General features: G+C 42.3%; 4 protein-coding genes and 3 long non-coding RNA genes across 10 annotated transcripts; 2 read left to right on the top strand and 5 right to left on the bottom strand.

Annotated features, from left to right (window-relative positions):
• Positions 1-26925: 26925 nt before the first annotated feature.
• Positions 26926-31327, bottom strand: LOC309529198. Its single transcript, XR_014218126.1, has 3 exons — positions 31191-31327; positions 27845-28017; positions 26926-27057 (listed from the first exon to the last, which is right to left on the bottom strand). It is a non-coding gene; the product is annotated as an uncharacterized lncRNA (long non-coding RNA).
• Positions 31328-35314: 3987 nt separating this feature from the next.
• On the bottom strand, positions 35315-47017 carry DNAJB9 (DnaJ heat shock protein family (Hsp40) member B9). 2 transcript variants are annotated; one of them, XM_082215681.1, is made up of 3 exons: positions 46912-47017; positions 37718-37944; positions 35315-36437 (listed from the first exon to the last, which is right to left on the bottom strand). In XM_082215681.1, exons 2-3 carry the CDS (start codon positions 37932-37934, stop codon positions 36001-36003), a joined length of 654 nt encoding a protein of 217 aa, XP_082071807.1. In that variant the 5' UTR covers positions 37935-37944; positions 46912-47017; the 3' UTR covers positions 35315-36000. The 2 variants fall into 2 exon arrangements, with proteins under 2 accessions (XP_082071807.1, XP_082071806.1); XM_082215680.1 differs by lacking the exon at positions 46912-47017 and adding an exon at positions 44741-44881.
• On the top strand, positions 45056-49808 carry THAP5 (THAP domain containing 5). Of its 2 annotated transcripts, none has more exons than XM_082215609.1 (3): positions 45056-45230; positions 47303-47492; positions 48904-49808. In XM_082215609.1, the coding sequence occupies exons 1-3, from the start codon at positions 45148-45150 to the stop codon at positions 49786-49788; spliced, it is 1158 nt and encodes a 385-aa protein (XP_082071735.1). In that variant the 5' UTR covers positions 45056-45147; the 3' UTR covers positions 49789-49808. The 2 variants fall into 2 exon arrangements, with proteins under 2 accessions (XP_082071735.1, XP_082071734.1); XM_082215608.1 differs by having other exon boundaries at positions 47300-47492.
• On the bottom strand, positions 47315-78931 carry LOC309528300. Its single transcript, XR_014217629.1, has 2 exons — positions 78820-78931; positions 47315-47481 (listed from the first exon to the last, which is right to left on the bottom strand). It is a non-coding gene; the product is annotated as an uncharacterized lncRNA (long non-coding RNA).
• A 1017-nt stretch (positions 78932-79948) lies between these two features.
• On the bottom strand, positions 79949-80206 carry LOC309528357. The gene is made up of 2 exons (XR_014217704.1): positions 80149-80206; positions 79949-80099 (listed from the first exon to the last, which is right to left on the bottom strand). It is a non-coding gene; the product is annotated as an uncharacterized lncRNA (long non-coding RNA).
• A 1050-nt stretch (positions 80207-81256) lies between these two features.
• LOC309528282 (uncharacterized protein) lies at positions 81257-97066 on the bottom strand. The gene is made up of 3 exons (XM_082215709.1): positions 96905-97066; positions 85232-85264; positions 81257-81760 (listed from the first exon to the last, which is right to left on the bottom strand). The coding sequence occupies exons 1-3, from the start codon at positions 97031-97033 to the stop codon at positions 81596-81598; spliced, it is 327 nt and encodes a 108-aa protein (XP_082071835.1). The 5' UTR covers positions 97034-97066; the 3' UTR covers positions 81257-81595.
• Positions 97067-97114: 48 nt separating this feature from the next.
• BTBD3 (BTB domain containing 3) lies at positions 97115-123297 on the top strand. 2 transcript variants are annotated; one of them, XM_082215570.1, is made up of 5 exons: positions 97115-97242; positions 109463-109730; positions 110279-110369; positions 111124-111242; positions 116414-123297. In XM_082215570.1, exons 2-5 carry the CDS (start codon positions 109588-109590, stop codon positions 117444-117446), a joined length of 1386 nt encoding a protein of 461 aa, XP_082071696.1. In that variant the 5' UTR covers positions 97115-97242; positions 109463-109587; the 3' UTR covers positions 117447-123297. The 2 variants fall into 2 exon arrangements, with proteins under 2 accessions (XP_082071696.1, XP_082071695.1); XM_082215569.1 differs by lacking the exon at positions 97115-97242 and having other exon boundaries at positions 107216-109730.
• Positions 123298-143521: the final 20224 nt, after the last annotated feature.

Raw genomic sequence — 143521 nt, 5'->3', positions numbered from 1 at the left:
AAAAGCCTTCTATTTCCACCGACAAACCTTTCAGGGGAGAATTTGCAAAACTTTGGCAGCATTTTTGAGTGAATTGGAGAATTTCAGATTTTTTCTGAAATTGTGACCCCGGGGCTTAGAATTTTTCTTTTTTTAACAGGTTGTCGAGGGCTGATTTCTTGGCCTATAATAAAAAGCCTTCTGTTTCCACCCCCAAACCTTTCAGATGAGAATTTGAAACAGTTTAGCACTATTTTTGAGTGAATTGGAGAATTTCAGATTTTTGGTGAAGTTGTGACCCCAGGGCTTAGAAATTTTTTTTTTCACAGGTTAAGTTGTCGAGGGCTGATTTCATGTCCTATGATAAAAAGCCTTCTGTTTCCACCACCATACCTTTCAGGGGAGAATTTGAAAAACTATGGCACCATCTTTGAGTGAATTGGAGAATTTCAGATTTTTGCTGAAGTTGTGACCCCGGGGCTGAGAAATTTTTTCCCCCACAGGTTATGTCTTCGAAGTCTGACTTCATGTCCTATGATAAAAAGCCTTCTGTTTCCACCGCCAAACCTTTCAGGGGAGAATTTGAACAGTTTAACACCATTTTTGAGTGAATTGGAGAATTTCAGATTTTTGCTGAAATTGTGACCCTGGGGCTTAGATTTTTTTTCCCCACAGGTTATGTCTTCGAAGTCTGATTTTATTTCCTATGATAAAAAGCCTTCTGTTTCCACCGCCAAACCTTTCCGGGAAGAATTTGCAACACGTTGGCAGCATTTTTGAGTGAATTGGAGAATTTCAGATTTTTGGTGAAGTTGTGACCTCGGGGCTTAGAAAAATTTTTTTTCACAGGTTAAGTTGTCGAAGGCTGATTTCTTGGACTATGATAAAAAGCCTTCTATTTCCACCGCCAAACCTTTCAGGGGAGAATTTGCAAAACTTTGGCACCATCTTTGAGTGAATTGGAGAATTTCAGATTTTTGCTGACGTTGTGACTCCGGGGCTTAGAATTTTTTTTCCCACAGGTTAAGTTGTCGAGGGCTGATTTCTTCGCCTATGATAAAAAGCCTTCTATTTCCACCGACAAACCTTTCAGGGGAGAATTTGCAAAACTTTGGCAGCATTTTTGAGTGAATTGGAGAATTTCAGATTTTTTCTGAAATTGTGACCCCGGGGCTTAGAATTTTTCTTTTTTTAACAGGTTGTCGAGGGCTGATTTCTTGGCCTATAATAAAAAGCCTTCTGTTTCCACCCCCAAACCTTTCAGATGAGAATTTGAAACAGTTTAGCACTATTTTTGAGTGAATTGGAGAATTTCAGATTTTTGGTGAAGTTGTGACCCCAGGGCTTAGAAATTTTTTTTTTCACAGGTTAAGTTGTCGAGGGCTGATTTCATGTCCTATGATAAAAAGCCTTCTGTTTCCACCACCATACCTTTCAGAGGAGAATTTGAAAAACATTGTTACCATCTTTGAGTGAATTGGAGAATTTCACATTTTTGCTGAAGTTGTGACCCCGGGGCTTAGAAATATTTTTTTTTTCACAGGTTACGTTGTCAAGGGCTGATTTCTTGGCGTATGATAAAAAGCCTTCTGTTTGCACCGCCAAACCTTTCAGGGGAGAATTTGCAACAGTTTAGCACCATTTTTGAGTGAATTGGAGAATTTAAGAAATTTTGCTGAAGTTGTGACCCCGGGGCTTAGAAATTTTTTTCCCCACAGGTTATGTCTTCGAGGTCTGATTTCATTTCCTATGATAAAAAGCCTTCTGTTTCCACCGCCAGCCATTTCCGTGAAGAATTTGCAACACGTTGGCAGCATTTTTGATGGAATTGGAGAATTTCAGATTTTTGGTGAACTTGTGACCCCGGGGCTTAGAAAAAAATTTTTTCACAGGTTAAGTTGTCGAAGTCTGATTTCTTGGACTATGATAAAAAGCCTTCTGTTTCCACCGCCAAACCTTTCAGGGGAGAATTTGCAAAACTTTGGCACCATTTTTGAGTGAATTGGAGAATTTAAGAAATTTTGCTGAAGTTGTGACCCCGGGGCTTAGAAATTTTTTTCCCCACAGGTTATGTCTTCGAGGTCTGATTTCATTTCCTATGATAAAAAGCCTTCTGTTTCCACCGCCAGCCATTTCCGTGAAGAATTTGCAACACGTTGGCAGCATTTTTGATGGAATTGGAGAATTTCAGATTTTTGGTGAACTTGTGACCCCGGGGCTTAGAAAAAAAATTTTTCACAGGTTAAGTTGTCGAAGTCTGATTTCTTGGACTATGATAAAAAGCCTTCTGTTTCCACCGCCAAACCTTTCAGGGGAGAATTTGCAAAACTTTGGCACCATCTTTGAGTGAATTGGAGAATTTCAGATTTTTCCTGAAGTTGTGACCCCGGGGCTTAGAAATTTTTTTTTTCACACGTTACGTCTACGAAGGCTGATTTCCTGTCCTATGATAAAAAGCCTTCTGTTTCCACCGCCAAACCTTTCAGGGGAGAATTGGAAAAACTATGGTACCATCTTTGAGTGAATTGGAGAATTTCAGATTTTTCCTGAAGTTGTGACCACGGGGCTTAGACATATTTTTTTTTCCACAGGTTAAGTTGTAGAGGGCTGATTTCTTGGCCTATGATAAAAAGCCTTCTGTTTGCACCGCCAAACCTTTCAGGGGAGAATTTGCAACAGTTTAGCACCATTTTTGAGTGAATTGGAGAATTTCAGATTTTTGCTGAAATTGTGACCCCGGGGCTTAGAAATTTTTGTCCCCACAGGTTATGTCTTGGAAGTCTGATTTCATTTCCTATAATAAAAAGCCTTCTGTTTCCACCGCCAAACCTTTCCGGGAAGAATTTGCAACACGTTGGCAGCATTTTGGAGTGAATTGGAGAATTTCAGATTTTTGGTGAAGTTGTGACCCCGGGGCTTAGAAAATTTTTCTTTCACAGGTTAAGTTGTCGAAGGCTGATTTCTTGGACTATGATAAAAAGTCTTCTAGTTCCACCGCCAAACCTTTCAGGGGAGAATTTGCAAAACTTTGGCGCCATTTTTGAGTGAATTGGAGAATTTCAGATTTTTGGTGAAGTTGTGATCCCAGGGCTTAGAAATTTTTTTTTTCACAGGTTAAGTTGTCGAAGGCTGATTTCTTGGAATATGATAAAAAGCCTTCTGTTTCCACCGCCAAACCTTTCAGGGGAGAATTTGAAAAACTTTGGTACAATCTTTGAGTAAATTGGAGAATTTCAGATTTTTGCTGAAGTTGTGACCCCGGGGCTTAGAAATTTTTTTTCCCCACAGGTTATGTCTTCGAAGTCTGATTTCATGTCTAATGATAAAAAGCCTTCTGTTTCCACCGCCAAACCTTTCAGGGGAGAATTTGCAACAGTTTAGCACCATTTGTGAGTGAATTGGAGAATTTCAGATTTTTGCTGAAGTTGTGACCCCAAGGCTTAAAAAAAAAAATTTCCACACGTTACGTCTACGAAGGCTGATTTCATGTCCTATGATAAAAAGCCTTCTGTTTCCACCGCCAAACCTTTCAGGGGAGAATTTGAAAAACTTTGGTACCATCTTTGAGTGAATTGGAGAATTTCAGATTTTTGCTGACGTTGTGACCCCGGAGCTTAGAAAATTTTTTTTTCACAGGTTAAGTTGTCGAAGGCTGATTTCTTGGACTATGATAAAAAGCCTTCTGTTTCCACCGCCAAACCTTTCAGGGGAGAATTTACAACAGTTTAGCACCATTTTTGAGTGAATTGGAGAATTTCAGATTTTTGCTGACGTTGTGACTCCGGGGCTTAGAATTTTTTTTTTCACAGGTTAAGTTGTCGAGGGCTGATTTCTTCGCCTATGATAAAAGGCCTTCTGTTTCCACCGTCAAACATTTCACGGGAGAATTTGCAACAGTTTGGAACCATTTTTGAGTGAATTGGAGAATTTCAGATTTTTGCTGAAATTTTGACCCCGGGGGTTAGAAATTTTTTCCCCCACAGGTTACGTTGTCGAGGGCTGATATCATGTCCTATGATAAAAAGCCTTCTGTTTCCACCGCCAAACCTTTCCGACGAAGAATTTGCAACACGTTGGCAGCATTTTTGAGTGAATTGGAGAATTTCAGATTTTTGGTGAAGTTGTGACCCCGGGGTTTAGAAAATTTTTTTTTCACAGGTTAAGTTGTCGAGGGTTGATTTCTTGGCCTATGATAAAAAGCCTTCTGTTTCCACCGCCAAACCTTTCAGGGGAGAATTTGCAAAACTTTGGCAGCATTTTTGAGTGAATTGGAGAATTTCAGATTTTTTCTGAAAATGTGACCCCGGGGCTTAGAATTTTTTTTTTCCACAGGTTGTCGAGGGCTGATTTCTTGGCCTATAATAAAAAGCCTTCTGTTTCCACCCCCAAACCTTTCAGTCGAGAATTTGCAACAGTTTAGCAATATTTTTGAGTGAATTGGAGAATTTCACATTTTTGCTGAAGTTGTGACCCCGGGGCTTAGAATTTTTTTTTCCACATGTTACGTCTACGAAGGCTGATTTCATGTCCTATGATAAAAAGCCTTCTGTTTCCACCGCCAAACCTTTCAGGGGAGAATTTGAAAAACTTTGGTACCATCTTTGAGTGAATTGGAGAATTTCACATTTTTGCTGAAGGCTGATTTCATGTCCTATGATAAAAAGCCTTCTGTTTCCACCGCCAAACCTTTCCGGGAAGAATTTGCAACACGTTGGCAGTATTTTTGAGTGAATTGGAGAATTTCAGATTTTTGGTGAAGTTGTGACCCCGGAGCTTAGAAAATTTTTTTTTCACAGGTTAAGTTGTCGAAGGCTGATTTCTTGGACTATGATAAAAAGCCTTCTATTTCCACCGCCAAACCTTTCAGGGGAGAATTTGCAAAACTTTGGCACCATCTTTTAGTGAATTGGAGAATTTCAGATTTTTGCTGAAATTGTGACCCCGGGGCTTAGAAAAAAAAATTTTCACACGTTTCGTCTACGAAGGCTGATTTCATGTCCTATGATAAAAAGCCTTCTGTTTCCACCGCCAAACCTTTCAGGGGAGTATTTGCAACAGTTTAGCACCATTTTTGAGTAAATTGGAGAATTTCAGATTGTTGCTGAAGTTGTGACCCCGGGGCTTAGAATTTTTTTTCCCACAGGTTAAGTTGTCGAGGGCTGATTTCTTCGCCTATGATAAAAAGCCTTCTATTTCCACCGTCAAACCTTTCAGGGGAGAATTTGCAAAACTTTGGCAGCATTTTTGAGTGAATTGGAGAATTTCAGATTTTTTCTGAAATTGTGACCCCGGGGCTTAGAATTTTTCTTTTTTTAACAAGTTGTCGAGGGCTGATTTCTTGGCCTATAATAAAAAGCCTTCTGTTTCCACCCCCAAACCTTTCAGATGAGAATTTGAAACAGTTTAGCACTATTTTTGAGTGAATTGGAGAATTTCAGATTTTTGGTGAAGTTGTGACCCCGGGGCTTAGAAATTTTTTTTTTCACAGGTTAAGTTGTCGAGGGCTGATTTCATGTCCTATGATAAAAAGCCTTCTGTTTCCACCGCCATACCTTTCAGGGGAGAATTTGAAAAACTTTGTTACCATCTTTGAGTGAATTGGAGAATTTCACATTTTTGCTGAAGTTGTGACCCCGGGGCTTAGAAATATTTTTTTTTTCACAGGTTACGTTGTCAAGGGCTGATTTCTTGGCCTATGATAAAAAGCCTTCTGTTTGCACCGCCAAACCTTTCAGGGGAGAATTTGCAACAGTTTAGCACCATTTTTGAGTGAATTGGAGAATTTCAGATTTTTGCTGAAGTTGTGACCCCGGGGCTTAGAAATTTTTTTCCCCACAGGTTATGTCTTCGAGGTCTGATTTCATTTCCTATGATAAAAAGCCTTCTGTTTCCACCGCCAGCCATTTCCGGGAAGAATTTGCAACACGTTGGCAGCATTTTTGATGGAATTGGAGAATTTCAGATTTTTGGTGAACTTGTGACCCCGGGGCTTAGAAAAATTTTTTTTCACAGCTTAAGTTGTCGAAGGATGATTTCTTGGACTATGATAAAAAGCCTTCTATTTCCACCGCCAAACCTTTCAGGGGAGAATTTGCAAAACTTTGGCACCATCTTTGAGTGAATTGGAGAATTTCAGATTTTTCCTGAAGTTGTGACCCCGGGGCTTAGAAATTTTTTTTTTCACACGTTACGTCTACGAAGGCTGATTTCCTGTCCTATGATAAAAAGCCTTCTGTTTCCACCGCCAAACCTTTCAGGGGAGAATTGGAAAAACTATGGTACCATCTTTGAGTGAATTGGAGAATTTCAGATTTTTCCTGAAGTTGTGACCACGGGGCTTAGACATATTTTTTTTCCACAGGTTAAGTTGTAGAGGGCTGATTTCTTGGCCTATGATAAAAAGCCTTCTGTTTGCACCGCCAAACCTTTCAGGGGAGAATTTGCAACAGTTTAGCACCATTTTTGAGTGAATTGGAGAATTTCAGATTTTTGCTGAAATTGTGACCCCGGGGCTTAGAAATTTTTGTCCCCACAGGTTATGTCTTGGAAGTCTGATTTCATTTCCTATAATAAAAAGCCTTCTGTTTCCACCGCCAAACCTTTCCGGGAAGAATTTGCAATACGTTGGCAGCATTTTGGAGTGAATTGGAGAATTTCAGATTTTTGGTGAAGTTGTGACCCCGGGGCTTAGAATTTTTTTTTTCACAGGTTAAGTTGTCGTGGGTTGATTTCTTGGCCTATGATAAAAAGCCTTCTGTTTCCACCGCCAAACCTTTCAGGGGAGAATTTGCAACAGTTTAGCACCATCTTTGAGTGAATTGGAGAATTTCAGATTTTTGGTGAAGTTGTGACCCCCGGGCTTAGAAAAAATTTTTTTCACAGGTTAAGTTGTCGAAGGCTGATTTCTTGGACTATGATAAAAAGCCTTCTATTTCCACCGCCAAACCTTTCAGGGGAGAATTTGCAAAACTTTGGTACCATCTTTGAGTGAATTGGAGAATTTCAGATTTTTGCTGAAATTGTGACCCCGGGGCTTAGAAATTTTTTTCCCCACAGGTTATGTCTTCGAAGGCTGATTTCATTTCCTATGATAAAAAGCCTTCTGTTTCCACCGCCAAACATTTCCGGGAAGAATTTGCAACACGTTGGCAGCATTTTTGAGTGAATTGGAGAATTTCAGATTTTTCCTGAACTTGTGACCCCGGGGCTTAGAAAAATTTTTTTTCACACGTTACGTCTACGAAGGCTGATTTCATGTCCTATGATAAAAAGCCTTCTGTTTCCACCGCCAAATCGTTCAGCGGAGAATTTGAAAAACTTTGGTACCATCTTTGAGTGAATTGGAGAATTTCACATTTTTGCTGAAATTGTGACCACGGGGCTTAGAAATATTTTTTTTTCACAGGTTAAGTTGTCGAGGGCTGATTTCTTGGCCTATGATAAAAAGCCTTCTGTTTGCACCGCCAAACCTTTCAGGGGAGAATTTGCAACAGTTTAGCACCATTTTTGAGTGAATTGGAGAATTTCAGATTTTTCCTCAAGTTGTGACCCTGGGGCTTAGAAAAAAAATTTTTTTCACACGTTACGTCTACGAAGGCTGATTTCATGTCCTATAATAAAAAGCCTTCTGTTTCCACCGCCAAACCTTTCAGGGGAGAATTTGAAAAGCTTTGGTACCATCTTTGAGTGAATTGGAGAATTTCAGATTTTTGCTGAAGTTGTGACCCCGGGGCTTAGAAATTTTTTTCCCCACAGGTTATGTCTTCGAAGTCTGATTTCATGTCCTATGATAAAAAGCCTTCTGTTTCCACCGCCAAACCTTTCAGGGGAGAATTTGCAAAACTTTGGCACCATCTTTGAGTGAATTGGAGAATTTCAGATTTTTCCTGAAGTTGTGACCCCGGGGCTTAGAATTTTTTTTTTTCACACGTTACGTCTACGAAGGCTGATTTCATGTCCTATGATAAAAAGCCTTCTATTTCCACTGCCAAACCTTTCAGGGGAGAATTTGAAAAACTTTGGCACCATCTTTGAGTGAATTGGAGAATTTCAGATTTTTGCTGAAATTGTGACCCCGGGGCTTAGAAATGTTTTTTTTCACAGGTGATGTCTTCGAAGTCTGATTTCATGTCCTATGATAAAAAGCCTTCTGTTTCCACTGCCAAACCTTTCCGGGAAGAATTTGCAACACGTTGGCAGCATTTTTGAGTGAATTGGAGAATTTCAGATTTTTGGTGCAGTTGTGACCCCGGGGCTCAGAAATTTTTTTTTTCACAGGTTAAGTTGTCGAAGGTTGATTTCTTGGACTATGATAAAAAGCCTACTATTTCCACCACCAAACCTTTCAGGGGAGAATTTGCGAAACTTTGGCACCATTTTTGAGTGAATTGGAGAATTTCAGATTTTTGGTGAAGTTGTGACCCCGGGGCTTAGAAAAAATTTTTTTCACAGGTTAAGTTGTCGAAGGCTGATTTCTTGGACTATGATAAAAAGCCTTCTATTTCCACCGCCAAACCTTTCAGGGGAGAATTTGCAAAACTTTGGTACCATCTTTGAGTGAATTGGAGAATTTCAGATTTTTGCTGAAATTGTGACCCCGGGGCTTAGAAATTTTTTTCCCCACAGGTTATGTCTTCGAAGGCTGATTTCATTTCCTATGATAAAAAGCCTTCTGTTTCCACCGCCAAACATTTCCGGGAAGAATTTGCAACACGTTGGCAGCATTTTTGAGTGAATTGGAGAATTTCAGATTTTTCCTGAACTTGTGACCCCGGGGCTTAGAAAAATTTTTTTTCACACGTTACGTCTACGAAGGCTGATTTCATGTCCTATGATAAAAAGCCTTCTGTTTCCACCGCCAAATCTTTCAGCGGAGAATTTGAAAAACTTTGGTACCATCTTTGAGTGAATTGGAGAATTTCACATTTTTGCTGAAATTGTGACCACGGGGCTTAGAAATATTTTTTTTTCACAGGTTAAGTTGTCGAGGGCTGATTTCTTGGCCTATGATAAAAAGCCTTCTGTTTGCACCGCCAAACCTTTCAGGGGAGAATTTGCAACAGTTTAGCACCATTTTTGAGTGAATTGGAGAATTTCAGATTTTTCCTCAAGTTGTGACCCTGGGGCTTAGAAAAAAAAATTTTTTTCACACGTTACGTCTACGAAGGCTGATTTCATGTCCTATAATAAAAAGCCTTCTGTTTCCACCGCCAAACCTTTCAGGGGAGAATTTGAAAAGCTTTGGTACCATCTTTGAGTGAATTGGAGAATTTCAGATTTTTCCTGAAGTTGTGACCCCGGGGCTTAGAAATTTTTTTTCCCACAGGTTATGTCTTCGAAGTCTGATTTCATGTCCTATGATAAAAAGCCTTCTGTTTCCACCACCAAACCTTTCAGGGGAGAATTTGCAAAACTTTGGCACCATCTTTGAGTGAATTGGAGAATTTCAGATTTTTCCTGAAGTTGTGACCCCGGGGCTTAGAATTTTTTTTTTTCACACGTTACGTCTACGAAGGCTGATTTCATGTCCTATGATAAAAAGCCTTCTATTTCCACTGCCAAACCTTTCAGGGGAGAATTTGAAAAACTTTGGCACCATCTTTGAGTGAATTGGAGAATTTCAGATTTTTGCTGAAATTGTGACCCCGGGGCTTAGAAATATTTTTTTTCACAGGTGATGTCTTCGAAGTCTGATTTCATGTCCTATGATAAAAAGCCTTCTGTTTCCACTGCCAAACCTTTCCGGGAAGAATTTGCAACACGTTGGCAGCATTTTTGAGTGAATTGGAGAATTTCAGATTTTTGGTGCAGTTGTGACCCCGGGGCTCAGAAATTTTTTTTTTCACAGGTTAAGTTGTCGAAGGTTGATTTCTTGGACTATGATAAAAAGCCTACTATTTCCACCACCAAACCTTTCAGGGGAGAATTTGCGAAACTTTGGCACCATTTTTGAGTGAATTGGAGAATTTCAGATTTTTGCTGAAATTGTGACCCCGGGGCTTAGAAATTTTTTTCCCCACAGGTTATGTATTCGAAGTCTGATTTCTTGTCCTATGATAAAAAGCCTTCTGTTTCCACCGACAAACCTTCCTTTTTTTTTTTATAATGATTTTTATTGCATTTTTTTTTCCAAATTACAGATAAAACAGAAAAAAGAAATAACATAAAGAGTAGAAAGAAAGAAAAAAACAGAAAATCACAACCATTTCAACAACTTATTTCAGATTTCCATCGGACTTCCCCACATCTCCCACATAATGCATTCTTAACAATAAAGTTATCAGCAAATTATAACTTTATTTCGTGTGTTTCTTTATATTTTCAATTGCAGTTTAAGTTTAAATCTCTTATTTTCCATTTACTCTAAAAATATAACATATTGTCATTTTTACCCATTTAAACTTTGATTCTTTCATAAATATTATCCAATTTCATAAATAATTAAACTTTCGTTGCTGGGGCTAACATTCCAAGTCATACGGCATCTTAAGATTCATATAACTTATAGTACTTTTGCAGATAGTCTTTGAATTTTTTCCAGTCCTCCTCCATTGCCTCTTCTCCCGAATCTCGGATCCTTGCAGTCATCTCGGCTAGTTCCATGTAGTTCATCAATTGCGTCTGCCAGTCCTCCAGTGTGGGCAAATCTTGGGTCTTCCAATGCTTAGCGATAAGGATTCTTGCTGCTGTTGTTGCATACATAAAAAAGATTCTATCCTTTTTTAACACCTTCTGGCCGACGATGCCCAGAAGGAAGGCCTCCGGTTTCTTGGGGAAGGTGTACTTAAACACCTTTTTTAACTCGTTATAGATCATTTCCCAGAAGGCCTTCAATCTTGGACAAGTCCACCAAAGGTGAAAGAATGTCCCCTCAGCTTCCTTACATTTCCAACATTTATTATCGGACAAATGGTATATCTTAGCCAGCTTGACCGGGGTCATGTACCACCTGTATACCATTTTCATAATGTTTTCTTTCAGAGCATTACATGCAGTAAACTTCATACAGGTGGTCCATAACCTCTCCCAATCTTCAGACATGATATTATAACCAATGTCCTGAGCCCATTTTATCATCGCTGATTTAACTGTCTCATCCTGAGTGTTCCATTTAAGCAGCAAGTTATACATTCTCGATAATAACTTGGTCTTTGGTTCTAACAACTCTGTCTCGAGTTTCGATTTTTCCACCTGGAATCCTGTTTTTTTGTCTAGCTTAAAGACCTCATTAATTTGGGCATAGTGTAACCAATTTTGCACCTTATCCTTTAATTTTTCAAAGCTCTGCAACCTCCAATTACCTCCAATGTTTTCTATTATTTCCCAATATTTCGGCCAGTATGCCTCCATATTGGGTTTTTTCCGAGCCTTGGCCTCTATTGGTGATATCCACCTCGGAGTTTTGCTTTCCAATAAGTCTTTGTATTTTTTCCAGACCATATATATTGCTTTTCTGACAATATGGTTTTTAAACATTCCGTGTGTTTTTCCCTTGTCATACCACAAATACGCATGCCAACCTAGCGAATTATTAAAGCCTTCCAGATCTAGGACATCAGTGTTTTCTAACAGAATCCAATCTTTCATCCAGCAGAAGGCCGCAGCTTCATAATATAACCTTAAGTCTGGCAGGGCAAACCCCCCTCTCTCCTTTGCATCAGTTAGTATTTTAAACTTTATTCGGGGCTTTTTGCCCTGCCAGACAAACTTGGAGATGTCCTTCTGCCACTTTCCAAAACATTCCACTCTGTCCACAATCTGCAAGGCTTGAAACAAAAACAACATTTTTGGCAAAACGTTCATTTTTATAGCTGCAATTCGGCCTAACAAGGATAGTTTCAATCTTGACCAGATTTCTAGGTCTTTTTTAACTTCTGACCAACATTTCTCATAGTTATCTTTAAATAAATTCAAGTTCTTAGAAGACAGATTGACCCCCAGGTACTTCACTTTTTTGACAATGTTTAGTTCTGTTTCCTTCTGGAACCCCTCTGTTTCAGTAGCTGTCAAGTTTTTCCCTAACACCTTAGTTTTTTGTTTGTTCAACTTAAAACCCGCCACCCGACCAAATTTCTGAATCAATTCCAAAACTCTTTTTGTACTAGGTTCTGGCTCCTGTAATGTTAAAACCAAGTCATCTGCAAATGCTTTCAGTTTATATTGTTTCGCTCCGACCCGTATTCCTTGTACCTGCCGATCCTCCCTTATCATATTCAGCAAAACCTCCAGGACCGAAATAAACAACAGAGGGGATAGGGGGCACCCCTGGCGTGTTCCTTTTTCAATATGAAGTTCTTCTGTCACCACATTGTTCACTATCAACTTAGCTTTTTGTTCTGAATAGATTGCCTCTATTCCATTCTCAAACCCCCTTCCCACTCCCATCCCTTCCAAATTTTTCTTCATAAATTTCCAAGAGATGTTGTCAAAGGCCTTCTCCGCATCAATAAAAATTAACACTGCTTTAGTGTTAATGTTTGTTTGTAAGAGTTCCAAAATATCGATAATATTCCTAGTGTTATCAAACAAATGTCTACCTGGGAGAAAGCCAGGTTGGTCCTTATGGATTACTTCATTTAATACTTTTTTAAATCTATTTGCCAAAATGTCTGCAAATATTTTGTAATCCACGTTTAGGAGTGAGATGGGACGGTAGTTCTTAAGTTGAGTCTTTTCAGTTTCCACTTTAGGTATCAGTGTGATGAATGCTTCTTTCCACGTATCTGGTGCCCTCCCTCCCCCCATAATCTGGTTGCAAACCTCCATTAATGGTTGTATCAAACAGTCTTTTAACATCCTGTAGTACTTGGAGGTAAGTCCATCAGGGCCTGGAGATTTGCCTAGTTGCATGTTCTGAATGGCATCCTCGATTTCCTGTTGTGTTATTTTACAGTCCAAGATTGATCTCTTCTCTTGAGATAGTTCTGGTAGGCCGTTGTCTTTCAGAAATTGTTCTATCTCAGTTGCTTCCTCGGGCCCTTGTGTATACAGTCTTTTGAAGTATTTCTGGAAGCACTTTCTAATTTCTCCCGGTTTCTGAATATTTTTCCCTTCAACTTCTAGATTGGTAACATAGTTTAATTTTTGTCTCTTTTTCAACTGCCAAGCTAGCAGTTTCCCACATTTGTTTGCAGATTCAAAAGATCTTTGTTTCATTTGTTTAATTTTCCATTCCACTTCTTGGTTAATCAATTTCGAATATTGTGATTGGTGGAATTTGATTTCTCTTAAAGTCTCTTTTGATTTTGTATTCAATCTTAATTTTTTCTCTCCTTCTCTTATCTTCTCCAATATCTTATCCTTTTTCCCATTCCAGAATTTTTTCTTAATCGTATTCTGTTGTATCAGAAACCCTCTCATAACAGCTTTGCTTGCGTCCCAGATTATTCTTTTTTCCACCGAGGTATTCAAGTTAATTTCAAAATAATCCTTTAAAGCTTTTTGGGCCTTCTTTACAATCTCTTGATCTCTTAACAGGTTGTCATTCATTTTCCATCTGAAGGAATCGGCAGTAGTAAATCTCATTTCCATTTTCAGAGCGTTATGGTCGGAGCAAGTCTTTGGGCAGATTTCTATTTTTGTAGTCTTAGGTGCCAGCCCTCTAGTTGTCCAAATTTGGTCGATTCTTGTCCATGACAGGTGGGCCTCAGAAAAGAAAGTTCCTTCTTTACCTAGGGGGTTTCTCGTCCTCCATAAATCAATTAAATCCATATTGTCATTTAGTTCAAAGAAAGTTTTTGGTAGTCTTCCATCTTTGGTCAAATTCTGGTTCTGTGACTTATCCATAAAGGTAGAGACAACCCCATTCATGTCTCCCATCATACTGATGTTAGAATAGTCCAGATAGTCCAGTAGTGTCTCATGCAGCTTCTTATAAAATTCTGATTTCCCCTCATTTGGTGCATAAATTCCTAATATCAAAACTTTCTCTCCTTGGGTCTGTATTTCAATAGCCAGGATTCTTCCTTGTTCGTCTTTGAACAAAAATTTTGGTGATAAATTCTCTTTAGCGTAGATCACCATGCCTCTCTTCTTAACTCTATCTGATGAAATAAATTCTTGGCCTAGTCTTTTATTTATTAACACCTTCCTATGTAGCCTGGTCACGTGGGTTTCTTGCAAACAAATTATGTCCAAATTTTCTTTCTTTAAAATATGGAAGATCCTTTTGCGTTTTTCCGGGGAATTTGCGCCATTAATGTTCCAACTGTACAGCTGCAGAGACATCCTGTATCAATCTGTTGTTGCTCTTTATGGGGCGTCTTCTTTTTTGTCCAAATCCGAGGGTGGTAGCTCTTTTCCAGACTCTGGTGGTGGCCAAATAGCTGCCGCTCCTTTCTGCAAGTCTTCTCCGTGGTCGTGTAGAAACTTCTGGCTGTCCTCTTTCGTTTTGATTTTAGTCTTCTTTCCTTTGTATTTGAATGAAAGGCCTTGTGGAAACTCCCACCTGTATGGTATTCCGTTACCTCTCAAAAGTCCGGCTAGGTCAGTGTAGTTAGATCTGAGATCCAATAGTTGTTTAGGAATATCCTTGTAAATTTGTGCTCTTCTGTCCTGGATCTCGAGTGCTTTGTTAAAATGTAGGTCAAGTAGCTTGTCTCTCTCCTGCTTGGTCCTTAAGATAATCAAACAGTCTCTAGGCCTGTCCTTCCAGGTAACTCTTCCCAATCTGAATGCAGTTGTTATTTTAAAATCTGTATCTTCTTTTATACCCCAGAATTTAGAAAATTCTGCTGTCAAGAAGCCAGTCAAGTCCTCTTTCTCAATCTCTGGGATAGAGCGTAATCTTAAATTATTTTCCCTATTTCTCAATTCCACCAAAGACAGGTAGGCCTGCTGGTCAGTGATATGTTTATGGAGCGGCCTTACCTCTCCTTTCAATTCGTCCACTTTCTGAATTGCTTCACCTGCTTTTTCGTTCGCAGCCTCGGCCAATTTCCGATTTTCAGATGTAGCGTCCTTTAGATTTCCAATATCTTGTGCATGCTTAGCCACTTGTTCAGAAAGTTTGGTGATTGAAGATGTGGCTAAGTCAATTTTTGCAGTTTGATCATCCACTTTTTTATTCAAAATTGCAAATTGTTGTAACATTTCCTCTAAGAGAGTGCTAGAACCCCCAGCTGCCATATCCTCAGTTGTTGACTGTTCAGCTTCCTTAGATGGGGGTGTTGGTGATGGTACAGCCTGTAGGACAGCAGGGACTGAAGATCTACGAGCCTGGGAAATCAGGGTTGTTTGTACCAATTGGCCTTTCCCTGCTTTCGACGCAGCTCTTGTTTTTACTCGGTCACTCATTCCACACCTGTCTTTGGATTCAAGGTCAAACTGTCAAAAATTCCATGGGAAAGACAGGCCTCAGAGTAAATAACCAAACCACAGAGAGTCAAAACAAAGTTAGTTCTCAGGAAGTTGTAAATCCCAAACTCCACTAGAGGGAGTATTGCTACAGTTCAGGAAAGAAGAAACAAAGTTTCAGTCGCCATTAAAGTTCCTGCAGTTAAATAAATTAACAATAGTCTTTAGAGAAGACCTTTTCCCTCTGGCAGAGCCCTCTCAATGTTGCCACAGTAGTTTCTCTGGAGGTGCAAGATACAGTTATTTAATTGTATCCACCAGTGATGCCTCTAAGTGTCCATTTCAGCTTTGTATGTGTATCCGCAAAACAGCTTTTTGCTCCGCTGCAAGCCCGAGACTGGGGTTTTTAAAGTTTAAAAATCCAGCAGAGGAGAGAGTCCCCAAGTAGAATAAACACAATAGCAAGGAAAATAAAGGTAACTTGCCTTTCCATTCAGTTTCTGACTTCACCAGACGTATGATAGTTCCCGTTTTAAAACTCTTTTGTACTGCTTCCAGCTTGTCAGTTCCTTTGCCTTTGATCACTAAGCACCACCGGGAGACGGACTTCCTTTTTCTTGTCTCCCGTTTTCAGCCAAATTCATAAATTTGTAATCCAATTTTAGATAACTCTTACTCACGAGTAGTTGATTTGTAATCCAATATTAAGGAAGAAAGGTCGGCGCTCATCCGTAACAGCCGCGCGGCTTCACTCCCGCAGAAAGAGCGATGAATCCACAGCACCGCTTCCCCTCCGCGCTTCCGGAGCCCCTTACGGGGTTCCTTCTTCGTTTTGGGGGTCGCTCTGGGTGCCCGCCGGATCCCACGGCCACGAGCTCGCTCTGCTCGTGGTTTATCTTAGTGGGTCGTCGCTTTGCCGCAGCGAACGACCCTTTTCTGCGGAGCCCCTCTTCGCAGCGCAAAGAGGACCGCCATTACTCGTTTCGCGCCGCCTCCGGAAGTCCTCCACCAACAAACCTTCCCGGGAAGAATTTGCAAAACGTTGGCAGCATTTTTGAGTGAATTGGAGAATTTCAGATTTATCCTGAAGTTGTGACCGCGGGGCTTAGAAATTTTTTTTTTCACATGTTACGTCTTCAAAGGCTGATTTCATTTCCTATGATAAAAAGCCTTCTGTTACCACCGTCAAACATTTCACGGGAGAATTTGCAACAATTTGGCATCATTTTTGAGTGAATTGCAGAATTTCGGATTTTTTCTGAAGTTGTGACCCTGGGGCTTAGAAAAAAAATTTTTTTCACACGTTACGTCTACGAAGGGTGATTTCATGTCCTATGATAAAAAGCCTTCTGTTTCCACCGCCAAACCTTTCCGGGAAGAATTTGCAACACGTTGGCAGCATTTCTGAGTGAATTGGAGAATTTCAGATTTTTGGTGAAGTTGTGACCCCGGGGCTTAGAAAATTTTTTTTTCACAGGTTAAGTTGTCGAAGGCTGATTTCTTGGACTATGATAAAAAGCCTTCTATTTCCACCGCCAAACCTTTCAGGGGAGAATTTGCAAAACTTTGGTACCATCTTTGAGTGAATTGGAGAATTTCACATTTTTGCTGAAGTTGTGACCCCGGGGCTTAGAATTTTTTCCCCCCACATGTTACGTCTACGAAGGCTGATTTCATGTCCTATGATAAAAAGCCTTCTGTTTCCACCGCCATACCTTTCAGGGGAGAATTTGACAAACTTTGGTACCATCTTTGAGTGAATTGGAGAATTTCACATTTTTGCTGAAGTTGTGACCCCGGGGCTTAGAAATATTTTTTTTTTCACAGGTTAAGTTGTCGAGGGCTGATTTCTTGGCCTATGATAAAAAGCCTTCTGTTTGCACCGCCAAACCTTTCAGGGGAGAATTTGCAACAGTTTAGCACCATTTTTGAGTGAATTGGAGAATTTCAGATTTTTGCTGAAATTGTGACCCCGGGGCTTAGAATTTTTTTTTCCCACAGGTTAAGTTGTCGAGGGCTGATTTCATGTCCTATGATAAAAAGCCGTCTGTTTCCACCGCCAAACATTTCCGGGAAGAATTTGCAACACGTTGGCAGCATTTTTGAGTGAATTGGAGAATTTCAGATTTTTCCTGAACTTGTGACCCCGTGGCTTAGAAAATTTTTTTTTCACACGTTACGTCTACGAAGGCTGATTTCATGTCCTATGAGAAAAAGCCTTCTGTTTGCACCGCCAAACCTTTCAGGGGAGAATTTGCAACAGTTTAGCACCATTTTTGAGTGAATTGGAGAATTTCAGATTTTTCCTGAAGTTGTGACCCTGGGGCTTAGAAAAAAAAAAAATTTCACACGTTACGTCTACGAAGGCTGATTTCATGTCCTATGATAAAAAGCCTTCTGTTTCCACCGCCAAACCTTTCAGGGGAGAATTTGGAAAGCTTTGGTACCATCTTTGAGTGAATTGGAGAATTTCAGATTTTTGCTGAAGTTGTGACCCCGGTTCTTAGAAATTTTTTTCCCCACAGGTTATGTCTTCGAAGTCTGATTTCATGTCCTATGATAAAAAGCCTTCTGTTTCCACCGCCAAACCTTTCCGGGAGGAATTTGCAACACGTTGGCAGCATTTTTGAGTGAATTGGAGAATTTCAGATTTTTGGTGAAGTTGTGACCCCGGGGCTTAGAAAAAAATTTTTTCACAGGTTAAGTTGTCGAAGGCTGATTTCTGGGACTATTATAAAAAGCCTTCTATTTCCACCGCCAAACCTTTCAGGGGAGAATTTGCAAAACTTTGGCACCATCTTTGAGTGAATTGGAGAATTTCAGATTTTTCCTGAAGTTGTGACCCTGGGGCTTAGAAAAAAAAAAAATTTCACACGTTACGTCTACGAAGGCTGATTTCATGTCCTATGATAAAAAGCCTTCTGTTTCCACCGCCAAACCTTTCCGGGAGGAATTTGCAACAGTTTAGCACCATTTTTGAGTGAATTGGAGAATTTCAGATTTTTGCTGAAATTGTGTCCCCGGGGCTTAGAAATTTTTTTTCCCCACAGGTTATGTCTTCGAAGTCTGATTTCATTTCCTATGATAAAAAGCCTTCTATTTCCACCGCCAAACCTTTCAGGGGAGAATTTGAAAAACTTTGGCACCATCTTTGAGTGAATTGGAGAATTTCAGATTTTTGCTGAAATTGTGACCCCGGGGCTTAGAAATATTTTTTTTCACAAGTTACGTCTACGAAGGCTGATTTCATGTCCTATGATAAAAAGCCTTCTGTTTCCACCGCCAAACCTTTCAGGGGAGAATTTGAAAAACTTTGGTACCATCTTTGAGTGAATTGGAGAATTTCACATTTTTGCTGAAGTTGTGACCCCGGGGCTTAGAAATATTTTTTTTTCACAGGTTAAGTTGTCGAGGGCTGATTTCTTGGCCTATGATAAAAAGCCTTCTGTTTGCACCGCCAAACCTTTCAGGGGAGAATTTGCAACAGTTTAGCACCATTTTTGAGTGAAATAGAGAATTTCAGATTTTTGCTGAAATTGTGTCCACGGGGCTTAGAATTTTTTTTTCACAGGTGATGTCTTCGAAGTCTGATTTCATGTCCTATGATAAAAAGCCTTCTGTTTCCACTGCCAAACCTTTCCGGGAAGCATTTGCAACACGTTGGCAGCATTTTTGAGTGAATTGGAGAATTTCAGATTTTTGGTGCAGTTGTGACCCCGGGGCTCAGAAATTTTTTTTTTCACAGGTTAAGTTGTCGAATGTTGATTTCTTGGACTATGATAAAAAGCCTACTATTTCCACCACCAAACCTTTCAGGGGAGAATTTGCGAAACTTTGGCACCATTTTTGAGTGAATTGGAGAATTTCAGATTTTTGCTGAAATTGTGACCCCGGGGCTTAGAAATTTTTTTCCCCACAGGTTATGTCTTCGAAGTCTGATTTCTTGTCCTATGATAAAAAGCCTTCTGTTTCCACCGACAAACCTTCCCGGGAAGAATTTGCAAAACGTTGGCAGCATTTTTGAGTGAATTGGAGAATTTCAGATTTATCCTGAAGTTGTGACCGCGGGGCTTAGAAATTTTTTTTTTCACATGTTACGTCTTCAAAGGCTGATTTCATTTCCTATGATAAAAAGCCTTCTGTTACCACTGTCAAACATTTCACGGGAGAATTTGCAACAATTTGGCATCATTTTTGAGTGAATTGGAGAATTTCGGATTTTTTCTGAAATTGTGACCCCGGGGCTTAGAAATTTTTTCCCCCACAGGTTAAGTTGTTGAGGGCTGATTTCTTGGCCTATGATAATAAGCCTTCTGTTTCCACTGCCAAACCTTTGAGGGGAACATTGGGAACAGTTTGGCAGCATTTTTGAGTGAATTGCAGAACGCCAGATTTTTGCTGAAATTGTGATCGCTCGGCTTAGTGATTTTTTCAAAAAAATGTTTTTCCGCAAGTTCTGACGTCGAGGGCTGATTCTGTTTCCGATGATAAAAACCAACCTGTTTCCACCGAAAAACCTTTCAGGGCAACATTCGCAACTGTTTGGCACCATTTTTTAGTGTATTGTATAACGTCAGATTTTTGCTGAAATTGTGACCGTGCAACTTAGGGATTTTTTTTAAAAAAGTTTTTCCGCAAGTTCAGACGTCGAGGGCTAATTCTGTTTCCCATGATAAAAACCCTTCTGTTTCCACCAAAACACCTTTCAGGGGAACATTTGCAACAGTTTGGCACCATTTTTGCATGAATTGCAGAACGTCAGATTTTTGCTGAAATTGTGACCCCGCGGCTTAGGGATATTTTTTTTTAAAGTTTTTCCGCAAGTTCAGATGTCGAGGGCTAATGACATGTGATGCTAATTATTTCTCCCAGTAGTTAAATGATAACTAATCAGAGGCAGCTACAGTTGCAAATGGCAACAAAATATCTTTGAATGGAAGAGGAGCAGGTTTGCTGCTGGTAAAAATACTGTTTGTAATGAAGTCAGAGCAGTAGTTTACTTGCTCTAATTAACAGATGATAAAATTTTGAGAATTTAAATTCTAAATTAAAATTGATTACTTAATGGAGAAGGGTATTGTAACAAAAACATCTGGGCCTAATTTGAATAGTAGAGTGCCTGGTATCTGGTGGGCAGACCAAAGCACTCCAGATGCCTTGTCAATCCCAGCAGGTATAACATAAGAAGACCTGGCCTGCCCAGGCCTCAAAAGGTTTACAAAGTTCAGTTATTGCAAAAGATTTTCAGTGTTAATTTTATGCATTTTCAAAAATCACCATGGTATTTAACAATAATATCTTATGTCCTTAAGAGGAGAAATTGTTAATTGCAGAATTTTAAATACCCGTCATCATCCTCGGCTTCACTCAGTTTTGTTTATAACACTCTTCCATTTTCTTCTAGTTGTGAGGGTGGAGCAGGCCACAAGTGGCGTAGGTATAAATATATTTGGACACAACAAGTATACCTGGTGTTATGTTCCTGTTCATATGTTGTGAACTTAAAAGTTGACAGACAACCTTTATTACTGTGTAATGTACTTTACAATGTTCCTGACATATATTTCAGCTTTCTGGACTTATTTTTCATCTGGCCTTCAGATATGAAAGGCAGAGTGATTTAACACCTGTATAGACTGTATAGATTTGTCATCCATGTGATGAAATCCTTAAAAAAGCTCAACTCTGGCCCTCTTCGAAAAAAGTTTGGACACCACTGAATTACACCTTAAATACCAAGGGTTGTATCCAACCAAGTTGGTCTGTTAGCGCAAGAACTTTGGCCTGCTCAACAGGACTTCCTATATGCCTTTCTCCTGACATGCCCCCATTGTCCCCCTGTCTGCTCCAGAAGGTTAGGGGAAATCCAGAACAGATATGGGTGACAAGAGGAGATGAGAGGAAGAGAAAGAGGAGACGAGAGGTGGAGAAAGTACTTGCCCTAACTACACAACTTTCTTTGTTGCAACCCCAAAACAGTATTAGAGCATCTTTATCCAAAGCCTGCCCCCACATGGTTATTCTGCAATCAATCCAAGAATGTTAGGAAACAATTGAATATTTACAAGATTTGCTTCTAGTAACATAGTGGGAAAATACCCCTCCTTCTGCCAAATGTCAAACATTCTATATTTTAAAAAGAAGTCAAGAAGCTGTCTCACATCACAGTTTTCTTGTTCTCTGCCTGACTTATTAGTCAGAACAAATTATCTGTTCCTCTGGACCAGTATGTTAAATTAGAACTAAAAGTCTTTTTATCTGGTTCTGACTCTGAGCGTACCCAGACTATTCTTGGCACGAGGGCAGCCACAAATGCATGTTAGCACAGAGATTGCAGAGGCAAGGCCAAATGGCCGACATACTGTGAAATTTTGGAACAAGAAGGAGACAAATCGAAATTGCAGAGTTTTGAAAAATTAAAAAACAAAGTGAGAGATTGGCTTCATTACTATCAGATAATGGAGGTATATAATTTGGATAAGAAAATTGGCTTCCAGGTGGAAAAGTCAAAATTAGAAACAGAACTGTTAGAACCCAAAACTAAGAATTTGTCAAGAATGTATAACTTGCTATTGAAATGGAATACTCAGGATGAAACGGTGAAATCTGTTATGATTAAATGGGCACAGGATGTTGGACATAATATTATGTTTGCTGACTGGGAACAGTTATGGACCACAGGTATGAAGTTTACGGCATGTAATGCCTTAAGAGAGAATATTATGAAAATGATATACAGGTGGTACATGACCCCAGTCAAGCTTGCAAAAATCTATCATTTGCCCGATAATAAATGTTGGAAATGTGAGGAAACTGAAGGTACATTCTTTCACCTTTGGTGGACGTGCCCCAGGATTAAGGCTTTCTGGGAAATGATATATAATGAATTGAAAAAGGTATTTAAATATACCTTTCTGAAGAAACCAGAGGCCTTTCTCCTGGGCATAGTCGGCCAATTGGTGCCAAAGAAAGATAGAACTTTTTTTTATGTATGCTACAACAGCAGCAAGAATACTCATTGCAAATCATACACAAGATTTACCCACGCTGGAAGAATGGCAGATGAAGGTGATTGATTACATGGTATTGGCGGAAATGACTGGCACAATCCGAGACCAGGGAGAAGAGTCGGTGAAAGAAGACTGGAAGAAATTTAAAGACTATTTACAGAAATATTGTAAAATTAATGAATGTTAGAAGGATGTTGGATAGAAAATAAGTGGTTTCCTGCTGTAATGCTTTAAGAGATATGAAAAAAAAGGTTTACAAATGGGTAAAAGCTTGATGGTAAGGATTTGCTGAACTAACAAACTGAACTGGAATACAAAAAAGGGAGGTACGAGGAGGTCTGGGGAAATAAGCGTAAAGAAGATATGTTATGAAAATTAATGTGTTTTTAACTGTTTTTATTTTGTATGGTTTTTTTATTTTTCACTTTTCCTGTTATATTTTAAAATCTTTAATAAAATATCTTTTTTTAAAAAAATAGAGATTGCAGAGGCAAAGGCTAGATCCTATTTCTGCGACTAAAGGAAAGGAATTCAGAAAGTGGTAGCCCATTGCCCTGGCAGCATAGTATTTCCTCATTTGTGAGCGAAACAAGCTACTCTCCTCTTTCGCCATGTCATGGATCAGGGTGAAATTGCAGGTGCGGGCAACTGATAAGTTACATTTTACTTGCCTTCTTCACATGGCGGGGCTGCTTTGTGCAGCAATCTCCCTGAAGCTGGCAACCATTTTCCTGGCTTATCTTATCACACAGTCCCTCCCCCCCTTTCTGAGGCTTTTGGGGAAGGCTGGGTTTTCTGGACCTTAAAAAGAGAGCCTCATTGCAAGACCAGGCCTGTATAGATTTCATCCTGCCTCAAGGCAAGGCGTTTGCTGGGAGCACCGTTGGTCTCTGGTTGACAGGGGCAGCAAACAATTTCACTCACACCTAATTGGCCCTGGGCGGTGAGGTTTTCTCCTTCCCCTCAGCAAGAGTTGTAAAAAATGCTTATCAACATGGACGTCTGTCACAGAGACTTTGGCATCACCCCTTGGAGGCGCACTCCATCAGTGGCGTAGTGTGGGTTGTCAGCACCCGGGGCAAGGCAAGTAATTTGCGCCCCCTAACCCGTGGATTTGCGCCCCCTAACCTGTGGATTTGTGCCCCCTAACCCTAACCCCCAGATGTTGTGCCCGGTGCGGCCGGCCCCCCCTGCACCCCCCATGCTACGCCACTGCACTCCATTGTCTCTCGAGACAGACAGATGTCAACAATGACAACATGTGAGAACATTTTTTACACATGGGAAATGAGGCAAACTGTTTCAATGTTCAGGAAATGGGCCTGGAAGTGCGCAAGTAACGTAACACACACAGAATGGCTTGGAGATTTAAGATGATCCACACAGCAGGTTGCATAAAGGATAGCTGTCAAGTTGGGGGGGGCAGGGAATCTGTCAATTTTAGCAGATGGTGTCCAAGCAAAATTTTCAAAAAACCGAAAAATTGTTTAGGCAAACCTAGGCATATGGCAGCCCATATCAGAAGTGTTTTTCCGGCAAATTCCCTAAAAAAAATTGGTTTAAAACTTCCCAAAAAATTGAGATTTTGCAAAAAAAGAAGATGAGCAACTTTGCACCCTCCCCAAGAAAGAAAGAAAGAAAGAGAGAAAGAAAGAAAGAAGCTCAATAACTTGGAGGGGTGTTATGTACTGAGTTGAATAGAATCCAAATGCAGCAGTCTGATTGGTCCTAGAACAATAGGATCCAAAATGCAGCAGTCTGATTGGTCCTAGAACAATAGGATTCAGAATGCAGCAGTCTGATTGGTCCTAGAACAATGCAGCAGTATGATTGGTCCGCAGGAGCCACCCAATCCAGCTCCAGGTGGAAGTGAATCCGCAACCTGATTGGCCTACAGGAGAATCCCAGAATTAGCCCATCACGTGCAACCCATTGTGTAAATAATGTATATAAAGCAGATATTTTGGGGAAATTTTCATTCCTTACTACTATAAGCTGAATAAAGAACATAAAATCCAAGCTCGACTCCGGGTATATTTCAGGGGGGGGGGGGAGCTCAACAACTTTTGTGCCCCTACACTGTACGAAATGCCTCTATTTTCACAGTGCAGAAGCCAAGAGTAAGCTTTACCCAAGCCTGTCACATAATGCAGCTCACCTCCCCTTTGCAAGCTAATGACATTTCTTATAATAGCAATTAAAAAAAACTAGAGCAGGATGTATGAACCAACATTTGGAGATAAACCTTTTGCGCCTGGCAAAGTACCACCACTGAACAGAGTAGCACCGATTGAACTTGTAACTCATTGATCATGTACATGTCTCCAGAGAAGTAGTGATCAAAGAGCAGCCTTCAAATGGTTCAAAATTAATGGAAAACCAAATCTAGAGGATGCAATCCCTGACCAATCAATAGATACAAGATCTAAGTGAATCTGAAAAGCATCTGTCATGTTTTCTGAAATGCATCTGTTGTAAATAGTATTCATCTTCCGGATTTCCAGGTTTGGGGCAGTCACACCTTTTATATGTTGTTCCAGTGGTGCAGTTAGCATTTGAAAGATATATTAAGGCAGCAAAGCTAGATAATTTGCAACATATTTTAATGCAATGTTGCATGTAGTGTCTGCAGTGCAATGTTGTGAAGCCGCGTAAGATTGGTTATTACAGTCAAACCTTGGAAGTCGAATAGCTTATTTCCCGAACGTTTTGGCTCCCAAACGCCGCAAACCTGGAAGCGACTGTTCTGGTTTGTGAACTATTTTTGGAAGCCGAATGTCCGTCAGGGATTCTGTGGCTTCATGCAGCCAATCAGCAGCTGCGCTTTGGTTTTTGAAAGTTTTGGAAGTCGAACGGACTGCCGGAACGGATTCCATTCAACTTCCAAGGTACAACTGTATTGTGCTTTCTATTGGCCACCAGTCAAAGATCGTGTGTGTGTGTGTGTGTGTGTGTGTGTGTGTGTGTGTAGGTTTTAAATTATTTCATCCCTATCGGATAGAAATAAAATATGTTTATTTAGACTTCACCTTGATTGGGTCAATTGTATTCAAACAAACTGATATTGCAAAGCTAGAGTGTTGCTAAATCAGGGTAAGGGACCTGAGGCTCAGGGTCTAAATGTGAAACCTCTCCCCCCAGGAATGGGCAAATATATATATATGGTTATAATGTACAGATGGAACAGTGGTAACATCTATGGACAAAAGGGTTAAAATAAATCCTGTGTTTAAAAGAGAATTCTTACAAAACAATGTATCATTAGTATGTAAGTTCTTGGTATCAAAAGTTACTTATCGAGTGTATAAAAATGTTTCAAATGTTTGTCGGAAGTGTCAAGTGTAAAGAAGCTATATTTTATCATGTTTGGTGGACTTGTAAAAAAAGCTTTCAAATATTGGATACATACGCCATAATACGCCATAATAATCACAATTATAACAAATAAAGGCTTGACATATCTCGCTTTGCATGTCATGAGTCTATCTCATATATTAGTTTCTCCTTTTAAGTTGAATTATTGATATAAATGAACTTTTCCGTGGTATTCTAATTTTTTGAGTTTTACCTGTATACAACCAGAAAGAGAGTATGGAAAATTATTTCATTACATGATCACTGTGGCAAGATTGTTATATGCACCAAGAAGGAAGGACTTATTATTACCGACTATAGAAGAATAGTTATTGAGATTAATGGATTTGTCTGAGACGGCAAAGTGGACGTGTTTAATTAGAGAAAAATCATTGTTGACATTTATTAATGACTGGAAACCCCTTATAGACTTGTTGCGCAAAGAAGGAAATGAGCTTATAATATCTCGATTTGAACATTGAGGAAAGGTTGCTTTATGGAAAGTAGAAGAGTTGGGTGCTGTTATAGAACAAGGGTTTTGCAGAAGTCTATAAAACTGATAGGCCTTTGGTTTGGAGCCAATTTGATTCCCTCCCCCTCTTTCTTTTTCCTTTTTCCTTTCTCCTCCTGTGATGAGGCTGCTTTTTAATATTTTATTGTTTCAATAGTTTAATGTGGTATTTTAATCTTGTTTTTAAGTTGCATTCATTCAACTTGTTATTATTATTGCTTGTTAGCCCCCCTGAGCCCAGCCTTGGCTGGGGAGGGAGGGGTATAAATAAAAATTATTATTATTGTTATTATTATTATTATTATTAGATGGAGAATCAGAAGCCTTTTTCTCTCTCTCTATTTTAGTTTTTACTTTTGAAAAATCCTTGGTATTTGGTATTAACTTTTGTATATTGCTGTTTTCTTTGTTTTTAAACACACCCCCTCAAGGTAGGTCATACGCCTCAACAACCACTATTTGCCCCTCCCCCCAAGTGCTTTTGCCTGGCAGCACTGTGTCATTTAACTCTTAACAATGCCTCTTGATTGTGTGGATGGAGGAGAGAGGGATGTTGCGAGTTGTGCAGAAATTCATCAGCCTTGGAAAGATGCATCTATAGTCAGCACAGCTACATATTTTAGAATACATTGGCATGATATCCGGTGCTGTGAAGTCACATCAGATTGTTTTGAAATTCCGGTATAGTCTGGAGACCATAGGCTTATTCTCTGTAAAAGTTTGAAAATCCTTTCATAGTTATATCTTATAAAAATACATGACTTCATTTACCTTCATTTATTCCTTCACATTGATTGATTAGTCAGTGGCTATACTTCTTAGGATTGCTTTTTGATGCCTTGTGGAACCTAGACCTAAGTCTAGCATTTCCCTTCATGTTTGCTGTCCAAGAATCTTCTCCTTATGGTTCTGGAAGGTTCAAGTGCATATATAGGTATTTGAGTTACTACAGAATGGGAATGGGCAGACATTAGACTTACAACGTCTACTTTGTTCTTACTAGAACTCCAGGAGCCCAGAGCTTACTGGAGCCAGCGGTTGCACTTAGAATTAAAATAATTCTGAGTCCAGGAGTTTGTTATGAGTACCAGAATTGTTGGAACACAATGTCCTTCTATGCAAAAGGCCACACCCAGATACCACCAAACCTTTTTTTATTTCAGCAATATAATTTAACGTGGAGGGGGTGGTATGTATTCAGTAGTCTGTGTTTGCTTGTGCTTGTGTCTGGACTAATATGGATTCTGAGCCCCTGTGTTCTGATTTGATACATGATATCCAATCACAAAACATTTCAGGATTTGAGCCTCTGCCACTGGCCCTTGAACTCTGAGTCGTGATTCGCAGCTTGGAAATTTAGACAACCAATCACGCTGGGAGTGGGAGTGGCCCAGGCTTTCAGAAATGTATATAAGCAGTTGCTTTGCCCCTGTTGTCCAGTTCTGTTAGTTCCACAAAGGTTCTTACTGTTATCACTGTGTCTTGCCTTGTGGGAACCCACCTACACTTCCGGGGGTATTGGATTGCTGCTATTGTTAAGCAGTTTGAAGTCAAATATCCTCGTCAACCTACTACAAATTACTCTATCCCCTGCTGTGATACACATACTAAGCACTCAAGCCACATAGATAACAAGTACTCATAGTTCAAATTTACAAACAAGCAAGAAACAAGAGCAAGAAGATGTCACAATTACCTCACTTTCTGTGACTCCATCGCACATGTTCAGTTGGTTTAACCACTCTTCTGTGGGAGGGCAGATGAATGACATTGACTTACTCCTCCATAAAGAAAAGAGGAATTTCTGAAATTCATATGACACAACCTAGTGATTGTGTGGACTCTTGTATTACTGTTACAACCATCTTCCTGGAAATAGAAACAATTTAGTGCACAGTAGTTAGAAATAAAAAATATGCAATCTATGCACAAGGTTTCCTATTTCAGTCTGCCCTCCACACCTAAGACCAATTGCCTCATCTGTGTCCATAAGGGGTGCAAGGAAGGCAATTAGAGCAATTCTGAAGGCGTTCAGTAAATCTGATATTTTCACATATGCGAGTTGCACTGATGCTCCCATCAGCATTGACAGTGATGAAACAGAAATGGGCACAGCAGTGCTGCTGCTAATGCCAGAGTTCGTTACACAAATCACTTTATCAGCTGCCCATAAGGTCTAAAAATGCCCTTCACATTAAACACAGAGGCGTGCATTGAATTGGGTGGCCTGTTCCCCTCCTTTCCATCAAAACAGTGTGCTGCTGACATCCCAATAATTCACTGAAGACTTTCGCATTCCCACTGCGGCTCTGAATGACAGCCTAATGCTGTTATTAAAGAAATTGCTTATCCTAAAGTTTCCCACACTTCATGCATACTGACAACTTGCAACTCAACCAAGAAGATATTAGCATTTCCTATAACCTTGGATCTCCGCAGTGCAAAGCTCAATATTGAAAGCGGATTGGACACTTGCAGATTTAATATTTTCACACCATTGCTCGTCCATACAGAACTGGAATGACCTGTGTTTTACGCAAAGTACTGAACTTATTGTGTAGACACGTGCAACAATCAAGACACACAGGAGGCAACTGTCATAAAAGGTAAAAAAAAAAAAGGGTAAAGGACCCCTGGACGGTTAAGTCCAGTCAAAGGTGACTACGGGGTTGCGGCACTCATCTCGCTTTCCGGCCCAGGAAGCTGGCATTTCTCCACAGACAGCTTTCCGGGTCATGTGGCCAACATGATTAAACCGCTTCTGGCACAATGGGACACTGTGATGGAAACCAGAGCGCACGGAAACACCGTTTACCTTTCTGTCACAGCAGCACCTATTTATCTACTTGCACTGATATGCTTTCAAACTGCTAGGTTGGCAGGAGCTGGGACAGAGCAATGGGAGCTCAGCCCATCATGAGGATTTGGACCTTCAACCTTCTGATCGGCAAGGCCAACAGGCTCAGTGGTTTAGACCACAGTGCCACCGTTGTCCCTTTCAACTGTCACAAACCAGAATGGATGGATTTGGGGTAGGACTATATGGTGCTAGCATCAGCACTATTCCCCCTGCCTCTTAATTTATTTATATTTTTGCATAAACACTTTTGGGCATCATCACAAGTGGTTGCAGACCTTTGACAGGAGCAGTTAAAAGAAGCAGAGAGAGGAGGAATATTTGTCATGCTGGTGGCGCTATGGGTTAAACCACAGAGCCTAGGGCTTGCCGATCAGAAGGTCGGCAGTTCGAATCCCTGCGATGGGGTGAGCTCCCGTTGCTCAGTCCCTGCTCCTGCTAACCTAGCAGTTTGAAAGCATGCAGTGCAAGTAGATAAATAGGTACCGCTCCAGTGGGAAGGTAAATGGCTTTTCCATGTGCTGCTCTGGTTTGCCAAAAGCAACTTAGTCATGCTAGCCACCTGACCCAGAAGCTGTACGCCGGCTCCCTTGACCAGTAAAGCGAGATGAGCGCCGCAACCCCAGAGTCGTCCGCGACTGGACCTAATGGTCAGGGGTCCCTTTACCTTTAACCACCAGATTAACAGTCCCCAAACCCTGCATCTAAATCCATTGTTTGTAAATGGAATCACTTTTTTTGGGGGGGGGAATATCTTTTCTTAGCCCTAGTTTCAGGATGCCCCATTCTTAACCTTCACAATATACATATATGCATATAGGTGAGAGGGAACTGACTGGTCACATTGAATCCATCATCATCTGTGGTTATGAAGTTCTCTCTGACCAGTGGCTTTGCAACCAAGTTGCCATGGGCATTTAAAGAAGCAAAATTATTAAAGAAAACAAAGTGCACCTAATCGTATTTTTTTACTTTTATGAGGTTAGAAATTGTGACCCTGGGAATATGTCAGCTGTGGTGGCTGGTGCCCTCTGGGGCGTGCGCAAGTTGGAGAATAGTTTCTACCAAAGGCATCATTGGGATGCGGGTGGCGCTGTGGTTTAAACCACAGAGCCTAGGACTTGCCAATCAGAAGGTCAGTGGTTCGAATCCCCGCGATGGCATGAGCTCCCGTTCCTCGGTCCCTGCTCCTGCCAACCTAGCCGTTCAAAAGCACGTAAGTGCAAGTAGATAAATAGGTACCGCTCCAGTGGGAAGGTAAACGGCATTTCTGTGCACTGCTCTGGTTCACCAGAAGCGGCTTTGTCATGCTGGCCACATGACCTGGAAGCTGTACACCGGCTCCCTTGGTCAATAAAGCGAGATGAGCGCAGCAACCCCAGAGTCGGCCACGACTGGACCTAATGACCAGGGGTCCCTTTACCTTTAAAGGCATCATGGACTTTGAAGAAGCACAATCTCAGGGTGAATGGGGAAAATGAGCTAAGGGGAAAGCACATTTGGCAAATCATAACTGTGATCAATTCCCACTCAGATACCTATGGCCACCCTGTGGAAGGATGCGTGGATCCAGAATTGGCCTCCATAGTCATTTATGGACACACTGCTATGACTGCATTCATGGAAGACAATCTTACTCGGCTATGAGTGATCGCTGAAGGAGGAGGTAGATCAGTAGGCAAGGAGACCAACCGTCACAGCCAATGACAGACAGACTCACCCCTTGACTGGTTGTAAGAAAGAAGGCAGTCAAGTGGGGACCAGCTAAGGAAACACAGGTTGGTGAGCAGTGCCCTCGTGGACTAGATTCCTCTGAATGTGAGGGACATGGGGTGAGAGCTGGCTCTTGATTTGTCTGCCACAAAGTTAAGGTGTCTTTAAACCTAGATTGTCCCTATGTTCTGCCAGTTCCTGCTGTTCTTCAGTCTCTCAAACGGCAAACAGCTTCAGTCTGCAAGTTTTTGCTCTGTTGTATCTCAAGAGGTGTTAGCAGTCCTCTGCCTGCCTCCACTATGTCTACTTCCTCTTGCGACCATCTACCCTGGGGTAATCGCTGTCCAAGCTGTGTAATAGCTGGAGCTGCTCCCCATTGCAGCGAGAGAGACACTTGTAGGCCACTTGACATACCATATGCGTGAGCACTCCACCCCCGATGTTGTGATCGCCTGCTCCTGTATAGGCTCACTTCATTGAGGAAAATACTGTGTCACACACTCCGATTTCCGCTGGTATCATTGTGTTGATAGAGAGAGACTTTTGTCCACATGTTGCTGCTGCTATCTGGCTTCAGCAAGAGAGGTGATGAATCTGCCTGCCTTGAAACATCATGCTGATGGTACCTGTCTGAAGGAAGAGACACAGGTAACAAAGGCAGGTTTAAGATTTATCAGAAATCCAGACTTCTTCAGTGACAATTTAAAAGGCCATGTTCTCCCATCATTCCAGGGGAATGGTGATATACAGGAGGACATAGCTCCCGAATCTTAATAATTGGCTCAGAGAGGGAATTTCTGCAGGGGCATTTTTCATTATGCATGCATGACAAACTCTTCTCTCAAAATCCTCTTCTATACAATTGAAAGGTCTACCTTCAGTTTTCATCATCTCATTCCACTCTAAACCCATCTCCTTTACGTATTAGGCATTTACTTTAAAAGCTATTCATTTCTGTACTCTATTAAAAAGCCCTTTAAGCCTTCATTCACTCTATCAATCCATGCCAAGCAATATAGTTTAAATCTTTAAGTGGTTTACATAAAAACAAATGTTTCATAACTGAACATCAGGTTATGCAGCAAGGCATGTATAAAGTTGTGCCAATCAGAAATGCGCCTTTCCTTATATGTTGAGCACCTGCAAAAAGCCTCTTGGATCAAGCAGAACTGGAATTCTCTAGTATGAGTATTTTTTTTGTCTTTTGTTAGGAATACTTGAAGCTCTTAGCTACTAAAAACCAATTCCCTCTGTATATAGTGAAGTGTTTTGAGGAGGAACATCACTACGATTATTTCCAAGCCACAAGCACGGTGGCACAAAACTCCATTCTTAGATGAAAATTATTACATGCAATTAAATAGCTCGCTTTGTCTTTGCCTAGACCTCAGAAGCTCAGCATTTTAATTTAAAATCACACGGAGAATGCCCTCAATTCTATAATTAGTTATGGAATCTTAGGGTGGTTTTTTTCTCTCTCCCCATGGACTACCAATTAAGCAATTGTAACAGAACAATAATTGAAAGTCTAAGGGGCAAGAAGCTAGAAAATTAATATTCATATTCTGTTGTTGCTTGGATGTTGTTGTTTTCCAAATAGAAAAGGAGCAAAAGAGGGAGTGAAGAGGCCTTTAAAAAAAACATACAAAACTAGTGCAAAGATGCACATAGCTTCATGGATGTGATCCACTTTATTCTACAACCTCATTTGCTGCTGCAGAGAACAGGGAAAGAAAAGGGAAGGGTGGGCATTCATTATTCTTAATGCTATGGCATTCTATGAGAAAACAAAAGAAAACCCCTTTACTGATTTATACAATCACAGAATGAAAAGCTGACCACAGGGGAGCTGTCCAGACCCTATGTTTAATGCAACTATTCTTCCTCGATTCTAAGAATCTCTGAAGGGTTGGGCTGGGAAATCCAAACATTTTCTCAACTCTCAAGATTGTAATTTTAAGTACGTTACTCTTGGCCTTTTATGTCTTTGCCTGTAAACCTGCGTGATATTTGCAGCAGGAACAGATTACCGAGTGGCATGATCCATGTAAGGGACTTGCAGAGGCTTGCTGTGTTTCAGTGACATGTATTTAAGACAAAAGGGACGCAGGTGGTGCTGTGGGTTAAACCACAGAGCCTAGGACTTGCTGATCAGAAGGTTGGCGGGTCGAATCCCCGGGACGGGGTGAGCTCCCGTTGCTCGGTCCCTGCTCCTGCCAACCTAGCAGTTCAAAAGCCCGTCAAAGTGCAAGTAGATAAATAGGTTCCACTCTGGTGGGAAGGTAAACGGCATTTCCGTGCACTGCTCTGGTTCACCAGAAGCGGCTTAGTCATGCTGGCCACATGACCTGGAAGCTGTATGCCGGCTCCCTTGGCCAATAAAGCGAGATGAGTGCCGCAACCCCAGAGTCGGCCATGACTGGACCTAATGGTCAGGGGTCCCTTTACCTTATTTAAGACAAGGTGGCTACAACTTGTTCTAGACACCCAGAATTGGGCAGCTGTTTAAGCTACTTAAGGTGGGCACTTAAGCGCTTTTCCTCTGTTGAATACACATTTCATAAATGCCCACCCAAGACCACTAGGGAGGTAGTCTTGCAGGAACTGGTCCTTTAACAAGTGGTTGCCTGCATAAGGAATATCCACTCTGGCAAGAGGCTCACAGTAGAACTCTGTATTGTTAAAAACATGTTCACCTGTTAAGTAGTTGCAAGGCACTGTGACCCATTCCGCTATTGCAAGTAGTGGCCAGTGTGGTGAGGCAGAGCTACCTTCTTGCCACGGGTCACTGCAGCTTACCTGTGCAGATGCACAAGCAGGTCTGCTGGAAAGCCTCTACTGGGGCATTCACACAATCCCGAACTCACCACTGCCTTGTCCAGGGAAATAGGAGTGACCCTGGTGGACAGCTTTGCCTCACCTCATTCGCTTCTGGTTGTTGCTGCAGGTCCTTGTTGCAAATGGGCTCACGTCCATGTTTTGAGTTTAAAAAAATGAGTGCAGAACATAAACAAATGAAAGCAACATTAAATGCAATTGCTGACAAAATGTGTTAACTATAAATACCGCATGCTTTGTCTTCAACTCTTGAGTGCAAGAATCAAGTTGATACCAAACATAAGGGTGTGTACTTTTACAGAACTTCTGGAATACTGATTTATACCCATTGCCATTGTTGCAGTGAACCTATTTTCCTAGCTAAGTTCTCCAATGCAGGTATTTTTTCAGATCCAAGACCTACTATTAACCCAAACATGGGAACCCTTTCTGAATCTTTTGCCATATATTTGCAGGGCGGCGGTGGTGCTCCTCCTGTTGTGACCCACCTTGGATGAGATCATGACCCACCAGCTGAAGACCATTGCTTACTGGATGAGCTGAAACTTAAAAAAATGTAGCAGCTTTTCACTTTTTACACAGGATGGTCTTCAATAAAGACATCCACAACTCCAGTACCTACATAGCTCACAGGTCAATATTTAAAGGTTGCTTGCACTTCCATCACACTTCTGTACATCTATTGGTATCTCTGCACATAATTCAGAAACTGAAAGCATGTCATTGGCTGTTGAAAAATATTGCATTTTGCACTGAAGTGAGGAGATACAGAAGTTCTCCCCATTGAATTGTATATGCAATGGTACCTATCCCAACTCAATGTAGTAACACAATTATTTAGCCGGCTCACCATGTGGGCGTGGTATGGAGGAGTGCCAATGGTGGGTATACCAAAACTTCCTGCTGCCATTACAAAACACAGTAGACAGACTACTGAACAGGAGGTGGAGATCTGAATATAAAATTCTAGTTCTGCCAATGTATTTCTGAGCCCAATTCAAAGTGCTGGTTTCAATCTATAATGCATCATGAACCCACTTTCCTCAAGTCAACAGATCACCGCACATCAACACCTGAGGTCCTTCTGTGTGCTCCCTTCCAAGAAATGTTCTGAGGGTGGCAACGAGAGAGTGGCCCATTTCTGTTGGTGGGCCCATTTATGGAATGCTCTCAAACTGGTCTGGTGCAACTTGTCAAGTTTCTGACACCAAGGGCAAAGATGGCTTTATTCTCCCAGCAATGTTTATGTGATTTCCTTTCGATGAGCACTTAACATTTTACATTTGTGCTGTTTTGGTATACAGTGGTACCTCGGGTTAAGTACTTAATTCGTTCCAGAGGTCCGTTCTTAACCTGAAACACCACTTTAGCTAATGGGGCCTCCTGCTGCTGCTGGAGCACGATTTCTGTTCTCATCCTGAAGCAAAGTACTTAACCCGAGGTAATATTTCTGGGTTAGTGGCATCTGTAGCCTGAAGCGTATGTAACCTGAGGTACCACTGTATTTCTTATGGCTACTCTATTTTATTACTGTAAATTGCTTTGGAGAGCCCTTGGATGTGTGAAGTAACTATGAAACTAACTCGACTGTTGGCTGAAGGAAAAAGGGGAAAATAATTTACATACATAGAAACACAGATTAAAGGCATCTATAAGGAAGGGGTAGCTATACATCAGCCTTTAAGTCATGACAACAAGAGAAAGATCCCCCCCCGCCTTTCATATTAACATACACACTAGGTTAAAAAAAGAGACAAGTCAAGTGTTCTGTTTTATGTGGTACAGGTAAAACAGTAGTTTGTTACACTAGTACTGAGGCAATTCAATGAAACTCACAACTGGCTAACAGTGACAAAGCCAACTTCAGATGCTGGCCATGATCGTCACTGCTAATGCTTCCCAACTTTCTGTGCTCACGGCCTAATAAGAGCTGCAAGGTCAATTTTGCTCAACACTTGTCACACGTCACCTAAAAAAGTAAAATTTAATGTTTCATGGTATTTTAAAGTGACTAATAACTCAGGTTTGGAGTAGGCAAACTAATTAAAAACGTAAGATCACACAATCACTCAACAGGATAACACTTTATAGAAATAGAAACCTGACAATAATAATGTTTATTGTACCACTAACTCGGCACTAGTGAGGTAATCTGTTAACCTGCTTCTATGTTATTAAAAATAGACCCTAACACTGTCATATGGAGATTTCCCCCCACATGCACATTCTATGTAACAAATTAAATAAGGTCAACATCATCTCATCTTGCTTTGTTGCAGTTCTGGGTAATAGTTATCAGTTTAGCTACAGCTTATTTCAGCAGTTAAAGTACTCTGATTAAACAATAAATCTCACACAGTTCACAGAAGAACCTCTGTATTTCAGCAGCAAAGGATAGAAAGAAAGAAAAGTTAAGGGCGGGGCAGAGAGGAAACACCCCAGTATTATTGTCCAGAACAGTCTGTGAATGTAGTAACCATGTTTCCTCGACGTTGTGTGACAGTTCTGCAGTGCTTACTAGATCCATGGAATTTATTTTCAGTCTGCATTGTGTGTCGGTGTGTGTTCTCAAACCCATTAAATGAAAACATTTTTTCCATATCTTCAAACATGTCATCAAACAGTCCCCCTCCGAAGGAAAATTCTGGGAAAGAACGTCTTTGCCTGCTGTGAGCATGCTGATGGCTCCGAAAATGACTTTCGAAATGTTTCTTCGACTGTGTGTTGTGGTTTTGGCCAAAGAAGTCAAAGTCTTTAAACAAGTCATCAAAATTGAAGTTAAAAGGCTGCTGGAAAGTATTTCCACTGCTTCTTCGTCCTTCAGCATGGCCAAATTGGTCGTATTCCCTGCGTTTGTTTTCATCCGACAACGTTTCATATGCTGTTAAAGAGCAATGCAAGAGAAAGTTTAGCACATGCTCAGAGAGAGAACAGTTTTAGCTCAGTAGAAGTGAATATGCTCTGCATGCATGACATATATTCATTCAGCTCCTGGCCATTTCAAGTTCAAGGTTCTCGTGTAAAAGAACTGAGGAAGTTTTTGAGCTCAGTACACTAACAAGCAGTGGCACTCCTAGGTCCCAGACTTATGCAGAGATGGAACCCAAGACTGCTTGCAAACATGGTATGTGTTCTACCACCGAACCTTTCCAGATCCGTTCCTCATTCTTTTGAATTTAGAATTCTGACAAAATGTCAACACCTCAGCCAAGGACATGACTTGGGCGAACTGTTTTACACATACTTACATGAGAGTAAGCATCCCTGAACTCAGTGGGACTTACTTCTGAGGGGGCATGCACAGAATGGCCTGTAAAGATACGGGGCTCGTAGAAGAGCCTCCGTAAGTGCTCTGCAACAACTTATTGTTTTTTTTAATCCACTTGCAAATTCTGCTTTATCAAGGATCACATAAAACTTTTTTAAAAAATATGTTTTTGAGCCTCTCTGGATCTTTTATGCTAAAGTCTCCCTGGATTGATTTGTCTCACACCGGCCGAAGATAGAAATTAAGTGAAACCAAAAACCGCCTATTAGTTCAATTTGAGTTTCAACTGTAACTATTTTTAGTTACAATTTAGGAGGTGTAGTTGCTGGAAACTACACTCTCCTAGAAGTCAGAGTATCAATATTTACAGAGTATCAATATTGTGTAGGAGTGCCTGTGTGCAACAGTTTCCAAAGATAGCTAAAAGGGTTATTATGGCCAGATGACTCTTTAATCCATGGAATATAAAATTAAGATTCTTCTAGTACTAAGTACTAGTTCCTTTTGTGCTCCAAGGAATACACAGGACTCCTACACAAGCAGATAAGTTTCATTACTTTTTGAAAAATGCAAGTTTTCTCTTTTTTTACCCAAAGCAGGATTAAATGTTTGCATCCTACTAAATCAGTGCACATGCAGAGTGACTTCTGTGAGTGCAACAGCATTTCTCTATCTCTTCTCCCCAGGAAGCTGCTACAAGGATTCCCTCAGTCTTCCAGAGCAAATTTGGAGGCAGTGGATGGGAGGGATAGAAAGTTCTATTGTTCCCCGTGTGCAATGATTTAGTTGGCTTCAACGAAATATATCTAGCTTTACTCATCTCCATGCCAAGTGGAGATCAAGAAATACCAGGTCAATGAGTGTTTAGTAAAACAGAATAGGATTCTACTTGCCTTCTGCAATTTCCCTGAATTTTGCTTCCGCTCCAGGACTCTTATTCTTGTCTGGGTGGTATTTCATTGCTAGTTTGTGAAATGCCTTCTTGATTTGGCGATCGGATGCAGTCTTGGGAACACCTAGGATGTCGTAATAACTCTCAGCAGCCAGGATTAATTCTGTTATCATTAAAATGCAGAGTGCAAATATAAAGACAGCCTGTGTGGTAGCCATTGCAATATTCCTGTGGGGAAAAACAACATGATCAGCCTTCGGCAACAAAGCATCTCACTAGTGAATTATTTACCTTTTTTTAAGGAAAGTAATTTTGAAGCTATATTTTTACTTTTGCACCAACTTCTCAGGCATTATCAGTTCACAGCTGCAGCTAATATATTTCCTTTCACCATGGATATTAGTAGTTTTCCTTCAGAATAATTTATACTTACTCCTAGCTACTAAAAGATGGATCATTATTTTTAAGGCATTTTCCGAGCAAGGTGTGATGTAAACCTAAGTTATATTCAAAATAGACCCAGAGAAAACAAATTACTTGGAGTCCATTGCTTTCAATGAATCTACTTCAAATACTGAATATCACACAAAAGGTTTAAACTGTGCAGTCTATATTTTTTTTTAACAGTTTTTAATATACAGTGGTACTTCAGGTTACAGACGCTTCAGGTTATATGTTTCTGGGTTGCGCACCACGCCAAACCCGGAAGTAACAGAACGGGTTACTTCTGGGTTTCGACGCTTTGCGCATGGCACAGAATCACCTCATCGCGACACGTGTGTGCGCAGACGCAGCGCTGCGGGTTGCGAATGTGCCTCCTGCACGGATCATGTTCACAACCCAGGGTTCCACTGTACACACATTATTTAAATATTATGCCAAATGCTTAGGGTAGGATTAAATGAATGCGTCCCACCAGCGGAAACCCTGTGCAACAACTTCCACAATGGAGGGCCCCCCTCCTTTGCCCCCCAAATTGACTTGGGGTGTGTCACCAGAAACCCTGGAATATCCTGTGGTGGGAGGAGAAGGAATCATTTCATCAGGCAAGCCAAAACACTTGCACCAGTGGAATAATCAGAAGAGCGTGCCTCTGAATGTTTCCCTTAGATTGCTGCTATTGGAATCAAAGAGAGGTAAGTACCGTATTTTTTTGCTCTATAAGACTCACTTTTTCCCTCCTAAAAAGTAAGGGGAAATTTGTGTGCGTCTTATGGAGCAAATGCAGGCTGCGCAGCTATCACAGAAGCCAGAACAGCAAGGGGGATTGCTGCTTTCACTGCACAGCGATCCCTCTTGCTGTTCTGGCTTCTGAGATTCAGAATATTTTTTTTCTTGTTTTCCTCCTCCAAAAACTAGGTGCGTCTTGTGGTCTGGTGCGTCTTATAGAGCGAAAAATACGGTACTTCACTTTGGTTGGATCAGAGCCACATTTCTATATGTATTTATGGTTTCCACCAAACAAGGGTTTAGGATCTATTCTCAAATTTCTGCCGTTAAAGATCTACAATCATCAACAAGCACCACAGCAGGACAATGCTGAAATAGTCCATGTTGGGAGGCTTATCTTTTCAGGCCTGCTTAAAATGTCTCCCTACAAATATTAAATTTTCAGAAACATCAGGAGCAGTATCAAGGAAACATTAGGTGACCTTATAAGGTTTACACACTCTGTGTGTGCATATGTGCAGAAATACACAATATGCATGCACACGTTTCTAAAGATGCCTACTCACATTTGTAATGACTAAAACCACCCAAGAAAGGGCAAATGTGCATGTCTGTGTATCTGTACACTAAGGTAACCTGGTGTTACCTTGTTATTTTTTTCAGTAATGTCAGAAGCCATGGATAAAGTTTGGGCCATTTTGCAGAGGTTGGCTTTATAATCAGGCTTCTCCTTTGTTGCAAAAACACTGCCTGACCTGTGCAAAATAAAAGCAATCAAAATAAATTGTAGCATTCCTTCCACCTGCTGTGTTTGCAGGCGACTCTCAACATACGTTGGGTTTACGCTGGGGGGGGGGGTGTCCCAAAGTCTTTTTTTCCTGGAGGCCCTTAACGTGCACAAGTTAAATGTGTGTAAGCTGCAAGTCACCTGTACTTCGGCCCTTCCCTTTTCAGAACAGGATTGCTAAAGACTAAATACATCCCTTAAAAAGAACTGCAGGAGTGGGGGCAGTTCAACAGGTCTCCCCCCCCCCCGCGCACATCTAGCAGTGTATTTTTGGCATGAGAATGGAGAGGTGGCAGTGAATGGAAATAAGTGCAAGCTTTTTTATTTTAGGGCAAGGGGAGCAACAGTGACAGCAAGTGGAAGTAATATATTATTCTTAATGTGACTGCCTTTGTTTCCTCAGCCATCAAAACCTAATGCTTACTGCAAGCCCTTTGGGGACAAAGAAACATGCTGATGAAATGGCTATGAGCTACTCTGAGCCCATGGGATATTGCAGGCTATAATAATAAATAAATAAAATTGATAATGCAGAAATGCACTTCGTAACTACCAATTCCCAATTGAAAATTCTGTTCCCTGCAGTTGTCAACACACATACTGACATTTATCACTTCCTAACATGGGCAATTACAATTTCAATGTGTACACTAATACCGTTTTTGATACATATGCAAATTATTATACGTGTCTATACATGCCTGTTTTGCATCTTATTCCTGGTAATGAGACCACAGCAGGCAAGACTTGGACACAAACAAGTTGTTCTTTATCTACACTCTTACATATGTTACATTCTCCCAAACCCTCCTTCCTTCATTTTCATCTTGCCCCTCCTTCCTTCTACCAAGGCTTTCTAGGGTTATTTAGGGACAAGCTCTAAACATATACGCAGAGAGAAATGAAATAATATAGCTGTAAGGATAAAACAGCCTGTTTGTACCTTGGGTTAAGTACTTATTTCGTTCCCGAGGTCTGTACTTAACCTGAAAGTGTTCTTAATCTGAAGCACCACTTTAGCTAATGGGGCCTCCCGCCGCGCCACCACTGCACGATTTCTGTTCTCATTCTGAAGCAAAGTTCTTAACCCGAGGTACTATTTGTGGGTTAGCGGAGTCTGTAACCTGAAGCGTATGTAACCCGAGGTACCACTGTACTTTGCTTTCAAAACTAAATTGTGCTGTTCAACATAAAAATGAAAGTAACAATTGTTCTTTCTATTTTGATTATGTATTCTGTGTTTTTATATCATGGTTTTATTCTGTGAACCACCCTGGGACCTGTGGGTATATGGTGGTATACAAATTTTATAATTAATAAAATAAAAATAGTAACTACACAACATCCCAGTTTGCATGCGATTTTGGTTTTAAACACAATGTAAGGTAGTCTCTGTGGGAGTTTGTTTGGTTGGTTGATTGATTGATTGATTGGGTATCAGAGTTTTAGGGGGTTAACCAGGCTGGGATAACAGGCTTGTTGGTTTCTGAATGTCTGATGTAGATTTTTTCAATTTCATTGTTCTGTATGGGACAATGACAATAAAGATTATCGTAACGATTATCGTATCGTAAGTAGTGATGAGAATGAAACACTGATGGGAATAAGAAGTGAAGGGTTTGGGCATAATATTGTAAGAATAATTCAGATTATGGTGTGGCCAGGTTCAGGTAAAGGCTCAACAACCTTCAGGGTAAGCTAGAAAGAACTGCTAACTATCTTGTCTGAGAACTGGAAGTCAGGGGGAAAATGTATTGGCACAATTAAGACAATAGACACCACAATTTTAATTATCAACAAGCAGTGAAAAATTCCTTTTGTGTGAGGTGGGATGGGGAGGAGGAGCTTCTGCTTTCACTTTTTACTAAGATGTATTGGCCTGGTTTGTAACAACATGGGAAACCAAACTACAGTGGTGCCCCGCAAGACGAATGCCTCGCAAGACGGAAAACTCGCTAGACGAAAGAGTTTTCCGTTTTGGAGGTGCTTCGCAAAACGAATCTCCTATGGGCTTGATTCGCAAGACAATGTCTTGTGAGTTCCTGCTGGTTTTTTCCCGCCTCCCGATCAGCAGATAAGCTGCTAAAAGCCGCCAATAGCGCTAAGCCTCTTATCAGCTGATCCGATCAGCAGATAAGCGGCTTCCGCTAATCAGCTGATCCGATCAGCAGATAAGCCGCTAAAAGCCTCTAAAAGCCGCTAATAGCGCTAATCCGCTAATCCTTCAATGGGCTTGCTTCGCAAGACGAAAAAAACCGCTAGACGAAGAGAATCACAGAACGGATTCTTTTCGTCTTGCGAGGCACCACTGTATGGCTTACCAGGACTGCATGGATGCACCTTGGCTACAGCTGATAGTTAGCAAGTAAAGGTGTTAACTAACTACAGTGCAGGATTAAAAATAACAACTAGGGAGGAACAAACCAAACCTCTCCTGGAGACCACATGTTCATGGTACGGCATATTTTGGCTTACTGTGTCATACAAACCAGTCTAACTCTAGTTAAGGAGATCAAATCAAGGTTTAACTGTGGTTTGTTCAAATGAGAGCAAGTGTGGGGAACATTTGGCCTTCCAGATGTTGCTGAACTACAACTCCTATAGTCCCTAGCCAACAGCCATTCTTGCAAGGACTGATGGGAGTTGTAGTTCAGCAAAAGATTCCCCACACCTGTACAGTGGTACCTCAGGTTACATACGTTTCAGGTTACAGACTCCGCTAACCCAGAAATAGTACTTCAGGTTAAGAACTTTGCTTCAGGATGAGAACAGAAATCTGGCTCTGGCGGCGCGGCAGCAGGAGACCCCATTAGCTAAAGTGGTCTCCAGGTTAAGTACGGACCTCCGGAACGAATTAAGTACTTAACCTGAGGTACCACTGTACTAGGACTTGGGCATAAGCTACAAGGCTAGAACTTTGCACTCATCCTCTCCAAGCTATACTACATGCAAGGACTGGGAAATGTGGTTTAGTCCACTGGTCTTCAATGAGTGTGTCAAGTGGGTTTGCGGCCTGATCCAAGGTGCGTCACAATAGGAGCACTACCACCATGCAAGTATGGGCCTCCAAATGTATGTTTGGCTTAAAAGTGTGTCCTGGGACTGAAAAGGGTGAAGATAACCAGTTTAATTTAACTCTAGTTCAGGACAAGCCTCTCCTTTGTAACTTAAATTGGCCAGTTTACATAATTATTTTAGGTGATGCATTCATATGCTGAATGCCTTGTACTCACAGCTGAGCTAATGCAACCTGTATTCAGATATAATTACAGGGAGAGAAATAGCAGTCTGGAACACCACCCATTGTAAGCACTTAAACTCACATCTATCTTATTAGCATGCAGTGTAGCTGGAACACAGCTCACCTCATTCCAAAAGGATCTAGCTCTAGCTTTTCTCCTGGTTTCTTATTTCTAGCTGGTGTGTTTTTTAATGACAGTTTTCCTCTCTCAGCATAAGCAAGCTCATCCCCCACTTAGTTCATATCACCACCTCGCCCACTGCAGCTTAATTTGGATTTGGTTTGTACAACATAAGGGTTGCCATACGCCTGGAATTTCCCGGACATAGCTGGAATACAGCAGTTGTAAACAGTGTCCAGGCGGAAATCGCTGAAATGCCTGGAGAAATCCGGACAATCCATGCCAGAAGTCAAGATTTCGGTAAATTTTCTTAAATAGCTCAAAAACGTCATTTTTCAGCAACTACGGGCAAAACTAAAAAAAACCACAAAAATGTGTCCAAATTTTCACTTATTGAAATATGGCAACCCTACACAATGTCACAATAGATGAAAATGCCTTATGAGTGAAACACTTTTCTTCCCCCCCCCCCCCCCATGTTAACTGCAGCCGACATTAGAATTAAAGAAGAGGAGGAAATTCCATAGAGGTCCACACAGCTAGGAGACCCCCTAGGAGACCAGGGTTCAAATCCCTCACTTAGCCATGTAGCTTACTGGGTGGCCTTGGGCCGCCAGTCACCACTTCTCAGCCAAACCTACTTCACAGGGCTGTTGTGAGAATAAAATGGGAACAGGTGGTTTACAAATGCAAACCATACAAAAATGAAAATTCAAGCTCAAAGCTCAACTCAGCTATGACCCTGGACTTCTCTCTCTCTCTGCCCCTCATCTATCTCACAGGACTGTTGTGAGGAAAGGGAGGGAGTTGAGAGGGAGAGAGAGAAAGGAAAAACTTTGATCCTGTTAGCCATCCTAAAAAGAATTTGAGATGACGGGCGAGGTTAAGACATACTTGGGGAGAGAAATAGAAAACACTACACAGGCCTCATTCCTGATGCATAAAAAAACCTCCCAAACCTTTAACAACCGATCTCACAGCTACGGCGACTTGGTGGGTGGAGGGAAGGAACCCCCATCCCACCAACTCATAACCATTTAGGCTCCCACCTCTGAGGGAGCAGAAGGGAGATGAAATGGGGCAAAGTGATGTTAAGGGGGGGGGGGGAAGGAGGTTAAAATGCGACAGGGGTGAAAAGGGGAGGAAGGAGAGTTAAAGTGGGGTTTAAAAGGGACGTTAAAAGGGAAGAAGGTGTGTTAAAGTGTGGTTTAAAAGTGGGGCAAGGGGAGATTAAATGGGGGAGGGGGTTAAAATGGGGCAGGGGTTAAAAGGGGAGAAACTTGTGTTAAAATGGGGTTTAAAGGGAAGCAAAAGGGGGCAAAGGGGGGTTAGGAGGTTAAAATGGGGCAGGGGGTTGAAAGGGGAGGAAGGAGTGCTAAAGTGGGGTTTAAAGGGAAGCAAAAATGGGGCAAAGGGAGATTAAAAGGGGGGCAAAGAAGGTTAAAAGGGAGTCGAAAGGAGGTTAGAAGGGAGTCGAAAGGAAGTTAGAAGGGGGAAGGGAAGGAGGTTAGAAGGGGGGCAAAGAGTTAAAAGGGGAGGAAGGAGTGTTAAAGCGGGGTTTAAAAGGGAAGCAAAAGTGGGGCGAAGAGGGAGGTTAAAAGGGGGGCAAGGGAGATTATAAGGGAGCCACGAGCGAGTTCTCACCCCACCCTTCACGGAAGCAACATGTAACGCTTCCCCACTGCGTCGCCGCCGCCCCACTCACCGGCTCCCACATACACACTCCCAGGCGCTCTTCCCTCGACGCTGCGCTGCCCCTTCTCCGGACCGCTCCTTCCCGCCTCTCGCCCTCCCCTTTTTATAGCCTCGGCCCAGAGGAGCGTCGCCAGGACGGAGGGGCGGGGCCGCTCCTACCACCACGAAGCGCTCCCTGATTGGCCACCCGCGGGCGGGTGACGCGGCGCGCCCGCTTTCGGCGCACGTGGAAGGAGGCTGTTGTGGCTCCGCTTCGGGGTGACTCAGCGATTGGCCGGCGCCCGGCTTCCGGGGCCGAGGGACCGGAAGCAGCTTCCGGAAGCGGAAGCAAGAGGAGGGTTGGGAGGTTGCTGCTCGTTGTTGTTTTTTTGTTGCGAAGCTGGCACCCGGGAGGCTCGGGGTGGGGGTTGCGGAGCAATGCCTCGGTACTGCGCTGCTACCTGTTGCCGGAACCGAGCGGGGCAGAGCGCCCGGGACCAGCGGAAGCTCAGCTTCTACCCGTGAGTACCAAGGGGAGGCTGAAGGAACGGGCTGCCCGATCTCCGACCCGCCAGCTGAGCCGGGAAGCGGGTGGTGTCATGAAGCGGAGGGGAAGGAGAGTGGGGTTGTGGCAAAATACGAGGCGATTTTTCCTTTTTAGCTGGTGCTGAAACTACACCAAAGAAAATCCCCTGTGTTGCAGAACAGAACGCTCTGAACAACATCAAGCAACATCAAGCTAATAATATACCAACAGTATTTTTAAAACACTATACTGTTTCAGAATTCATAAACAGAAGACATATAATATGCGCATGGAGTCACAAACTAATAATAATCAAATAAATGTTCCGTGAACAGGAATGGTAAGTCACTGTCAAAGATCACTGAAATGGAGGCAGAATGCCTTTCCAAGTCAATATCCTACAAACGTGAGATGATGGGTGCTCCGAGCACAGCAGCAGACAGTACAGTTCTTCCAGGATAATGAACAAATTAATAGTCCCCAAAGGTACATCAAATGGCCATGGATCAGCTGTCACTAAAAACTGACTTCAGAGCAATCCATATCTGTTACAACCCATTGCAGCCCAACAGGAAGCCCCCCTCTGGAATTTGTCCAGAGACATGTAGATGTTAATGTGTTTTAATCTGCCTTTAATAGTCTTTTATGGATAATTGTAATGGATTGTGTGGGGTGTTGTTGGTTTTTTTTGTAAACTGGTCTGAGGTTTATTGCAATCTTAACGATATGCAGCGCTTTTTTCTGGGAGGACACGGGTACACATACCCCTGAACATTTAGGGGATCTTTGTCCTTTTACTGTATTTATTTTTCCTGATTTGGACTATAAAATGATGGTTTTTCTTGAGTCAAAGTGAGAGTACCCATTGGTTTAGGGAAAAAAGCACTGACGATATGTAAATATGAACTGGGAAGTAAAGGAATGGAGAAAGTGGGAGTCCACTGAAACGTTTGTGTTGAAAGGGTAGCAGTCATTTGGCAGATTCATGTAAGCGCGCATATCTGGTAGACCGGTAACATGCAAGTGTGAATCTGTCTTTGCTTGGCTACTCGGCACTTAAATACATGACCTTTCACACCCCTGTTACTGTGCAATGCTGCATTGTATCAATTTACTTAAATTACAATTGTTTCTAAGTGCTATAATAAATTGGCCAAAATAAATAAATACTCGGCACTTTACACACATCCATTCAAAAAGGGTAAGTTTTCAAAAAGTAATGTATTTCATCCTCTTCTCTGCAGCTTGCCTGATAGTCAATTTTAAGAGTGGCTGGGTCCAGTAGGAATGGTGTCTCTAAGGGAGCTACATACAGTTTGGTTAACAAGGTACAAACTAGCAGAGAAACATTATAGTATAGTCTGGACCTAATTGAGGAAACAGAGGCAGGACCTGCTAGCCAAGATCTAGGTCTGGAGGACTATACCTGTTGCTGTGTGAAAAGGCCACGTAAGCCCATTTCAAAATATAATCAATGCTTTTTACAAGCAGCATACTGTGTGATACTATTGTGAATGCACACAGTGTCCATATGAATGCCTAGCAGTTGTTTGACATCCTGCTCTTCAGAGCAAAGTTTCCAGAGAAGTTCCCTACACAGACAAGCTATATCTGTTGTGAAGTTTATCAAAATAGCAGCAGCACAAATAAATAAAATTTGAGTCTATGATATTGACCTTAAAAGCGTGGGAAGTTAAAGATTTTCAGCTGTCTCCAATCATCACCTGCCTCTTGTCTGAAGGGACCCATGGAGGGAGCTCCAAAGCAGATCTTAATGAAGCAGCAGTTTCATTGGGAAAAGCAGTCCCTGAGATACCCAAATCCTAAGCCATTTAGGATTTATGTGTTGGTGCTAGCATTTTGAATTGTGATGTAATGCCACTGGCTGATGTATTATTAAAATCACATAATTTATCCAGAGCTCTCGTTCTTGTGAAGTATCTCCAGTAACAATATGTTTTGTAAGAAACTTAAATGGATACTTTTGCACATAAAGTCTAAGAGGTTGCAGGTAAGAATTTTACTTGAAGCGTAACATACTGTTCTTGTAAAAATCTTTTAAAGCAGATTTCCTCTTCATGATAAAGAAAGATTAGAGAAATGGTTACGGAATATGAAACGCGACACTTGGACTCCCAGCAAGCACCAGGTTCTCTGCAGTGACCATTTTACGCCAGATTCTCTTGATGTACGATGGGGCATTCGATATTTGAAAACGACAGCAGTGCCGACTATTTTTTCATCATCTGTTAATCAGGTAAAACAGAGAATTTCAAATTAGAAACAAACTGTGTAATACAGAGTAAGGATGTGCACAACCCGCACCCTCTTGATCCACCCCCTGGCTCTGTTCTGAGACTGCTGGATGATGCCAACTCAGAGGCCACCTGTTCCTGAATTGATTAGGGGGCAGAACTACCGTTTAATATTTGTTTAAAACCCCAAGTAAACATACGCCTGCAAAGAACTAGGTGGGAGGAAGGAGATACCGTGTCTTCTTCCCTCCAAAACAAGAGTGGACGGTGCTTTGCGGAACATCATGGGACTTTTTTTTTTTTTGCTAAACGTAATAATAAAAACTAATTATACTGCTATATACCAAAATGGGCTTCTGTGAAAGGTTTGTACTGTTATACCCAAAATTCTGGGTTTAAAAGGTAAAGGTACCCCTGACCATTAGGTCCGGTTGCAGACGACTCTGGGATTGCACGCTCATCTCACTCTATAGGCTGAGGGAGCCGGTGTTTGTCCGCAGACAGCTTCCAGGTCATTTAGCCAGCTGCTTCTGGTGAACCAGAGCAGCGCACAGAAATGCCGTTTACCTTCCCGCCGGAGCGGTACCTATTTATCTACTTGCACTATGATGTGCTTTTGAACTGCTAGGTGGGCAGGAGCTGGGACCAAACAACAGGAGCTCACCCCGTCGCGGGGATTTGAACCGCCAACCTTCTTATTGGCAAGCCCTAGGCTCTGTGGTTTAGACCACAGCGCCACCCGCGTCCCTCTATTCTGGGTTTACAGTGGGGGGGGGAGTATTTGATCCCCTGCTAAATTTGCCTGTTTGCCCTCTGACGAAGAAATGACCAGTCCATAATTTTAATGGTAGGGTTATTGTAGCTTTGAGAGACAGAATAACAACAGGAAAACCCCCAGAAACCCAGAAGACAAAAGTCAGAGATTGATGTGCATTATAATGAGTGAAATAAGTATTTGATCCCCTATCAACCAGCCAGATGTCAGGCTACCTGGTATCTTCACTGTATGTAACGAGCTGAGATTAGAAGCACCTGCTGTAAGGGTCTTACTTGTAATCCCAGCTCGTTACAATACCTGTACAAAAGACACCTGTTGACAGAAGCAATCAATCCAGCAGATTCTAAAGTAGCCACCATGACCAAGCCCAAAGAGTTATCCAAGGATGTCAGGGACAAGATTGTAGACCTGCACAATGCTTGTGTGCAAGCGTCAAATTTATTTTGAATGGTGGGACTATGGAATAATATTTCAGGTTGTAGTCCTGTGCTCACTTTCTGTGGACTAAGCCCTCAGTTGCACTTGCATCTGAGAAAACATGCATAGGCTTACGCTGTAATACAATATAGGAGAGGGAACCACCATGCAATGTGTTGTAACAACTTTTATAAAATCAATTATTTTCTCTTCTTTAGGAAAAAGGATTTTCCCAGAAAAGAAAACAAGAGAAAATAGATGTCAAACAAAGGGATATGAGTGTAGCAACTGCATCTCTTAAACTTGCTTCACCAAAGAAAAATATCGTTGAAGAAAGCCTATATAGAAAAGCACTTTGTACAACTTTAAGCAAGTCTCCAGAAAAGAAAGGACTGCTTAAGAACACAGTAAAAGTTGAGGATGATGTTTCCTGTCTAATTAAGTCTGTTACACAGAATACGGAGCAAACCAGCCCAGTCTTAATGCCACCTGATGTGCAGAATTCAACAGCCACAGTCACAGTTCCACAGACACATCTTGAACATTTGGGTTCGTCTCCAGAATTAAACAATATCACTGTACCAATTAATGACCTTCCATCTGATCAACTGGACTTTCCCATTGCAAGCTGTTCGGTGGAATTGCAAGAAACTGATGAAAACACGGTGTTGCTCCACACTGTTTCACAAGCTTTAGAACAGTTGAATGGTAATAAAGATTCTGTTATCACCATTATAGTTCCTTCTGAGGGTTCAAGAACTCCCTTGCTGTTAGAGGGTTCATTTCTACCAGCAGAACAGGAATTAATAAACATAGGAACCGAAACATCTGCATGTATTGCCAGTTACAGTGGAATTGATGTTCTGCAGACTGAGCATTCATATTGTAGGCAAGACTCTGACAGGGAACAACTCTGGCAGAAAATTACAAAGCTGCACTCCAAAATAGCACTTTTAGAAATCCAGGAGAGAAAAACCTTAAACAGGCTCAAATCCTTAGAAGCGCTTATCGCCAAACTGAAGCAGGAAAATCTGCTCTCTGAAGAAAAACTCAAGATTGTAGAAAACTGTTTCACAACATTTGAAGTTACTATGATACAATAAAGGTTTTGCACTGATTGTTACTGCTTTGTACTTTGAAGATGATTGAGTCCTTCATTCATTTTTAAGGGTTCTATTTAATGGCATTTATAAAATGCTCAAGTCTCTTAAAGGTGCAACAGCCAGGTTATTCATAAAGGAGAAGCCTTGTATTTTATTTAATGATTGCACTGAAGTAAGTTATTTGATATGGCTTAATCGAAGAGTTAGGCTTAGCAGTGAAGCTTGAGATTTGCAGGCTTATTTGAATGTATGTTCAGTGAGTTTCTTTATGCTTAGGCCCAAGTAAGTGTATAGGGGTAGCCTTAACTTTCTAAAAAGCAAAAATGTCCCTTGAGCCCCTTTAATTTCAAAGTTGCAGCTTCTTTGGTCTACTCGGTAATAAATGTATTCCATGGGAGGTGCACATAGAATTGCAGCCTACATTAAGATTCACTTACTTTGTTCAGGAGAGAGGGACAGATTGAGTTGCTCTATGGAAATAAAAGGGATTTTATTGAAATAAGATGGGTTAGGCTCAAGGCCATAGTGTTTTTCTCCAGTGGTTTAACTGAATTGTTGATTAAACCACTGTAATACTGTAATTTCTAATATCTTCCTAACACGGTGTTCCAATTCCTCTTTCTTTTCAGTTGGATAAACTGACCATGCAAGGTGGTAATTAATTAGTTTCCTACCAGATCCTGGAAAGGGAGATACTCTGTAGAGATACTTTGCCACTGAATTACAGTTTACTCTACAGTTTGTTTCTTATTCAACACCGAGTTGCATAAGCAGCCTGAAGACTGAGGGAGTGGCTTTTATGAGCCCCTCCCCATCCCCCAATAAGCTGTAGGCTACCCCATCTCTTTGATAGGGATATGTTCCCTCTCAAGATGCATCAGTATTCTCCATGATCATAAGTTTTTTGTTGCACAATTGGCTCTAACACACAATGCTCCCAGACCTTTGTGAGATGAGCTGCAGTTGGAGAAGTGGGAATAAGGGATAAAAAGTGAAGAAAGAGCAAGCTGGAAAGGAAAGGTGATAAGCAAGGCAAGAAGTGCAAGGAAAGGGGAACCCAAATTCAAAGGGAGGGCTAATGGAGTTTCCAGCCACAATAGGGAGCTGGTTCCATTACTTTCAGAAGAGTCAGATGGATTATGTGGCCTGATCAGGATCCACATGCAGCTCTGTACTGATGGAGAATATCCAGTTAAGATGCTTGTTATATGCCCCTGTCCCCATCAGTATAGCTACAGGCGATTCTATACAACTGGATTTTGACTGAACACCTAAATATTGATACGATATGAATTCTAATTCCACAAATCGGCATTTTTCACAAGTTACCGCCAGGTGGGCGAAGCCTGTGCCAAAATTTGTGTAAATGAATAAGGAACAGTAAGTGGTGTGAGCTTTGGATTACACAAAACCAGGCACGCTTCCAGTTTTTGTTTTATTGCGTTCATGAATTGCTTCACATAAAATATTCCTATGCAATTTCACAGCAAAAACAAATAATTTAAAGATGCAGTGGGAAGTTTTGTTTTCTGTGCAATGCACATTATTAACGTGATACCCTGAGACCGACACTTAGGAGTAAGGAAAATGAGCCAGTTGCTGGCTTAAAATTATAGTTTGGACAGTTGAAATGTTTGGCACATCTAATGATCATTTATTGTTAGGTAAAAGAGAACAGTGGATGTGAAGGTTAGTGCCATTCTAGATGGTATGAAACGTAAGTACTGATTATCCAGCTCTTACTAGGACTACATAATGGTTTGACAGATAAATAAGGTAATCATCTCAAGTCTTAATCGAGCAAGCTTGTGTTTGCCTTAGCCTGATGAACCTTTGATCCACAGGTGAGGCCTTGAGAATATAATTATCTCTACACCAGAATAATTGCCTTTGAAAGTAATACCTTCTCTAATCAGCTATATTATTTTAAGAACAAAGAAGCTTATTTCTAATGTGGCTGTTCTGAAATAATCCAACAAGGAAGCTGCTTCTTTTTTAGTGCATATGAAAGTTATATTTTATTTAACCCCTGATTCTGACATTGAAACACATCTAAATAAATTATATTTTGTTACTAGCTGTTTTTCCTTTGTTGTTGCGTAGAAAGCTTTTTTTGCCTATTATCGTTCTAATGAGATACTCCTTTCCTCTCCTAAACCTGATCCCATTTTTTACTGATGCCAAAAGAAAAAAATCCAGGGTTAAAAATGATTTATACAAGTCCCACATAATAGTTAATTGAGTATGTATTATTTGTAGAACATATAGCACCATTTCCAATGAGGGAGTCTTCTATAACTATAGCTTTCTAGATTTTTTAATATGGTTGATATATTGCTTGTTTTCTTTGACTATTTATTTGACATCAGCCCATATTATGACTAGGACAATATATTGCTATATATTCAGAAGGTTTTTCCCTTCATTTGATTTCTGTTTCTGAAATAGTTGGATCCTTTTACATGATATACACGCAAATTCCCTTCCCCATGTCTGTTTCAAATGTGAAAGAAATACTTATTGAATTAAGAGAAACTCCACAATCACTAAAATAGATGCCTGCAAATTATAATCATACTAAAATGCTACTTTAAATTTGTGCAGGTCCATATTCCTTCATACAAACCTGCTTGGGTTTTAAGATCTCTGGGGGAAACCCTTCTCTCGCTTCCACCAGCTTCTTGGTGTCTGCTCCCAGACTCTGGAAGTTGCTCCCTGGAGAAGCTGGACTGGCTTCCTTCTTGTTTTCCTTCCACTGGCAGGTGAAAACCTCCTTGTTCCACCAGGATTTTGTGAACTGGTTAGTTTTAGTGAAAGGGCTAGTGCCGTGCTGGTTAATTTTGGGTGCGTTTGCCTGCACTTGCAACTGGTCAGGCGTATGAAAGTGAGTCAGAAAGCACTTGGCCAGAGCATAGTCTGTATGTTGCTGGAAAGACTATATCTACAACTGTTCATAACTGAAACTACATTATATTGTCAGTAAAGCAACTGACTCTTCCTAGAACTGTTCGGTGTTTCCCTGTTCTTTTGGCACACTGCTGGCATGAGGATGGATGCTCTGCACTTGCCCCAACACTTTTTCCTGTTGATTACATTGCTGTTGTGCCACCAGAGCCTACCTTGGGATGACTTGACATATTTTGCTCCATAGAGTGGGGAAAGACACCAGTTTCCCTGTGCGATAACATACAAAAAGTAAAAGAAGATGGAAGTAGGAGGGCTTGGTGCCATTCTGTGGACACTAGGCTTGCCAATCAGTATCCATGAAACTACTCATGGATAAGATTCTAGAGGATGGTAGAATACCTGACACATGGCAAGAAGCACATATAGTACTGATACCTAAGCAAGGAGCAAGCCGAGAAGTTGTTAATAATTACCAACCAATCTCAAAGCTTAACAATTATTATAAATTATATGCAGAAATTCTGACCAATAGACTAAAAACAGTATTGAAAGATATTATTCAAGACCAGGCCGGTTTTCTGCCAGGTAGAAAAATGAACAACAATATGAGACTGGTCATAGATGTAAATGAATACCTGGACATGAAACCAAATAAAAAAGCTGCCTTCATGTTCATAGATGCAGAGAAGGCATTTGATAACGTATCGTGGAAATATTTGGCAAAAATTATTGACTTGATGGAAATGGGAAAATAATTTACAAGAGGAATAAAGGCAATTTATGAAGGGCAAAAAGCCAAACTGATAATTAATAACAAATTGACAGAACCCTTTAATATAGAGAAAGGAACTAGACAGGGATGTCCACTTTCTCCCTTATTTAATTCTGAAAATACTCAATCAGGACATAAGGAATGATCAGGGAATAAAAGGGATAATACTAGGCAATAAATCCTTCAAATTAAGGGCATTTGCAGATGATCTAATACTAATGGTTAGGGTTAGATACATATAGATATGGATATATATATATATATACACACACATACACACAGAATGTAATGGGAAAATATGTAACTGAATGTAATATGGTAAAATAAAAATAAAAAATTGCAAAGAAGAGAAAGAGCCTGGGCAATCTCGAACGTAGCAGGTTCCCACACACTGAACAATGTGGCATGCTTCAGTGGGTTTGGTCACCATATTGGCTGCAAGGAAGAACTTGAACCGGGTGGTATATGAGTCCTAGTTCTCTGGCACTATGGGGTCAAATTCCTCAATGTGGCCCTGGGTGGCCATAAGGTCTGCTCTGTGTGACCTGCCTTGTAGGGTGGGTGGGGGGTCACGAAAGCAACTGCTGGAGCAGCAGTGGCATTCCCTCCCCCACCAACCTGATGCCTTTCTCTTCCCATCAGGCCCCGGGAGAGAGGCCCAAATGCAGGCATGTAAAGGGGAAGAGCCTTGGACGCCATTGGCCCACTGCAGCTGCTGTAATGTGTCTGGGTGCGCTTTTTGTAAGGCCTCACCCACCCACCCACCCACAAATTGTTGGCGCTTCTCGGTGGGAGACGGCTTTCTCCCAGCACCAGTCCAGAATGCATAGCACAGACTTCCGGGTTAGCGCGATCGGCAAATGGCGGATTCCCTCCGAGCTCCGAAGATTGGAGGAATCTCCCCACGGGGAGATTGGAAGACCTATGGATTACAAATTTGATCAAGGTGAAAGTTGCAGCTTTCTGCCTGTGGAAGAAATGGCCAATAGTATAGTAAACGCATTTAGAATGCGTGTTAACGCAATAAAAGCAAAGAAATTCCCGGGCGACTGTCTGATCACATTCGAAAACAAAGTAATGAGGGACAGGATCCTCCAAAGGAATAGAGAAAAAAGACTAAATATAGATGGAAACTATATAATTATTTTTAAAGATGTTCCAATAAGACTGCTTAAAAAGAGAGATGCTTATAAATCTTTGGTGCAAACATGGAGGAAAAATAGAGTTGAGTTTAGGTGGGAATTCCCGGAAGGGATATCATTTACATATAGAGGAAAAAAACACAAGCTGATAAATTCTGAAGAAACCGGGAAATTCCTTAGGAAATATAAGGAACTTAAAGCGGAAGCCCTAGAGATAGGAAGAGAGGAGAGAGCCTCACCAGGAGAGCTAAGAATGTTGGAGGAGGGGGAGGGGGGGAGAGGGGGTCGGAGGAAGAAGAGGAAGAAGAAGAGGAAACAGAGGATTTAGAAAATATACAATAGATAAGAAAATTTCAAAAAAAAAAAAATAACAAAAGGATAATACACGGGCTATGGGGTTAAAAATCTGGAATTGGAATGTTAACGGGATGAATGACAAAAGAAAGAGAAATAAAATTGAACAATGCTTGAAAAGGAGAAACCTGGATGTTATCTGTCTCCAGGAGACGCATGTGGCCAGAAAGCATAGAAAAGTGGTAATTAATAAACGGTTGGGAAATGAGTACGAAGTCCTGGACAAAGGTAAAAAAAGAGGTGTGGTACTGTATATCAGTAATAAGATAGAAGCTAAAACAATGTTTAAGGATGAGGAGGGGAGGATGATAGCGGTTAACATCAATTGGCAGGGGGAAAAAATACTGTTAGTGGGGATATATGCGCCGAATGGCAGCAAAACTGAATTCTTTAAGAAACTAGAAGAAAAACTAATGGAATATGCCGATCAAAAAATAATATTAATGGGAGATATGAACGCAGTGGTCTCACTTGAGATGGACAGACTTAGAGATAGAGCAAATAAAGAAGGGAAGTTGCCAAAATCTTTCTTTTCTATGGTGGAAAACTGCGGTTTAGTAGATATCTGGCGCTTGAGACACCCGCTAGAAAAGCAATTTACCTTTCATTCAGAACCCAACCAATCCTTTTCTCGACTGGATCAGATCTGGATTTCCAAAGAACTATGTCCAAGAATCAAATATATTGAGATAAAGCCAAAAGTAATCTCAGATCATAACCCACTAGAGATGGAAGTGGATAGTTATGAGAAAAGATCTTTCAGATGGCGATTAAAAGATTACTTGCTGGATGATCAAAAGGTGGTGGAAATGGCAAAGGAAAAACTGACGGAATACTTTAAGGATAATTGTGGTAAAGGAACGAGAGAAAATATAGTTTGGGATGCCAGCAAGGCGGTCATAAGAGGACTTTTTATTCAACAAAATGCAATTAAAAATAGAAACAGAGAAAAAAACAAAGAGGAAATTTTAAGACAAATAATGATAAACGAACGAAAATTAGTACAGAAACCCAATTGTTCAGAAACAAAGGAAAGAATAAAAATTCTTCAAACTCAGTTTGCCACAATAATAAATAGGGAGGTGGAATGGAACATAAAAAGACTTAAACAAAGAAACTTTGAACATGCTAATAAACCAGGCAAATGGCTTGCCTGGCAAATTAAAAAAAAGAAAGAACAAGGGATAGTTAATAAAATAATAGTAGAGGGTGAAGAAAGAACTGACCCTAAAGGAATAAGGAGAGAGTTTATAAGTTTTTATAGTAACTTATATAATGATCAAGAAAAAGTAGGACAAAGAAAGATAGAGAGGTTTTTGAAAGACAAAGGAGGACAAAAAATTTCATTGGAAGGAAAACAAAGACTGAATAGACCTATTGAAAATAAGGAAATAGAGGAGATAATTAAGAATTTAAAGAGGGGAAAAGCCCCAGGTCCCGACGGGCTTACGGTCGGTTACTATAAGGAAATGAAATCAGTCTTGGTGGAACCCCTGGAAAAAACAATGAATACAACTTTAAAGAAAGGGGAAATCCCGGAAACCTGGAAAGAGGCGTTTATCACATTCCTACCTAAACAAGATTCGGACCTAACTCAAGTCAGAAACTATAGACCAATTTCATTGTTGAATGTAGACTACAAAATATACGCAGGTATCCTGGCAAGAAGGTTAAAAGATGTACTGGTAGATGTTATTCATAAGGACCAGGCAGGATTTCTGCCAGGTCGGCAGATGAGAGATAATATAAGACACATTGTGGACATGTTAGAATTTCTATCTATTAGGTTTAACAAAGATGTTGCAATGATGTTCATCGACGCCGAAAAGGCGTTCGATAATGTGATATGGAACTTTATGTTAACAAACCTGGAGCACATGGGAGTAGGCAGTGATTTTTATAACGGGGTGAAAGCAATATATACGGATCAGAAGGCCAAGCTGATTGTAAATGGCACAGTAACGGAAGAGATTAAGATAAGGAAGGGTACAAGGCAAGGATGCCCACTCTCTCCGTTACTATTCATAACAGTGCTAGAAACCCTCCTAAACTCTATAAGGAAAAATGGAAATATAAAAGGTGTGACTTTAGGCCAAAACATATACAAAACCAAGGCTTTTGCCGATGACTTAGTGGTGATGACGGAAGACCCATTAACATCAATAGGAGAGATAATGAAAGAAATAGAATTATTTGGAAAGGTGGCTGGATTTAAATTAAACAGGACAAAAACAAAAATGATATATAAGAATGTGGACCCAAAGACAATAGAATTAATCCAACAGCAATGGCAGATAGGGACGGTAAAGAAAGTAAAATATCTTGGCATCTGGATAACTTCTAAAAATATGGACCTTTATAAAAATAATTATGAACCAGTATGGAGGGAAATAAGGAAAGACTTAGAGAAATGGGGACGATTAAAACTATCATTATGGGGAAGAATAAACATGATAAAGATGAACGTTTTACCAAGACTGATGTTTTTGTTTCAGTCTATACCTATAATAAAAGGGAGTAAGACTCTAAAAGAATGGCAGAGGGTAGTTTCGAGGTTCATATGGCAGGGCAAAAAACCCAGAATCAAATTTAAATTACTCACAGATATAAAAGAAAGGGGGGGATTTGCGCTGCCAGACCTTATGTTATATTATGAGGCGACATGTTTAAGTTGGCTAAAAGACTGGGTCAAATTAGAAAACACGGAGCTACTTGATTTGGAGGGCTTTGACAACCACTTCGGCTGGCATGCCTACCTGTGGAAAAACAAAACGAAAGCACACAGGGGATTTAGCAACCACATTTTCAGAGGACCGATAATAGAAGTGTGGGAAAAATACAAAAATATATTGGAACCAAAAACACCTCACTGGTTGGCACCACTCGAAATAATAAACAGGAAAACCATCAACATGGAAAGTAATTGGGCAACATACAACCAACTAGTAACTAAAGTGGATGGGAAATGGAGAATTAAACCCTACGAGATGATTAGAGAATATGTGTACGATTGGTTTAGTCACCAACAGATTAACCAGATGCTTAGTAGAGACATTAAAGAAAGAGGGTATGTAGACAAAGACTCAAAATTCCAGACGGAAATAATAAACAACAAGGAGAAAAACATATCTAAAGTGTATAGGATGCTACTAGACTGGAATCTGGGAGACGAGGAGGTGAAATCAGTGATGATTCGTTGGGAAAAAGACGTAGGCCACAGTATACAATATGAGGATTGGGAAAGATTATGGAGAGATGGATTGAATTTCACAGCGTGTACGGCGTTAAAAGAAAACGTTATGAAGATGTTTTACAGGTGGCATTTGACACCTGTAAAACTTTCAAAAATGTACAAAGTGAATAACAAGTGTTGGAGATGTAAAGACGCAGAAGGCACCTTCTACCATATGTGGTGGGAGTGTGGAAAAGTAAAACAGTTCTGGGAAAAGGTATATACAGAACTGAAAAAGATTTTGAAGTACACGTTTACAAAAAAATCAGAGACTTTCCTATTAGGGATATTACAACGAGAGATAAGAAAGGAGGATTGCAAAATGGTATACTATGCGGCTACGGCAGCAAGGACCTTAATAGCTCAAAGATGGAAACAGGAAGAAACTCCAACAGTAGAGGAGTGGAGATGTAAATTAACAGAATATGCAGAGTTAGACAAGTTAACGGGAAAGATCAGATACATAAAAGATCAAGTGTTCTTCAGGGACTGGGGAAAATATGTAAACTATCTGGAAAACATCAGTGATGGACAAATAACGTTAAGGGGCTTCAGAGATGTACTGTGACAGACTAAGGTTATTGTATAAGGAAAATAGAGAACAAAAATTGGACATAATGACAATATAAGGGATGAAACGTGTGATTTTACATATTTACTTCGTATGATTTGCGGCCAGGCTGAAGGAAGTCCCAAAAGAAAGAAATATGTTATGAAAAAAACTATGAAAATAAGAATTTTGTGTGTTTTTTTGCTGTTATTGAGACCTCTTGTTTTTGTTTTTTTTTTTGTATATGTGTGTGTTTTTTCGTTGATTTTCTGTGTGTGTTTGGTCTGTATGGAATAAAAATAAAAAGAATTTGAAAAAAAAAAGAAAGTTGCAGCTTTTGGGACATTTGGACTTAAAAGGAACAAGAAGCATGATTCGGGCTCCACTTTTGAATATGGAGGTCTGGTTGGAAGAAATGTAGACCCCATTGGGACAGTGCTTCTCCGAGATTCGATGTTTACTATAAAAGACTACCAACAAAACCGGCAGAGAGAAACTGAAAGAGCTTTAAGGGCCTCGGACGTGAGGGATCCGGGCTGAGAGTTGACAGATTGATGGATAATTTTTGAGGATCGAAACTGGGAAAGGGGGGGGCGAGAGTTTTGGAATCCAAAGGGTGTAAAATTATATGTTGTTTTCTGTTATTTTGTTTTGTAAATAATATAAAAATTGGGAAATTTGTGGAAGGGGAATGCGGTCGTCCTTAGAAAAGTATGTAAATGTATTTTGGTTTAATTGAGGTTTATAAGTTAAATTTGGTTAACTAAGAAGAATTAAGTAAAATATTAATAAGGTAAAGGTGGGAGATAAGAACTTGCTGAGTAAACTATTGGAGTTGGGATGCAGGAGGGGGAGGTGTGGGGAAGTCAAGGAAAGTGGTTAAGAAATTAGGGATTTGAAACCATATGTGTTTGTCTTTGTGTTTGTATTGTATGTTGTGTTGTGTATTGTCTGTGTTTGTGTAAGGTTTGAAAACCCAATAAAAATTTTATTTAAAAACACCAAAACAGAATGCATAGCACAGCATTCACTCCTCCAGGCATTCCAGCAAGCAGCAGAGCTTAGCAGAAGCTGAGACTGAGGATACGTAGCATCTGGGTCTAGTGATTTATTTACAGGATCGAAAGAACAGAGCCATTATGGTATGTTTCTTCTCCGAGAGAGAACAACAAAATAGAACAAAGAACTAAGATGGCCCCAAGGTAAAAGACTTCTGGAAAAGGATTTATAATGAATTGAAAAAAGTGTTGAAAAACACATTTATTAAAAAAAAACCAGAAGCCTTTTTACTTGGTATAGTGGGGGGGGGGTGAAATCCCCAAAAAGGATGTTAGTTTTTTTCTGTATGCCACAACAGCTGCGAGAATATTGTTAGCGAAGAATTGGAAGAAACAAGATTTACCAACATCGAAGAATGGCAGATGAAGATGATGGACTATATGGAACTTGCTGAACTGACCGGGAGACTCCGAGACCAGAGAGAAGAGACGGTGGAAGAAGACTGGAAGAAGTTTAAGGAATATTTGAAAAAATATGTTAATATTTAAACCTTAGAATAGCTTTGGAAGTGGATATAGGCTGTAGGGTTAGAAGTAGAAGGTAGTGTATTTTAAAATGGTATTATTTGTAAGTGATAAAAGGTGAAGTTTGTTGTGGTTAAAGTAATAAACTTTATGTGGTTAAAGTAATAAACTTTATGTGATAAAAATGGTTAGAAATTATGATATATGTAAACTGCTAAAGGTGAAGTAAAATGAAAATCATATGGGTGGGACTTGGGGAAGCCCACTTAACAATGTTTAGAAAAATAATGATATGACAAGAATTTGTTCGAATTGTTTGTCTTTTCTGTTTGTGTTTTTCATTTCCCCTCTTTTCCTCCTTCTCTGGTAAGACACCTCACAATAGCGGAGGACTGGGATAGTGGGTGCACATTGCCCGGGGCGGGTGGTGAGGAGTGGGCAACTGGGCTGGCGACATTATTTCTTTTTCTCAAATGTGACACAGCCACCTAAGGCTCCCCCCTTCCTCTCAGCTTCTCCTTGTGATGTTACAGAGGTAGCCCTTGCCTTCCCCTCTGGCCACGAGGCTGCATCCCTTTTGGGGACGCTGGGGACATTGAGAAGCTACTTTGAGTAGCACAGCCCCCGTGTGTTTCTCCTCAGAAGAAAGTCACTTTGGATTAAAGGGGGGCTTGCAGCCCAAATGGGAAAACAAACAAACAAACAACCAACTGGGAACTTTGCAAAGAAAGGAGGCGCTTAGGGTAGTACAGTCCCTGCCATGCCTCTCCTCGGATTCAGTGGGACATCTTGAACCTCTTTCTGGAGCTAGGTGAAGACCCTTTTTTATTCCCCCAATTTCTGAGATACAATTTTAATCTAGCTGACTATTTTGGTGGCCTTTTAGGAGCCTTATTCTCTTTTGTAAAGTGCCTCAAATATAAATTAAAGGGTATAAAACTACTTAAAATGAGCAAATAAGAATTCAAAATCCTTGAAAAACGTCCTAGTTACTTATGTAATATGCTTTCGTATGCATTTTTTTGGCAGTGCTTCATTTTTGTATTATCTTTATTTCATGCAAGGCGTATTGTATACTTGCATAAAATGGCAGGATATAAACAAGGTGTTATTTTTGACAGAAGTGACTTGATAGCTACTTTCCTTTCACACTGATAGCATATCTAATTCTGCATCAATTTACCTTAATTAAACCAATTACTGTAATACGCACAAAGTAATTCACTGAACAAACAGTTCAACAGATATCATTACTGCAAAGCCTTCACATAAGCAAATACACATAACTGATAACCTTCTTAATTGCTAAAGACAGGATGTGTCCCTCTATGAGCACGTAATCCCCACTGAATCAATAGGAAAATACTTTATTTGTCCATGTCAAAATGGGATGATGCTAACAGACCACAAAGGAGTTAATTTCATGCTCCACCTGTCGGGACTGGTCCAAAAAGAGACATGTGACGCCTCTTATCAACACATTGCAGCCTGACATTGACTAAGAGGAATCACGCGCCCCCCAACTGCTGAGAATTGTGTGGTGACTTCACTCTCCGTTTGTGTTCACAATAGGTATGTCTGGGGCAGCTCCATAGGACCCATTACTGTAGTCATTTGCATTACTTTATTCTACACAACAGCCAGAAGAGAGAAGGCTGGGAGCCCAAAGTGAGGAAATACAGGCGGAGCAAGTTTCCATTTCTCCAGATCCTGCAGTCAATTGCTCTCCTCATTTGCACATTGAGAGGGCAGACACAAATATACCATCTTCAGGGGCTGATGAGAACCCTCAAGCCATCACTGACTTGCTCTCTACCTAGGAAAACTTTGAGCTTTGGAATCTTGTCCCCAGTGAGTTTTAAAGCTCTGGTTCCACAGCCCATCTTGGAGCCATCCATGGAAGAATCATCATCACTGTAGGCAAAGATTTGGGAGAGGCTCAGCCTCAAAAGGAGGGGAAGGGGAAGTCCTCTGTGCTACATCATCATAGCTCCTTTTGAGGATCAGGGAAATGAATCAACTCTACATAGATATTTTTCATTCTGCATTAAATAGGCCAAAAAAAAAAAAGTCTCCCTAATGAGCTCTGTAATTTCCCTTTTATTTTTAAAGCATATTCTCAACTTCATTGCAATTTCACAATGGAATCAGAAGAATTCCTTAAAATATATAAAAGAGTCTTTTCATACGTCTCTCATTTTGTCCTTGACTCAGATGAAGGACTTGTCTATCTCGCTGCTAGATTAAAAAAAGTATGCCTGCATTGAACTTGGAAGTTAATTTCGTGTTGCGATGGCATGTGTAGGATGGTGAATAGATTATTCACCAGCAGTGAGGCTCCACCATGGTGGAGACTTGTTCTTTTATCTCGTATCTAATAGTAGTCAGTCAGATGTTTCTAAGCCACAGATGAAGGCAATGGTTTTCCATTTCTTTACTCCCCAACAATAGCGGTTCAGAGGTATTTTGCCCCTGAACATGGCTGATTCCGTTTTGCTGTTGCAGCTACCTTGATCCTCCATGAATCAGTCCAATCTTCTTTTAAAAGCATCCCAGTGAGAGGCTATATCTTGTGCCAGCAAATTCCTTATTGCCTTAATAAATTCTTTCACCTGGGATCTGCTACTGAATTTCGTTGGGTGACCTGATGTTCTCAGGGGAGGAAGAGGAGAACTCTATGTCCATTCACAATTTGATAGATGCCTATCATACTGTCTTATGAAAGAGGACCAAATATCTTAGGCTTTCTTTGTAGGAAATGTGCTCCAAACCCTTGATCATTTTGGATTCTTGGGTTTTCTTTTTCTGCTTTATTTCCAGTATTATTGTAACCTTCCCAAACCAGAATTGCTATCTGCCTAGTTCAATGGTTCTATTTCAATTTAAAAGGTGAGAAACAAATATTTCAAAAACAAAACCTGTCTAAGCACTACATTAAAATGCAATAACTAGTAAAGTTAGTTTTTTTAAAAAGCCATCAAAGACCATTTGCAAATCATATGCCTTCCTACAAAGCTTTTTTGCAGGTGGAAAGCAAACCCAAATTTCCTCACTATTCTGAAAGCAAAATCCTTGGAGAAATTCCAAACAAATTCATGCAACTTATTTAAGGGCAGGATACCAAATTATATTTACAGCATTTCACATTCTCCCTTTAGATCTAGTAAAAATATTTGATCCTATACACATAGCACAGCCAGTATCTTTCCTTCCACTGTTTTCTGAGGCAACCTCATTGCATGGGAAATATCTGGTTTGCTATTCCATCCTATTTACAATTTAATATTTAAAAGTTATTTCATCCCTAATTCCTTACAATTTCCCCTCCAGTTTTCTTAATGAGTAATTCATGTTGCTCTTTTGTAAGCTGACTATTCACCAGAAACACACTAGGACCCCCTCTTGTGGAGTGAACTGCAAGAAGAATGGAAAGTAGCTAAACAAAAGTCACCTTTAGTTCTATCTAGAAGTTGTCCCAAATGTTCTACACATTTTCATGAAGAACACCATCCAGTTCCCAAGTGCTCACAACTGTACTCCCTGTGTAAATAAACTACCTTAAATTTTAGACAAAGAGGGCAAACTAAGCAAGGAAGAAATATATTATTTTGTTTTTGCAAACACAGCCTAAAGCTGCTTATATTTAGCTTTTCGTGCATATTATTTCCCAGGAAGAGATAGAGAAACATACTCCCCCAGCAAGCTACAGTTCATCATTTGCCCCAATCGACTTTTCGTGAAGAAATACTTTGGTTCCTGCCTAATTCATATTTATTTTTGTGGGCGTCCAAAGTACAGTTTCTTTCTTTAGTATGTGAACCATTTAGGGTGTTGTCACATAACTAAGACCTAGATTAACAAGGACAGGCACCTGGCTAAGTTTTAACAAGCTAGCAAGTAGGGGTTTTCAGTGAGCAGGAAGTCAGCCTTTAAAGGAAAAAGCTAAAGTCTTGCAGGCCTGGTTCAGAGCCCTAAAAGATTTATTATTATAAACTAATCTGGCCAATAGGGAGTTCACATCTAATTTGCTGAGCAAAAAAATAGAGGACAAGGCAATAAATGTGAACGCTCTTTGACTGCTTTCAGGTGCGGCAATTCCTACCCCCTCAGCTGTTTTGTCGTTGAGCTGGGAAGACAGTTAATGGCTTTTAATGAGATGGAAGCAAAGTGCTGACAATAAAATAAAGTCTTGAGACTTGAAGGTTTTCTAAAAGAGCGAAAACACATGGCCAAATAGCTATGAAACTGGCAAGAAGCCCACCACAGCCCTTGAACTAGTATGGAAAAAATGAGACAATGTTCACAATAAAAAGAACCCCCACCTATTTTTCACCACAAGCAGGTATGTCCATATACTAAAGTATGTTGTCTGTCTTGTTATACAAACATTTATAGACTTTTGAGCCATCTGAGCTACAGTTGTCTGTTACTGTGAGAGACTCTTCTCTGCCTTACTACTTACACTTTTTTAAAATGGAGATGCCATTGATGGAATCTAGGTCCATCTGTGTAAAGCATATGCTCGCTTATAAGTTTTTACCCATGAAATTGGTAAAGTCACCTTGACATAGACCTGTTGACTTTGTGGCTTGGCTTCAGTATAACTGATTTATTGTTATCACTCATAGAAAGACAAATGGTGTTTCTCTCAGTTGCTTGGCTTCAGGTAACATTCATCACCTGTGACTAATTTACTGGGGGGTGTTATTGGGCTGTTTGTCTGTGAACCGCCCTGAGACCTCCAGGCATAGGGCGGTATATAAAATCAATCAATCAATCAATCAATCAATCAATCAATACTGCTCTATGAGTAGCATGACATAACACCCTAGTGAATTTGTTTAACTAGAATTAACTTGAGTATTCCGAAGTCACTAAAAGCGGAGAAGATGCAAGTTAGAACTCTTTGCAAAGTTTCATATGCGTTCATTGGCTTTCTTAAGTTTGTTTCTTGCTCTGCTAAACCGCCTGATCAGTTCCGGTTAAGATGGCGTCAGGCCAGGCAGTCAGCTCCAGAGCTCCACAGATTTTAATCGAGTTTTAATTGATTTTAACTTGTTTTAAACGAAGTATTTTATTAACTACCAATTGTTCTTTTAACTGGAAGCTGGAGAGCAGAAGAATGTTGAGCTGTGAGATAAGCAATAATTAACAAACTTGGAGCTTATCTGTTCTGTCAGCACCCTGTTTATCAAGTGAAAGCACGGAAGGTTGCTGAATTCAACACTCTAACGATTGAGATTTTAACTTAGCCTCCTGAACCTAAAATGCCACCCAGAGGCAAGAAAAGAATCCGGACGAGTCCCAGTAATATACTGGAGCTCATAAATCCAGTAAAGCAGATGAGGATGGACTCCTATCTCCCCACCCTAAGGACAACGCCACACTTTCTCCCTATGATGTTCTCACTTTCCTGTAGCTTTTTAAATCATTAGTAAAAAGAAAAGCCCCTAAAATAATCTGTTTTATCTCTCACACGTTCAATGCAAGCAATTCCCCACTGCATACCTATCTCTTAAGCCATCTTAGTAAGGAAACTGCCCTACTTATAAAGATCTTTTGACTCCGCCTACAAGCTCGCTCACCTATCAAACACCACTTTCAATTTCTCTCTTTTTCAAATTATTTTTGATTTTCCAAATTATTACAAATCAAACCAAATTGCTTTATTACAATTTCTTAAAATCAGGTTTCCCGCTGCTGTTGCAAACATATGTCAATCATTTCCTCCTGTAGCTGCATCATTTTCTTTTTTTAAAAATAACTTTTTATTCAAAATTAACAAAACATATTATCCAAAAACATCATCCTTATTCCCCCCATTTTTTCTCCCTCCCCTCCCTTCCCCCCACAGAACCCACCCAGCCCCACCCCCCGACTTCCCTTAGTTCCAGTCTTTGATTTCTCTAAAAATGTTGTTTTCTGCATGCTGCACAGTTGTATAAATCCTCAAACTATTTAGCTGATTATTATCAATAAAAGGTTTGTGAATGTTTATTCAAAACCAGCCAAGGAGTCCAGTTCGCTTTGTTGTGTCTTCAAATACTTTGTAAAGGGTTCCCATTCATCTTTAAAGTCACAGTTATCCTTGTCCCGTAGCTTGTATGTCAGTTTTGCCAGTTCTGCATAGTCCATCAATTTTTCTTGCCATGATTCTTTAGTTGGGTTTCTTCAGTCTTCCATCCTTGTGCTACCAGAACTCTCGCGGCCGTTGTCGCATACATGAAGATGTTTTTCAACTTTTTTGGCAGATTTTTCCCTTGCATCATTTCTTATTTAATGTACAGTTGCCATCCTTTACTTGTCATTAGTCCATTCTTATAGCTGACCGCTTACATCACTTTCACTGTTAACCCTGTAATGAAATGCAGGTGGGCAACCATGTGACCAAATTCCATTGTTTGTCTACTTGGAAGAAAGCCCCGCCGTGTGAAACAGGACCTGCAGCCTTAGAAAACTTACACCCCCGCAGAAAACCACTACAAAGGCTACTGAGGTTGCAATCATAATCACGCTTACTAGGAAGAAAGTGTTACGGAAAAGCAGCAATGCAAGAGCGAGCTGCAGGTGGCTGGAAAGCAAAACAGGATGTTGATGTTTGGGACTGTACCATGGGAACAAAGGGACAGTCTATTCACTGTACTGAGCACCGGATGTTAGCTCATCTGACCTGTACTGGAAGTACAAGGGTGGAGTTCATCTCTCTGCTGTTGGAGACTGAACTGTGCAGACGCATTTCTCTGTACTGCTGCAAAGACAGAAATAAAGCGATGTAAATACATTTCTGTCTGACTCTTTCCCCTCCCTGGGGAGGCAGGGAGGAGGGGAGAGTGGTGTGTTCTTCTCACGCTTGAGGAGGATCGCCGATAGTGACCTAGCCTGTATCCTGCCGGGAGACGCAGACGGGGAGGTCAACAAGGATCTTAAGTCGAGTGCCTGGAGAGTGGCCAGTTTTCCCTCTGATAAGGCTTAAGAATCCGACAGAAAGGGCCACCAGGGGTGCCAACTTGAATAAAATATGGTGGGGGCCTAGGTAAGTCCCACCCCACATAATCACATGACACACTGCAAGCACAATCTTTCCTAATAGTCATAATAACAAACTATTTGTTATGCTTGGCGCTTTAATCCTAGAATAATAGGCAGGTAGGATTTTAGAATGTAGTAATCTGATTGGCCATTCCGGCTCCAGAAGGGAAGTTTGAACCAGCCTATCAGGTGTGACCTGGGATGTGAACAAAGGATATATAGCCTGGGGTCTAGGAGGGGCCACGCCAGAAAAGCACTGGAAGACACCCTCCGTCACGGACTGTTTTTTTCATTACTGACATAAACTCCATGAAACTGATGGTTCGCTCAGAGTATATATCACTATAATTGATCGGGGGGGGGGCTCCCCCCTCAATTCCTATAAATTGATAATGGTAGGATTTTGATTAACTGGAATATGATAAGAAGAGAGCACGATATAAAGTGGTACCTCAGGTTAAGTACGTAATTTGTTCTGGAGGTCCGTTCTTAACCTGAAACCATTCTTAACCTGAAGCACCACTTTAGCTAATGGGGCCTCCTGCTGCTGCTGCGCCACCGGAGCCCGATTTCTGTTCTCATCCTGAAGCAAAGTTCTTAATCGGAGGTACTATTTCTGGGTTAGCGGAGTCTGTAACCTGAAGCGTATGTAACCCGAGGTACCACTGTAGTTTGTTTACAAGAAACTTGGTCGACACAGCACATTGACTTTGCCGGCTATAACGCTTATGTGGTTCTGGCAGTCAAACTCCACAAGAACGGCAGGCCCTTGGGTGGCTTGCTAACCCTGGTGGCTCCCCATATAAAATGCGAACACATTGTCTCTGCTATTGCAAATTGCAAACTTTTAGCAACGAAGATAGAGATGGAGAGCCAGGTCATGTTACTGGTCAATGTGTATATTTCTCCCACCTCTACTGTCACAGCCAAGAACCATCAATGGGATCTCCTTGCACATGTGCTTGAGAATCTGAACACTATTTTCACCGATTTACCCATTGTCTTGACAGGGGATTTTAATGACTGCCTAAGGCCAAGGGCGGGAAGTATATGCAAAAGCTTGGGAGATCTTGGACTCTACTGCTCTTCCTGACTTCTGCTTATGGGAACGAGGATCACGGGACTTAGAAATCAACCTGGTGGGCTTATGGCTCTCCAAACTGACTACCACCAGGGATTTGGTGTGGCTTAATGGGCTGCCAGACTGGGAAGGCTCTGGGAACTTTACCTTCCTATCCCCACAAGGAAATAGTGTGGTAGACTATATTCTGGTCCCCACTAAATTGCTGCCCCACGTGGTTGAGTTCCACATAGTTGATCCTATGCTTAGTAACCATCTCCCCCTTCCACGTAAATTTGTCTTTCCACTGAGAGTGCCAGAATATATAATCAATCCACCCTACCCCTCCCAGGTACCCCGTCCTCAGTACACAAGGATCTGAATTAAGCATACACTATCGTCTTTCCAAACCTTGGTGTATTCTCATCATGTGATTCACTTGATCTCAGTAGGGAGTGGTGAACTTTCCCCAGTAGCTAGAGTTACCTGGTTTGAGGAGCTTATGGACATTCTAATAACCGAATTGCCCCATTCACATTCGCACAGGCCACTAAGAAACTAGGGTTTGGCTGAAAATGATGTATAGATGGTATATCACTCCTGTTAAGCTAGCAAAAATGTATAAAACTAGCAATAAATGTTGGAAATGTAAAGAAAAAGAAGGAACATTTTATCATATGTGGTGGGAATGTAAAAAGTGAAATGTTTTTTGGGAAATGATATATAACGAGTTGAAAAAAAATGTTACAATATACATTTACAAAGAAACCAGAAGCATTTCTATTGGGAATGGTGGGAAGTGATATATATATATATATAGAAAAGAATGTAAGCTTTTTTTATATGCAGTAACAGCAGCTAGAATACTATTAGCCCAGAAATGGAAGCAAGAAGAATTGCCAATGATTGAAGAATGGAGGATGAAGTTGATGGACTATGCAAAATCAGACAAATTAACAGGAAGGATTCGAAACCTGCGGGACCAGAAATTTACTGAAGACTGGAGTAAATTTACGAACTATATGAAAAGTATTTGTGATGATCAGACATTTGTAGGTTTGCAAGAAGTTCTGTGGGGAGTATTGTTGGAAATATTGTAAAAATGGAAAAGGGGAGATGATAAGTTAAGAGAGGTAAAGACAATATAAAATTAAGTAATGCATGAAAAGAGGTTAAGACGGAACATCATCGGAGGTGCTGATGGAAGTCCAAAAAAAGTGTATTTGTAATAATTTGTGTGGTACGTTTTATAATTTGTATGTTAAAATTAATAAAAATGTATTAAAAAAAATAGAAAAAAGAAACCAGGGTTTGGCGAGTGGACTGATAATGAAATCAAAGGCATTAAAGTAGAGGTTAGGAGAATCTACAGAGAGTCTAGAGAGGCAGGCAGCTCCCGATTGCCTGATACATATTTCATTAGAACCAGGCACCTTAGGGAGTCTATCCAGCTTAGCCAGATAAGATACAACCAAGCTTGCTGGGATCAGCTGCTTTCAGCCATCCTTACCAATGATCATAAGAAATTTTGGGAGGTTATTGCAGACCCCCCCCCCAGACCCAAAATCATCGACTGACATTGATTGCATCTATGCTATGGGTAGAGCATTTTAAGGCTTCTTCTATGATTGTATTCTATGGAATACGATTATATTCCATCAGACAGTTAAGATCTTGCCCCTTTTTTGACCCTGGTTGAGTGGCCCCCTGTCTCCATTACTGAAGTCAAAAATTTAATTTCTCAGATGAAATTAGGCAAAGCCGCAGGCCCTGATGCCATCCCATCTGAACTAATTAAAGCCAAGCTTGAGCTCCGATTCTAGCGGAATATTCACTGTGGTGGATAGAACTGGAATTATGCCTAATTCATGGTAGAAATCCATAATTATCACAATCTTTAAAAGGGGGGACAAAAAGTTACCGTCCACCTATTGACTAATAAGACTATTGTCAAATATCGGGAAATTGTATGCAAAACATCTATTATCCACATTAACCACGTGGCTTGACGTGAACAACATCATAGGCCCAGAGCAGGCAGGGTTTAGGCCAGGGAAATCCACTTTATGTAACTGTATGGTGTTATCCCATTCAGCTGCCAAGTACACGCGGTACTATAAAGAAGGCCTATATGTAGCCTTTTTAGATCTTATGGCTGCTTTTGATTCAGTCGATAGGGGACTGTTATGGTCAAAACTGGAGTCATTGGGCCTAGATCCTAGGTTACTTTACCTGATTAAAAAGCTTTACTCAAATAATACCTGTCATATAAGAATAACCCCAGGGGACGAGGTGTCAGACCCTGTTGTTATAAATAGAGGTGTGAAACAGGACTGTGTTCTTGCTCCCTCTCTTTTTAATCTCTTCTTAAATGACCTTGCCCCATTATGAAAACTGGTGGATGCTCACAGCCCAAAACTCAATGCATCAAAAATTCCCATTCTCCTATATGCAGATGATATGATTCTGCTCTCACAGACAAGAATGGGCTTAAAGCATTTGCTAAATGCCTGTATTGACTATCTGTCTAGAATGAAAATGAGCATGAACTTCGATAAAAGCAAAATAATGGTTTTTGGGAATTCTCGTAAGAGCTATAGTTGGGTTTTTGGTGGGAAACACATCCAGCAGGTATTCAGATTCAACTATTTGGGGATCACTTTCCATCACAGGCTCTGGTGGTCTTCGCACCGCGCAGCGGTGGTAAACGCCAGCAAGCTGTCTATGCCGGCCATAATGCGCTTCATAATGCCCTTAAGGTTTTTAATGCCAAAGTTAGAGCTCAACTGCTTATGGAATTTCAATCTGGATGTCAGGGTTTACCCAGTCAGTGAAACGAGTGCCTTACTATAACAAAAGGCCCTGCCTTACTTTCTCCCTGAGAGTAGACCCACAGAAAAACAGAACAGGGGAGTGGTTGGTTTTGCAATATTTTGGTCCTTGCTTGGATATTCTGGTCCTTGCCTGCTCTCCCGGGATGTGTTTTGTGCTGGAACAGTTGAGCACAGATTTACTGCACATTCAAAAGAATTTCTGCAAGGAACCAATAATGTAGAGAAAAATCTGTCCGTGGTGATGCTTATAAACAGAGCAGTGCAATGTTGTTGTTTAGTCGTGTCCGACTCTTCGTGACCCCATGGACCAGAGCATGCCAGGCACTTCTGTCTTCCACCGCCTCCCGCAGTTTGGTCAAACTCATGCTGGTAGCTTCGAGAACACTATCCAACCATCTCGGCCTCTGTCGGCCTCTTCTCCTTTTGCCCTCCATCTTTCCCAACATCAGGGTCTTTTCCAGGGAGTCTTCTCTTCTCATGAGGTGGCCAAAGTATTGGAGCCTCAGCTTTAGGATCTGTCCTTCCAGTGAGCACTCAGGACCGATTTCCTTAAGAATAGAGAGGTTTGATCTTCTTGCAGTCCATGGGACTCTCAAGAGTCTCCTCCAGCACCATAATTCAAAAGCATCGATTCTTCGGCGATCAGCCTTCTTTATGGTCCAGCTCTCACTTCCATACATTACTACTGGGAAAACCATGGCTTTAACTATACGGACCTTTGTTGGCAAGGTGATGTCTCTGCTTTTTAAGATGCTGTCTAGGTTTGCCATCGCCTTTCTCACAAGGAGCAGGCGTCTTTTAATTTCGTGACTGCTATCACCATCTGCAGTGATCATGGAGCCCAAGAAAGTAAAATCTCTCACTGCCTCCATGACAATACTCCATGACAAAAAAAAGAGAAAATGTTTTGGAAAGGTGTGACATACATCTCTTTAATAAATAAAATATCCTTGATCACACCCATGAAGCACATACAGTACAACATTGATGGCATTAATGAATATTGCAGAAACTGCCATCCACATTAACTGATGGCCTCACTGGAGACTTTAGGCTTATAAAGACTTTCTCTAGGAAACAGAAGGTTAATGTTTCCATCGCGTGTGCTCTGCAATTGTTTTTTAAGTTTGTGTTTCCATCCCCTCTGTTCTGCAGTTGTCTCTCATTAATACGGTTCACATTCAAGCACCTTTTGCCCTCTTTGATTACACCCTAATCACTCTTTGTAAGCAATATAATAGGAAACCTTCTCGTTATTTCTCTTGTGCACATTAAAGGCCCTATTGAAATTTGTCTTGAAATGGAATTAGATGGATGTCTCTGCTCTTTCTGCACTGCACAGCTTGATCTGGCACAAACCGAGAAGCCAGTGGGCCCCACTGAACCCAAACTTAGAGCAATAAACTTAAGGTCCCACGCAGTGTAGGAAGCACAGCATCTTCACCAGTCGTAATGTGGCATCCAGGAAACTCTGATCATGACAGCCCATCGTAGCACCAATCATAACGTTACACAGTGCTTTCCCCCCCCCTAAAATAAATGTTTTGGGGTACTCTCATTTTCCTACTCATATTGAAATACTGCCCCTCAATGAGGCCAAACTTAGATTCCCAAAATGTTTAGGTGTACGCATACCCCTTCAGCCCCCCCCCCCGAAAAAAAGCACTGACATTACATCAGGTGCTTCCCAGTTCCACAACATCCACTATGATATTGCAGATACCTCCCTCTTTTGAATCCAAATTCACGTGATGATAGCTGCTCTTTGGATATGGCAAGGGCTGTGGCAAGGATGGGGAGACTTTGCTCCCCCTCAGATATTTTTAGACTCAACTCCCATCAGCTCTGGCCACCATTTCCAGGGATGGTGGACATTGAAGCCTAGCATCTGAAGAGTCACAGGTACACACACACATCCATCCCTGGTCTAAATCTGCGAGCACTCTGCTGATGCTGGGGTTGATGAAAAGTGAACTACTTTAAGGTCAAATTAGGGACAAGGGTGGCGCTGTGGTCTAAACCACAGAGCCTAGGACTTGCTGATCTGAAGGTCGGCGGGTGAGCTCCCGTTGCTCGGTCCCTGCTCCTGCCAACCTAGCAATTCGAAAGCACGTCAAAGTGTAAGTAGATAAATAGGTATCGCTCCGGTGGGAAGGTAAACAGCACTTCTGTGTGCTGCTCTGGTTCACCAGAAGTGGCTTAGTCATGCTGGCCACATGACCCAGAAGCTGTATGCCGGCTCCCTTGGCCAATAAAGCGAGATGAGCGCCGCAACCCCAGAGTCGGTCACGACTGGACCTAATGGTCAGGGGTCCCTTTACCTTTACCTTTACCTTTAAGGCCAAATTATATGATCGTTTACATTAACTTTAGTGGAGGGGGGAAATGGGTGAGGGAAAGGATTGTGCACAACAGAACAATAGAATTTAAAATAGATCTAGTTGGAGCTCAGCAGAACTGACTACATTTGAACAAACATGTTTCAAATCTGCCACTTTTCTAAAAAATAGACTGTCATACAAATTGTTCTTCAAAACATTGAATTCAGCAGGCCAGGAACTGGCTAGTTTTATAAAATTAAAATCCTGAGAGTACATGCAAAGCATAATGATGTGAAGAGAAAATTAACTGTAAGAAATCTGTAAGAAAATCATTTCAGTTTGACTTGCAAAGATTAATTTAAAAATTAGTTTACTGATTATTTAATCAGTAAACTAATTTTTAAACTCCAAGTTAATCTCTTTCAATTTATTTGATAATTTACACTGAAAATGCAGAATATTGTGAGTATTATGTTTTAGTTTGGCTGATTTGAGGTGCTTCCTGGTGACACAACTTTACTTGTGAATAAAATGACAATATCCAGAGCCTTCTGTTGTATTAACTGGTTGGCTGGCACCTGTTTGTCTTGGAAGACAATGGAAGAGTGCTCTATGGGGGTGAAGTAAAACTGTTGGAAGGCTACACCTGCTGTGGCTTGTGGAGACCAATAAGGGAGAGACATGTTTTGTTGCAGCTGGAGCAGATGAAGATATCTGCTTCTCCTGCCTTTAAATGAGAAGCGAATAGCATCTCCCCACATCCCACCTCACCCTTGCAAGCCTTTCACTGCATATCATTTTAACTCCACCTTTTTTCTTCTTTTTAAATCGCTATGGGAATACCACAAAAGCACCCAAGGTAGCTGTCTAGAACCCAGCTTATAGATCTTAAATTTTACTGTGTGTCTGCCAGTAAACGCTCCCCTCAAACTGTGCATGTGTCAGGGAGAGGGAGAGAAAAGAGACGTTGACGCATGAGGGAGAGATTCCGCCCCCCCCCCCCCCGGTTTGCTACTTGTGTAGTAACAGGTGCAATGGAAGATTGCATGCTTTGGAATTTACCAACCTAAATTTACCAGCTGACTGCAGCCCTCTAGCTGAAAGCACATCCCTAACTTACCTCAAAGGTCCAGTTCAGATGTCATGTTCCCAGTCTGCAAACTGTGGGACTGTTGTGTTGTTGTGCTTAACTGCCTGGGAATGTGCATTAGGGTGTCCCCCCCCCCCCCGGATCAAGACACTGCTTTTCAAGGTGTCAATACCCATTCCTAGGCTAAAATTAATAAGAGGTTTTGAAATATACTTGGAGTCCTGTAGTGATTTCATGCTCTTTATTGCAGCTTGTAAAACAGTGATTTAATTGCCCTGCAAACCTCAGGCTTTTATATACAGTATTTACACAATGACTCCCGTCTGATTCTGCTTCCCTCCTGGAGCCTGATTGGTCTTTTCCTGCAGGCCAATCAGTTGTTGCATTCTACGATCCTACCAGCCTAATAGGCTGATTAGCTTCCTCCTGGAGCCTGATTGGTCTTCTCCTGCAAGCCAATCAGTTGTTGCATTCTAGGATCCTACTTGCCTATTGTTCTAGGATCCAAGCTTAGTATATAACAGGTTTCTAAGCAGCCACACTATGGATCATTTTTCCAGCCTTCAAATTTTGGAGGTACTACATCACACAAAGAGAGCTGTGCGTTAATAACCCCTAAATTTTAATTAACATGGTGTCTCATTCATGTACAAAATTGAAAGCCCAGCTTTTTCTGGAGAGGCTCCCCTATTTAATTAGGAGCTTTTGCTGCACTAATTGTTACATTTGTTCATTCCTTTCAAATCATACTAATGATGGCCAGATGGTCTGTTCTCCCCTCCCTTTAGATTACTTACGAAGGGCAGAATTCTGCTCTGCTCATACAGAAAGGGGGGTGACCAACCTTTTCCTGCCGACATTGACCCTTTAGAAACTGGCTGTGTTGCCAAATTACTCAGATTTCAGGCACAACAAACACCAGCACAGTTTTTCAACATGTAGTTCCTACAGAAGTCAGCGGGAACACTCTGCTTATGGCTCTATGTAGAACTGCAACAAAATACTCAAATTACACTGTGGAATTGTCTTGTTTGAAAATACAGGTTGTATTTGTGTGAGTGTTTGGAGGGGAGGTTATATTTTTTACATAAAAAGGGCAAATGGGCAAGCGTTTGTGGTTTTACCCAGTGTGACTGGTAGGGCAAAAAGCAGTGAGCTCAACGCTAGGTGGACCCAGAACAAATTGCTGGTGGAACCAACAAATTCTAGTTTTGTTCCCAACCTAGTGCCTGCTGTGCCCTAGAAGGGGCAGCATTAGGACTGAGGAAGAGGAAGATGGCAGGCGGTACAGAGCGTGCCAGTCAGTTATCACACAGCCCAAGATTGTTGAAAGAGTGCTGGTTTTGATGGGCTCCTTCCTCTGATCCAGCAAAGCAACTTGTACGTTCTTAAAATCTTATTCTATCTTTAAAAATAAAATAAAAAATCAGCTGGGACAGAAAGCCCCGAATAAGGCAATTGTGATCTGTAAAATGACATTTGAAAATTAACATGCGGCTATTGTATTGTAAGCTGTGATAAAACTTCTATTATTAACACCCTGCCCTTTCTTATTGCCAGCTTAATTTCATTCAAGGTTTAACACTCTGCTCCTCAATTGTGCCTTGGGGGGTTGCAGTATAATAGAACAATCATTTTCCTTTCTAATTTTCTATTAAAATACCAAACTGCTTTGCCTCTAAAGTTCAATACTCTGTTCTAGTTCTCACTTAGCCGCTTAGGTGGAAAACTTGTATCTGGGCAAGACCACTTCAAACTGCAGAGGGGTGCTCACACGCTCCTCATCAATTTCACATTTTGGGGGCCCCTGAGGATCATTCAGTTGTGAGCCCACACATCTCAGCCACAAGTTGGCTATCTCAGAAAGAATTAGGTTGCTCTTTAGCAGATGTTTCTCTTTGGATTAAGAATACCAAACCCAGACTGACAACCTGGACATGTATTTGTTCAGGTTTGTAGAACAAGATGTTCATTTGTGCTTTGAACTGCCCCACAAAGAACTAAGAATCATGTAATTGTAGATTTAGAAGGGACCCTGAAATATACTTGGAGTCGAGAGTGGATTTCAGCTCATAGTGGTGAGGAGGAATGGAAGTTCCCCCACAATATCTGCTTTATATACATTATTTACACAACGGGCTGCACGTGATTGGCTAATTCCGGGATTCTCCTGTAGGCCAATCAGGTTGTGGATTCACTTCCACCTGGAGCTGGATTGGGTGGCTCCTGCGGACCAATCATACTGCAGCATTGTTTTAGGACCAATCAGACTGCTGCATTCTGAATCCTATTGTTCTAGGACCAATCAGACTGCTGCATTTTGGATCCTATTCAACTCAGTACGTAATAGACCCTAAGGATCATCTTAGTCCAACCCCCAGCAATGGAGGAATCTCAGCTAAAGCATCCATGACAGATGACCATCCAACTTCTGCTTAAAAACCTCCAAGGAAGGAGAGTCCACCACCTTCCAACGGAATTCATTCTACAGTTGAACAGCCCTTATGGCCAGAAAGTTTTCCTGGTGTTTAGTCAGAATCTCCTTTCTTGTAACTTGAAGCCATTGGTTTGAGTCCTACATATAATCCTGCTACTTCCCGGTTCCTGACTGGTCTGTTCTTTTTGAATAGGCTATACCCTTCGATTTCTACATTCCAGTCATGCGTCTCATCCCACCAGGTTTCAGTAATGCCTATTAGATCATATTTGCCACTCAGTATTAAGAGCTCAGATTTGTCTTGTTTCCCATACACTGTGTCTTAGTACAACTGAAACTATGAGCCATTCCCTCCAGCAGCTTCCTTCTTGTAGTCTCCTGCCCTTTAGCAGGTTTCTGTAGCACCACTTCAGTTTCCTGTGCATCGACAAAGCTATTATCCCCAGTACCAGGATTTAGTTTAAAGTTACCCTGATCAGGTTCGTGAGACTTATAGGAAACATATTCTTGCCAACCACTATGAGGTTTCCAATTAAACTTTTTATTGCACTAGCCATAGGCCATGGCATCATTCAGAAGGAGAAAAAGAAAAAGGAACAACAATAACCTTAAAAATCATCGGGCACAGACATACAATAAAATCATGGTCACGGCTACTAGAATTATTTGTTGCATTAAATAGAATAGAATAGCAGAAGATTCTCAGGTAAGATGTGCCAAATTAAATATCCAAATCCCCTTTGCAGTTGACCACTATTTTGTCTAGTTCCTTCCTTCTGATCTTCTTAGCTGCCAGCGCATAGAGTGCTATTTTATAAGTAACAAAGTCATTGGTGTTGCTCAGCAGCCATTTCACCCTTTCCACCCTATTCAAATGTGTTAACCACTATGAGGTGCAACCCAGCTCTTGCTAGAAGTCTTTTCCCCCCCAAGGAAGCAGAGGCCAGTGTCAAAGAAGTGCATTAGCTTCTATTAGCTTCTGAAAATTGTTCCACAAATATCTACACATGTGTGTGTGTGTGTGTGTGCAAATGTGTGCATGTGAATGCACCCCATGTGCCCCAAATCTGCTCAGGATGGTCAGGAGAACCCCTGGAACAGCATGCAGGGAATGGGGAGATGGTTCTACCTGCAGAAAATTGCCTTAGCATGGCATTGCATTCCACCCATGTATACTTAATCACAACTTGATTCACTCATCTAATGACGCTTTGAGATTTCAGGAACCGAGGTCTTATTAGCATTGCTGGGAGGTGTTGTGACAGCTGTGGCACACATGAAGCATTTATTTGCTCCTGTCAAGTATTCCCCCTGCCCCATCCCTCAAATCATTCCATGAGCATAATTCTGGTCTTTCCAGGGGCATTCCTTCCCTTGTAGCGGGATTCGCTCCTAAGTGCTTTACTAGAACTAATCAGCTTCTTTCCTATTTGAGTGAAACAAGGTGGGGTTAGCTTTCCTGCACTTCCTGAAATGTGCAAAGGAGCCCTCAGAGTAAACATTCTTACTGGCCCTTCATACCTACATAACCTTACATTCTGCTACATATTCTCTCTTAAACATTTGACTTTCAGATCAGCAGCTACACAGACTGCCTGATGCCAGCATTTTTCAAGCCATTTGTTTCCCATATGCTTCTATTTTCTTCCTCTTCACGCCTGCCTGCCTGCTTATAAGCAAGCAAGCAAGAGAATAACTTGTTCCCCACCTACACTTCCTTCCTCCTATTTGCCCTGCTTGCTTCTCACTGACATATTCTCCAGACAGACCTGCTGCTTACCTATTGAGGGATGTACAAAGGCATTGATTTCCTTTCTGACTCATGTTTGTCGCATGCCTTGATTTTGTTTCTGTTCTTCTGCAGTTTGGCCTCTGACAAAAACGTGAGTCGTGGTGGAATTTTACATAATTAAGTATGTGATTATTAACTTATTCTACACCATTTGTTTCATTTAAAAGGAAACACAATTCAAATTGAGGGTGGGGTTCATTATGTATTGTTTGAATACTGAAAGCAACAGCCAATGCCAATTGCATTTGCTGGATTGATTTCTTTTCTAGACATGGGAGGCAAATAATTGGCAATTTTTAGTCCCATTTCTGTTGGAATCCCTGCCTGCTGATTTAACCTTTTTAAAACCTTTTTAACCTTTTTCACTAATGAAAGAAGGGAGCTAACAAGATTGAGGGATGGCTTTTTAGATGCACATCTGGCAACACACACACACGTTATTACAGAATCATTGGGGTTTGGCACTTGACAGCAAATACTTGAAAGGCCACTACTGCAAATGAATGTCCAATCTTATCTGCTGACTTCTCTACATACCACTCAGCAGGCGCACAGCCACCTGTCTGCAGCAGCACTGCTAAATATTAGCATGAATTAATTCCCTGCCACCACAAAAAAATCCCAATGGCTGCAGTAGGCTCTCAAGCAACTGGGCGCTCGGGGTCTGTGACACGTTGTTTTATGAGAGCTTTGGCCTGATCGTATCCCATGCTGAGTAAAAAACCTAGAGAGAAGCCCAGGGTTGAGATTTTAGTTGCCACAGCCTGTTTCCACATGGATTGAAAACCACCATTCATAGTTAGTGGGGTAAGGCCAAGGCCAAGGGAAAATAAAGATAATCTGAGCCAGTAGTTGAGTATGGTCACCCACACTGTAGCCTCCACTTTTATGAAACCTGTTTCTAGTCTCAGGGTGGCACTAGGGGCACATTTTGGGACTCGAAGGGCTGATCTTAGAAATCTGGAATGTACAAGTTCTAGGGGTGCAAAATTGGAGAAGGGGCCTGTGGCGTTTGAACGGAGCCCCCGGTCGTCTCACGGACTATTGACCCTTACACCACTAATCCGCTGCCACCAACCAGGTCCTCCCTGGTAAAATCACTTCAGTCTCAGTCAGGTTCTCAAGTAAATAAAGAAGAGTGTATTTTATTTCAGACACAAACAAACTTTTACGGCATTCCAAACGTTGTTACTCTTTACTTTCTTAGTCTTATTTTTCTCTATCTCTTCTACCTCCCCTCACTCAAGAACCCACTACCCTAACTGCTTCTCTATTTCCAACTGCCTGCCAACTGCTTCTCCAACTGCCTTTCCCAACCAACCAACCAACCAACCCACTAAAACCAACCAACTACCCACCAACAACTCTCAACAACTAACTCAAACCTCGGGCTAAGCCCTTTTATACACAGGTAGGCTCCGCCTCTGGCTTTCCTATTGGTCTATATTTTTAACCCTATCTCTCCCCCATGTTCAAACATTTTCTAAACAAACGGGCAAATGCCACAGGGCCCAACTGGGCACCATAGAGAAGTCGTGAAGGGACAATCTTCTAGTGCAAAGATGGCCTCCTACTTTCCCACCTAGCGTGCTCCCTGAACTGCTGGACTGATGAGGTATTGTGAGAGGCATTTGGTTCCTCAGGGGAAGGAACCCATGAAAGTCCTGGCTTTGATTCTATGGGCTTTGCTCCCATGGAAGATTGTTCTGTGGGTTCCCGTCTGTCAGCTTCAGACTGATTGGGTTTCTGCTCTCCAGAAGCGGCTTCACAACCCTGAAACTAGTCCAGCTCCTTAGGGGATGGAATGGAAGTCCAGCAAGCAAACACCAGACCTCTTTTTTCAATCAGTAGCTGAACTGGATTCCACACAGTCACAAAAACAAAAAACAAAAGAGCCACAGAAGGAAAAACGCAAAATAAATAGCAAAAAAGACAGGCCTCAGCGTAACACTCAAAAAGGAAGCGTGGCACTCAAACTGGAAGCGTAACACTCAAAACAGAGCATGTTTGACTTCCGAACAAAGTTCGCAAACCATAACACTTTCGGGTTAGCAGTGTTTGGGTTCCAAGTTGTTTGAGTACCAAGGCGTTTGAGAACCAAGGGACCACTGTATATGGTATGCCCCATGGAGGACCTTAAGGTCCACAAACAGCAACATTTTGGCGGTCCCAGGTCGCAAGGTGGTTAGATTGGTCCCAACTAGAGCCAGGGCCTTTTCAGTACTGGCCCTGTCTTGGTGGAACGCTCTGTCACAAGAGACTAGGGCCCTGTGGGACTTGACATCTTTCTGCAGGGCCTGCAAGGCAGCGCTGTTCTGCCTGGCCTTTGGTTTGGAGTCAGTCTGACCCTTATGTCTTTCCTCCCCTTACGGTTTTGATCTATGGGCTACTTTTAAAATGAGGCTACATTTTAAATTGGTTTTTTCCTATTATGTTTTTACTGTAATTTTATTGGTGTTAGCCGCCCTGAGCCCGGCTCTGGCCGGGGAGGACAGGGTATAAATAAAATGTATTATTATTATTGCAAGGAGATGCCACCAGGGCTAAAGTCTGGTAGGAAGCACAAGCTCAATGGGCCTCCTAAATCCAGAGGGGAGGAAGTGGCTGGCGGTTGTCCAGTGTAACCCAAAGAAAGCTCTCTGCACGTGCTCAGAAGTGCATTCCTTACAGCTTCAGGATCTCCAACCATTCATTTCTCGGTTGCAGCCCAAGGCAGCGAAGCCACAAGGATCCAGGGATTCGTTTTCCGGTGCTGCCCAACCTATCAACTGCTTACCTGCCCAATGTTGCTGGCTGGGGTCAGTCGAGTTTTCTTTTTCGCCCATTGCTGTGACTTCTGCCTCTTTGGTCGTTTCCTGCTTGCCTGGGATTGCACCGGGAATTGCAGATTGAGGACGCGTAGGGAGACAGGCCCACAAGTCCCAGTGACCTGCAGAGTGGACCGTAAGATTATAAGGTGCCACCCTATATGGAGCCAGATCATTGGTCCATCTAGTTCAGTGTTGGCTACATTGGCTGGCAGCAGCAACTTTCCAGCGTTTCAAACAGAGGATTTATTGCCCAGGACTGAACCTGGGACCTCCTCCATGCGAAGGATGTGCTGTACCAAGGAGCAGTGGACTCTTCCCCTGTTATTGGCATTTTTTACAGAAGGCCTTGGGTTCCATCCCTGGCATCTACAGGTAGGGCCAAGATGGGAAAGGCTAAAACCCTGGACAGCCACCGACCGTCAGTGTACACCAGTATTGAACTGGCATAGTACTTTACAGACTTTTTTATTTGAGTTTTTCAACAATGCATTTATATTAACATAGAAATAAAAATGGGAAGTCAAAATAGGAATGAGGTTGACATGAGTTATAGTGTTCCAAATATACTGTATCGCTCAGTAGGACGCATGTCTCAAGCTAACCAAATGTTCTCATATTTCTCCTCATTGTGTACTTGTCAATAAATGGCCAGTTTAAATAAGGGCAGGGAGTGCAAATTGTTAATCCACAGCTGTATGGAAGGCAATGACAATGCCTTCTTCCAATACTGAAGCACCTTGCATTTGGCTGACCCAGCAGACACATGACACAGAAAAGGCCCGGTGGTAAATTCCAACTATTGAGGATGTAATTCAGCAAAACATGTACATCTTTTAAATGCTGTGAGGTTTCTAATACTAAATTAATAATTGGTGGTGGAAAGAGGGAATCAGAAAGTGAGTATGGTATCCCATTCCAAGATTGCAGTACTCCAATGCTTCCCATAGCCCCAGGAGGGCAACCCAGCAGAATATTGCAGGGTTAATCTGTTTTCTTTTTCAGTATTTCACATATATTGTTGCTGCTGCCAATATCCGATTACCAGAGAACAAAAAGTTCCTGCTAAGCCAGCTCTTCTCAGCACTGTGCCTGCTGTTCTGCAGCAGGGATCTATGCTTTCCCCTGTTCCTTATTTCCACAATGCAGAATATGCATGGTTGGACCTTGTAATTCAAATAGTAACTAAACAAAGTTTTCATTTCTGTGTCTCTTTAAGATTTGGACTCAACTCTAGCGGGAGATTGAGAAACCTGTAAAGCAGAGAGATAAAGAGTTCAGTATCCCAGGATTCATTTCCCAGATGATTTTATTATTCCCCAGAAATACTTTTCTAACATGTTCAGGATTCATGCCTCCACATATGTATTCATAAGAATAGATTTTGCATGCATTCTAACACTCCTTTGACAAGGGTTCACTGGCAGCTGTGCGGAAATCTCTTGACTTGTTTCTTAAGTTTTTTGTTCCAGGAAAGCCATACCCTGAGGACAGCCTATATAACCCAATATGACTTCACAACACATCTACTAAAAGGCTCTTCAGCAGACACCAAATGACTGGAGAAATGACAGCCACAGATGATTGACACTGATTCTGTAAAAATTTCCAGAGGTGTAGTCACTTAAGTCTCTTGCAGCAAAAAAACAAAACAAAGGGTCTTGTGGCATCTTAAAAACTGATTATGGCATAAGCCTTTGTGGGCTCTGCTATAATAAATTTGGTAGGGTGGTATTCAACTATGCTTTGTTCAGAATCAACCCACTGAAAATAATGAACATGTCTAAGTTACGTCCATTGATTTCAGTGAGTTTACTCCAAGTAAAACATAGTTACTGTACATATCAGCCTTTGGCTGCAATCCTATACCCCTTAACTGGAAGTAAGTTCCATTGAACTTGTTGAGCCTTACTTCTGAACAGCAGACAAGTTTAGGATTGTATTGTTAGTCTTTAAGGTGCTACAAGCCACTTGTTAATTCTGCAAATGTCTCTTTATTTGCTTTTTATTTTTATTTTTTAAATGAGGTTGTCTAGTTTAAAATAAATTAAAGTTAGTAATAAATGTTGGAAATGTAAAGAAAAAGAAGGAGCATTTTATCACATGTGGTGGGAATGTAAGAAGGTGAAAAGCTTCTGGGAAATGATATATAATGAGATGAAAAAAAATGTTGAAATACACATTTATAAAGAAACCAGAAGCATTTTTACTGGGCACTGTAGGAAGTGATATACCGTATTTTCCGCCCTATTTGACGCACCAGCCCATAGGACGCACCTAGTTTTCAGGGGGGGGGAATCAGGGGAAAAAATATGATCCCCCCCCCCCCGCAGCTCTGGGAGCAGCGGACAGGCTGCACACAGCCTGTGCGCTACTCCAAGACCTTCTCCCTGCTTTTGCGGGAGGTGGCGGAATTCCCCCACCTCCCGCAAAAGCCCACAGGAGCCGCACGCGACTCCTGCGGGCTTTTCGACCAGGAGGGAAAAGGGCCAGTCATTCCCTTCTCCCTCCTCGGGGAAAAGCCCCCAAGAACGGTGCGCTCTTCAAAGGGTGCGCGGCTCCTGCGGGCTTTTCTAGGAGGTGAGGGAATTCCCCCACCTCCTAGAAAAGCCAGCAGAAGCCGCAGAGCCCCTTTAAAGAGCGTGCAGCTTTTGCCTGCTTTTGCGGGAGGTGGGGGAATTCCCCCATCTCCTGCAAAAGCCCACAGGAGAGTTGGAGAGTAGCGGGAAGGCGTGCGACGCCTTCCTGCTGCCCCCCATCCTCTGGGGCTGGCGATTGTGGAAGTGCTGCTTTCCCCCACCGCCAGCCTCAAAGAGCAGACTCTCTTGGCTTCAGCGGAAGCAACGCAAAGCCTCCGGAGCACAGGCTTCGGAGGCTTCGCGTCGCTATCGCTGAAGCCAAGGAGGCTGCATTCGCCCCATAAGACGCACACACATTTCCCCTTCATTTTTGGAGGGGAAAAAGTGTGTCTTATAGGGCGAAAAATACAGTAAGTAGAAAAGATTGTAAGCTGTTTTTATATGCAACAACAGCAGCAAGAATATTATTGGCACAAAAATGGAAACAAGAAGAATTACCGATGAAAGAAGAATGGAGGATGAAATTAATGGACTATGCAGAACTAGACATATTAACAGGAAGGATTCGAAATCTGCAGGACCTGAAATTCACAGAAGACTGGTGTAAATTTACAGACTATTTGAAAAGTAATTGTGAAGATCGGATTACGTTTGTAGGTTTGCAAGAAGTTTTGTGAGGTGAGTTATTGGAACTATTGCAAAAATGGATAAAGAAAGGGGAGGATGGTTAGTTAGGATAATTAAAGGCAATATGAACTTAAGAACTTAAGAAATGCATAAGAAGTGATAAAAACAGTGGATCATCAGAGGTGCTGATGGAAGTCCAAAAAAAGATTGTATAAGTGGTGAAGTTTTGTGGTACGTATTATAATTTATATGTTAAAATCAATAAAATTATTATAAAAAAGTAAATTAAAACTATAGTAGTGACTAAAACGCTCTAATGTGCTCCCAAACAAGTTACCAATAACGACTTTTTAAATGTCAGAAATATATGAGAAGTGGACAGGATACCTGAGCCAGCAGTGTAGCAATCCTTGCCGGCACCTGGAGCAGACCAAAGTTATTGTCTTTTTTCCCCCAAGTCATAGTTGTGCAGTTTTTTTTTTTTTGGAAAATCAAAGTTGTTGAGCTTCCTGTCCTCACCAATTTCAGGGACAGGAAGTGCCCCCCCGCAGCACCCAAAATGCCCAGCAACCGCCATGATCTCTCAAGCTCCCCTGCTGCCCAACACAAAACAGCCACCGTGCCACCCTATAGACCCTCATGCCACCCAGTGTGGACCACCCACCCCTGGCTAGCTATGCTACTGACCTGAGCAATTCTCTAATTTTCTATAGTAGTGGCTCATATTAATTCAATTGAATTATGAAGATAGATTTGCTAACCAGAACACGCTGAGTTCTACTGGTAGCAGCAGCCTATGGAGGATGTTCTGCTTGCAGGAAATCATACTGGTGATAATGACAGCTCCTTTCTTCCTCCATGGTAACAAAGAAAACTGCTTTCTACTGAGACTGTAGGCCCACCTAGTTCAGTGTTTTTTACCCTCACTGGCATCAGTTCTTCAGTTTGAGACAAGAATCTTCTCTAGCCCCATCTGGAAATGCCTGCCTCTGTGGGCATATCAAATATTCCATAATCATTTGTTTCTGTTCCATCAATCCATGCTTGGAACTTGATTTGAACCAGGACTGTTGGCTATAGTTCAGTTCCACTTTCAAAGGACTTTACTGCCATGGAACATACTCAGACATCACTCCACTACAATCATTTCAGTTCACAAAACATTTGCAACTGACTCATAGAATCATAGAGTTGAAAGGGACCCCAAGGGTCATCTAGTCCAACCCCCAGCAATGTAGGAATCTCAGCTAAAGCATCCATGACAGATGACCAGCCAACCTCTGTTTCAAAACCTCCAAGGAGAGTCCACCACCTCTTGCGGGAGTCTGTTCCACTGCTGAACAGCTCTTACAGAAAGTTTTTTCTGAATGTTCTTTCTTGCAACTTGAAGCTATTGGTTTGAGTTCTACCCTCCAAAGCAAGATAAAACAAGCACCCTCCCTCCTCCATGTGACAGCCCTTAAGATATTTGAAGATGGCTATCATATGTCCTCTCAGTCTCCTCTTTTCCAGACTAAACATACTCCGCTCCTTCAATTGCTCTCCATAAGGCTTTGTTTCCAGACCCTTGATCATCTTGGCTGCCCTCCTCTGCACACGTTCCAGCTTGTCAACATCCTTCTTAAATTGTGGTGCCCAGAATTGGACACAGTATTCCAAGTGTGGTCTGACTAATGCAGAATTAAAAAAAAAAAAAGGTAAAGGACCCCTGACGGTTAAGTCCAGTCGCGAACGCCTGGGGTTGCAGTGCTCATCCATCTTGCTTTACTGGCCGAGGGAGCCGACGTTTGTCCACAGACAGTTTTTCCAGGTCATGTGGCCAGCATGACTGAGCCGCTTCTGGCGAAACCAGAGCAGCACACGGAAACGCCGTTTACCTTCCCGCCGGAGCAGTACCTATTTATCCACATACATTTTTATGTGCTTTCGAACTGCTAGGTTGGCAGGAGCTGGGACTGAGCAAAGGGAGCTCACCCTGTTGTGGGGATTTGAACTGCCGACCTTCTGATCGGCAAGCCCAAGGCTCAGTGGTTTAGACCACAGTGCCACCCGCATCCCATAAATGCAGAATTTGTTGTTGTTTAGTCGTTTAGTCGTGTCCGACTCTTCGTGACCCCATGGACCAGAGCATGCCAGGCACTCCTGTCTTCCACTGCCTCCCACAGTTTGGTCAGACTCATATTGGTAGCTTTGAGAACACTGTCCAACCATCTCATCCTCTGTTGTCCCCTTCTCCTTGTGCCCTCAATCTTTCCCAACATCAGGGTCTTTTCCAGGGAGTCTTCTCTTCTCATGAGGTGGCCAAAGTATTGGAGCCTCAGCTTCATGATCTGTCCTTCCAGTAAGCACTCGGGGCTGATTTCCTTAAGAATGGATAGGTTTGATCTTCTTGCCGTCCATGGGACTCTCAAGAGTCTCCTTCAGCACCATACAGTGGTGCCCCGCAAGACAAATGCCTCGCAAGACGGAAAACCCGCTAGACGAAAGGGTTTTCCGTTTTTGAGCTGCTTCGCAAGACGAATTTCCCTATGGGCTTGCTTCGCAAGACAAAAACGTCTTGCAAGTGTTCCGATTTCCCCCCGCTTCCCCCCTTTTTCTAAGCCGCTAATAGCCTTTTAGCCGCTAAGCCTTTAATAGCCACTAATCCGCTAAACCGTTAATAGGGTTGCTTTGCAAGACGAAAAAACCGCTAGACGAAGAGACTCGCGGAACGGATTATTTTCGTCTTGTGAGGCACCACTGTAATTCAAAAGCATCAATTTGATCAGCCTTCTTTATGGTCCAGCTCTCACTTCCATACATCACTACTTGGAAAACCATAGCTTTAACTATACAGACCTTTGTTGGCAAGGTGATGTCTCTGCTTTTTAAGATGCTGTCTAGGTTTGTCATCACTTTTCTCCCAAGAAGCAGGCGTCTTTTAATTTCGTGGCTGCTGTCACCATCTGCAGTGATCATGAAGCCCAATAAGGTAAAATCTCTCACTTTCTTCCCCTTCTATTTGCCAGGAGGTGATGGGACCAGTTAAAATCCCCTAGGACAACCAAACTAGGTGTCTCTAGGAGAACATCCACCGCGACCTGAAGCAGCTCGGGCAGGGAATCCTTGGTGCAGCGGGGAGGTCGGTACACCAAAAAGACTCAGAGAACTGGGTCTTCACAATGGGACGCCTGGTGCAAACTAGTGACTTCCTAAAAATCACTGCAACCCCCTCCCCCCCCCCTGTCCACAAGGCCTGGGTTGCTGTGCATAAGAGAAACCTGGTGGACAAGCAGCGGTAAGGACAGGCCCATCTGCTTCATCCAACTAAGTCTCTGTTACACATGCCAGATCAAGTCCTCCATCCTGATCAAGTCATGGATGGCAGTGGTCTTATGAATCATTTACCTGGCATTGCACAGCAGCACCTTCAGGTCATGTGGGTATCCCTTGCTGATTCTAGTATCCGTCTGGTCAGGACCAGACCCGGAGGCAGGGATAGTCCTCAAACAACGACTAAACCTGCCTCCTCGGTAATGACATGGTCTGGAATTAGCGTAACTCCTCCTCCTACCCGTGATCACTGAGATCGGTTATCCCAGTGCATCCCTCCCCTGTGGAACCTGCCCCAGCCATTCTGTTAGCTGGGACACACTCCCTGGCAGCCCTGACACCTTCCCTTAAGAACAAAATAAAATCTTTTTTTTAAAAAAAAAACAAGCACAATAAAACAATGCAAACACAAAACTGTAAAAATTACAAACACATCAAAATCAAAGCAAATTCCCAAACCCAACCAAACATCCATCCCACCTCCACACAAAAAATTCCAAAGGGAAAAAGGAAAATTTTAAAACATTTTAAAAAGAACACTGTGCCACTCCGAAATCCTCCTGGCCAGCAACAGCAGCAGTGGGACCAGGTGGTGAGTGGCAGGAGCGGGGCTCCCAGGCACTCACGCAGGGGTGCCCTCCTAGGCAGCAGCAGCAACTGCCCTTATGAGGCCTGTCAGCCCCCCCCCCCCGGGCCAGATGGTGAGTGGCAGGAGCAGGGCCCTCAGGCAGTCATGCAGGGGAATCAAATAAAAAAAACGAAGGTCATGGCCACTGGGCCCATTACCTCCATCAAATCCACTGACAGTTCAGCTGGAGTTTCTGCTTCAGCCACAGCTTGATCTTCAGCTATAATCTGCTCATCACTCTCTTTCACAGCACTGGATGAAGACAAGACAAAATCCTCTGGGATATCTGTGCAGTCACCTCCTATAACAGGTGTTTCAGGAATCTTCCTTTTATCTGGACTTAGGATTCTGTGAGTCTGAGAATCCTGCATAGCCGATTGAAAAGTTACCTTCATAGGCTTCAGCATCCCCTTTGGTGGCACATTTTCTTTCTGTGACGGGCAAAGAATAGAAGGTCTGCTTACGACTTCTGGAGATGTGAAAAGTATGGCACAGCTTTCAGCAGCTATGTCATCGCTAGCGTTATCTCCACTTAAGGTATGCAGACTCATTCTAGGTAAAGGTAAAGGGACCCCTGACCATTAGGTCCAGTCGTGGCCGACTCTGGGGTTGTGGTGCTCATCTCACTTTTCTGGCCGAGGGAGCCGGCATACAGCTTCCGGGTCATGTGGCCAGCATGACTAAGCTGCTTCTGGCGAACCAGAGCAGCGCACGCTGTTTATCTTCCTGCCAGAGCGGTACCTATTTATCTACTTGCACTTTGACATGCTTTCGAACTGCTAGGTTGGCAGGAGCAGGGACCGAGCAACGGGGGCTCACCCCGTCATGGGGATTCGAACCACTGACCTTCTGATCGGCAAGTCCTAGGCTCTGTGGTTTAACCCACAGCGCCACCCACTTCCCTCAATTCTGCCTCCCTTCCAATCCATAGTTGCCGACCCGAGAGACGTCTATTTGCCAACTGAAGTAAGCATGTCGTGAATTCCTCATAGCACTTTAGCAGAAATGCTCAGAGTTCCAGGTTCTTCAGTGCAGCATTATTTATTGTGAGCTAAATATATATACAAATATCTACAGAAGCAGTTCATACAGCCAGACAGAGTAGCTGGCTGCACCTTGAGGCAAATAGGAAGACTCTTTCTCTCTGACCACACTCTTCTACACCACCCTCTGACCACCTTTACTGCTGGACAGGTTTCCCTTTTAAACCAAAGACAACCAATCAACCAATCAACTGACTCAGCACATTACTGCTGAGTCATTCTGACCCAGCACCTCCATAGAAAGTATTGCATCAGCCTGTTGCATCAACTAGCAAACTCAAGCCTGCAGACTTACTATCTTGCACAGCATTCCCAACAAAGCACTGCCGCGGCCGCCGCGGTCAAAGAAATCAGATTGATCTGGCGTGACTTATCTTTGAGAAATCCATCCTGGGTCTTAGTAATCACAGCATTGTTTTCTAAATGCTCACAGACCGACTGTTGAATTATCTGTTCTAGGATGCTCCCTGATATTGATGTCAAGCTCACTGGTCAATAGTTACCTGGCTCTTCCTCCCCCCTCTTTTTTGCCCGCCTCCAGTCTGTAGCGACCTCACCTGTTCTCCAAAGAATTCTAAAAGATAATAGACAAAGGCTCTGAAATTACACCCACAAGCTCCTTTAGTACCCTTGGGTGCAGTTCATCAGGCTCTGGAGATCTGCATTCATTTAAAGTAGCTTGGTGTTCCCTTACTACCTCTTTTCCTATCTTGGACTGCAGCTCACTCCTTACATTCTTTAATCGCCAGGTTGGGCATCACTTTCCTTTTGGGTGAAGACAGAGGCAAAGTAGGTGTTGAGTAGTTCTGCCTTTTCTCTGCAGACTCATGCAGTCTGCACCAGATTGCTCATTAATGGGCATCAACCTTTCAACTGCATACCTGTGCAGACCCAGCCCTGTTTAGCCCAATGTATGGAGAGGCATCATTGCGTGCTGAGGTCCCCAAAACACCCTTAACCCCAATAACTCACACATCACACATAATTTTTGTTTAAGGTTTTTGGCATAATTTTGGCCACAACTTTATTTGCATACAAATTGTGAGTGGTTGCATAGGCATTGATTACGACTAGCTGTCCCCCCCCCCCCCGCCTTGGGGACAGCACTGGCTCCCGGATTCCAGTGGAAGCCAGTGTGGAGGAACAAGTTCGGGGATAGGCGGAGCTGCGGCACAGACCCTCAGCTTCTCCCCGCATGCTCCCAGGGGCTTACACGGCCCAAACCCGATTCCAGGGGTTTGAACGAAAGGATGGTAAGCCCCTGAATTCCTTTAACGGAATTCCTGTGCAGCAACCTCATTGGAGGGGCAGGCACAGCCAATCCATACCCCTCCACCAACCAATTTAAACCAATGCCTAACCGCCAACCTTACAAGTTGTGACGAATTGCTAAGCAGTAGGCAAAACCCAAGAGGCACACACTAATCAGCCAATTGGTAAATTCCTACTAGGCCCCCGCACCAATGCGGACGACCCCATGACAGGCAAAGCAAGGTCAAGGCGCAAGCCCAACAAGGGAGGGCGGGTGGGAGATCCGATGTCCACAGCGAAAGAGAAAGTAGCCTGCTGTGGACCTCACTTAAATAACCTCTGATCCCACCCCTAAAATTGCAACATCAAATTTGCCCCAGCAACACCAACTCCAGCCAAAAGTAGGCCCCTTAAACCAATCCGCCTAATTACTACAGGGTGCTTTGTCTGACCCATCCGCAACACGTGCTCTCCTTTAGTGAGAACACGCTCTGTCAGATTGCTACTTGTCACAATATGCCTGGTTACAGACATATATCCTCAAAATCTTTCCATCACTTCCTGTCTTAGCGTTATTACAGTCTGTTGAATTTCATGCAAATTCACAGCATTTTTTGGGCTGTGGAAAAGTATGCAATATGCTTTCTCCTATTTGGGTCCCCCTTTCACAACCACACAATGCTAGCAAGTTACATTAGCGTTGCAAAACACAGAGAAAAGAGAGCAATAGCTGCACAAAACAAATGTCAGGTGCTTGTCTTAGGCAGGCAACTTCTCATATTTATTTCAGAGCTCAACATTACTATATTGTTCTTTTTATTTGATAACAGCTTTGGTAATGGCTTTCATTTGCAGTAAATCTCTCATTCTGTCTTTCTCTTTCTATTAAAGCTAGGACGATGACCTTTCTGAGATGCCAACATGGAAGCTTTAAGAAAGAAAAGAAAGAGAGAAACATAGCCAGTGCTAAGAGGGTATTTAATGAAAATATAGTAATTATAATATCCCAGAGCCCTTAGAAAAAGCTGCCCAGCCTGCAGAATACCCAAGAATGTAATAAAGTATAATCAGTTCAGTGGTTAAAATATGTAAAGCAATATACCAAAATATTTTATCAGTCAGCAAGTTTTCCATAATGAAATGTCACAGCCACAATAACTGTTGGATCATAAATCACATTCATCCTCCCAAAGCTTGTGTGAATAAGTGCTTCTTCAAATGGCACCTACATTTTAAGGCAAAGCATAGTTGTAAGGGAAACAAATTTCAGTCAAGAGTGCCACAATGAAGGAGGCCCTGCCCCATGTCCCAGGAGTTCACCATGTGACTGCACCGAATGATCAAGTCACCTTTTAAGTTTCCCTAATGCGCTAGGGTGATGCTATGCTGGAGGCATGGAGGGCAGCTGGGACATTTGCTCTATGAAGCTGCATGGAGTGCTTTGCTGCAACTACCCAGTGCATTTTTCTGCACTGGTCATCCCTTTTAAGAGATTTTAGGCCTTGCTTTCCAGAGCTCAGTGGCGTGCCAGAGTGAACTGTCTCTTTCATTTCTTAATGCCATGGAAGGGAATAAAAGGTCAGCTCTCTTGCCTCTGCGTATATAGAAAACTAGGTCATTAGATCCAGCACTGTAGACAGCATGTAATGCTTAACCAAACTCCAGCACAGAGTTAAGAGCTCCCCATGTTTTTCTAACTCATATTGGCATCATCCATTTTTTCATCCTGGATAATGGCTGCTATTGCCCCTCTCCACTATGTACCGTATTTTTCGCTCTATAACACGCACCCGACCATAACACGCACGTAGTTTTTAGAGGAGGAAAATCCGTAGGCATGCCACCCGTAGGCATTCCCTCCATAACACGCACAGACATTTCCCCTTACTTTCTAGGAGGAAAAAAGTGAGTGTTATGGTGCAAAAAATGCAGTGCAGCTACCATCTACAATATTGCAGTCTACTTGCATCCTGAGATAGCTCCAGCAAGGAATTCTCCAAACTAAGGCTGCAATCCTGACCCCATTTACTGAGGAGTAATGTTCCTTCATGTCAATAAGGACTTATTTCTTAATAGGCATGGTTAGGATTACACTGCAAACTGTTTAATGACTACATCCCCATTAGGAAGTAGTGATTTGGGAATTTTGTAACCCAGAAGGCATTTCCAATGCAGTCAGTCACACAAGAACTGTATGGTGATTCTAAAACCATGTATTTTGACATGTACAGTGGTACCTCTAGTTAAGTACTTAATTCATTCCAGAGATCCGTTCTTAACCTGAAATTGTTCTTATTCTGAAGTGTTAAGTTGTGGGTGAACATATCAGACAACACAGTGATTCTTCAAACAGCTCTTGTTTATTCACAGGCCTGAACTGAAGGGTTCAGCCAGAACTGAACTGAAGGCCTCAGCCAGCCAGCTTATATAGAGCTCCACTACAACACAACTGTAACCACTTTCTGTAACTATCCAATCACTGAATGTCGCTTTCAATCCCTTATTTGCATATGTGGACCTGAGTGAAAACTATCTACAGTATCCCCCTGCTGGCCCAGGGTGAGAACTTCAGTACATAACATGAAGCACCACTTTAGCTAATGGGGCCTCCCACTGCTGCCGCACCGCCGCTGCGCGATTTCTGTTGTCAAAAACCAATAAATTTATTAAGGAACAACTGTACCACTAACTGGAATCAGTTATTGGGATTGTATCTCACTGGTGCTTAAGTAACTACACTGGCTCCTGGTCCATTTCCAAACACATTTCAATGTGCTGCTGTGGCGCTTACTTGCAAACAGGCTTTCTAGTGAATATACACTGCTTGTGCTGTATGAAGTATAAATATATATACATCATGCGTATGTGCACATGGATTACACACAATTTCTAAGTACCTTTCATACAGTAGAGCTGTGATGTATCAAATGCCCCCAGCCCCAGCACACTTTGTGTGTTAAGTGGCAATATTCCTTGCCCCTTCACAGTCCCTCCACCTTTTCAGGTCCTTTTATGCATGCAGAGTTCCCATAGGTCTTATGTGACAAAATATATCCAAGGCCGAATACAACAGGATCTATGATTTTAGCTACACATGCATCCCACCACATAATTAGAAGTTCATCTAACAGAATTATCATCTATTAAAAGGGGTGACTCCTACTATGATTTTTTGCATTTAAAACAATGTTTTAACCTTAATCAGAAAATAAGGCAAAATTACAGTGGTTATCTCAAGTTAAGCAAGCAGTTTAAATTCATGTCGAACAATGACTATTTTGTTAGCTTTCCGAGCCTCAATTAGGTTATCATTTTCACTCTATAATTCAAAACATGTACTCCTCTGGTAAAGATGTGTAATAGCTGTAAATTGTGTGTGAGTATGGGCATACTTTTGACGGTTTCGGCTTAATGTGCTTTGATTCTTAACAGACAAGATAAAACACAAGAAGGTAGTGATTATCCACAATGTTGTATGCCTCCACATTTCTCTACCTACCTGCTAATATGCCACATGCACTATAGGAAAGAGACTCTGGTTGTAATATAAATTAAGAGGGCCACTCGTTCTAGAAAGAAATGGTTCTTGAAATGAATCCATCAGCTCACCATCCTTCTTTGCGTGTTTTTAAACATACACTGCCAACAGCATGTTTTGATTTCCCTTGTGTTTAGGCAATACAGTGGTACCTCGGGATGCGAATGGGATCAGTTCTGGAGCCCTGTTCGCATCCCGAATGGAACGCAAGACATGATGGCGTGTCTGCGCATGCGCGGGTCGCATTTTGCTGCTGCCGCGCATGCACGTGATGTCATTTTGAGCATTTGCAAATGCGCGAGCGGCGAAAGCCGGAAGTAACACGCTCCGTTACTTCCGGGTTGACGCGGAGTGCAACTTGAACGCGCTCAACCCGAAGCACATTCAACTCAAGGTATGACTGCATCAGCAATCTTAAGTGTCGGGGGGAGAACGATGCATGTGAATGAACTAGCAGCCTGATCCTGCTTCTAGAAGGACCTTGTTTTCTTTTATCAGTTGTTATTTAGGTCAATTCAATTGCAATGCACATCCTACATGTTTACTTGGAAGTAAACCCAGGTAGCCGGTGGGGCCACACCAGTGCTCAAGCAGTCCTCCAGTCAGTTGTTTCACTGTGGGAGGCAGTGAGGTTTTACTGGGAGGCAATGGGGGAGGACCAGGTGGCGGTGAGATTGCCATGCTGCAAACACACAAGCAGAAGAACCAGATTGGCTTCACAAGCTTTTGTTGTTCTACAAAATAGCACTCATATTTCAGTAACTTTTCTTCCCTCCGGTGCCGGTATTGTCATCAAAACAAGCAAGAGCCTTACAAAATCCCTGGATCGCAGGCCAAGATCCTGTTTGGAGAATCTGGTCCTGGTCAGAACAACCACAAAGTTTGCATTATCAGAAAAGAAAAGAAAAAATTAAATGCAGAGCCAAATGCAACTTTCTCAACTGTTTCGTAGTCTAAGACATTGAGCCTCTTGAGCTTGCTGATCAAAAGGTTGGCAGTTCGAATCCCCGTGATCAAGTGAGCTCCTGTTGCTCTATCCCAGCTCCTGCCAACCTAGCAGTTCAAAAGCACATCGGTGCAAAGAGATAAATAGGTACCGCTGCGGTGGGAAGGTAAATGGTGTTTCTGTGCGCTCTGGTTTCCATCAGTGTTCTGTTGCGCCAGAAGTGGTTTAGTCATGCTGGCCACATGACCCGGAAATTGTCTGTGGACAAATGCTGGCTCCCTTGGCTTGAAAGCAAGATGAGCGCCGCAACCCCGTGGTCACCTTTGACTGGACTCAACCGTCCAGGGGTGCTTTACCTTTTTACTACTGCTACTACTGTTATTACTTACACGCCACCCATCTGACTGGGTTGCTTGTGGGATGCTCTCCCTGAAGAGGCCCACCTGGTGCCTTTCACCACATTATTTTTATGTGTGTATGTAGGCGCTGAGTGGAAAATGTTCCCCTTCAGCCTTTGTCTCTGGCCTTTCAAACCACTTTTGTGGGAGTTATGGGTGGCTATACCTTTCTGCGTTCGAGCGAAGGGCATCGTGTGAATGTAACAACAACAACAAAAATCCGTTCTATCCACCCCCCATGTTTCGTGACAGCCCAGTGGCGTAGCGTGGGGGGTGCAGGGGGGCCGGCCGCACCATCTGGGGGTTAGGGGGCGCAAATCCATGGGTTAGGGGGCGCAAATTACTTGCCTTGCCCCGGATGCTGACAACCCACGCTACGCCACTGTGACAGCCCCATGCTCTCGACTCGCTGTCGCTGTTATGTAGTGTAGTTTCACCCTGGGCCAACAGGGGGATATTGTATATAGTTTTCACTCAGGTCTGTAGATAGTTTTCACTCAGGTCCGCGGCAGTTATTTTAGGCGGGAACTCTGGGCTGTTGTGGTTACAATGTTGACAGCCGGCTGCCTATAAATACAGGCCGGCTGAGCTGTTCGCAGTCAGTTCTGTTCCAGCTTACCTTAATAAAGAGCTACTTGAAGGAATCGCTGTGCCGGCTGCTATGTCAACCCACAACTTAATAGTCGTTATTCCTGATAATATCATCCCCTTCCTCTCCTCTCCTCCATTATACCTAATTTGATATTTGTTTGTTTGTTTGATGTTTTATCGTGTTTTAAATATTCTGTTCTGTTGGGAGCCACCCAGAGTGGCTGGGGGAACCCAGTCAGATGGGCGGGGTATAATAATAATAATAATAATAATAATAATACCGGTAATTGTTCGTTTGTAACGGAAAATCATTCAAACGCAAAAAAATTAATTTTTTTTTAAAGGAAACGAACATTTCCAACGGCCACGAAGCCACACGCTTTATGGGTCGTGGGGTTGCTTCGTTGTTTGGGGTTGAGCGCGTTCACACGACGCAGCCGCGCCAAAAGCGCCTCCTTTCCCTCGACAGCCGCCGTTTTCATATCGCGCGCTTCTCCTCCTCCTCACAGGTTTTCCCGCTCTTTTTTCCACCCAGCGGCGGGAGCGCGCACGTGGGACGGCGGGCGCGCTCCCGCGGCCCGGCCCCGCCGTCCCTTACCCGGCCGTCTCCTCCTCAGCTTCGGGGGGAGGCGACCCGCCTCAGCCACTGCGCCGCCGCCGCCGCCCGCGACGGATAGAGGAGGCAGCGATGGTAGGTGGCCCGGGCCTGGGCTCGGCTTCTCCCTCCGTCGCCTTCAGGCCCTCCCTCGGGAAGGCCCCGGTGCGGCGGGAAGAGAGGCCCGGCCCTGGCCGCCGGGGAATGGCGGGTCTGGGGCGGCGGGGGAGCTGGCTTAGCAGCGGGGCAAGCGAGAGGCGCTGGGTCCTACCTCGGGTGGGGGCTGGGACGAGACGGGCCTGGCCTTCCGCAGTTCGGGTGCGATGGGGATATCCCTCCCTCTCCCTTGGCACTTCTTATTATTCTCTTCCACCCCCCTTTGCTGTACAGCTTCTTTTTTTAAAGGTTTTGGCCTGGTTTTTCCTCCTAAAGACCAATCCGATCGACCTCAGGCCGCAGGTGGGGATCCCGAGTGATGAGATAACTCTCTACTTTCCCCACCCTCGTCCCTCTCTGCAATCCTGCTCAGAAGCAAGTCCCATTCAGTTCGGTGGGACTTCCTCCCCCGGGGGAAAAAGATTGCAGCCATACATGCACAATTTCTTGCAAGTAGGAAGCCAAGGCCGGTTGCATTCAGTGGGACTTCCTGGGCATAGGATTTGCAGACACACACATGCAATTTCTTGCAAGTAGGAAGCTGGGGTGGTCTGCTCAGAAGCAAGCTCCGTTCAGTTCAGTGGGACTTCCTCCCCCCGGGGAAAAAAGATTGCAGCCATGCACACACAATTTCCTGCAAGTAGGAAGCCAAGTCCCATTGCTTTCAGTGGGACTTTGTGGGCAAGTATACATAGGATTTGCAGACACGCGCACACACAATTTCTTACAAGCAGAAAGCTCTATCCGGGAGAAAGCTAGATTACAACTATCCCATTCCTATCTGCTGATTGAAAATGAATGTTTTAGCTTGGTACCCAAACTTTTGTTCTCTTGCCTGGAGGAAGGTTTTTGCCAGTTAAGACTTGGACCGATGAGAGATCGGTCACTGTGTGTGCAGCTAGTCTGAGAAAGGCAAAGGCTGCAGCTTTCTCCTTGACATGCTACTTAATAATAATAATACTTAAATTAAGGGATTTATATGCATATGTTGCTAAATGTACTATAACTTTAGAAGCGATTGGCCCATCTAACTTTTGTATATGCTGACTGGCAGCAGCTCTGCAGGGGAGGTCCTGGGGGTTGGCACTGCAGAAACCCCTGCAGCACTCACTAACTGCCATTGAGAAGTAGCAGCCTTCTGGGAATGGGAAGGGGATCCTCTTTGGAGATTTGGGCTCCTTCCTGTGTGCGGTGGCATTTAAGGTAGAAACAGTGATGACAGCACTTCCTTCGCAAAGCAGGTGGGCATATGGCAAGTCAAAGCAGGAGCCATCTCTGCTTGTCTGCCTCCTTCTCCCGCATCGTCTCCCTCTGGAGTGCTGGGGATTGGGCCCAGGACAGCCCCTTGCCTTAGAGGCAGGGGAGCAAAGGTACCTGCTGCTGACAGGGAGCAATGGTAGCAGGGAGCTTGCCATGTCCCCTTGTGCCATGTGGTGTATTGGGCTTTGTTTTCCACAGGCATCTGGTTGGCCACTGTGAAAACAGGATGCTAGACTAGATGGGCCATTGACTTGGTCCAGCAGGGCTCTGTTTATGTTCTTAGGGTCACTTCTGCCTCTCAGTTGCTTTCTGTTGCTCCTGAAGGAGCGTTTCCACCCCCGTTGTTCTGCCTGGACACTGAGGTCCAGCGCTGAGGGCCTTCTGGCGGTTCCCTCTCCGTGAGAAGTGAGGTTACAGGGAACCAGGCAGAGGGCCTTCTCGGTAGTGGTGTCCGCCCTGTGGAACATCCCATTAGATGTCAAGGAAATACGCAGATATCTGACTTTTAGAAGACATCTGAAGGCAGCCCTGTTTAGGGAAGTTTTAATGGTTGAAAATGGTTGAAAATTTTAGTGTTCTGATGCGCGGGGTATAAATAATAAAATTATTGTTATTACTCTGTTTCTGACTGGCACAACACGCCACATTGCTGCGATGGCAGCAGCTACAGTCATACCTCAGGTTAAAGTAGCTTTGGCTGAGAGTTTTCGGGTTGTGCTCTGTGGCGACCCAGAAGTAATGGAACATGTTACTTCCGCGTTTCGCCGCATGGGCAGACGCTCAAAATGACATGCGCAGACGTGGCGAATCGTGACCTGCGCACACGCAGACGCGGGTTGTGTTCGCTTCAGGATGCGAACGGGGCTCCGGAACGGATCCTGTCGCATCCAGAGGTACAACTGTATTGCCTCTGCTGCTTTGTCAGCTGCTTCCATACACTGGCTATCTTCTCCTGGTTGATGTGGCAGATAATCCCAAGGACTTTATCACCCAGAGATAGAAAGTGAACAAGGGCAGTGGCTTCTTCCAGGTTTCTTCACTCCTGAGTTGCCCACTAAGGCATGTAAGCAGCATCGGGAGTTCAAAGAGAAGGTGCAATTGCAGTTTCTGCCCATTTGCTCTTTGCTTCTGGGTGGAGAAGACCTACTGGTAAATCCACGATGCACAGACCTAACTGCTGTACCTCCTAAAGAGAGAGAGAGCAGAGGTGACAGCTTCTGCTTTCTGCAACTGCCTCTGTTTTTCATTCAGGTGAGCAAACAGTGGTGGCAGCTGTTGCCTTTAAATGCTTTGCGCCTCCCTCTGGGCAGTGTGGGCAGGGATGTTTTCCCACTGGGGAAAGATGGAGGGGGCCCTGAGCATTTTTGCAGAGAACCCACTTCCCCAGCTTGGAATAGGCCGTGTCCTCCTACTGAGAAGCAGTATATCTTTTTATGGTGGAGGATATGAAATTTATCCATGTTCTTAAACCAAATTGGCATTATTCAAGTTGATTATATATATATATATATAAAAGTTCTCAGTGTTTTCAATGCTGCCTCAAAATCTTTGGATGGTTGGTACAGTTCTAGTCACTAGGGCAGTAAACATGAAAGGAATGTGGTGCAGTTTTCCAATTTAAGTAACTTGCAGTGCAATCCTACCTCTGTCTACTTGGAAGCAAGTACCATTGCATTTAGTGGGTATTGGATTGCAATCCAAAGTAAGTGGGTATTGGATTGCATTTTTATTATAAGTGCCTTTCTTTTCCCCAGAGGGGGTTACAGCATAACCTTGCATATTGGTGGGTTTCTTTTGTTGGGGTATCCTATGGCCCTTGTGTGATTGCATGCATTTATATCTCAGGGAAGTGTTTGCAAGAACAGGAAGTCATCAGATAGTCAGCCACATTAGAGAACCCTCCCTCCTCCAGTCTTGACGCTGGTGTTAGAAATCCGAAATCTAGGTATCTGGTTGTGGCCCTTGGGTACTCCTGTCTATAGGAAGCAGCTTGGCAAATCCAAGGCACCTTGAGATACTTCCAGCATCTGTTGTTCCTCCACCAGCATGTTTTCCCATCAGTTGTAAGAGACACATGAACTGAATTCATGCACTGGCATGTTTATGGTTCTTAAAGTAGGATTCTAAAGATTTATGCTATATTATTATTATTTATGTTGATAATAAAGAATAATGCAGAAGTAGTGTGTATGTAGCAGCCAAAAGAACTTAACAAGGCCTTGACTAAATACGTATTTATTGTTCCGCCAGTCATGTCACCACTTCCTTGTAGGTCCCACCAATGATTAAACTGTACACAGCTCTGTGCTTGTCATATAGGTTGTATTAATAAATAGTTTGTTTCTTACTCCCAAAGAGCTGTCTCTTACTGGTGTGTGTGGGGACTATTCATTTGGAAACAGAGGGTGTTAAGAAAACGAAACACATTGTTCCTTGCTAAGCCATGAATATGGAGTACACACTTTTAAAATGGAAAGAGGTAGGCAAAGAGTTGCAGTAAAAATATTGGCTCATAAATGAATTAATAGGCAGATTATGACTAAAATATTAAAAAATTCAATAATAGATCTATATTTTACAAATCTAGTTTTTCGAATTAAAATTCTGCTTGATATTCATCGTGCCTTGAGAGCATTCAGTCAGAACAAAACATCCACAAATGGGGAAGATTTATGCAAATTGGAATCTTGGTAATTTCCTGAAATTATGAAGTTAATATGAAGCAAAGGCTTTCACCTGCATGTTAAAGGAGTCCAACTGGCACATTTGCATCGCTCGTGGCATTTTAAAGCTAGGTCTGTGGTGCCTGGTAAAATTGAAAAGCAACTTACAATGAACTTGGGCAGTATTTAATCTCTTTGCATCCAAAAGATAAATAAATTTAGTGGATATTCACATATTCAAACTTAGGAACATAAGAAAAGCCCTGCTGGGTCAAACCAAAGGTTCGTCTAGGCCAGAATCCTGTCCCCACAGTGGTGAACAAGATGCCCCTGGGAAGCCCATAAGCAGGACATAAGTGCAAGAGCACTCTCCCTACTTGCAGTTCCCAGCAAGTGGTATTCACAGGTTTGGGACATGGTTGGTGCTGTGGTCTAAACCACTGAGCCACTTGGGCTTGCTAATCAAAAGGTCGGCGGTTTGAATCCCCATGACAAGGTGAGCTCATATTGCTCTGTCCCAGCTCCTGCAACCTAGCAGTTCGAAAACACACCGGTGCAAGTAGATAAATAGGTACCGCTGTGGCGGGAAGGTAAACAGCGTTTCTGTGCGCTCTGGTTTCGATCAGGTGTTCCATTGCACCAGAAGCGGTTTAGTCATGATGGCTACATGTCCCTTTGAGTGGATGTAACCATCCAGAGGTTCTATCCCTTTTTAGCTTACCTTATTCAGAGGCATAGTACCTCAGATACCATACAAGCCATCATGATTAGTAGTTGTCCTCAAACTTCCAGCAGCTTTGTTGGCTAGCTCCTGGCTCTAGTGTTAGGAGAGGAGGAGAAAATTGATAGTAATTTTATTTTCTGTGACGAAGTGGATGGAACATCCTGCATAATTTTATACACCCCTATCATGCCATGCCCCAGCAGTACACATTTCCCCCCAAAACGAAGTAAGCCCCAAATGTTTTTAACTTTTTTTGTTGAGAAGTTGCTCTACCCCTTTGATCATTTTGATCGCCTGTTTCTGAATCTTTCCCAGGCTTATCACAGAAATCAAAGGGTACAGCTATAGACCTAAAACAGCATTGCAAGTTATGTTCCTTGCATCTGGCAGAACACTGTTTTGTGTTGCTAACAGTTTACATTGTTTTCTTCTTCCAGTTGTTCCCTGCTTCCAGATTCTATGTAATCAATTTAGTTCTGAACTCTTGGGCTGTTTTTGTAATTACCAGGGTGTGGTTTATTTTCTGTCGTTGACATAACCCCACTCCTTGCTTGTATAAGAGTTCAAAGTATAAACTAGGGTTATAAACTGGTCGGTTAAATTCATTTAAATATTTATATGATACCAAGCCTTAAATTCTTCAGGGGAGCAACAGTGGGAGAGTGCTGTTCCAAAGTGTAGGTGCTGCCACACTAAAATACCTTACAGCTGCAGAACGTGTATAATGCGGGACCTGTAACAGTGCCAGCTCCGTAGCAAGTTATTAGTCATTGCTCAAAGAAATACCGTGTTTAAATGTTTCTTCACCCGACAGAAGAATTTAGATATTTAGGTTTGTTCAGGGTTTCACTTGAGAATGTGAATGTTCACACATGCAAGCCCTGCCCTCAATGTTCCCAGATGTGTGGACTCCTGTTTAGACCTTTGTGTGATTAGAAGGGGAATTTAAAGTGCATTTTGCTATACACCCACTTAGGAAACCCCCCTTGATTTGGAGCCCTTTCTTACCATGGTTCCTGGTAGCAGGGAGGTATCAGCAGAGTGCAGTTCAAAACTCCCTTCAAACCTTTGTGGTAGTTGCACCAAGATCTGAACAGGAGCCAGCGTGCTTGGTGACACTAGGGATGAGGCTTGTATGTGACTCCTGCTCGCACCCATGGTTTCAATGTTTGCAAGGATACTTGAACACACCTGAGTGAAATGTTAAAATGTCTCAAAACTGTCCCAGTATCGTAGGAAGATCCATATTTGAAAGTAGTGGCATGAACTTTGGTTTGCAACTGCCTGCTCTGGCAAACTGGCTATTGCTGTTAGAAAGGAATCTTTGTTTTAGTAGGTTGGTGGCTTTACTGCAAAAGATATATTATGTGTGAGATTTCCCCCCCCCCCCCAATCCAAGGGCTGTTAGTTTAAGTGAACTGTGGATCAGGCAGACCTGAAAATTATAAAGGGAGGAGTTTTCTGAAAAAAGAATAACCAGCTACCCTGCATATTCACAGATGAAATATTTTTAGTCTGTATCTATCAAGGCCTGGTTGTATTTCCCAGACATTCAAGAAGACAAGTGATAGCATATCAGTCCTTTGAAAAATATAAAGTGAGTAGCCCTTTGCTTCTTATAAGCTTAATAACAGTAATGGCTTCCACAAGAAACAGTTGTATTTCACAAGAATACGAGTTTTATATCCAAATGGATAGGGACATTCTGATGAATCACATCTGAAGTTGCTCCTTAAAATCAATAAGTTCCTTTATTTATTTATTTAAAGCAATATCTACCAAAGTTTTCTGCCAAAAAACTCCCATAGCAGCTTATATAAAATCACGAAAAACAAGAAATTCCCGACCTGTACTTTTACAGTCTAAAAGACACAACATAAAATGAAAAGGGGATAAGGAGGGAAGAGGAAACTAAGCAAACTCAGGCACCAATTATTAAATTACAGAGTTCTTATAATGACTCAGTGGTACGAAAATAGCAAGAGGTGAAGCCAAATAGCAGAACCAGTGGGGGTACACTGCTTTTCACCATTTTGACATGATGGGTAGCTGCTGCTAGGTTCTGTTGTTGTCAGCCCCACCAATTAATCAAAGAGCATGTTATACCCTGAAATTAAAGATTTAATGGAGTCAGTCATTAATACCACAAGATTATGTCTATTAAATCAATATAGGGCAAATGAGTAGCATTTGTGCCAAATCAACATTAATCTGCAACTTAAGCATAGTGTAGGCAAAACTTGTAGCATAGTCTTAAGTGTATCTACTGTCATTAAGTCCCACAGGGTTCAATGGGGTTTACTTCTTAGTGAATAAATGTGTCCCCTTCTCTCCCACAACAGGATTTGGCTGTTACATGCATTTGGGATTCATCTTAAAATGGCAATGGAATATTGTCTTAATTGGTAACAAGAATAATGGGAGGGACTGTGTACTATGGTCTGATGATGACACTATTTTGTAGATATTTGTTATTTTCTCCAAGTGAATTTCATGACCAAGTGTGAATTTGAACCCAGGTTCTCCATCCTAAATCTAACCCTAGCTCTCAGGATTACGTTTTAGGTGCTTTGTAGCCACCTTGACTTCACTGTTGAATTTGTTGATAGCTTGCTTTGACTTGAGGTTTGGATTTATAGGTAAATATTGATAACATGGTGATCAGTGCTTAATGTTTCCGTTCAGGTTTATCGTTTCTATATGGTATGTGAATACTGTTCAGTCTTTCTATTGACAACATCTTCTAATGAAATATATGGGAATGAATACATTTGCTAAGTATGTTAACTAGTGTAAGGTTGTATGATTCGGAAAATTACAATTCCATTGTTGTTTGACTAAATGAAACAGATGGCTATTTCTTTTTTAAAGTACTTAATGAAAATAACCATTATAGAGTTATATAGGGCTAAACCTGCACTTCTCTGTATTTGTTTCCGAGATTAATCATGGTGTTTTCCCCTTAATTGTATTGTCAAGAAGCAAATTATGCATAGCTAGCACTCTAAACGTTTCTTGGTAATTTTGTCAAATGCACAGTGGGAAAATAAGTATTGCCATACTGGTAAAATCATACAGCGTAGCAGGGAAACTTAAAATATTATTCCATTCCATTTAAAGCTGTCTGGTGGAACAAAATGACTGTACACTAATTAGTCCTATAGGCAATTTCAGTCCTGAAGGGTTCCATCTTTGTGACACTTTAGTTTTTCCAACTGTGACGTGGGTATTCCTATAGGAGGGCACTGTTGCTAGGGTAGGCCTGAACATACAGGAAAGGAAGGAAGCAGAATGAGGATCAAATTAAAAAAAGAACAGTGATGCCTAAGAGGAAGTCAATCTGAACAGAGGGAACCAAATGCTACTGCACACAAATGGCTTAATTAGACTTATTTTGTGGTTGGGGGCAGAATTCCCTAGACAGTTAAACTGAGAAAGACTTTCTACCTAAGGAATCCCAGAAAGCTCCTGGCAATCATATACTGGGCTTATAGCAGTGTGGGCTTTCCTGTAAAAAGAAGCAGCAGAAAAAGTGATTTCCCCCTTTTGCCCTTATCAGTGGAGATCTCCTTTAGCATGTTTGCCTTGAGAGTTAGTAAACAAATTACATATGCTGTATGAATAACTGGAACAAAAATACAGTAGTCCAGATTAGTTGAACTGAAATATTTGAAAAGGGAAAAAAATTAAGTGCACTTTTCATTCAAAACATATATTCAAGCATATTCAAAGCTTTACAAGAAAATTATTGTATTGGAATACTTGTAAATATTTTAAGACATGACAACCCTTACTATATCTATATCTGTATATCTATATTTATATCTATAGATAGATATAACAGTTTAATAACACATAATTACACATTTCTGGATTGAACAAAACCATCCACTGATGCATCACCCTTGCTTGTGCTAAGAAAATCTAGCTAAGACTGCCTTACCCATATAAGGCTAAGAAAAATATTTTATGGGCTAGATATTTTGTTTATATTGTGATCCTCAGATGAAGGGTGACATAGAAATAAAATAAATAATAAATATGGAACATGGTCTGTGGGAGTGGAACTGTAGCTAAAAGCCATTTGGCTGTGCTTTTAGTTGTCATTTTTATCAAGAGATCCATTCTCTGCAAGCCTTTCACCCTCCAAACCATGTATTTTGCCCTCCATGGTATAGTACCAGATCCTTTTTGAATCCATCTTAAATTAACTCTCTCTTTGGCTTGAAGTTAATTGAAGTCTCCCCTCTTCCCAAACCAAACCAAACACATGTAGGGGCTTAAATGGGGCATCCCCAAAACCAGTGAATTCTTTCTAGTGTTAAAGTTTCTTTCCTCTCTCCCATAATCAGATTTAGTATTTGATGCATTAATTCTTTTAGGAGCTCAGGGATGTTGCCAGATATTTAGAACTTTGAACTTAGGCCCAACCTACTTAAAATGCACACACCCCTGTAATACAAAGCACTTTTTTCTAAAATTGCAAGGATGGGGGGGCATTCAGCGTGTGCTCCTGCACTAGCAGGACGTAAGATTTGAATTATGGTAGTATGACACAGCACTATTCGCGTTGTACATAAGGCACTGCTGAGTAATGGTAATATTTTCAGGGCAACTCTGGCGACGGAGTGGGACTGCTTATCCATCGCTAATCTGTGTGGCATTTTGGCCTCTGTGGTGCACCTGCAAAGGGCTCCAGCCTTTTGGAGACCAAGGGCACATTTGCAAACCAGAAAAACGGATGTGGCCACCACACTGACACAGCTAGCGCAGTTACACATGCACTGCAGTCACACACTCCCCTCTGTCAGCAATTTGGCTTGGAGAGTGTTAGCTCTCCATTCCCAGGTGTAACACACACACCCTACACACCTGAAATCGCTCCCTGCATTGCAGGAAGGTGCCAAAGAAGCCTGCTATTGGCTACAATAAAAATGTTTATTTCCAGCTTAATTCTGTGGGAGGTGGAACAGAGAAAGGACTGGGATCTTGCAAGTGCAGGCACCATGTTCGTAATGCATGCGCTAGGCAGATCAAGACTGTAGGCTAAATAGGCCTGGATAGCTCAGTTGGTTAGACCATGGTGCTGATAACACCAAGGTTGCAGGTTCGATCCCTGTATGGACCAGCTGCATATTTCTGCATTGCAAGGGGTTGGACTAGATGATCCCCAGGGTCCCTTCCAACTCTACAGTTCTATGATTCTATGATTCTATTTGCAGGCAACTTTTAATCACGTAATTACAGCTAGTAGGTAGGATGGCAGATAGGATATGGTGCAACTTGTACAGCTTCTTCTGTGTCTGGAATTTATACCCCACTGTAGTTGTGCACCTCTGTATGATGATTGCAAGCTATCACATTCAGATTATTCTATTATCAGGCACCTTTTTGCATCATTGACCTGTTTTCAGAAATGCTCACGTTTAACCAGAAACAAACTGGCAACTCTTGAGATGCAGGCTTCTAGAAAGAGGGGTTAGTTTTGAAACCTGGTTGACGTTTTGTTTCTGGTAGCCCAAAGTGATGGCTTTTTAACTTCTAATTTTTTGTGTGATGCTGATGGTGTATTATGAACAACATGTTTTGAAAGTGAGATGCTAGCTTGGTACTATACCACTCAGTGAACCCTTATTTCAAAAATTTGCCAACACAGCCTTGTGCTGAGAGAGGAATGCTCTAGCCCAGGAGGAGCAGAAGGTAGATTTGGGGTCTTCTGGTAGATTTCTAGAAGGTCTGCTGTGGATGAGTGTGGGTTTCTGACTTTTCGTGGTCAACAAAAGCAAATAATTAATGTCTTAGAAATAATTCACTAGGGTTGCTGAAATTAAGAATGCTTTTGTGGAAGAATCTGTATAAGTGTTTTTTGTGCAAAAGAACTGTAAGCTCAGTTTTTATAATGGGGGGGGGGGACCTTCAGCAAATATGCTCAGAGGCACGCTCTTCCTTAATTCTCAGTGTTTGCCGGCCCCTCCAAATCATTTTTTCCCCTTTCCCCTAGCTCTGGCTGGTGCACCCTGGTGCTTTGGTTTAAAAAGAAAAAAAGAGCAAAAAACATTTAGCAAATAAAAGTAGAACCTGCAAGCTTGAAACCTGCCAGCCCTTTGGGTACAGTGCAAAGTGCTTGCAAGACCCCTCCCTACTCACCCAACTCACTCTGCTTTGAGGGAGGGGAGCTGTACATGTATTAATACAGGAAGCAGAGTTGGATCCAAGCTCTAAAGGAAGGGATGAGCTGCACCTTTATGCCAGGGAGGGGGCTAACACCAGATCCTGTACTTACAACACATCCAATTGGTGGGATGCATTAAGCAACATGCCAACATATAGTAAACCATAATTACTTCAGTTTAGACCCTTTCAAATGCAAGAAGTCTCTCTCTCTCTTTAAACAATTTAAATTCATGTCTAATTTGATATTGTATATTTCTTGTACACATGGAAGTTTTGCTGTAACTGTGCAATCACCAGTGGTGTAATTTGGCCTAATTAGCCTTTGCTTAGTGATTTGGGATGTCTATCAAGGACTGTTATGTTCTCAGGAAACGTAGTGAGTTAAAAGCTAATGTGGTGACCTCATCTCTATTCATTAAGCTCCAGAGTATAAACTGCACTGGAGAGCGACTGTTAAACCGTATCAGTCCATTTTTATGCTGCAAGTTAATCTGCTTTAATTTGGATACTAAATTTATCCAATTTAACATTTGCAGTTATAACGGGAAATAATTTACAGGGAAAAATGCAGTATATTGTTCACTTCCCTTTTTGCCTTGCTTGCAAACGTTTCTCAGGATTTTGTTGGTGGTGGTGAGGCACAATCATTTTTATTTTCTTGGGTTCTTTAAAATGATGTTCCTGTTTGAAAATTGGTATGGCTTCAAGGGGAAATTATTAGCCAAGGACCAATAGAAAACACACACATTTGTATCATTTACTTTGTGCGAACGGTTTGCCTTTCTACTTAAACCGATCATTAAATGAGAGTGCAGCCACCGGCTCTTTAATATTAGAGCTATATGCACACTGTGTCGCTGTGCTGCTGGTCCAATCGCTCTTTGTGACTTCAGCTATTGGCTCAGAACGCTGCTTGTCTGACTCCATCTGCAGGGCTCTAACACCTCCTGCACTCAGATCCATCCAACACACAACTCGCGCCAGCTGACAAGCAAGCAGCAGCAGCAGCATATTTTGCTCTCCCACTTTGTTTTGCCACACAACAAAGCTCTCTCGCAAGCAAATGAAGCTGGGAGTCATGATGGGGAGGAGTTTGACAGATCAAGTACTGGATCAAACTTAAAAAGCTAATATCTTAATTCAGCATACTGGAAAAAAGGTCACCTTGCCTTGCTGGAAAAAGAAGCACACAATCTCAGCCTTGCAGCTCTGTGTTCGGTACCTTCTGCTTGCCTCTGTTCTACGTAGTTAGGCTATCTGATTACACAGACAAGGATACTCATGGTAGATGACAAGGGAAAGAACATGAAATGTCTCACCTTCTTCTTGATGCTTCCAGAGACAGTTAAGAACAGATCCAAGAAAAGCTCCAAGAAGGCAAGCAGTAGCAGTGGTGGCAGCAGCAGCAAGTTACCTCCAGTTTGCTATGAAATCATTACCTTGAAGACTAAAAAGAAGAAGAAGATGGCTGCTGATATTTTCCCCCGAAAGAAGCCAGCGAACAGTAACACCACTGCTGTCCAGCAATACCACCAGCAAAACATCAATAACAACAACATCATCCCAGCTCCAAACTGGCAAGGACTGTACCCCACCATCCGAGAAAGGTAAGCAAGTTGGGAAATGGCTTCTTAATTGTGCTTTTCAGTTCAGTGGCAGTCTGTAGTGAGATGTGTGCCCTCTTTTCGAACAGCATGCCTTCCCGTTAGGCAGCGCTCAAAGGAGGGGAAATGCTTTTACTTTCCCCTTGTGCAGTTGTTATTTTTTCTCCTGATAATGAAGAATATTTTTGCATGCAAGCTGCCTTGATTTAACCTCTTAGGTATTCTTCTCTCATGAAGGCACATTCACGCCGTATTAATCTTCATATTTGATCACACAGTTTAGCCTTTTTAGTTTTACAAAAGTTCTTGCTAAGTTTTTCTTGCAGTGTCATACTTTTTTTTTAATTAAAAAAAGGCCATACCTTGGTACATTTAATGATTGTTAAAGTCATTTAAAATCTGTTCTGCTTTTTTCAAAAGGACTGTTTTCTTTCTCTCTTTGTGTTTGTGTGTTTTCTTGGTTGCTCGTGAAAGATTGTAACATTTTAAGGAGCTGAATTGCATGTATGGGATGCTGAAACCCTAAAATAACTTATTGCCTCTGTTTGTAGAAATGCAGTAATGTTCAACAATGACTTGATGGCAGATGTTCATTTTGTGGTTGGTCCACCAGGTGGGACCCAGCGGTTGCCAGGACACAAAGTAAGCAACAGCTGCATTACTAGATCTGACATGGGAAAAGCAAGGGGAACATCAACCGTTGCCATTGTAACTTAGTGTGGGAGGCTTGGGTACTGGAACTGACATAATTATGGAAGCTTTTAAGCATCTTTGCCTGGTGAAATGCTTTAGCAGTTTCCCCTCCAGTTAAATATCTTTGCTACTGTAATACAAGGTTGGGAAAATCTGTGTCTGTTTCTGGACCACAGTTCCCAGCCATGCTAGCCGTTGGGCATGGGAGTTGTAGTTCATCATGTTCCTCAACTGTGCAGTACAATATTACCCCCTCCAAAATCTTGTTTTACTGATTTATGACTTTATTATCCTATCCTTCCACCAATCTGCCCTCCTTTTAAAAACTCACAACAACCTGTGAAGTAGGTTATGCTGAGACAGCGGCTGGTCCAAAGTCACCCCATAAGTGGGAATTTGATCTCAGGCCTCCAGATATAACACTCTGAAACACTGCAACACACTGCCTTCTAGTGGGGATAGCAATGTATTAGAATAGCAGTCTGTTCAAGGGTTGTGGATGGGGTTTCTCCAGGATTCCCTTAGTGAGTTTTGCTTTAAAAATTTAGAGTGCAAAGTGAAGCCATGCCATACTCTCTCATTACTGTTGATTGCCTTCATGGCTTCATTCTTAATGCTCACTGTGGCGCTGCTACATTTCTGCTTTTCTGTTGGCGATGAATTTTGTTCTAAAGCATGAAATAATATTTCCCTTTTTGAACAGTATGTCTTAGCTGTTGGAAGCTCTGTATTCCATGCAATGTTTTATGGAGAGCTTGCTGAGGACAAAGATGAAATCCGTATACCAGATGTGGAGCCTGCTGCTTTCCTCGCTATGCTGAAGTAAGCATCCTTCTTCATTGCTGGAAGTGAATTTGTTTGTACTTGATCTAGTAATGCCACAGTTAAAAAGTTAGGCATTGTCATAAAGACAGAATTGATGTGCAAACGCAGTCAATTAGCTTATGGATACGGTGTCTGTAGTTGTGTGTTAATTATAGGACTTTAAAAAATGAATATTTTATTTATCCCCCCCTTCCTTCAGATATCAAAGAGATAAAGAATTAAACAAATTTTAGAACACATCTGAAGGCAGCCCTGTATCGGGAGGTTTTTAACGCTTCATGTTTTATGTTTTTAGATATGCTGCAAGCCGCTCAGAGTGGCTGGGGAATCCCAGCTAGATGGGTGGGGTATTGTTGTTGTTGTTGTTGTTGTTATTTTATTAATAATAATCCCTCACTTCCCTTCCCTGCCTCCATCTCCTGCATATTTATTTAGTCAGCAGGTCACATTGGTCAAGCTGCTTTTTCATATACTTTATAAAGAATTGAATATAATAAGGAAGAGCTTTAAAACAGGGTGAAAAGGAAAGATTCCAAACTACTAATATACTGTTGCCCGTTTTAGATGTAACACCAAGCCAAACCATGGCTTGCACATCTGAGCAAGCATGCAAGTCTCCAGAGTGAAGATCACAACCTCAACAATCCTATCTCAGTCTTGCTGCTGTCATGCATCCTGGGGCTAAGTCATGGTTTGGCTTAGTCTTCCTTCCACGATCCAGGGTCACAGTTTGACTCACTTCTGAGATACAATGCATGGCAAACCAAGAACAAACCTTGGTTGCAGCGGGTGGTTTGTCTGGTGCAAGACGAACCATGGGACACAATCTTCACTCTGAGATCTCACGCATTTCCTCATTCCCAATAAACCATGAGTTGGCTTAGCATTACAGGTGAACCAGGTCTGCATTTGTTTGTGCTACCCCTTTTTCTAACGACACAATTCCTTTTTATTCCTGATAAGCGCAGCTTCTGATGATACTGTAAACTTCTGAAATGCAGTCACTGATGATAACGTTTTCTTACAGGCAGGATGAATTTTCAAATGTTAAAAATAATAGTATTTTCTTAAATGCTGTTTCTGCATTTTAAACTTGAACTGAAGAAAGGACATGCATTTGGGGGTGGGTGATTTCTCCCTCCACCCAGCTTGTTTTTCTTGCATGACAAGTGGGAAGTAATGATTGCCCATTAACTCAGGATTTAATTTGGAATGTGTATTTGGAAACATCTAGCATTTCTTATTAAAAAATAATCGTTTTTCTCTGTGTTGTCTGTTACTGTTTTATATGTGTGCTTATATATTATAAAAGTCCTTTAGCTGTGCCATTGAATCCCCCTGCAAGCTTTGCCTGACCATGTAACTGCTAAATATTAGTCTCTGGACTGGATTGCCTTGGCGACTGTGAAGGGCACTTTCTAACTTTTCCTTAGGGTGCTTTTGCTGCTTGTAGCTGTGGTTAGTCAGCACACGAATGTGTGAAGAGCTTCAAAGAAAGGAGATGACACGTAGGAACCAGCAAGACGCAGTTGTGTCGTCATTTGTGGCTAGATCTGTCAAACTGCGAAGGTTGCAGTATTTAAATATAGGTGTTACGTCCTGATGCAAATGGGATGTTGTCAGATGAATAGTATGATATGTTCAGGTTATAAATGCCAGCAGTGCCTTAGGTAGATATGGGATCTTCAGTTGAATCTTACCGTGCCAGAAAAAAAGGATTTACTGCTTGATGCAGCTCTCCAGTGGAAAGAGTTTATATCTTCCTAAATGCAGGCACTAGGAGGCATACTCAAACAGAGCACAGTCTAATACAGGTTTAAGGGCACTTCACAACCTTTGATTTCAATAGGCCTTTGATTTCAGTAGATGCTTGTGTGTGTTCTGCTGTGCACTTGATTGTACTCTTGGTGTGCACAGTTCTGGAAACACGGATTTAAGAGTAAGACGAGTGGATTCATCCTAATGAAAACATGTTTAATACTCAACATTTACACTGAGCTGGACTCTCCCCTGTCAAAATAGGGTAGCAGCAGAAACACCACAATGGAAATACCATGTTTTCACTATCCATAGCTAAGGTGTGCCAGGAGAGAAGACAGAAGGGAAGAGTGCAAACCAGGTCACTGTTATCTCCATTCTTGATTTTTTTCTTTTGGTGATAACCAGTTTATTATCTTTCTGCGGCAATTTTTAAAAAGCATCTCTAAAATTAGGAGCCAGACATTTTCGCAATTAAAGAAAAATATGGCTGTTAGAGTAGGCTTAGGTGTACTTTATTGTCCTAGTTCATGACCAAACTATACAAGATGTTTAACTCTTTCATCTCCTGATAACAGTCCTGAGGAAGGTCCCTCTTCTGAGGCTGGTATTTGTTTTGTAGGGGAAATCTCCAAAACCAGGGTGGAGGAGGGATTTTCCTTGGGACTGCAGCTGGGGAGATTTACCCCAAACTGTCTGGTGTTATTTGCAGTGTTGAAAACTGGCCCATTAAAGACACATTTAACCACATCTAGGCAAGGTACAGCAAAAGGTAAATCTATAAAGTGGCTTAAAGCATATCTTACTGATATTTGTAAGCTACTCTGTGAGACACTTTTCTGTTGAAGAGTAGGATTAAAATTATTTTAATAGAAAAATTATTAGGCCCCTGGTTTCTAATATGTGTACAATATGGTAAAATAAAGGTAAAGGTAAAGGTACCCCTGCCCGAACGGGCCAGTCTTGACAGACTCTGGGGTTTGTGCGCCCATCTCACTCAAGAGGCCGGGGGCCAGCGCTGTCCGGACACACTTCCGGGTCACGTGGCCAGCGTGACAAAGCTGCATCTGGCGAGCCAGCGCAGCACACGGAACGCCGTTTACCTTCCCGCTGGTAAGCGGTACCTATTTATCTACTTGCACCCGAGGGTGCTTTCGAACTGCTAGGTTGGCAGGCGCTGGGACCGAGCAGCGGGAGCGCACCCCGCCGCGGGGATTCGAACCGCCGACCTTTCGATCGGCAAGCCCTAGGCGCTGAGGCTTTTACCCACAGCGCCACCCGCGCCCCAATATGGTAAAATATGTGGTGTTAAAACCTACTTGGTTTCTATATCTCATGTTTTGAATGCATAAAACCTCTACACTGGTGATGTGCACATTTGCCCTGAACATAAAAGGAAAATATGCATTTTACTTAAAGTATTAGTTATCATTTCTAAACAGTCAGAGCTTTTGTCTGACAGTTGCTTTTAATCCACCAAAAATCCCCAAAGCAATTTCATTGTGATAATAAAAGTTTCATTTTAAAAAGACCACAGGTAAATTAGCCTGTTGCTACTGTTTATAATAGCTGTGCAAGTTAGATATTTAACATCCCTAAGTGCTGTCTTCTATGCTGTATTCTTTCTGACACTGAAAATCCCAAGGGCTAGAAGTACGTGTTAAAACATTGTGCATCCAAGAGAGACTATGGTTGCCTTGTAAATGAGCAGCTAGTGCCCCATAGGGAAAATCAAAAGAAGTAAACACAAATCTTTTAAACGAGCTTAAGTGAAATTGACACCAAAGCTTCACAAATATAGTTCAAAATATTCTGCCGCCACCCCCAGCAACAAATGGCTTTTAAGCAATGTCATGACTACCTTCATCCTCCTTCCCTTGCCCCAGTGCCAGATCAAAACCAGTTTGTGCTACTTCCCTCCCTCCAAATAATTAACTTTGCTAGAAATTACTAGGTTTCCCATTGTGATCTGCAAGTCATACATTTATGGCTGCTCTAAACTCTTTTCATCATGGTCAGGTTGAATGTTCAGCATGAATTGCATGCAGTATGCAAAACTGAAGCCAGATTGAAAGAGAAGTACCTTTGCCTTGTTCGTGTGCTCGAGTAATGCCTCCGTTTCTTCTTCATTGTGCTTGGGAGCTGGAGGAGGATAGGCAGGAGAAGCTAAGGGTGGATGTGCATTTTTGGAGTATGCTGTGAGTTCACTTGGGAGACAGCCTATCAGCTTCTTAGGGGGGGCTATCCCAACCTGAAAGAGTTTGGCTTCAGAACCCAGCTAGATTCCCAAACAATCTATTGCAGGCACCCTACAATCTGCCCTGTAATCTTATGTGGAATGGATTGTGGAATATGTTCTCTGGAGTACTTTGATCACTTCCCTTGAGTGATCCGATTGCAATGTCAGTTGTCAGAAACAAGGAAAATAAGACCTCTGTAGATGATAGGATGAGGGTGTCCATCTAGTTGACCACCATCCTTTCCAGCAATGGTCAGTCCCTGGTGAAGCCCACAAGCAGCCCCTCCATTGTCTGCAGCTGGTATCCAGAGAGACACAGCCATTGAACCTGAATAATCAATTTAACTAGTCATAGTGAATAAGCATTTCAGAGAGAGCGATAGTCCATAAATATGTCTGCTCTTTTACTGGCTACCTAAGCCAGTGGTAATTACCACATGTTATGTTGGCGAATTCAGTACATTTGTACATTCATTTTCGAACAGATTAGTTTTCAAACGTTTTGGTTCCTGAATGCTGCAAACCCGGAAGTGAGTGTTCCGGTTTGCAGACTATTTTTGGAAGCTGAACGTCCAACGGGGCTTCAGTGGCCGATCAGAAGCCACGCTTTGGTTTCCGAACATTCTGGAAGTCGAACGGACGTCCGGAACAGATTCCGTTCGACTTCCAAGGTACGGTTGTATTTTAATTGCATGTTCTGTGAAGAAATGCTTTTTGTCTGTCATGAGCAGAGTTATTGACATTTCCCCCTGAAATGCAAGTCCATTATATTTCACCATGCGCCAAATTTAATTGGTTGTCAACTTTACACTATAATGAGCTAAAGCTTAAGTTGATTGATTCATGGGGCTGCCAGTTAAGGGCACACTTGTTCATCAAGGCAACTTCCGATGCAGTGCATTGCAGTGCTGCGGAATGCAAAAAGACCATATGAAACATTGCCTCCTGAGCATTTGCAGATTTTGTCATCATCTTAAAAAGTCACCCATATTGAGGTTTTGATGAGCTTAACAAAAGGTAGGTGACAAATCAACAAATTAAGCATTTGTTGCAAATAATTCCTGAACAGCTATATTAGCGTTTTATCATACATGTGTCTTTCACTACTAGTGTTCTTGAAAAACGTCCATCTGTTTTGTTAACAGTATTACATGCGTGTCTTTTATTGCAGATACATATATTGTGATGAAATTGACTTGGCTGCGGATACAGTTCTGGCAACTCTTTACGCTGCCAAGAAGTACATCGTTCCTCATCTTGCCCGCGCATGTGTTAACTTCCTAGAGACGAGTCTGAGTGCAAAAAACGCTTGTGTACTGCTCTCCCAGAGCTGCTTATTTGAGGAACCAGATCTGACTGAGCGCTGCTGGGAAGTGATTGATGCCCAGGCAGAGCTGGCTTTGAAATCGGAAGGGTTCTGTGACATTGATTTTCAAACACTCGAAAGCATCCTCCAGAGGGAGACCCTGAATGCCAAAGAAATTGTGGTTTTTGAAGCTGCTCTCAGTTGGGCCGAAGTAGAGTGTCAACGCCAAGAGCTACCTGCCAGCATAGAAAACAAGCGCAAAGTCCTTGGGAAGGCCCTCTATCTCATCCGCATCCCTACGATGGCGCTTGATGACTTTGCAAATGGTGCTGCTCAGTCCGGCATCCTGACCCTCAATGAAACAAACGATATCTTCCTTTGGTACACAGCTGCCAAAAAGCCAGAGCTGCAGTTTGTGAGCAATGCCCGGAAAGGCCTTGTCCCGCAACGCTGCCACCGCTTCCAGTCTTGTGCCTACCGCAGCAACCAGTGGCGCTACAGGGGCCGTTGTGACAGCATACAGTTTGCTGTTGACAAGAGAGTATTCATTGCTGGCTTCGGGCTCTATGGCTCCAGCTGTGGATCGGCTGAATACAGTGCCAAGATTGAACTCAAACGGCAAGGTGTTATCCTAGGGCAAAACTTGAGCAAGTACTTCTCTGACGGATCTAGCAACACTTTCCCAGTGTGGTTTGAGTACCCCGTGCAGATCGAGCCAGATACCTTTTACACAGCTAGTGTGATTCTGGATGGAAATGAACTCAGCTATTTTGGACAGGAAGGGATGACAGAAGTTCAGTGTGGCAAAGTAACTGTGCAGTTCCAGTGTTCTTCAGACAGTACCAATGGCACTGGGGTTCAGGGGGGGCAGATTCCAGAACTTATCTTTTATGCCTGAAAGAAGATGGGTTCCACAACATGGAGAGCGCTGTTCTATGGTGTATATGTCTGGTCCAGACCTGTTTGATACTTACCTTGCTGTCTGCAGATATGTGATCAGTACAGGTAATATGTTCCTGAATGCAGTGAACAGCTTAATGCTTGCTGTACTTTTGTAGCCTAAGTGTAAAATTCTTTTTACTGGGAGCTCCCAGGAACAAGCAAATGAGCAAATTATAAAAGTCAAGAGTTTCACAGCCTTACTACAAATGAGATGGCCTTTTTTGTGAAAGAAAGGAAATAGATGTTCTTCTCCATTCTGTTTCCCACCTACCCTTTTAACTTGCTACTTTCTCCTGTTCTTTTGACTTACTTATTTTTGTTTCCTTCATCTCACTGTTTGTTTTAACGGACACCCCCTCACACTTCCACTGGAGGCTGATTTGGCAGCAACACCACCAATTCACACAAAATCAGTTTTGCTAGAGACAAGTTTGGTCTTCCTGCATGTGCTAATCAGATGTTGGGAAGTTGTGTTAATTGAGATGGACCACTGGGATGAACTGGTGCACTGAGAATGTCTACAAAGGAAAGTAAGTCTCCTCAAGGAGCAAAGTGGGTTATGCACAGTAGATTCTTACTTTCTTCAACACCATTCTCCCAATCTTCTCCTGAGACACAAAACAACCCCTGCTTGTCCATCTAGTGCATTGAAATGAATGGTGTTTTCACCATGGCAGTGCCTCAATGACCCATTTCTTTTTAATAAAGCATATCCCCATTTAATAAGCCTTTGCAGTCACCCGTTATTGGTCCAGTCCCTTTCCCACAATTTTCTGATCCGTAGAAAAGGAGCAAATCCCTAGTGACTATTTTTTTGTTTTTCCAAAGGCAGTTGAAATTTTTTTGGCATGGGGTTACTTTTACCACCTGGGTAAAATAATAATAATAATAATAGCAATTTTTGTAGTATTATATTACTTTCAATTGCTATGGATAGTTCACAAATTGACTAATGTGACAGATAAATTGATAGAAGCAAGAAGCAAGTAGGTTTCAAAGACTTCTTCATTTCTGGGTCAGTATCCAAATAGTAGGTTGGACAAAAGGCAGTTGTACTTAAATATTCACCCACATGTTTGCTTTTTAAAGATGCCCCAGATCTGTGATTTTTTTAAAAAAAGATGCCCAGATTTCTTGGCTTTCAGAATCCCCCTAACTACGTACTGTGTCTGGGATCAGATAGTAACATGGCTGGCATGGATGCTGTTTGTAGTTTTTCTTCTTAGAGTTGCTTTTTAGCACAGCTGTAAATGGTTGCTTTGAGTAGCATTCATTACCACACTACATAGAACGCCTGTTAAGACGCATCTCTAAAACATGTATATTTTCATTTTATAGGAAGTTTTGATTTTTGTGTAATTGTAATGAAATTTGTAACTGCCAGCATTTTCTGAAAAGGGGACATTTGTGACTTAGATTTCCTCCGTTTTAATTTGATCTTCATTCAGATCTGAAGTTCAGTTTTTCATTGACCAGAAGCATTTTTTTCCTCTCTTATTTTAAATTGGTTGTCAGGCTTCCTGTAGAACCATCTGTGTTCTTGGCAGGAAAGGGCTGCAGGCTGGGTGGTAGTAAAAATGAAAGGAAATAAGCATAACTGAATGATACAGAGCAATTTCATGTTCATGAAATAATAAAAGGCACATTTTCAAGTAGGCAACACTTGTCTCTGCTTGAAAGTTGCTTACAGTGGTATTCCCAAGCTGATTTTCAACTCCCCTTGCTTTAAATTAAGGATATGATTTATTCAGTAAAGTAAGCTTGAATGCTTCCTGCTACATTGTTTAAGGTCGGAGTGTACCTCCCCAACACTAAATCTACACACTGATATACTATATAAATGTTTCTCCCACCTCTCCACCCACCAATATGGTACATTATCTTTCCGTGTGCTTGCTCTGAATATTTTAACCTGCTGGAATCCTGGCTTCTAGTAGTCTTTTAAGTGCCATTAGGAATCTAAAATATGGTGGATTGGGCATGAGAAAATCCAGCCTTCAAATGCAGTGTTTTCTCAGATGTGTATAATATAAAGGAAAACAGAGAGGCTATTCTTAAAGGGAAAATGTTATTATTGCCTTTTTAATTATTTCAAACGGTATGATGTAAAACAGAAGCATATAAATGCTCTCATGTTGTATTGGGGTTGCTTCCTAATCAGATGTACCTGATGTACATCAGATGTATCCTCAAGAACCATTGTGGCTGGTGCATTGATCTTACACCCAGGGAGAACCAGGTGAAAGCCCTGCTCAGTCACAAAATTCCCTGGGTGCACTTAGGCCAGTCTCTCGGCCTAACTTTCCTCACACTGATGCTGTGAGGATGAAATTGGTGGCAGGACATCAAGGAAGGGCAGGATAGAAATGAGAATGAATAATTTGTGCATAATGTGCTGGGAGAGGGGGAGGGGCTCCTGCAGATGCTTCCCCATGCTTTTTCATGAACCTCAAATAAGAGTCACAACGGAATTGCATGGTTTGAGCAAGTAGTGCTATCTTCCCTATTAGCAATCCTATAAAAGCCAGTTTCCAGACTAGGGTCATGTGGGGTTTTTGATGCCCTGTGCCCTCTTGGCCTCTAGATGGCATATGTACACTGCTGCTTTTACTTAATGCCCCACTGAAACAGATGGCTGTCAAGAGGTCCAGAATGGTATCCGAGTGTAGCACTTTATATTTCCCTTAAGCGTGAATGTCTTGCCATTCACTTCCATGGGGGGAAGTAACTGGGTTTAGTAGGGTGTAGTGCTGGGGAGAAAGAGGGCTAGGTTAGGCGACCCCTGATTTTGGAATGGAATGCATAGCTCAACCTCCCCTGAAAAGGGGCGTCTTTCTGTCCCCCTTCCCTTGTTTGTCAAAGCGACAGGCGCTTATTCAGTTTTAACCTGAAAGCAGAAGTGAGTATCATTTGCCTACCATTATGAGCAGTTCTTAAACCAGTTTGCAGTGGTAAATTGCAATCCTTTTCTAATGGTACATTTCGGTGCACCATCTCCTTTACTGTACAAGGGTAATGTCAATGAGGTGTACTGTCAGATACAAAAAATGCATGTCTTAAACCAATATAAAAATTAAGCAATATATTGGTTTACTCTTAAGATAAGGGAGGCATAGCTTGCTGCATAAAAGTTAGCATGTGTCTTCTGCAACTGAGTCACTTGAGCTGATCAAGAGGCCTGGACCTTCCCCATGTGTTCCTTGAAAAAAGAGAGATGAGTTCAGAGTTTAAATAGTATTAAATTTGTCTTAGTATGGACAATATTTTAAAGCATATTTTGAAACTGATTTGCATTCAAGGCACATACTGCAGAGGTGTTTAAAAATTATCTCTGCAACCATGAGAGCTAAATACTTTCACAGCTTTCACGAAAGCACCCTTCCCTGCTTTTAGATTATACAGGAGAGAACTACGTTATGCTTCCAACACGATTGGGTGTTTGTATTCTGCTTGGTGCACATTATTTTACATGCCTCACAATGCACTCCTGTGCACATCTACTCAGAAGTAAATCTCATTGAGTTCAGTGGGTCTTGCTTCCAGATAAGCATGCACAGAATTACAGCTTTAGACAGTAGAATTTAAAGTGTGCATTGCACTACTTTCGGCAGTTTTCAGGTAAAATGGCTTTAAAATTCATATTAAACTTGGGCCACTTCTAGTATGAATTATTTTTATTGTCAGCATCTGAACCATGCCTTTCTAAGGCATATTCAATGCAGCTTGTAATCAAAATAAAAAGAATGCACAAAAAAGAACAAAAATATGAGGAAAATGGCAAAGCAATAAAAAGGTCTAAAAACTATAGGATAATCTGGCAGGGGGAGGGTGAAAAATGAACATACGCTGCAAAAGCTTGCTGTAATAAAATTGCCGTTGCTGCTCATCTAAAAGTGAGTAGTGATAGGGGCAGGAGCACCTCCTTGGGGAGGCTGCTCAGATGTATGACTGAGAAAAGTATAAATGGGATCAAAATGAAAAGTCAGAATGCTAATATATTGATAAGGAGGGAACACACAAAGAATGGGGAAGTCCGCATTTTCCAAGTGTTCTGCAGAAGCTGAGGATTTCAGAGTTGATTCTGTAGATAACACCAGAAAATTCAGCCAAATGAAATCTGCTACCTAAAGTGGCACTTTAACCAGGCAACTAGCAATTTTATGAAGGAGGTTTTTGTACCTTTCAGAATTGTCCACGTTGGATCTAGTTCCTGGTCAGTTGTTACTCTCCAGGGAGCAACCTGGTAAAGAGTCTTGCGCGTGCAAACCATCCCCAGATAGAAAGTAATGCGTGGTACTGCATTTGGTTGAATGGTGGTGTATTCTCCATGGTGTTGTATTCAAAGTAGAACTAAGGCTGTTGTTCCATCAGCACAAACCTTTCTGCTTGCTTGACAGAGCTATCTCCCCTTCCTCAGCATGCCATTCTGAGGATGCTCCCAAACCCCTGGAGAAGATTTGGGGAGAGCACATTGGAAAGTCCCAATGCACTAGCAGAAATCATGGTCCTAAGGCTTCTGGTTACTTTCTTGAATGGGGCAGGGGGTTAGAGCACAGTAGATTGCATACAAGAGCCTCTGGGTTCAATCTCCAGCACCTGAGAAATGCACACACATACCATCTGAAACTAAAGTTGCTGCCAGTCAGTGTATACTATTAAGCTAGATGCACCAGTCTGACTCTGTAGGTTGAGTTTCCCCCCACTGCTGATTAACAAAAGTCCTTTTTGCCTGAGGACCTACATCACTTTTAGAACGAATAGAAGAGAATGCCCAATGAAATATGCCAAATAAAAAAACAATTACAGGGTCGTCATTCAGCATCTCTGAAATGCACAAATGGCTGTGTGTGGACTTTGCTGTTCTCTTACATGAACATGGGTATGCAGTGAGGAATCTCTGTACATGCACAGAGGCACATCTCTGTGCATACAAGGTCCTTGCATGCAGGGGAACTATGCATTTGTCTCTTAAATGCATAAAGTGCCCCACAACTGCTGCTAAGGGTATCTGTTAACATTAACACTAATTATATTATTGGGATTCATATTTTAATAGTGCTATTTAAAAGTATCTGCTGGTGATCATACCACCACTATCAATGAAAGGCTTTACCCAAATGGCATTGAGTCAATCCTGTTTTCTGTATCTACCCATGTTAGGTTGGATTCATCCTAATCAATGTATGTTGCCTTAAATGGTTTGTGGATTGAACTATAAGGCTGCCAGCATCAATTGACTGGAAGCAGGGGATGTCCGTAGAATTGTTTCCAAATGAGAGCTTTGTACCCTTAAATAGAAAGTCAATATCCTAAATGTATGAATTCCTGAATATTTTAGTTTATTCTTCTAAAGCACCAGACATATTTATCTGGAACAGAACAGAGCCTGAGATGTGAGAAAATATTATAGATGCTGTTTAAATTACGCCTAACATCTTGTTGCATGGCGAGCTGGAAGGGGGAAGGGAAGCTGTTAACTGGATTTGTGGTGTAATATACTTTAAGCATATCTGACATAGTATTTAAGTAAATGTTCTAATTTCTACAGTACTTATTGCACTGATTTTTTTAAATGTTAAAACTCCGTTATTTCAAAGACAACTGCGTCTAGTTGTGCTTGGAGCAGTGCTTGACTATAGCAACCGATGGCATTATTTATGAAGGACAGATATATATATATAAATATGAAGTACCTCAAGTTGAATGTTATCGTACTGTATCTTTAATGTAACAGTGCAGAATTTTAGTAGACACATGAATGTGTATAATCACATTTAAAAGGCAAATAAAAATTGAACTGGTTCTTACACTGTTTCCTGGTGTGCTTCTGAAACCTTAATAAATTTGCAGTATTACTTGCTGGACTTTGGGCATCAGAAAGTCTTGATGTACCTGGTAAGTTCCATCTTGAGGAAGAACAACAAATGGGTTGATCAGTATTTTGTTAAAATGCTAAAACCGAAGCAAAGGAGATAGGAAGGAGTGGTGGGTTCGAACTCTTGAGAAATGTAAATACTACAAAAGGTGGAATTCAACTGGGCAAGATCCAACTTGAGTTGGGCCAATTTGGTACCTCAGTGGGAAGAACATGGGAAAGATCCCAGGTTCATTTTTCTGCAGGTAGGGCTGGGAGAGAACCCTGTCCGAAACCCTGGAAAGCTTCTGCCGGTCAATGAAGACAATACTGAGCTAGATGGACCACTGGGCTGATTCAGTATAAGGCAGCCCCCTAGGTTCTGGTGCTTACTGCAGCCCGTGAACAGAAAGCCCTTCTACATGGGTTGGTGGGTGGGCAATGATATTTTATCACCTCCAACCCCAGTGACAGTCCTACAGGTGATGGTGGTGGTGTCATATGTCATAATGTGCTCTTCCAGGTTTAATCAACCTATTCAGTAGGTTTTGGAGGGGGTGAAAGACCACATGTCCTAGAGCAGGCTTCCTCAACCTCGGCCCTCCAGATGGTTTTGGCCTACAACTCCCATGATCCCTAGCTAGCAGGACCAGTGGTCAGGGATGATGGGAATTGTAGTCTCAAAACAACTGGAGGGTTGAGGAAGCCTGTGCTAGAGAAACAATCTGTAGAGGTTGAGGGGGGGGGGAATACCTGTTGGCACATCTATTCCTGAGACAACGAAACCATGCACACAGCGGCCAACTCTTTCCTGTCCTTACCCTTTCACAGAATACGAAGCTCAAGATAAAATGGAACTTTATTGAACTCTCCTCAACCGGCTTCTCTAGTGCAGATTATCTTTCCCTATTGATAGCAATGAACGATCAGAGATGCTTGCATACGACACAACAGAAAAGCAACAATGTACTGAAAATAGGAGCTGCCTAATCTATTTTGTCAGCAAGGCACATGCTCCTTTTGGGGAGCTACGGGAGTGAGAAAATCAGTGTCAAATTGACAGCCAAAGGCACACATTATTGCCTTTGCTGGCAAAGGATTTTTGCTGGCGGGGGCAAAAGTGTATCAAAGAGCTCTCCTTGCTACCTCTCTAGACTAAGATGGCACAGAGAGAAAGCAATCCTCTTTCCAAGAAACGGATGTCCTTAATCCAGTGTTGCCACTTGACTCCCAACGGGCCATAGTACCTAGGAGTGCCTTTTACCGCCTTTAGCTGGGATGCCAGACACAGCCATCTCTTAGAAGGGCTAACATAGCCACAGGGACCCATGTGTTGGTAACCTCAATACAGGACAGCTGCACTTTGTGGGGCTTCCCTTAAGGCTGGTTCAAAAGTTGCAGCTAGCAAAGGATGCTGTGGCTAAGTTGTTGTGAATCAACTTACTACAGTAAACCAGGACAGGTTTAAGGTTTTGTTGATGAGATATAAAGCTCTAAACAACTTAGGGCCAGGTTCCTTAAGGGAATGCCATTCCCCATATAGATCTACCCAGACATGATCTGCAAGTGAGCACCTTCGCCACTGCCAAACCACAGCTTGAACTGTTAGTGGGTGCTGCTGTATCGTGTCTTATTAATTAACGTACCATTAATTTTATCTTTTTCATATATTGATATTATCGCTATTTTAGATGGCTGTGGGCTGCCTTAATATTATTTGAATAAATATGATATAGAAATGATTTCAGTAAATTCATAAATTAAGAAAGAGTTGTATTACATACTGCACAAATAGCGTCCTACTTGGTATGAGGAATATACAGTCCTGTAATCTGAAATGGCACAATAGTAAATGGCACAGAGGAAAACTCTCTTGATTCCGCTGACTTGCGAGTACTGGCTCTAACTTTCACACAAACTGAATTAAAGAATTAAGTGCTATCAAACCATAAGCCAGCAAAGACGTTACTGCAGGAGTCTTTCATCTGCTTTTACCTGCAAAGCTAGCGGTTGCTAGCAGGTAAAGCAAAATATGGCAGTTTTGTTTTTAATTTGCCTATTCCACCCGCACATTAGGCTGTCTGCTTGGCTTCTATAACAACATTTTCAAAAGAATCAGCTCAAAGTGAAGGTGAAATCTAGAAAGGTAAGAGTTATTCTGCTTGTAGGGTATGCTTGTGTTGAAAGAAATAGATTGCAGCAGCAGCTGCTTCAAACAGCACCAGCAGTATCTTTTAAAGTAACCCAGTTTGTGGGAGTATATTAATATTCATTTTGCTGCAAAATGTTTGGCCTTGTGAAAAAGCAGGAAATAAGCCCTGGACCTCATTGTAAACTTTATAGACCTAATTAGTGCCACCCTCAATATAGGCATCTTAAGATCAAGCTTGACTAAATTGATGCTTTTTATAGTGTAATCTGGGAATGTGGGCAGATAGCTTTAAATAAGTTCAATTTTACTTCGCTGACTCATGCCAACCACTAGGGTGCATATGTCCTAGATTGATACCCAGATAAATTTATCCATTTATTATTTGTATGTATAGCATGTTCTTTACTGGAAAACCCCCCTGGCTCTTCCTTCTGAGCTATCCAGCCATTCCCTTCTGCTGTCTCCCGGGGACCCCTAATCTGGAATGTTGCCAGGTCATCAGTGTGGGAAGTAAGGCCAATCTGCCATCCGAATCAGTTTCTGAACACAGAATGGAGGAGTGGGCACTGTCTTGTGTTTTGCGCTTTGGGGAGCAAATGTCTTGGGCTGGCCCTGACTGGGCCTCAATGAGCAAAGAAGGATATTGTAAAATGGGTCACAGACTACATCCCTCCCAGATGTGAAGCAGTCATATGAGAGCGAGGTGGGTTTTAATGCTAGGAATGGTATAGTCTGCCCAGAGATCCAGAGAGGCCCAGGCCACTTGATGGTTCGAGCCATAAAGTAAAGGTAAAGGGACCCCTGACCATTAGGTCCAGTCGTGACCGACTCTGGGGTTGCGATGCTCATCTCGCTTTATTGGCCGAGTGAGCTTGCGTACAGCTTCCGGGTCATGTGGCCAGCATGACTAAGCCGCTTCTGGTGAACCAGAGCAGTGCACGGAAACGCCGTTTACGTTCCCGCCGGAGCGGTACCTATTTATCTACTTGCACTTTGACGTGCTTTCAAACTGCTAGGTGGGCAGGAGCAGGGACTGAGCAATGGGAGCTCACCCCGTCGCGGGGATTCAAACCGCCGACCTTCTGCCTAGAGTCCTAGGCTCTGTGGTTTAACCCACAGTGCCACCCGCGTCCATACTTAAAATAAAAAATGATGACACATGGAAACAAAATAAGGCACAATCAATCAAAGAGTGGTTTGTTTATACAATCAGCTGGTCCGAAGGGACCGTGTTCATCATGGTCTAATCTTGTGCCATCAGGACAGATAATATTTTTGTTCATAAATATTTTTAAAAATATGGCTTTTTACCAAATTGCACCTGTTGTTTGCTTAAATTTGCAGATCTAAGCTGAGAGATAAGGAGTGAAACTGATCAAGTGACGAAAGAAAAAGTAGTGTTGAAATCGCCGCCTCACTTTGAGCTTGTGGCCGTGGGCTCTAAATGGCTCACCTGGACCCCACTCTGATTGGCCCTGATTCTACCTCCCACGTGGCCACTGCATTTGAGTAAGGTGCAAATGGATGTATGTAATCTCTAACCAGCCAGAGTCCAGTTTGCAGCACACCTTTCAAAGCCAGATTCACAGAAATGAAACCAAACGAAATACTGACGAGAGCATGACTTGATCTGGGAAAGGAACCTGTCGTAATTACACCTAGAGAACTCAAACTGATATCTAATAGAAAAAGATACCTTAGGGAACAATGCTGAAAAGGGATAGAAATGATGGATTAATAGGTTTTCTACATCACTAATTTTTATGTTCCAGTACAGAGAGTCAAGAGAATAGGGGAGATACACAGGGAGGGGGGCATGGCGCCATATGCTCAGGAGCTGATAAGGACACTTACATAAATAGAGAATTGGGACAGCCAAATAAAGCCCCCTATAAATAAGGTAACAAAGCACATCTCTGCTGCTTGTCATGCGGCTGGAAAAAGCGGGCAGGTGACACCTGCTCTTGTCGAGCTCCTGCTAAGACTCCCTAGTTAGTTAGAGAAGCAAATTACCTAAGGAAGGCCAGCATGAAAGGCTCTTTCGGAGGTTATTAGTGGGACTGGTCTCCTCAATGCAGCACTTGATTGGAGAAAGACAGAAAATTACAGGGCTTTGATTGTAGAGGGGAAGCTTTTAACTGCTTCCTGCTGTTCTGTCATTTGGTACTAGCCCCAAGTGGCCAAATTAAATTTGTGTCATGTTCCTCATTCCCTGACCACAAATCACTCTCTTGCAAGCTAGTGTTTTAAGAAGTGGGGGAAGCTTTCCACATGGTAGGAAGAAAAATATTCCTTCTAAATGATTGGGTGGGGGTAGGGATCCCAATGATCACCTGTGATCTAGAGTAGGGTTCTTAAAAAACAAACCAACCTACTAGCAGTAATTTGTAACCATCGTTCCTTCAGCTAAATTCATAACCACCCCCCGCCCTGCAGTCTGTTTTGCTATGTGATCAAACAGAGCAGCGCAAGTTATTTCTCTGATTTTGGAGCAGTTTTTACCGTTTCAGCTACTATTTCTGCAGAAAGGAAATTCTTTGGGAGCTCGACATTAGAGGCTTCTTTGTGTGCTGAGCATTCTGTGAGGTCATGTTGACTTGCTGGGCAATTTCACAGTTCCGACTAGAAGAAAAGAAACAAGAAGGAACAAATAGCCAATAAATCAAATCCCCTTTCATAGCTTTCTTCGGACTTGATTCACACAACAGTGTTTTTTCCTCAAATTAGGAGGTCATTTCCCCCAGTCATCCCCTGCTGGGTATCTTCCTGTTTTGTAGTCACCTCTACAAAAGATGGAGGATGTAATGATGACACAGCTGCCTGGATACACAACTGATTACTACCTTGTGAAGTAGCGGGGTAAGATTCTTCAACCAACCAGTACAGATTAGAACTGCACCCAAATCTCTGCATGAAAATTGAGGAGGAGGGAGAGAGCTGGCAATGGGTCAAAAAGTTTCACAAAACACCATTTGCTTACCTTCCCTGCCATCGCAGTATCCTTTTCATGAGCATTGATTGTTTGGGGTTGTCTCAGAAAGATAACCAATCAGGGATCATATAGCCAACATGATGGTGCCACATGACCACAGAGCCATTCGTATTTTGCTCTGTGATGATATCTTGAAGCCAAATCAGAGTGCAGGCTAACAATTCTGCCATGTAGAAACATATTGAAACCAAATTGGTGTCAGCATCGCCCTTGAGCCAGTGCCACCAACTGGACTCATACACTTCAGCCCCGACTGGGCTAGGCAAGCTGGGTAGCATTTCCAGAGACCACCTTCTGCACAGGAACAGGTCAAAGTGCTGTGGACTCAGAGCTTAGAGTTGTGAGCACCGGATTCACTCCAACAAGAAGACAGTCGTCGCACAGCAGAGTACAGCAGAGTATAGCAGGGCATAAATGACTCGGAGAGCAGCTCTGTAGAATATCTTCTTTTATTCTATCTACAACTATAATACACAACTATGTACAGAGCTAAATGAGGTCTAAGCGAAAATGCTGAACTGCACTGAGTGTCTGCAGCTGCTCTTAGCAGCAACCTTATCTATACACACGATCACTCTCTAACACTCAGTCTCTCTCTCTCTCTCTCTCTTTGATGTGAGGCTGAAGCGGAATAAGTAGAGAGCAGAAACCGCCCCCTCCTCTCTGGAGAATCAGCAGAGAACATCAGCAGATTCTTGGATATGGGAGGGGTGAAATCTCAATCGGAATGGTCCCAGGAAGCAGAAATGCTTCCCACCCTCGTTCAGTGAACCAACACCTTGGGCCCATTTTGCTACCCTCGTCCCAATTTGCTGAGTCAAATTGTAGTCCAAACTGGTGGGGTTGGGGAGAGTGGGTTTCTTGAAATAAGGTAGTGGGAAGCAGAGATTTTGTAGGGCGGAGGTTCTAAGATACGGCAGGTAGTTTGCGAGCATGCCGAAAGCTGGAGCAAAGTTCCTAGAGGTGGCGCTTTGCAAGCAAGTCACAATCCATTCCCATGATATCTGGATGTGATAGCATGTATTGCGCAGATGAGTATCCTTTGGTCTTCAGGCTGCATGCAGCACAATGGGGTGGCAAAAAGGTGTCCCATCCACTTGGGACACTGTCTCTGCCCCCCTGCCCCCATCCTCCCTCCCTCTCTTTCTCTGGCTCCTCTGAGCCAGATGCTGGCTGAGCTACTTCCACCTTCTCTCTCTCTCTCTCTCTCTCTCTCTCTCTCTCTCTCTCTCTCTCCTCCCATTCTCTCCCATTCTACTGCTTCTGGGCCTGGCAACTGCCATCTGGCATCCCTTTCTCCTAATGCCGCCCCCACCCCCCTCAGCGGCACACACCGCAAACCCCACAGTCTCTGGAGAGCGAACAAATGCTTTCTCTTGCCCATTGCTGTTCTACCTGCCAGGTTCTGGTTTCTCTCTATTTGCTAATCCTCCACCACTGCTACCCTTGAGGGAGGAGCAGACGCCCTTCTGCATTTGCCGTGCCAGCGTCGGCGATCCCTCTGCTCACCTGCAGCCTGCCAGGTTGCCTCTCAAACCGTGTCCAGCTTTTCGCACGCTCTGCAAGCCAATGCCTTGCTGCTTCATCTGGGGTGCTGCCAACGTCCTTGTGCCTGCCTCCATGATACCATCTTCATTTGGTGTCAGGCCACCTTGAGATGCCTGGCTGCAAGCAGAAGCCCTGTGATAGCCTGCCTGCCAACCCTCTTCCCTTTTGCTGGCTCCTGCTGGCATTCCCTGAACATACATTCAGTGAAAAATAACTCTGGTGGTTACTTCAGGCTGTGCCTACCTTTCATTTGCCCCCCTCAGTGAGAGATTGTGCTCACAGATTCATACGCTCCAACATTAATCTGATGAAAATAGGGATGTCCTATTCAGTAATAACAATAATAATTATATTATTTATACCCTGCCCATCTCACTGGGGTGCCCTAGCCACTCCAGGTGGCTTCCAACATACATAGTAACATTAAAACAGCAAACATTTTTTAAAAAAACCCTCCCTATACAGGACTGCCTTCAGATGTCTTCTAAAAGTTGTAGAGTTACTTATCTCCTTGGCTTGGGGGGGTCACATAACTCCATATCCTCCAGCTTTTCTCCAGTGAAAATAGGAACGTCCTAAGGAAAAGTGGGACATTCCAGAATCAAATCAGGAATTGGGATGGCTTTTGTAAATCTAGGACTGTCCCTGGAAAATAGAGACACTTGGAGGGTCTGCAGATTCTTATTTCTGCATATTTCCATCTGAGAGAGAGAGGGGGGGGAAGGAGGAGAGAGAAAGAGAGAAGAAAGAAAGAAAGAAAGAAAGAAAGAAAGAAAGAAAGAAAGAAAGAAAGAAAGAAAGAAAGAAAGAAAGAAAGAAAGAAAGAACGCCTTCCATCAGTGGCCTACCTTTGGTCCATTTATCAGTGTTTCTCACATTTGGGTCCCCAGCTGTTATTGGACTACAACTCCCATCATCCGTGACCACTGGTCCTGCTAGCTAGGAATGATGGGAGTTGTAGGACCCAACTGCAGACCCAAGTTTGAGAAACACTGATCCAGCTCATTAGCATCTATATCAGGGGGGCTGTCCGGGTGCTATTAGACCACGACTCCAATTCTCCTTGACCACTGCAGGAATTGATGGGAGCTGGAGGTCTCAAAAATACATAGAGGGCACATTACGTCTCACACCAGGTCTTGGGCACCACTTAAGATTAAATACAGGGGTGCTGCCCCTCTGGTCAGTTCTGTGGCCTACTGTTTTAGGCACAGTATCCTCAGTACGAGAGGATATATTTTCACTCCTCAAGGAACCTTTTAAGAGATATTTTCCCTCTTCCTGAGAGTAACACTGCCCTTCCTCAAGACCTTAATTCGCCATGACCACAGAGGAGCTGCTATCATGACTCCAAAGGCCTCATCTACTAACCCCCCGGCCTTTCCCAGCTTCTGCAGATCAGCTACCTTGGCCTCAGGGGAGTAAACTTGTCCCCCGAGAGACATGAATTCATTACATTGAGAGCAAAACCATGATTTCTATCCAGCAGGAAGATAATTGTCTACGTGACACCCTGGCCCATGCACTGAATAGTCCTCACACCCCTGGTAGTTTTCTACCTGCATCTTGTTATTGTTTATTGAGTTAACTTGCTTTGGAGAAGTAAAGTCGCAGAAGCAGTAGGGAGATGTCTGTCCGCCCCCTGCCCCCCGGTCTTACAGGCAGACAGACGTGCGCACACAAAGACACACACTTCCTTCTTCTTCTCTGTGGTGGCTGCCGCATGAAGGATGGAGAGATGTGACAGTTTCTGCTGTTGTCTCATGCAACATTTTAACTGCTCTTAAGAAAACTACATTTCCTGGTGCTGGGCAGGGCTGGGTGATATATCAATATATCACCCACAACCGGTTTGAAGTCCACATCATGATAGCAGTTTCATAATTTTTGACCTGGCAATATAATAATAATAATAATAATAATAATAATAATAATAATAATAATAATAATAATAAATAATTTATTATTTATACCCCGCCCATCCGGCTGGGCTTCCCCAGCCACTCTTGGCGGCTTCCAAAAAAATATTAAAATACTGTAATACATCAAACATATATAACGAATCATGGTGTGTGTCTGCTAGGCAAAAATCACAAAGTGGGAAAAACCGCGAAGCCAGACAATGCCTCTACATGGCTCCATCCCTATATCAGACATCATGATATTATTGGTATATTGCAATGTTTAGGTGGTAATATCTCATGATGTTGATGAAAGCCAGATATCTCCCAGCCCTAGTGCTGCGAGTGGGATGACAGAGAGAGAAGGAGGGGGGATGAGTGAAAATAGATATCTTTATTGTCACTGTCCCCTACAGAACAATGAAATTGAAAAGCTGAACCAGATGTTGGTGTTGTTGCTGCTTACTGTCAATAGCCAAACAAGTGGAGCTCTTCTCTAGCTTCTCTGGTTTTCAATGACTGATGTTTTAATGTATTTTAAATCTTTTGTTTTGGTAAAGGTAAAGGGACCCTGACCGTTAGGTCCAGTCGCGGACAACTCTGGGGTTGCGGCGCTCATCTCACTTTACTGGCTGAGGGAGCCGGCGTACAGCTTCTGGGTCATGTGGCCAGCATGACCAAGCCGCTTCTGGCGAACCAGAGCAGCGCACAGAAACACCATTTACCTTCCTGCTGGTAATTACCTATTTATCTACTTGCACTTTGACCTGCTTTCAAACTGTAGGTTGGCAGGAGCAGGGACCAAGCAACAGGAGCTCACCCCGCCGTGGGGATTCGAACCGCTGACCTTCTGATCGGCAAGTCCTAGGCTCTGTGGTTTAACCCACAGCACCACCCATGTCCCTTTTGTTAGTATAATCTAGTAGTAGTAGTAGTAGTAGTAGTAGTACCTCGGGTTAAGAACTTAATTCGTTCTGGAGGTCCGTTCTTAACCTGAAACTGTTCTTAACCCGAGGTACCACTTTAGCTAATGGGGCCTCCTGCTGTTGCCGTGCTGCTGCTGTGCAATTTCTGTTCTCATCCTGAAGCAAAGTTCTTAACCCGAGGTAGATTTCTGGGTTGGCGGAGTCTGTAACCTGAAGCGTCTGTAAACCGAGGTACCACTGTATTACTATTGGATTCAAATCAGGGTTGTAATAGTCATCAGGAGCCACTAAGACCAACACCAATTCCTTCAGGATTCCTTCCACCACCAAAGCTCTTATCACCCTGGAAACCATACGTGGGCATTGCTCTCACAATGGCTATTTCCATGACAGTGGAGATGATGAAAGCTTTCAGATCTTCTTTCATTGGAAAGCATAGCATCCTGGTTGCTTATGCCTTGCCCAGCCATGAGTCTAAGGTGATTTTATGCACTCCTCAGGTGAAGCGGGGGTTGCCATGATGCATGAAAACCAGCCCGGGGGGGGCAGGGGGTGGAGAAATGGCTCTGAGTTTCCTTTTCTCAGAAATATTTTCCCCCCCCTTTCCCTTCCCTCTGAGTGAACACAGTTTAATATTTTCTTACTACCTATTCCGTACCATTTCTACTCACCTTTTAGCTCCCTCCCAAAGCGGCTTCCCGATTCAAAACACAAAAATACGCTGAGAAGCAATGAGATAAAAAAACCAAATGCATCAATTAAATCATTAAAACAGCTGGGCCCATTTAAAAATGCATTGCCTCAGCAGGTGTTTAAAACAGATTAAGGATATTGAGGAAAGAAAAAGAAGAAAAGTATTTGCTGCTCTAAGAACATATGAAGAGCCTGCTGCCTCAGGCCAATGGACCTTCTAGTCCAGAATCCTGTTCTCACAGTGGCAAGCCATATGCCTATGGAAAGCCAGAAAGCAGAAGAGCACTCTTCCCTCCTGTGGTTTCATCCACTGGTATTCAGGTGATTTGCTGCCTCCAACTGTGAAGACAGAGCAACACCATTGTCTACCAGCTCCATCTGGTACACAGGCTGAGACCCTACCTGCCCGCAGACTGTCTCGCCAGAGTGGTGCATGCTCTAGTTATCTCCCGCTTGGACTACTGCAACGTACTCTACGTGGGGCTACCTTTGAAGGTGACCCGGAAACAACAACTAATCAAGAATGCAGCAGCCAGACTGGTGACTGGGAGTGGCCACTGAGACCACATAACACTGGTCCTGAAAGACCTACATTGGCTCCCGGTACGTTTCTGAGCACAGTTCAAAGTGTTGGTGCTGACCTTGAAAGTCCTAAACAGCCTCGGCCCAGTATACCTGAAGGAGCGTCTCCACCCCCATCATTCAGCCCAGACATTGAGGTCCAGCTCCGAGGGCCTTCTGGCGGTTCCCTCCCTGTGAGAAGTGAGGTTACAGGAAACCAGGCAGAGGGCCTTCTCCGTAGCGGCGCCCACCCTGTGGAACGCCCTCCCATCAGATATCAAGGAAATAAACAACTACCTGACTTTTAAAAGACATCTGAAGGCAGCCCTGTTTAGGGAAGTTTCTAATGTTTGATGTTTTATTGTGTTTTTAATATTCTGTTGGGAGCCTTCTAGAGTGGTTGGGGATACCCAGCCAGATGGAAGGGGGAATAAATAATAAATGATGATGATGATGATGGCTGGTAGTCATTGATAGTCCTCTCCATCATGAATTTGTCTAACCCTCTTTTAAAGCTATCCAGGTTGTTGTCCATCACTGCCTCCTATGCTCTCTTAAAGATCAAAACAGAAGGACTCTAAACAACCGTTTTCAGGTTTGAGCTCCACAACCTGGATGCTGCTACTACTCTCCAAGACCACCTCTGAAGATGACATAACATTGGAGCTGGGTCTCAAATGTTGAACCCAAAGCAACCAGGTTCATGTGAGAGAAGGCAGTCCTTCAGCTGACCACGCCCCAAACTTTTTAGGGGTTCATAGGTAATAACCAAGACTTTGGACTGGAAGTTAGCGCAAATGAAAAAGAACTGGTGTGTTATGTTCTGAGAAGGGAACTCTGGAACTACACTGACTGCTGCATTTTGCACCAGTTGGAGTTTCTTCAAGGCAATCCCTTTCAGTAGTCGAAATTGGCTCATGTTTGGCCCATAGCTCTGTCCTGTTTCAGTCATTTTGCTGCATATCTGTCATCCCAGTGGTTTATCTGAGCTCCCCTCAGCCTAGAACAGGCATTCTACCAAATCGTACAGCTCCTCAATTGCACTCTCAATGGAGCAAATTAGTGGTAATGAAAATCAGGATGAAAATGCTTAGGGATGGAAAGTCCATCAAAACAACTCTGTAATCTTCCTTCTGCGTCTGCGGCGATATAATGAGTATATTGCCAGAAAGTAAATATAAAATATGAAGAATCCCTCCCAGCGTGTAAGATTCTACTTTTAAAGAGTGTCCATTTAAATAACATGAACACACACACAAACAGAGAGAGCGAAAGAGCGCACAGAATCTCTTTAGGCTTGTATTTCCTCAGTTTTTTCTTCTCTCTTTTTCTCCTGAGAGAAGTCACTGGGGAAGCAATTTGTTTCTTTTAAACTAAGACAGGAACCTTTGAAGTCATGGTGTCTTCTGCCTCACCAAGTGCCCCATTTAATCTCTCAGGGTGGGGCAGTGTAGGGGGTGGGGGTTTGATGTCAAATCGAAGCTTTCCTGAGCTGTTAACTACTTGCAAGACTCTTACATTATTTACAGCTCTGGCAAAGCGGATTTCCCTAGTCAGCAGACAGGCTATCTACAAAGCACACTCCTTGGATATCAGTTAGTCTTCAGCACTGAATGAGTTGCTAATGATAATGCACATGGGATTCTGTGAGGAGAAGGAACCTTTAAAGATCTTTAGAAATAACCTGAGTGACCCACTTTCTGTGTCAGTGCTGGATTTAGGGCGGTGCAGGCAGTTCCAGCCCCCCCCCCATGGATGCCGAACCAAGGGGGTGCAAAATTGAGAAGATCTGTAATTGAGAAGATCCATTTGGGGCACCAAATTTTGGCCTCACACAGGGCACCATATTGTAACAGATTGCCAAAGTCCGCCCCTATTCTGTACCAGATCTGTACCATACATTCAAAGCACATTCAGTGCACATGACTTTCACCAAACAATCCTGGGAAATGTGGTTTCCCTCTTGCAAAGCTAAAATTCCGAGCATCCTGCACATACTTCAGTTCCCAAGAACCTTTGGGGGAAGCTACATGCTTTCAAAGTACATCGGATGTGCTTTAAATACATGGTGTGGACCTGAAATAGGTTTTCTTGCTTTCCTCATCAGAGTGCAAAGCCATTGATGCCGTTGTCCTTTGTAAATTATCTCATTAAATTAAAATACATGTTTCCATGTTGTGCAGATGTAATCAAAGCTTATTTCACAGATACAATACAGCTCTTACATAGGTGAGCTACACACCAGTAGCGGGCAGCAGGGAGAGGTGTTGGTGCTTACCTGAACTGCTGTCACTGGCAACACTGCGCTTACCAGGAGTGAGAGGCAGAGGGGAGGTTGGTGCGGTGCAAACACACAAGTGAGCCAATCCAGCTGAGTCCTGAAAAGACAGATGTGTTATACGTCCTGAGGGGACTTTGGAGCAGAGATGTCTCTGATAGCTTCCAGATTAGATTACTGCAATGCTCTCTATGTGAAGATATCCTGAAGACAACTGAGAAACTTCCACTGGTCCAAAGTGCACCAGCTGATGTTTCCTTTAGAACACATATCCCTCTGGTTTTGCAACAGCTGCGCTGGTTGCCAGTTCATTTCTATGCCCAATTTAAGGTGCTCATTCTAAGGTTTCCAGGCTTAAACTACTTAGGCCCCAAATATCTGAGAATCTACCACCTTCTCTACAGACCCTCTCAGGTGTTAAGATCAGAACTTGCTAGTTCTGCCATCCTCAGAGGTACAGGGATGCATAGGAGCCAACTCCTAAGGGCCGAGGTTCCTTCAACCCTCAGTGAAATATTTGAGGGGGCCACAGCCCCCCAAAGTTGGTTGGCATTCCCATTCAAATGGTGGGCCCGTGCTGTGTCTTTTGATCGATTATACAGGGCGGGGCTTACTTGACCCTACCCAATAGTTAATTCAAGGTGGCACCCCTGCAGGGGTGTGACCTGGGATAGGACATTGTCTGTCAGAACCCCTAAATTGTGGAATCTGGCACCACCAGTTGTTGTTGTTGTTGTTGTTGCTGCTGCTGCAGGAAGGGGTTGAGAGGAACTGCCGAGTTCGTGGCAGATGCAAGATGTGAACCAAAAACTCTCTGACTCACAGCCTGGCATCTGCAACAAAACAAGAGCTAATGTAATGTTTGTCCCCAAATAATTTCGGCTGGATCTTAAGCTTCCTGCCACTGGCAGTAGCATCTCCTGAGGGGAGTTCCATTCAGAATCTCCCCACCAAATGAAAGCAGGGAAGAGGCAATTTTGGCCAACTTCCCTTTCCATCTGCAGTCTCCAGAGCTGCCTCCCACATTGTTCCAGAAGGTTCCCCAAGCCCCCGGAGCAGATTTTCAGGGACATAGAGGAAGGGAGGAATTGATGGAAATCACATCCTCCCCTATTCAACTGGCAACATTGAGCAGAACATTTCTGCAGAGGGAGTCCTTCCTTGTTTGGTACCAGAGGCAAAGTCTAGATCTAATCCTTTATTTTCTAATTTTGGGGAAAGTTGGATACTTCTAATAACTATTATGTCTTTTATTTGGAAACTTCCTGATGCTTCCAACTTGTTGTCTCTCGTTTGATAATAAAAAGTCCATTTAGAGCTGTGGCAAAGAACACAATATACCGGTATACAATGGCAAAAAAGCAATTTGTAGAAGTTGCAACTTCTCTGTCTGAAAGTTTTGAAGGTTGGAACTTGCCTGAAATCTATAAAATCAATTGGCTATCTGTAAAACAACTTGCAGGTAAAGCAGCAGGAAGGATAAGCAAAGAAAGGCGTCTGATACCTTCTATTTTCTTCCTCTCAGAACTGCCGCACAACCAATCAAAGCAGTCAACATAACTCAGCAGGGTGAATTTAAACTTTTGACTTCTATTCTTACTTTGCAAAAGGAAGGGAGAGTGGGGAAAATGACATTTGTTATGAAAGGAACAAAAACGGTGCAATATTTTGTGCCCGGGATATTTATTCAAAGTCAGCGAAACGTTTTGCTCACAAAAGGACATAGCACCTACCCGCCCGAAGGATTTCCGAATTTACAAATGACCAGTTTCCTGTCTTTCAAAGCTAGCTTCATGTACGTGAGCAGAGTGTGCCGAACGCTGGTGCTTTCACGCTTGTTCCCACCCTAATAAATCAAAACTTTCAGGCCTGCACTCCCCGGTAAAAACTACTTTGGTTAAGGGAAGGTTGCTGTTTATGCATTTTTACAGCCATGAATCTTCTGGCTGGTATTCCTGCTGACTATAATGCCTCACAGCCATTCTGTAATTGCGAGTAAAAATGCCACTCATTTGCCAAATTACTTAACTAGAAAGGTTTGCTTACAGAAAGAACTGAGGAGAAGGGAGGGAGAGGACGGAGGGGAAGATTTGAAAAGGCTGCTTGCAGAAATTATACCACAGCAGCGGAGAAGTCTGGTCACCTTAAGGATTTGTCTTTCTCTGAGAATAACCCAGCAACAAATAAGTCCCAGCAAAGGAAGAATGGGTACAAAAACTTATGGAATATGCAGAAATGGCGAAACCTACCGAAAGAGTAAAAAAATCAAGACAACAAACTTTTTATAAAAGAATGGAAATGTTTTGTTGAATATATACAGATAAATTGTAAACAGATAAGAACACTGGCAGGATTATTGTAATAACCTGCAGTTTGATACGAGCATATATTTGAAGTAGATGAATAAATGAGCAAATTCAGTTAATTTGGATATACAGAATAAATTTAAGGAACCGCTGAAAGAGGGGGAAGGAAGTCAAGTTTTGAAACGTTAAAATGATCGTAAAATTAGTGAAGTATATAAACCTGAAAATTATATTAACTATACTGCAAATACTTTAATTTACTATATGGAAATTTAATTCAGCATGAGAATATAAAAAACACGATAAAATATCAAACATTAAAAACTTCCCTAAACAGGGCTGCCTTCAGATGTCTTCTAAAAGTCAGATAGTTGTTTGTTTCCTTGACATCTGATGGGAGAGCGTTCCACAGGGCGGGCGCCACCACCAAGAAGGCCCTCTGCCTGATTCCCTGTAACCTCACTTCTCACAGGGAGGGAACCGCCAGAAGGCCATCAGAGCTGGACCTCAGTGTGCGGCTGAACAATGGGGGTGGAGACGCTCCTTCAGGTATACTGGGCAGAGGCCATTTAGGGCTTTAATGGTCAGCACCAACACTTTGAATTGAGTTTGGAAACATACTGGGAGCCAATGTAGGTCTTTCAGGACCGGTGTTATATGGTCTCGGCGAAGTGAGTTCTTGTATATGAAGAGTTTTAGCACCATAAATATGATAGTCTTCATAGACAAGGGGTCAACAACTTAAGGCCCATGGGTCACAAGCGGCCCACGGGGCTCGTTTAATTGGCCCATGGACCCCCGCCACCCAATCAGAGACCCTTGCCACCCACTCGGTTGGCTCCCGTGCGCCGTGCTAAACTGGCACGAAGCAGAGCAGGGACCACCTTCTGTGATGCTGGCCAACTTCTCATTGGCTGCAGGAAGCTGCTGCAGCCAATGGGAAACTGCGCACGCCTCTTCCGCGCCGGGAGGAGTGCTGGAAATAGCGTTTGCACATGCAATAATGTGGAAATAGCGTGTGCGCGCACACACCCGGCTCACCACAGCGTCTGTGGGACTGTGAACCGGCCCAAGCCACAAAAACTTTGCCAACCCCTGTCTTAGACCAACTTTTTAAAATAAATAAATAAGTTCCATCCACCTGCCTTGAAATGGATGCCAATGCTAACCCATTCTTGTCTCTGTCACAGGCTCCCTTTGTTACCTTGAGACAGGTATTTAGTTGCACTGCCTTTCTACTCCATTTGAAAAGTAGAGACAATAAAATTAATTTCTTCCTTATTGGGGTGCACGTTGAAGATAAACGAACTCATAAATGGAGGCACTGTTGCCATGGTGATTTGGGGGCAAAAAAAGGCTTAGAGAAAAATCCCCGGGAAATGCATTGGCCTGTCGGAACAATAAAATATTTGAGTGTAGGCCCAATTTTATAGCAAGATTCAGGACTTAATCAATAAGGCACTAGCAGGAAAATAAAAAGGGGGGGCAAGTGGAGAGAGAAAAATATTACAGAACGTGGAGACACTTTTATTCTTAGGAAGTAACTGGTTATTAAATGGAATCAGGGAAAGTTATTTCTAACTTGAGCGTGACAAGCTTATGGGCTTGATTGATTACAGTACGCCAAGGGGCTTTATTAAACCAGAATGTCTTGAATTCACTTTCTGTGCTGGAAGTTCCAAAATGTGTTTAGGGTAAGTACCCACATCTCGGGTTTAGACCCTGTTCATCCATCAAAGCACCCAATAATGCTCTCTCTACTCAGTCAGCTAGCTTTTCCTTTTATCATCATTACCGACTCTCTCCTCTGTATACTTGCCATCTACTATCATTTCTGTCTTACTTATATACTTTCAGCCATCTTTACTGTGTTGCCCCCATTAGCTCCCTGCAAAGCCGCCATCCTTTCCCCATCCTGCTCATTTTGAGTTTTAACACCCAGGGTTTGGGCGCCTGCAGTAATTTTCTGAAATAAGAGTAAAAGAAAAATCTCTGCGGCTAAAAACAGAGGGAAGTTCATTCAACACTAATTGTGCCCCACTGCAAGTTACATTGAGTTCAGTGGGACTAAGTTGCATTTAACTAGAGGCAGGGCTGTAGCCATCATATTTCTCATCAAGTTGTAGGGTGCTTCAGAGGAAACTTTTTATATGAGCACATATTCCATCCTTGCATATTTGACCAGTTTATACATTGGACACAGAGCACATTTACTCTACTCCTGCAAGGCAGAGGACAGGGATGGAGGATCAACGCAATTGTGTTTGCGTTTTAATGAAAAACTCCCTAATTCTTGAACCAAACACAGCTATCCTTCAAAATCTGCAGTAAGTTGGATCTTGTGATGTAGTTCTCCATTCAAAATGCATATGACAAATATCAGTGAAAATAACGTGGAGAATTGTTTGCAAAATGTTTGCAAAAGTTAAAACTGCATTTCAAGATGTATTAGGAGAATTCGCAATGTTGATACATTCCCAGCAAGGTGATGATGATGATGATGACGACTAGTATTATTATTTTAAAAAGAACAGAAATTTCTTCAAAAATGTGGAAAACTGAATTTAAGACTGGAGAAATGAGAAACGTGGAGAACTGAAATCAACAGTTTCATTCATCCCAAGCAGAGGGCAATGCAAATTCTTCTTACCAGACCAGTTTTCATTGTCAACAGAACAATAGCTGGCAGAGATACAGCTGTTGGTAGCTTCCACCCACCTGCCATTTGGGTGGGTTCATTGAGGTACTCCTTGCTGGTGGGATTTCCCCCCTCAGCAATGAAGGTTCCCCAGCACTGCTGGATGGCAGACCCAGTCAGGGCTGAGCAGAAGAATACTTCAGCTTCATCCAATACTCCCAGCACAGCAGATTGGGCATTTGGATTACCTGGCAACTAAAGTTATGATGAACAAAGCTGCCTGAGTCAATATATTGTAGGACCAACTCCCTAGCCACACAGTTTCACATAAATGCTTTCAAATTTGGATGTTTTGATCATTAAACAACACAATGCAACCAGCTCATGCCAGGGAACAGGGTCATTAAATTGATATGCAGCTGAACTACTCAACGCCGTTTGTCTAATTTTTGGAGATACACCATTTCTTTTAATAACTCTTTAAATCTCCCCTGATTCATGCCTTCCCCAATAATAATCTTCCTCACCAAGACTTATTGGGAACTGATTTGTGGGTCTGCTTTGCTTAAGAGAGAAAAGCAAAGCTACTTCCCATGATATCCAAGGTTTGAGTCCCTCAAGCTTTATATAGCCACTGCAGAACCTTTCATGCTTGAAACAATGATGAAAAATGACTGTCAGCTATGAAATCAAATTACATAAATCTTTTGCTTCTTTATATTTAGAAAATACAACCCCACACCCACCACACACAATTTGTCCTGCCACAAATGCACACATCAGGGCTATGCTGCATGACAAATGTGTGAGGTTGATCTATTTATAGTTCTTGCAACAGCAACACTGCCAGTACAGTTCTGAAGCGACTGCTGCATTGGTTTTATTTTGCAACATTTTAAGATGCTGACTCTGAAGTCCTAAATGTCCTGGGCCATAATTTAGGGGGCACATAGAATCATAGAATTGTAGAGCTGGAATGGACCCTCACCAAAGATGATGGCCATCCCAGCTAGACATGATTGGAAAACAAGAGAGAGATACACCCAGAGACTTCATCCAGAGATGTCACAGGGAAGGTGGAGAAAGTTGCCTTTTCATTGCTTCTTTTGTATCTTATATTGCAGGGATGTCCAACTTCCAAGAGACTGTGATCTACTCCCACTAAACAAAATGTGACAGTGATCAAGTTGTTGAGCTTTTTTTGGGGAGCATTGATCAGGATCACGCGATCAACCAGGGAGACCCCGCGATTGACCGGTAGATTGCAATCAACCTCTTGGACATCCTTGTTATATTGTATTTCATTGCCTTATGATTTGCATTTCATGGAATGTGGCATTCCACCCATTATAACTGGACATGTCACAGACCTCCTGAATGAAGACTGCAGGCCACTGGTGGCCCATGGACCAGTTTGGGAACTCCCGTCCTATGTACCATCATCATAGTCATCAGAACTCTGGTTGAAGACATTCTTTTCAATGCCATAAATATTAAATTCACTCAAGCACATTTTTTTTTTTAAACCAACAACCTTACTGGAGCTCAAACAAAGTCAGATTTTCATTTTGAGAAATCCTTGGTTCAATGGGAGGTCACAGGAGCAACATCCTCCCTATTCAAACAATAAAACAGCCTATAACCCTCTTTGGAGTTACTGCAAATATCATTGAAATGACAGGCGGTAAAGACTTGTTTCCTTTAACATACAGGCACCTGACAACTGATCTTTGAAAGCTTTAAGAGAATTAGAGCCCCCATTCACAGGGCTGCCAGCTACTTTGCTGCTTTGCTGTACCTCTGCATGGTGTTTTAATCTATGTACTTATATAGGTTGTGTTAATTTGAACATGATTAACATATATATCTGAAATAACTGGTATGCCAAACATGTACATGACTTTCTTCGGGATTATGTTAATTCTCAAAGGCAACTAATCCATGATTAGTGACAGCGGTGTAATTTAAATTACGATTCACCCTCCACTCCCCCTTCCCTCCATCAGCCAGTACCTTTCGAACAAAAGAAGACAATCAAGAAATAGGCTGGTCCACTCCAAAGATATCTTAAGGCTATGGTGCATAATTCATTTTAAACAAATAGGGGAAAAAATCAGTTTGATAGTACTCTCATATCAGGTACGCTTGGTTTAAGAATGTGTTATGGGCAATTTACAAAGCC

The sequence above is a fragment of the Podarcis vaucheri genome, assembly GCF_965113315.1.
Source record: "Podarcis vaucheri genome assembly, chromosome: 3".
Taxonomy (NCBI): domain Eukaryota; kingdom Metazoa; phylum Chordata; class Lepidosauria; order Squamata; family Lacertidae; genus Podarcis; species Podarcis vaucheri.
The sequence above is the reverse complement of the archived record's forward strand: the minus strand, read 5'-3'. Positions and strand labels throughout refer to the sequence as shown.

Bases quoted from the DNA above. Each gene is read 5' to 3' on its own strand.
- DNAJB9 (XM_082215681.1), bottom strand. From the start codon at position 37,934: ATGGCTACCACACAGGCTGTCTTTATATTTGCACTCTGCATTTTAATG. The intron at 36,438-37,717 runs GCAAGTAGAATC...GCTCTTTAACAG, and splicing joins ATTCAGGGAAATTGCAGAAG to CATATGAAACGTTGTCGGAT.
- THAP5 (XM_082215608.1), top strand. From the start codon at position 45,148: ATGCCTCGGTACTGCGCTGCTACCTGTTGCCGGAACCGAGCGGGGCAG. The intron at 45,231-47,299 runs GTGAGTACCAAG...AATCTTTTAAAG, and splicing joins CGGAAGCTCAGCTTCTACCC to CAGATTTCCTCTTCATGATA. The intron at 47,493-48,903 runs GTAAAACAGAGA...TCTCTTCTTTAG, and splicing joins TTTCATCATCTGTTAATCAG to GAAAAAGGATTTTCCCAGAA.
- LOC309528282 (XM_082215709.1), bottom strand. From the start codon at position 97,033: ATGAAAACGGCGGCTGTCGAGGGAAAGGAGGCGCTTTTGGCGCGGCTG. The intron at 85,265-96,904 runs GTTCGTTTCCTT...GGTCTGCTCCAG, and splicing joins GCTTCGTGGCCGTTGGAAAT to GTGCCGGCAAGGATTGCTAC. The intron at 81,761-85,231 runs GTATCCTGTCCA...TCCACTCTGCAG, and splicing joins TTGCTACACTGCTGGCTCAG to GTCACTGGGACTTGTGGGCC.
- BTBD3 (XM_082215569.1), top strand. From the start codon at position 109,405: ATGGTAGATGACAAGGGAAAGAACATGAAATGTCTCACCTTCTTCTTG. The intron at 109,731-110,278 runs GTAAGCAAGTTG...CTCTGTTTGTAG, and splicing joins TACCCCACCATCCGAGAAAG to AAATGCAGTAATGTTCAACA. The intron at 110,370-111,123 runs GTAAGCAACAGC...CTTTTTGAACAG, and splicing joins AGCGGTTGCCAGGACACAAA to TATGTCTTAGCTGTTGGAAG.